Source organism: Oryctolagus cuniculus, chromosome 11, assembly GCF_051225735.1.
Source record: "Oryctolagus cuniculus isolate XC-2025 breed Fujian yellow rabbit chromosome 11, ASM5122573v1, whole genome shotgun sequence".
NCBI lineage: Eukaryota > Metazoa > Chordata > Mammalia > Lagomorpha > Leporidae > Oryctolagus > Oryctolagus cuniculus.
Genome location: NC_142877.1, coordinates 26978601 through 27099093, shown reverse-complemented (window position 1 = coordinate 27099093; position 120493 = coordinate 26978601). Strand labels below are relative to the sequence as shown.

Sequence of the window (120493 nt, the reverse complement as noted above, 5' to 3'; positions counted from 1 at the left end):
GTGGCGAAGGGCGTCAGCGGCGGCAGTGGGCGAGAGGCAGGACCGACGGAAGGCTGGGCGGACAGAGGGCGGGACGCACCAGTCTTTTGTGTTGGGCTGGCGCTCAGACCCCGGTCGTCATCTGTGCAGGAGGGTGGCAGGGCCGCGGCTTGGCCCCATGGTCCCATTGTGAAACGTGAACCTTGCCACCTGATCTCTGAAATCCAGCCTCCTCCCTGGAGCACTTTTCAATTTAATCCCCTGAACCTCAGTTTTTTTCATCTGTAAAATAGAAATTGACAGCAAACATTTCTTTTTTTTTTTTCTTCCTTTCTTAAGACTTACTTATTTCAAATGCAGAGTTACAGAGAGACATCATCTATCCTCTGGTTCACTCCCTAAATGGCCACAATGGCCAGGGCTGGGCCAGGCCAAATCCAGGAGACAGGAGTTTCATCCCAGTCTCCCACACGGGTGGCAGGGGACCAAGCACTTGAGCAGGGAACTGGATTGGATGTGGAGCAGTCAGGGCTCAATCAATGTCCATGTAGAATGCTAGTGTCACGGGCGACAGCTTAATCCCCTGTGCCATGAAGCCAGCCCCATGGAATGCCACAGCTTTGAATAGCCAAAGCCACTTGCTAGAACCTGAGAGAAATTGTACCAGGGCCTAAGAACTCAAGACTGGCTTGTTTATTTGAGCATCACAGTAAATGCTAATAAATCTTGGAACAGCAGTGGTAACCAACAGAAGGTTATAGATAAGGCCCAGACTCCTTGGTGGCGTTCTCACGGGTTGTCTCATTTACTCTGCAAACTACCTCCCAAAATAGTAGTTTCCCCCCTTTAGTGTGAGGAAATGGCCAGGCACTAAAAGCTGTCTGTGCGGAGTCACAGAGTTGGGGCTAGTGGCAACATCCCCTTAGACAATGGGGGCACAGCCACTAGTGCAGAAATCTGGGAGGCAACCATGATGCTACCCTTGTGTGCGCGTTGATGTTGGTCCACCAGCAAGTCCATCACTCCGTCCTGATCTCGGCCATCTCCCTCCTAGCAGCATTGTCCCGGTCTCCTCAGCCACCTGTCCTGTCCCTGCCTTCCTAGAACCTGTCCTCCACACTGACTGCACAGCGGTCTTCGGCAAGTATGAATCAGACTGCAGTACCCCCTGCCCCCCTCTTTTGAGGGCCTTCAGTCTTTCTGTTGCTTTGTAAATAAAGCTGAAACTCCGCCCCTAACAATGACAAGAGCCTTGTGGCCTCCCCCTTCCTCGTTCTCCGGCTTCATTTCACCCAGGTGCGTTTACCTGGACACTGATGAATCTTCAGCTTCAGGGCCTACACTTACATGGGCCCCTCCAAGGCTGGGGTAGCAACGTAGCGATGGGTTTGCATGGGTATGGCTTTTTGTAAACTTTGCAGAAATGGAGTATGTAACCACAATCTTTTAAGTTCAAGGTCTCTTTCCACTCCAGCTCTCTCTGTCATGCTAGGCTGGTGGCAATGGAGTGCCTGAGGGGTGCAGCTAACGAGAGGTGGGTTAGGTGTGCACTGACTTCATGTGTGGAGGGCTCTGTTGTTAGGGTTCCACATCACTGCAGTCTGTAGTTAGCTCACTGCTACCCATCACAGTGTAGGACTGCCTTGCCAAGCTGACTCACCCTGCACTATGACCAGGGCCCTACGATGTGTTACTGCTCAGCGTCAGGACTGTGCACATAGACTGGAAAGGAAACAAGGTTTGAAATGTACAGAACCAGAAGCTAGTCTCTGGAAAATTCTTTCAATCATCAGACACATGAAACTGTAAGCCGAATTGTCATCGAGTCTGGTGAAAGAAGTTCTTTGCAGGTGGAGATCTCTGTTGGCAGTGCGGCGTGTCAGTTACGACTGCAGTGCCTGTGTTTTCTTCATAGACAGAAGACATCAGGGTTTTGTGTTTGAAGAGAACAGCAAACAGCTGGTACATCCATGTAGGAAGATGAGTGGTTTTTAAAATTATTATTTGAGAGGTAAAGTTACAGACAGAGAAAGGGAGAGACAGAGAGAAAGGTCTCCCACCTGCTGGTTCACTCCCCAAATGCCACAATGACCAGAGCTGAGCAGATCCAAAGCCAGGAGCCAGGAGCGTTTTCCAGGTCTCCATGCAGGTGCAGGGGCCCAAGGACTTGGGCCATCTTCCTCTGCTTTCCCGGGCCACAGCAGAGAGCTGAATTGGAAGAGGAGCAGCCAACACACAAACCGGTGCCCATATAGGATGCCAGTGCTGTAGGCGGAGGCTTAGCCTACTATGCCACAGTGTGGGTCCAGAAGATGAGTGTTTTATGATATCATTAAACAGGATCATATCTTACGTGGCATATTTGTCTTAGCAATGTCTGTTGCTTACAAATGAAATGGCCTGTAGACCACAACAAAAGTAGTAATTCATAAAGAGGAATAAGATACATTTCAAATCAAAAGCATGGATTACTCTTGACTTTCTGATAATATGATCAATTGCGGGTAATCATAGAGAAGCATTGGGAAAGATTTAAATTTATTGTTTGACATGAAATACTGATATGGATGAAGAAAATAGAGAACTCATAATATACATCTAAATGGAGGCGTTGACAATGAACTGTTTACTGTGTTGTTAATTCCATGTTTAGAATCAGTCCCTATACAACCAGACTTACAGGCTATGGATGAAAGGAACAGAGGGGCTTCCCCACATTTGACAAGAATCCTAAAAATGTACGTGGTGTTAAGCTCTATAGCTTAAAGCAAGTTGTTCAAAGTATCCATCTCCAGGCTGGCGCCACGGCTCACTAGGCTAATCCTCCACCTTGCGGCGCCGGCACACCGGGTTCTAGTCCCGGTCAGGGCGCCGGATTCTGTCCCGGTTGCCCCTCTTCCAGGCCAGCTCTCTGCTGTGGCCCGGGAGTGCAGTGGAGGATGGCCCAAGTGCTTGGGCCCTGCACCCCATGGGAAACCAGGATAAAGTACCTGGCTCCTGGCTTCGGATCAGCGCGGTGCGCTGGCCTCAGCACACCGGCCGCGGCGGCCATTGGAGGGTGAACCAACGGCAAAGGAAGCCCTTTCTCTCTGTCTCTCTCTCTCACTGTCCACTCTGCCTGTCAAAAAAAAAAAAAAAAAAGTATCCATCTCCACAGTTACTCAACTTTGTAGGAGACTTCTCTCTAGTCTCCTTTTAGGAAATAATACAACAAAAGCATTGCCTTATGACCAGATCAGAGACTATACAGCAAAAATGTGGAGAAAAATTAGTATAGAGTCATATCATACAGCTAATTGATAAATATGCTATGTGTCTAGATTTTTGTGATGTTTTCAGTTTTTAAAGTTTGTAATTAGTTATTTTTCCTTTCATTCTAAAAAAAATCCCTTTCTAGCCTAATCCTGTATTTGTGACTCTGTATTCCTTCTCTTAAGGAGTTCCTTGAACTGTGCCAGCTTCAGGTCCCACTCACACACTGCCCCTCCACCCCCGGCCCCAGCCACACTGGATATCCTCTGACCATTCCTCCAGAAAGTGCATGACACATTGTTGCATCAGAAACATACTCACGAGCGAATGAGTGACACAAACATGGGATGCCATAATGTTAACATCATGAAAACATGAACTTTGTGTTGTATTTATCCCTGCATCCCAGCAGTGCCTGGCATACAGCAGGTGCACAGTAAGCACTTTTTGAAGGAATCCAGGAGTATTCCACTACAGGCCATGTTTCTTTCTCTTGGCCCCAGCTATACCCATCTTGCAAAACATTTGCCCGAGATGGTTTCTACAGCTCAGAGGTGTCATTTTCATTTTAAAGACTAAAGGGAGGACCAGAGAAGGAGAAGTGGCTTGCCCCCAGGTAACTCAGTCAATGGCCGAGTTGAAGTTCATACCCAGGTCTCTGATGCCAGAAAGCATCATCCTCCAAGGGCCTCCGGATAAGATGCCCCACAATGAGCAAGCAGATGGTGGCAGGAGCCCAAGGAAGGAGATCCTGGGGAAAATGACACTACATGGACACTAGGTGGCGCCCGCATACAGCATAGTAATCACCTACTCAGGGTAAGGAACCGGAAACATCTGCCCAAAGGGCACCTTTTTACTTTATTTTATTTATTTTTTGACAGGCAGAGTGGACAGTGTGAGAGAGAAACAGAGAGAAAGGTCTTCCTTTACTGTTGGTTCACCCCACAATGGCCTCTGCAGCCGGCGCACCGCACTGATCGGAAGCCAGGAGCCAGGTGCTCTCCTGGTCTCCCATGGGGTGCAGTCCTTGGGCCATCCTCCGCTGCACTCCCGGGCAAAGGGCACCTTTGAACCTTTGGTTTCATTTTTCTCAGCTGTTCTGCTTTTGCTTTCCAGGGCATTGCTCTCTGGGTCTCAGTTTTCTCCTCTGCCAAATGGAAGTGTTAACACGTATTCAGTAGTTGAATATTGTGTCCTGGTGTCTGTGTGTGGCAGTCATTCAGCAAGCATGAGCCCTGTGACAAGGCCCAAGTGTGCTCCAGCTATGTGAAATTCTTCTCGGCCATGCATTACTTTTTTTTTTTTTTTTGGACAGGGTGGACAGTGAGAGAGAGAGACAGACAGAGAGAAAGGTCTTCCTTTTCCATTGGTTCACACCCTCCCCCCCCCACCCCAATGGCCGCTGCAGCCGGCACACCGTGCTGATCCGAAGCCAGGAGCCAGGTGCTTCTCCTGGTCTCCCATGGGGTGCAGGGCCCAAGCACTTAGGCCATCCTCCACTGCACTCCCTGGCCACAGCAGAGAGCTGGCCTGGAAGAGGGGCAACCGGGACAGAGTCCAGCGCCCCGACTGGGACTAGAACCCGGTGTGCTGGCGTCACTAGGCGGAGGATTAGCCTATTGAGCTGCGGCCCGGCGCATGCATTGCTTTTGACAGATTGCCCTGCAAAGTAATTTCTGTCATCGTCCCCACTTTATAGGGAGCAAAATGAAACATAGAAACTTACATTATCTGCCCAATGTCACAAAACCGGACCTGGGATTCAGATCCAAGCAGCCTGATGGCAAATGCTCACTTGGAATCACTGAGTTATGTTGCCTATGTGCTGCTGCTGTGGAGGAAGGAGAGGGGAAGAAGGAAGAAGGGGACGAGATGGAGGAGGGAAGGCAGAGAAGGAAGAAGTAGGAGGGAGAGGAGAAAGGAGGAGGAAGAAGAGAAGGAACAGGAGGAAGACGACGAGGAGGAAATATATGCCAATAACCTAGAATGTGTCCAGTGTCAAAAACTGAGCTGACTTGGGGCTGGCACTGTGGCAGAGCAGGTAAAGTCGTCGCTTGCAGTCCTGGCATCCCATATGGGATGTCCAGCTGCTCCATTTCCTATCCAGCTCTCTGGCCCAAGTCCCTGGGTCCCTGTGCCCATGTGGGAGACCCAGATGAAGCTCCTGGATCTTGGCTTCTGCCTGACCCAGCCCTGGCTGTTGAGGCCATCTGAGAAGTGAACAAGTGGCTGGAAGATCTCTCTCTCTCTCTGTCTCTCTGTCTCTGTCTCTGTCTCTCTCTCTAACTCTGATTTTCAAATAAAAATAAAATCCTAAAATAAAATGAGCTGACCGATCAAACTCTCCCTCCCTATAGACATTAACTTCAAGAAATCACTAAGAGTGGGAGTAGAAGTGAAAAGATGGAGAAAGACCAGAAGGCAAAGCCCCAGCCCATGTTAAAGGAACCTGGTTACAGTGCTGTGAAGAAGCTCAGACCCATGGAGGGTCGTGTGCGAGGGTCCCAGCTGCCAGTCTCTGCTAAGGTCCCATGCAACAGCCAGCATCCACTGTCAGACGTGAGCTAGTAAGACTCTGACACAGACACCCTGAGAGAGCCAAACTGTGCCGCAGCAACCCCCAAGACTGTGGGAAATAAGGATTATGACAATGATGAGTGGTTGTTGCAGTAATCATAGGACTGTTGTTCTAACTTGGGGCAGTTTGTTGCACGCCAGTATGCACAACGCATGCTGTCTGTACGGTTCAGGGTGGCTTCCACAGAAAGGCAGGCCTCTCAGAGTTTCTCATTAATCATGGTGAGAGTTCCCGCCTGCCCTCACCAGCTCTGGGTCCCAGGTCCTGCTCTGTTCTTCTACTCGCTCCTAAGTTTTGGTTTCTGACCCTGTTATTGATCTTCCCATCTGTGTCCCCTCTGCTCCTCACTCTGGGAGGAGCCAGGCTTAGAAGGATAGTATTGTTTGGGCTGCTTTGGCAGGAAAAACTCTGGACTTTGCTTTTGGCAACCACAGTGCACGCGCTCCCCCTGCCGCTCACTGGCTGTCCTGGATGGAGGTGATTTCCAGCCTTCGCTGGGGACATTGTTCCCACCCCAACCTCCAGGGCCCCAGCACCTGGCTCAGCATGAGCCTGCTCAGACCTGGGATCAGAAACTGAGAGTTGATTCCAGATGTGTATTCTTGGAGAAGCCCAAATATTCCACAAGAGGAGGGCAGGTTCAGGGGGCTCTGGGTCCATCTTTCCAGGTTTGAGCGTGCGGAGTTTGGTTTGTGCGCCCAGTTGTGAGAAGCTGGGAGAGGCAGAGGTGCTAGTGGTTGGCACTGTGCATGGGAGCTGATGTCCTGTCTACTTTGCATGCCTGGATAGCAGGCAGAGGTCTCTCCAGGTGATGGGTGCATGTCGCTTGTCTGTCTGTCATGGGCATAGTTTCACACACCAATCCCATAGCAGTAAGAACAAACAGACATTTGTTACCCTTCCCATTGCCAAGGGCTCCATAAAGTGGTTTATGCACATTATCCCATTTAATCCACACAGCAGTCCTCTGAGTAATCACTGTTATTATCCCTTTTCTTGCAGATGAGGTAACTGAAGCTCAGAGAGGCTGAGGAGCTGTTATTTAAAGCAAACAGTAATGAAACATTAGAGCTGGAATTAAAATAAGGGGTAGCAAGCACATTTTTTAAAAGATTTCTTTATTTACTTGAAAGGCAGAGTTACAAGGAGAGAAAGATCTACCATTCACTCGTTCACTCCCCAAATGGCCAGAACCTGGAACTCCATTCTGGTCTCCCATGTGAGTGGCAAGGATCCAAGGACTTGGGCCATCTCCCACTGCTTTCTCAGATGAATTAGCAGGGAGCTGGATAGGAAGTGGAGCAGCCAGGACTCGAACTAGTGCTCCTGTGGGATGCCGGCATCGCAGGTGGTGGCTTAACCTGCTGTTCCACAATACCAGCACCAGCAAACACATCTGTAATCAGACCACACACGTTATGAACATCATCAGATTCCATCTTGCATCCATCATACTAGCAAACATCAAGAAGATTGATACGTGTTGACCAGATGCGGAGCCCAGGAACTCTCATGCATGGGTCGTGGCAGTGCAAAAGAACAGCCCATTTCAGAAAACAGATCTGTGGTCAACTTGGGCATCCCCATGCCTCCAGTTCAACTTTGAGACATAAAATCTAGAAAAACTCTCGTACTTGTGTGCCGGGAGACATGAACAAAAATGATGACAGTGGACAGTGGTAGTGGGAAGAATAGCAAAAAATTGTGTCAGGCAGGGACAGGTAGGAGACAGAAACCACATCAGTTATTTTAACACAGAATTTCATATAAAGAATTACTAACTAGGTATAAAGTGCTTAAGTGGGTGAGAGGAAGGTTATAAAAAGAACTTGAAGGTAGCAATTACAGGGAGCCTCTACCACCCCCAGGGCTGAGGGAACAAAGGAAAGAAGCTGAGACTGCCAAAGCTTCCAACTGCAGAGAAAGCTTCGTGGAGCTGAAATTCAGGTGTCTCAGAAGGGGAGTTGTGTTCTGCTGGGACTGGGCGCGCCGTGCAAGGGCAGGGACTCAGACTGGAGAGGAGGGGGCCTGGCTATCAGAACTACTGTCTCTGGGCTCAGGCAGGGACCCCGTGGGGTTGGGACTACACCCTGGAGCAGGTGATGCCTCAGCCTGGAACTGCTGCTGGAGCGTGCTCCCAGGGAAGGGGACGAGCCATTCTCTCTCCGCCAGTCAGGCCTGACCGGGACCAGCTGGTGGCACACGTCCGTGCTGTGCAGGGGCACAGCCCCAGCCTCCCAGAGCAGAGATTTTTTTGCTGTCAAACATTATATAAAACTCTCAGGTCAGTCTATGTATAATGCACCCCCTCCACTCTGCCTCTGTATGCAACAGATTTACTTTTTCAAAGCCACAAAAACGATTTTTTTTTTTTGAGGGCTGCTAACTTTATTGTTTTGTTGTTAAGGAGCTTCTCACAGGGGTTCAGAGCAGTGAAGCCACACATTCACGGTAATGTCCCCAAAGAGGACTCTTCTGCATCTGAGATGTTCAGATCCGAAAGTTTCGGCTTTGGGCTGCAGCTTCTTCTTCCGAGTCCCAGCCACACTGGCTCTGTCCTGCGCAGGCTGACTTTACCCTCCTGAGCAAAGCGTCCCCTCCCTCCTCCCCTGCCCAATCCTCACCTATCGACCATTCATTACCGTTGCACTCTCTTGAATACTGTTAACTCCTTCTCCTATGTGAGGGCAATGGCTGGGTTTCATTTATCTTTTTTTTTTTTTTTTTTTTTTGAGATTTAACTACATGCAAGTAGATTTTCAAAAATGAAAAAGCTACAAATAATCAGATTATCCTCACAGGATGGCTTTTTTTATTTTTACCTCCTTTCTCCCGTCTTTCTGGCCAGGAGATAAAAAATTTTTAAAAATATTTATTTTATTTATTTGAAAGACAAGAATTACAGAGAGAGGTAGAGGCAGAGAGAGAGGTCTTCCATCCACTGGTTCACTCCCTAGATGGCCGCAACGCCAGAGCTGCACCGATCTGAAGCCAGGAGCCTGGAGTTTCCTCCAGGTCTCCCACGTGGGTGCAGGGACCCAAGGACCTGGGCCATCTTCTACTGCTTTCCCAGGCCATAGCAGAGAGCTGGATAGGAAGAGGAGCAGCCATGACTAGAACTAGCATCCACATGGGATGCCAGTGCTTCAGGCCTGGGCTTTAACCCACTGCACCACAGCGCCGGCCCCAGGAGATAAATTTTTAAAATCATGACTGCAGACCTTTTCAATGGAGTGTGCTGTTGTATAAGGATATTTCAAAAGTTCGTGAACAATGGAGTTAAAAGGTGCTCATTCTGGCACAAAAATATTTTTAAATACATGCATAGTTTTTTCAAAATATTCATTTTCCAAGAACTTTTTCAAGACCCCGGAATATGCATGGATTTCAAAAGTTTTCCACACCCAACTAAAATTGTCTTTTAATTGCATTTTCCATGAACTTTTTTTTGAAGTCCCCTCACATTGTGAGCTTGATGCTTGTTGTTAGGGAGGTCGTTGTCACAGATCCTGAATGAATGCATGAGATGTCATTTCTTGATGATCACTGGCCGGTGCTTCGTGGAACATCTGGATGTATTCCTTGGGACCCTTCTGGTTGCAAAGGAAGGAAACCCTGTTCACATCGGCTTAAGCAAAGACAAACCAATGTGTGTGCCTATGGGTGGCAGTGGTGGGGTTTCCTGGCTTCAGCCACTGGGAAGAATGCCAAGCTAACACAAGACTAGGGCCTGAAATCAGGCACTCCTCCTCCCTGTCTCTGGGGTGGCCCTCTCTGCTCCTCTTTGCAGATTTGTGCCTCTTCTCCTTACCACAGTCAGTCCCTGTCACGGCACATGCTCACTGGCAGCCTTCACTTTCTAATTGTAGTGGAAACAGCATCCAGATAGCAATCCCAGGGAAGGACGGTGATTGGCTCTGTTGAGTCACATGCCCACCCACTGGGCCAATAACATAAGGGCAACTATAAATTAAATAATGGGCCAGCCCTAACAACATGCCCAGCTCTAAGGCCAGGGTGGCAAGAGGGCCTGTTATCATCAGATGAAGGGGAACAGGAAGACATGCTGAGAAAATAGAAGACAGTCACTAAGCACTACACAGGGTTTGATTTCTCACCATGGCGTCCCTTGGGTGCCATCTTTACATAGCCAGTTCCTTCTTTGAACCGCTGCCTTGTGGGAAATTCCCAAGAATAGGATGGCCACTCTGGTACTTGCCAGAGCCATATACCCTGGTAGTGTTTTCAAAATGTGTTCACAGCCAGTAACTTACCAGGGCCTCACAAGAAACCTCTAATACATGACAGAAATGGAACCAGAGACACAGAGACGTGGACAGATAGGTGCAGGGACACACAGAGGATGGGGACAGAGATGAACTCAGAGTCTGGCTTCCTGACTCCCATTTGGATGCTCTCCCCACTGAAACACCGGAGTCACCTTAGACTGGAGCGGGAGGGTGTAAGTCCATTGTCATCTCTGGCCAGTTAAGGGAGGGAGCTCCGTCTGCTTTCTTCTGCTCGGAGCTGGGCCAGCTGCCTCGAGGAGACAGACGGGCAGCCCCTGCCCTCGGATCCCGTCCGAGCTCTGATCGGGGAGGTCCCTGCGCTGGACCTGGTGTCCTCCCAGTGGGCGGTCTCAGCCCGAAGCTCCTCCAGGACCCTGTGCAGATGCCTGAGCGTGAGCAGCAGCTGCTGGTCCTGGAGCTGCATCTCAGCCTGTGACAGAAAAAGAGCCTGTGAGGGGTGTGCAGAGCATGGCTGGGTCCCCATAAAACCCCTTCCTGTCCCTGTCGCATCGGAGACAAGCCTGCTTGGCAGGTGTGCAACCTGACAGCACTGTATCCACCAAAGCCTGCTGCTTTGTCTGCAAAGCAGGAAGCAAACGACATTCTACAAACGAGGACTGCATGAATGAGTGCGCAGAAAAACATGCTCTAAAATGTGATGCGTGTAACTCCACTCTCTCCTTTTATCTTCGCTGTAACTAAAGGATCATTTTGTAGGTACTAAGATGAGAATGGCTTCTTAGTGAAACAAGATAAAGCTGGCAGGTTGGAGGTTGTGGGAACAGTGATTCTCACCATAAGATCCGGGAATGCTTGGGTTCCCAAAACCCTTTCAGGAGCTCAGTGAGGTCAAAACTAGCTTCCCGGGGCCGGCGTTGTGAAGTAGCTGGTAAAGCCACCACCTGCAGCACCAGCATCCCACATGGGTTTGTGTCCCGACTGCTGTACTTCTGATCCAGTTCCTTGCTAATGGCCTGGGAAAGCAGTGGGTGCTTGGGCCCCTGCACCCTCGTGGGAGACCTGGAAGAAGCTCCTGGCTCCTGGCTTCAGTCTGGCCCAGCCCTGGCGCTTGTGGCCATTTGAGGAGTGAACCAGCAGATGGAAGACTCTCTCTCTCTCTCCCTCTCTCTCTCTCTCTCTCTCTCTCTCTCTCTTCCTCTTTGTAACTCTCTGCCTTTCAAGTAAATAAAATAAATCTTAAAAAAAAAATCCTACCTTCTTCACAAGACTAAGACACTGTTTTCCTTTCTCACTGTCGTCCTCTTAGTAGTGTACAGTGGAGTTTTCCAGAAGCTAATGACCTGTAATATCTCAACAGATTGGAGGCAGAAGCAGACAGGGGAATCCAGCTGTCTTCTGTTAAGCCAGGCATCAAAGCAATTTGCAAGCAAGTAAAGCAATATTACTCCTCGCTGAATATTTGCTTTGAAAAATAGGTATTTAAAATCAGATTTTATCAACAGGTAATGAGGTTATTATTTTAAGTGCATTGATAAATATTAAAATGTCCTAAGTTTTGGTTTCTAATTCAGTCAATATTGATATACTCACATGAATGAAAGATTGGTGTCCTTAATAAACTTTGCAAGCGTAAAGGGATCCTAACACCAAAAGGCCTGAGAACCACTGCCCTGAAGCTCTACCGCCACCGCTCGTCCGTCTCCAACCTTTCTCCCATTTTCCCCTAGGAATTTTTCCCTACACATTTTCTTTCTTTCGTGTTCCCTTTGAAAATGTTAAAATACCGGGCCCGCTTTTGGCCCTTGGTTAAGATACCTGCTTCCTGTGGAGGAGGACCTCGGTTTGATGAGCAGCCCCAGCTCTGGGCTTCAGTGTCTACAAATGACGACCTCAGAAGGCAGCAGAGGGGCTCAGGTGGTCAGGGTCCTGCTTCCTACGGGGGAAACCTGCACTGATTTCCTGCCTCCTGGCCCAGTTCCAGCCATTGCAGGCACTTGGAGACTGAACCAAGAGAGGGCAGCGCTCTTTCATGCACTCTCTTTCTCTAGAATGAATACATTAAAAATCTTTAAATGCTAAAATTTTATTTTCTGACTAAATAATTCTTACACTGGATATAAAATTTAACAGCTCCTAAGATCATATAATTATTTTCTTTTTTAGAGATTTATTTATTTATTTGAGAAGCAGAGTTTTGGACAGAAAGAGGGAGAGACAGAGAGATCTTCCATCCGCTGGTTCACTCCCCAAATGGCCACAACAGCTGGAGCTGGGCCGATTTGAAGGCAGGAGCCAGGAGCCAGGAGCTTCTTCTGGGTCTCCCATGTGGGTGCAGAGGCCCAAGCACTTGGGCCATCTTCCACTGCTTTCCCAGGCCATTAGCAAGGAGCTAGATTGGAAGTGGAGCAGCCAGGACTCAAACCTATGCCTGTATGGGATGCCAGCACTGCAGGCAGAGGCTTAACTTACTACGCCACAGCGCTGGCCTCAAGGACATATTATTAAAAGTCTCTCCCCTTGTTTCATGCCAGAACTCAAAGTTTCCTTCTCCAGGGGCTGTCAGTGTACATGGGCCCAGCTTTCCCTTCCCACGCTGCTTGAAGCACAGCACATGGCCTGACTTGCAGTCCTACTTTCTCCTCTCTCTTTCTCACAGATAATTATCGTCAGCCCTCCATGGCTCTAGGTCCCACGTCTGGATTCAAGCAACTGCAGCTTAAAAAGCTTTGGGGAAAAAAATTGCCTCTGTATTGAAAATGTTCAGACTTTCATTTCTTGTCACTAATCCCCAAACAATACAGGATCACAAGTATTTACATAGCATTTACATGGTATTCAGTAGTGGAAGTCATCTGGAGGTGCTTTAACGTATACAAGAGGATGCGTATTGGTTATATGCATTTCCCTTTTTTTTAGGATTTATTTATTTATTTATTTAAAAGGCAGAGTTACAGGCCGGCGCCGCGGCTCACTAGGCTAATCCTCCGCCTTGCGGCGCCGGCACACGGGGTTCTAGTCCCGGTCGGGGCACTGGATTCTGTCCCGGTTGCCCCTCTTCCAGGCCAGCTCTCTGCTGTGGCCAGGGAGTGCAGTGGAGGATGGCCCAAGTGCTTGGGCCCTGCACCCCATGGGAGACCAGGAGAAGCTCCTGGCTCCTGGCTTCGGATCAGCGAGGTGCGCCGGCCTCAGCACACCGGCCGCGGCGGCCATTGGAGGGTGAACCAATGGCAAAGGAAGACCTTTCTCTCTCTCTCTCTCTCTCTCACTGTCCACTCTGCCTGTCAAAAAAAAAAAAAAAAAAAAAAAGGCAGAGTTACAGAGAGAGAGAGAGAGAGAGCTTCCATCTGCTGGTTCACTCCCCAAATGGCCACAACGGTTGGGGCTGGGCCAGGCAGAAGTCTGGAAGCTGGAACTCAAGCCAGATCTCCCATGCAGGTCCAGGGGCCCACGTACTTGGGACATCTGCTGCCTCTTTCCCAAGCACATTAATAGGGAGCTGGATCAAAAGAAGAGCAGCTGGGACTTGAACATGTAGGATGCCAGCTTTGCAGGCAGTGGCTTAACCCACCGTGCCACAATGCCAGCACCAATATCCATTTTCTAAAAAGGACTTGAGCATCCATGGGTTTTGGTATCTACAGGGGGCCCTGGAGCCAGGGTTGACAACTATATTAATGTTCCACCAATAAAAGCAGTGTTGTAGTTTTCTAGACAAAGAGCAAGTCCATGGGCTCCTCTGAGGCATGAAAAATCCTGCTGGGACAGTGAGAAGCTGGGAAGAGAGGGCCTGCAGGTGAAGGTGTAGGCTGTCCCCCTGAGAACACTGGGATTCTTCCAGTAGCAAAGCAGGTGGTTGTGGGAGGTCCCTTCCCAATTCCTAGGAAAACAATCCATGTCTCCTCTGCTCTAGGGATTTCCACCCGTACATCTCTTCATCCATCCTTCAGCACTGGTTCAGGGTATGTGTGGTGAGAACAGCATTGAGTACCCAACAGGGCAGCCATGTTAAGGGAGGCAGTGGACATGGTGACTCTGGCTGGGAGGCCAGAAGACCCTGAGTGGTGGGGAAGTGTTATCTCACAAGGCAAGAGGTCCAGAGCAGGTGTGGTGCTGGGCTTAGTTTGCTCAATCTCTGCAGTGCCCAGCTCCGCACAGGCATCAGGAGGGTCAGCCGTGTGGTCACGGGTGTCTGTGGCTCTTCCCCCTCTTTTGGATCCCACCAAGACCCTGGGGTCCACAGGATCCAAGGCAAAGAGGGAGAGAGTGCTTTTGACTTTGGTAGTCACTGGCCTCGCTAATTTGTCCCCTCTGCTCCATGCAGGCACCATCCAGTGCTGGTCCTTCTCTGACAACCATCAAGTGGGGCTTCTTGGGTGGACTCTGGAGGGGCCCTTATTGTCATGCAAATTCCATGCGATCCGCATGTCCAGGATCAGTAGGAGGAGGCTCAAGCCCTGCTTCATCTCTCGGCGTCATGGGGAGACACGGAGACTGTTTCAGGTTACCTACCTCCCCTCTGCCCCTGGGTCTTGCTCCCTCTTTGTGGGGAAACAGGCGCTTTGTTTTCAGGCACCAAGCAGTCTCAACTTAGGCCCCCAGTGTTCAGGGAGCCTGGGGAAGTCCAGCTGTCCAGTCCTGGGTACCTGTGGGCTGGAAGGAGCTGCAGCCCCTGCTGGAATCCCCTAGTCCCAAGAGAAGCCCCTATGGGGTTAGGCCTTCTCTGTGGGGTAAAGACAGGGGTGGGTCCCAGCTGGCCTGTTGCCTGGCAACCCAAAAAGGTCCTTCTAGGACAAACACAAACCCGTGTTTCCCTCCCATAATGACAGACAGGTGTGTTGCAATACAAGCCTCTTTCTTCAAGTCCCTGCACTGCCTCCCTCTCTCCCTTGTCTGGTGTCCCCACACTCTTTGGGGGCACTCTTCTAGTTTTGGACTTGGAGAAAATGCCACAAAGAAGGGAACAAAGTCTGGCTTCCCTGAGCAGACACCAAGAGAGCAACGGGTGTAACTGAGGTGTGCAGGAGAGTTAGTGCCCCATGGGCTGGGTCCTTAGAGCAGGAAGTGAAAGATGAGAACAACCTGCACCATGCATTTTCACATCTCTCTCTTGCCGGGGGCAGTGTCTCTGTCAGCCCCTGCAGAGAAGTCCTGCAGGGGAAAAGCCAGCTGCTGTGAGACCTGCTGGGCCTCTTTAAGGCTCCTCCCAAAGCCAGCTCCGGGACACCAAGCACGGCCTGGCATTGTGCTGCCTTCGCCTCAACTCCCAGTTGCCCTGCCCCTCAGCACTCCAGGCTTGTCCCCTCACATACATCCTCAGTTCAATCTTCGTCTGAGCCTCTGCTTTTGAGAGAATCTGGGCTAAGACAGCAGGTGGAATTCATGTCCACCTGGGTCAGGATTATCAGAGCCAACATCTGGGTGCTAAGAGCAATAGGGTACTTCAAAAACCCTGGAAAATGGAATTAAAAAGTAAGTTTGTGGGCTGGCGCTGTGGTGCAGAGAGTTAACGCTCTAGCCTGCCGGGCTGGCATCCCATATGGGCGCTGGTTCGAGTCCCAGCTGTTCCACTTCTGATCCAGCTCTCTGCTATGGCCTGGGAAAGCAGTAGAAGATGGCCCAAGTCCTTGGGCCCCTGTACCTGTGTGGGAGACCTGGAAGAAGTTCCTGGCTCCTGGCTTCGGATCGGCGCAGCTCCAGCTGTTGCAGCCATTTGGGGAGCAAACCAGCAGATGGAAGACCTCTCTGTTTTTCCATTTTTTTTTTGACAGGCAGAGTGGACAGTGAGAGAGAGAGACAGAGAGAAAGGTCTTCCTTTTTGCTGTTGGTTCACCCTCCAATGGCCGCCGCGGCCGGCGTGCTGCAGCCGGCGCATCGCGCTGATCCGAAGCCAGGAGCCAGGAGCTTCTCCTGGTCTCCCATGTGGGTGCAGGGTCCAAGGACTTGGGCCATCCTCCACTGCACTCCCTGGCCACAGCAGAGAGCTGGCCTGGAAGAGGGGCAACAGGACAGAATCCGGCACCCCGACCGGGCCTAGAACCTGGTGTGCCGGCGCCGCAAGGCGGAGGATTAGCCTATTGAGCCGTGGTGCCGGCCTGTTTTTCCATTTTTTTGTAACTCTGTCTTTCAAATAAATAAAATAAATATTTTTTTTAAAAAAGGTAAGTTTATTTTGGTGCTCCATATTTTTGAAATCCACTCATAGTTCTCTGATAATATGCATTTTCATTAATTAAAAAAATTTTTTTGTGGCAGCAGGTTAAGCTGCTGCCTGCAACTCTAGCATCCTATATTGGGGCACCAGTTTGAGTCCTGGTTGCTCTACTTCTGCTAACGTAGCTGGGCGAGCTCCCTGCTAATGTACGTGGGTGAGCAGTGAATGATGGCTTAAGTTCTTGGGTCCCTGCCACTGATGTAGGGAGACCTCTATGGAGTTCCTGGGCCAGCCCCAGCTGTTGCAGCCATTCGGGGAGTGAACCAGTGGGTGGAAGATCTCTCTGTCTCTATTGTACTGCCTCTCAAAAACTAAACAAGGCTTTTAAAAAGCTATTTATGTATTTGAAAAGCAGAGAGATAGAGGAAAAGAGACGGAAAGAGATTGCCTGCTGATTCTCTCCCAAAATGCCCTCAGCATCCAGGCCTGGGCCAGGCCGAAGTCAGGAGCCAGGAACTCAGTTCAGGTTTCCCACGTGGTTGATACCTGCTGCCACCTGCAGTGTACATTCTCGGGAAACTGCAATGGAGAAAAAGCCCAGGACTCCAACCCAAGTACTCTGATGAGTATGCAGGTGTCTCAAGTGATGGCTTAACTGGCTGTGCCAAACACGTGACCCCTTCTTAAAAAATAATTTTTATTTGAAAGGCAGAGAGACAGAGAGATTTTCAGGAATATTTTGAGATCTCTGGGTTTCAATTCTTTTTTTGCACCAAAATGAACTTATCTCTTACTTCCATTTTCCACAAACTTTTGGAAAGTACCCTGTACGCTCAGTGAACCTCCTTGCTGAATCCTGACCGTAACCTCTGCAATGTGGGTACGATTATTATCCACATTGTGTGATAAGGAAATGAAAGCGCAAAGAGGTAAAGCCACTCACTCGAGGCTGCAGAGCCAAGAGCTGGGCATGTGCCCAGGAGCCAGCGCAATCCTAAAACCCGTCTGGCAGACACCGCGCCCCGTGCCTCCTATGTAGGCCATGACCTACTTATTCTAACACCTGAGATTGCCTTTGTGTGCTGTGTGGCTGGTCCTGGGGGGGTACGTGCAGGGCCCATACCCCAGCCCAAAGCCTGTCCTCAGCCAACAGACCCCTGGGAAGGAAGACCAGGGAACCCTGGAAAATATGGGGTGGGAGCCTCCGGCAAAAGAAACGCAAGGCTTACCAGTTCCTTTCTCAGCCATTCCAGGGTCTGCCCAAGACTTGGGGTTGGCTCCTCTGCTGTTTTCATCTCCGTGTCCTTGGGAGAGACCTTGACACTGCCCCGGTGATGGGCCCGAGGGACCTCTGACTCACAGAGCCTCCCACCTCCGTCAAGCTGGCAGCAGAGTCCGGCCAAGTCACCGAGGATGTAGTTAATGAGAGCAGAAAGTAGCTCACATTGGAAAATGTAATTTGGCTTTTTTTTTTTTTTTTAAGGTTTCAGTGCTTTGAACAGAATAAAGAGGAAGGAGGAAGGGAGAGAGGAAGGAGGGAGGAAGACCATCAAGGGTACGGATGCCTCTGTGGCTGCTGCATCCAGAGCCAGGCTGGTCTGATGCCAGTAGGATCTCAGAAACCATCGATCTTTAAGTGATACTGATAATCATTATCATGAAAACAGGGGTTCCTGCCTGAGAGCCCCTGTTTCTTTTTAGATTTATTTTTTATTTGAAAGGCAGTTTTACAGAGAGAGAAGGAGAGACAGAGATCTTTCAACCACCAACTTACTCCCCCAATGGCTGCCATGGGCCAGGCTAGGCCAGGCTGAAGTCAGGAGCCAGGAATTTCTGTCCGGGTCTCCCACATGGGTGGCAGGGGTCCAAGTCCTGGTGCCATCTTCTTCTGCTTTCCCATGCTCATTAGCAGGGAGCTGGGTTGGAAGCAGAGCAGCTGGGACTTGAACTGGTGCCCATATGAGATGTCAATGTTGCAGGTTGCAGCTCAACCCGCTGTGCCACAATGCCACCACCCCCAGCCCCTCCCAAGAGTGTGCTTTGCATATCAAATATGTGTATACCTCATGTGGGGCAGATGTTCCCCTGTGCCTCTAATCCATTTTCCTTCTCATTCATTTATCTACAGGATTTAGATAAAGGGATAGGCTCACTTTCCAAGTTCCTTTGCTTCTGGAATGCCCATATGATTCATTTTTAGAAAATGTGATCAAAGGAGAAACTTCTTAAGTTCAAGAAAAGCTTTCTTTCTAATGTAAGGAAAAATGGGGGTGGGCATTTGGCTTTGTGGTTAAGATGCCTGGGTGCCATATTGGAAGGTCTGGATTCAAGTCTCAACTCCTGCTGCTGATTCCAGTTTCCTGCTGATACAGATTCTGGGAGGCACCAGGTATGACTCAAGTAAACAAGTCCCTGATGCCCATTGAGTTCCTGTTTTGGCTTTGGCCTGGCCCAGTTCTCTCTCTCTCTCTCTCTCTCTCTCTCTCTCCTCCCACCCCTCACTCTGTCTGTCTTGAATAATTTTTTACAAACAGATAAACGGAAGATGTCACTGGTACTTCCCCTTTACTCCTATTTTCTCTCCCTTTCTTCTGCCTTGAATAGGATGCAATGCCTGGAGCCACAGTAACCATCTTGCAATCACAGACAAAGGCCAAGAAACTGACAGAGTTTTGAAACTTGAGTCGTGGAATCATAAGTAGCAGCTCTGTTGAGGGGGCCAATAGATTGCATTTGTCATTGGGCACTCGCTTCCTTACAGGACACACAATCCTCACTGACACAGTTTCTGCTTCACAACACCCCAAGCAATGAGTATTCTTTCAGTAAATACTTACTGAGCATCTACTGACTGCATACCAAGTTCTGCAAGAAGCAGCCCCAAACCAGAGAGAGAGAGAGAGAGAGAGAGAGAGAGAGACTCCTTGTTTTCCTGGCTCCGATATCCCAGTGGATAGAAGAAAATAAAAACCAAATTAATGCTATAATAAAAATAAAGAGGATTTTTTCTCCTTATAGGGATTAATTTTTGTAAATTTACTTCATACACATGAAGTAGAAGCCCAGACCAAGAATTAACCTAGTGATTTCAGATAAGGATCTGAGCTGACTTGCCAGACAAACTCAATCCATGCTGGAGGGAGGCTGCACAAGATACCCACAGAAAGAGATCTGCTGAAGATGAAGACATAACCCCAAATTACAAAGCACACAAGGGAGGTCTGGCACTGTGGGGTAGCGAGTACAGCCACCACCTGCAGTGCCAGCATCCCATATGGGCGCCGGTTTGGGTCCCAGCTGCTCCACTTCCTATCCAGCTCTCTGCTGTGGCCTGGGAAAGCAGTAGAAGATGGCCCAAGTCCTTGGGCCCCTGCACCCACGTGGGAGACCCAGAAGAAACTCCTGGCTCCTGGCTTTGATTTGGTGTAACTCTGACTGTCGCGGCCAATTGGGGAGTAAACCAGCAGATGGAAGACCTCTCTCTCTCTCTCTCTCTCTCTCTCTCTCTCTCTCTCTCTCTCCCCCCTGCCTCTGCCTCTGCCTCTCCTTCTCTCTCTGTGTAACTCTGACTTTCAAATAAATAAATAAATAAATCTATAAAAAAAGGCACACAAGGGAACCATTCAGCATAAGTGAGAGGCAGAACACACCATCCACTGCGGTACTGGAACCCCCTTCCCCTGAGAACTCCAGGTGAACACGATTCTAAAATATTTTGGGTAGAAAGGCAGACAAAAAGGGAACAACACACAGTACAAACAGTATTTTAAAAAGAACTCAATAGAATTTATAGAAGTAAAGACTGTAGCATCTATAAATTAAAGAGAAGAGTGATATTTATTGCATTTCCAGAAGACAGAGCTAGGGCAGTGGGTGCAGGACATAGAGGTGCAGGTTGGGACTCAGTGGGAGGAAGGGGTTGTTTGACTTCTTCCAGGCAGTGGCCATTTGGCCAGTGGGGTGCAGAAGCATAGCCCAGATGAGTGGGGAGGCCAGAGAAGGGACTTCACTGGCTTGGGGGTGGGACCTGGGATTCCTTCCAAGTGTGAGAACCATTGGGGGAGATAAGGGACGCTGTATAGGAAACCAGATAGGCTGTATAGGAAACCACCTGGGCTCCACCTCTGACTTTACCAAACTTTCTTTGTGAGCATGGGCCTCATCCTTTCTCTCTTAGGCAAAACAAGGCTCAAAACAGTTAGTAGATTGAGTCATAAGGAAGCCCACATTTCTCATACCCTGTGGTTTACAGTCTGAGATGCATTCTGACTGTCACGTGCAGGTAAAATTTTTCTGTGCAGTGTCTCAGCCATCACTCTTTAGAATCAAAGTGTATCTGAGAGACTCCCATCTGGCACATTCACAACCTTCCAGAAATGGATCCTCCCTGGCAGGTCACCAGGCATTGTGTCACCTGGCCCCCTCATCATGGGACAATGGCTTGAAGCAGAGATGGGTGCCCCAGCCCAAGGAGGCCTGCACACTGGACAGGAGGAAGATCCTCGGTTCCTGAGTGGCTGGTATCCCGGGAACTATGCTCTGAGTGGCAACCAAGTGATCCAAGCAGAGCTGTTCTTGGAGACTTGGGGTCTGCACAGACAGAGGAGTCGGGTTATCCCAAGCACGCTGTGTTAACAAACCTCCCCCAAACCCCATAGTTTTAAACAAACATCACTAATTTTCCTGCCTGAGTCTGTGCGTTGGCTGGGGTTATGTGCTACTGGCAGCAGATCTGCAGATCTGAGGCTGGTCTGTGGGTTCCCTATCTTCCTAGAATCACGGGCATGCAGGGACACACTCTTTGCTTTAGTCCTAAGCTCAAAACTATGACATCGTTGTCTTTGTTACATGCCATTGGCCAAGCTCCGGCTGTTGCAGCCAATTGGGGAGTGAACCATTGGATGGAAGACCTCTCTCTCTCTCTCTGCCTCTCCTCTCTCTGTGTAACTCTGACTTTCACATGCTAATGCACAGGAACGCACACTCCACCTACAGAAAGATCAAGTGTGTGCAGTTAGGGAGGGTAGAGAAGTGGGAGTGAGAATGCCACACTAGGAAGGGATCAGTTCAGAAGTGGGGCCAGGCTTGTCAGGACTCAGAGGGAAGATGACAATCAGAAACCAGGCCAGAGATGGAGACAGGAAATGTTGCACAGCAGCGGCAGGAGACGCAGAAAGAACTAGAAAGAAAGTGGTTTCAGAGCAAGACTTAACCATAACTTAGGACAACCAACAATGTGTTGATCTTCTACTCGAGACCAGGCATCATGCTAAGCCTTGGACATACACAGCCTCATTTCATCTTCAAAATCTAGGACTGTGGTTCCCAAACTGCATGCCAAGGCACCCTGAAGCATTGGAAGAAGAACACTCTGCAAGACAGTTGCAATTCTGAGGGGAACACTGACATCTGTGGATGCTGTGTGAACAACCATCATTAAGTGTGTGAGCCTAACTATTTAATGAGTGACTGTTCAGTAGCTCTTGGACCTGGTGCACTGTGAAAGGATGACAGACATGCTCTGGGGGCCTCCGCCTGTGGATTGCATTTTACAGATGATTACGCGTCTATCCTATTGTTAACAACTTTCTGCAGATGAGGAAACTGAGGCTTGGTGAGGCATGGATTTTCCTAGGGCCACTCCAGTAAGCAGAGCTGGAATTTGAACCTCTCCTGACCTGAGTGGGGAGGGTCTTGAAGCACCCCCAACGTGGGGGTTCAAACCAGGCCCAGCAGGGTCCTTGCTGGGAGCACTTGACAGCCTGGGACCTGTCCTCTGTCCCCAGTGCAGATGCCTAATTACCCTGGAAAGCCACTTCTTGTGGTTAACTTGTTTTGATACACTGTCATTTATTTTTAATTCACTCTTGGGATTCTGACTCAGAGCACATTTTACTTCACGGGCTCAGAAAAGACTTGGCACATGGAGACGAGGAGCTGCAGCTTTGAGTGAGGAAAATGCCATGACCAGAAGAGAAGGCCGGAATGGCTGTCCATTCAAATTCCTGGGCGACCAACGGCTCAGCCTTCGTGTGCCAGACCCCGGGGTACAGCCTGGGGATACAGTGGTGAGCCGGAAGCACCTCACTCCTGACTTCCCCGGGCTTGTGGTGCAGCTAATCAGGTGGTCCATTAACAATCAACTCATTCAAACATCTTTATACCACACGTCTGCCAGTGTTTGAGTGTGTGTGTGAATGTATATTTGAAGGAAATAATTTGTAAAAGGAGAAACTACGGCCCAGGTTAGTTCATAGCAAGTCAGCAGCTATGACAAAAATTGAGGTTGTCCCTCAATATCCCTTCTCAAAAGACTACATTTCCCAGACTCCCTTGCAGGTAAGTAGGCAAAGTGATTAAATCCTGGCCAATGGGATATCAAAGGAGGTAATGAGTACAATGTGTGGGTCATGCCCTTAGAGGGATGAGGAGATTACCTTCCCCTCCCCCATGTCCTCCTCCTGGTGGCTGCAGTGTAATGATAAGGGCTGGAGCAGGGGCTGTCACTTGGAACACAAGGTGAGGATGGCAGACGGAACCCAGGTCTCCTGTGATTGGTGAACAGAAGCTGAGACTGTGGATCCTAATTTCCCACCCTCCCCTGCACTCCTCTTTTCTCTTTCCACAGCAAGGAGAGAACAGAGCACCCAGGTTTGCCATTCGCCAATACTGGGAACATCAGCCAGGAAGGCCAGAGGTGCACACCTGTAGGTGTGGGTGCGGACACTGCCTCCCAGAGGCTAGAGGGCACCACTGATTTATTTCCTCAAATCCCTAAACCATGCTGGGTGCTGTGACATCAGGAGGGCTCTGTGAAAGTACAGGTGCTCCAGGCAAACCACATGAGCCCAGGTGGTGTTGGGGGGAAACATGAAACAAGCACACAAGCCCAGACTCCAGAACTCAGCCTGATTCCGAGACAGAGTTTGAAAACCAAGGGGCAGAAGGGAGAGCAGGCAGGCGTGTGGCTGGCTCATCAGCCCTGGGACGCAGGCCTATCGGAGGTCTCTCAATGAATCTGGAAGTCAGGGCCCCTTGGGTCTGACTGGACTTCTGCTACCTCTGCATGGTTTAGGGTAGGATAATAGCTTCTCTTCTTTGTACTGGATTTTCCCAAATGTGAAAATGGGGATGACATCATCAACCTCTCAAAATGTTTTTGAGTGCTTTGAAAATTATGATGAAACCTGGCATAGTCATTAGAAGCACAGAGCTGAGGCCTGATTTTGAGACACCAGGCCCGTGACCTTGGCCACGGTCATTGATGAGTCAGTGTCTTGAATTCCTTAAAATGGGCGTAATAATAGTAGCAACATGCTAAGGGGGTTAAGATGATTGAGTGCACTAATACTTGCAAAGCACACGCCTGACATATGGGGAGGGCCATATAGATTTTTTTTTTTTGACAGGCAGAGTGGACAGTGAGAGAGAGAGACAGAGAGAAAGGTCTTCCTTTACCGTTGGTTCACCCTCCAATGGCAGCCACGGCTGGTGCACTGTGGACGGCGCACCGCGCTGATCCAAAGTCAGGAGCCAGGTGCTTCCTCCTGGTCTCCCATAGGGTGCAGGGCCCAAGCACTTGGGCCATCCTCCACTGCACTCCTGGGCCACAGCAGAGAGCTGGCCTGGAAGAGGGGCAACCAGGAAAGAATCTGGCGCCCCGACCGGGACTAGAACCTGGTGTGCCAGCACCGCAGGTGGAGGATTAGCCTATTGAGCCGCGGCGCTGGCCAGGGCCATATAGATTTATCAGATAAAATGAACATACAAGCAATTCATTGCTATTAATTATCTCTGGGCCTTTTAAATGTTGTTTCCTCTTTCAGGAACACTTTCCCTTGCTGCCCGCTCTCTTTCCACCCACTTCCTGTATGCAGCCTTTCCAAGTCCTCTGGCTGCTTTCTCAGTTGCTTCCCACGGCACCCAGAGTGATGGGTTGGATTTGTGTTTCTCAAACTTCAGCCACTCATAAACATCTTCTCCAACTCAGCCTATCACTTCCTCTTTGACTGACTTGTATGTGTCTCTAAATTGGGTATCTTAATAGGAATAGTTCTGCTGGGAGGCAGAAAGTCTCAATTAATAGTAGCATACATGAGATAGAAGTCTATTTCTCTCACATATGAAAGTATGGGGACTGTCCCAGGCTGGTGTTTCTGTCTGGTCATCTGGGATCCGGGTTCCTTCAGTTTTGTTACTCTCCTTTCATGCTCCAAGACGGATGCTCAAGCTCAAGCTACGAGGTGTCTGCATCTGGGAAGCAGGCAAGAAAAGGGGTGGGGAGAAGGAAACATCCTCTTAATTACAGAACATTTGCTGTGCTTTGACCACATCACCTCCTCTGGCCTTCCAGCTGCTTGACCATACCTAGCTGCAAGGGAGGCTGGGAAATGGAATCCTTGTTCTGGGTGCACTGTGCTAGCTGTTGATCACACAGTCTACCCTAGGGAAAGAAATCTTGGAGGAAACTAGCAGACTCTATTGCTCTTGCTTCACGTAGACTCATCCCCCACCCCGCCCCCCATACTTTAAGCAATATTAGCTATGATATCTCTAGTCCCATTAGCTAGTTATATCTACACATATATTTTCTAAAACAACTTAAAAACTCAGCCAATGAAACAATCACACACATACACACACACACACACACACACACTGGTATAGATATGGCTATGGATGTAGCAGAGAGGATGGGAGACTGTTACTTTGGTAGCCCCCAATGATCCATGTCGCCCAGTGTTTACACTCTCATGTAGACCCCTCTCCTTGAGGGTGGGCAGGCCTGTGGCCTGCAGTCAGTGATAGAAGGCAATGGGGCAGTGCTGGGCCAGTGTTAGGTCTAAGCCTGAACATCCAGAAGCTTCTTTTGTGCTCTGGGGAAAGTTGAGGGCTGTATAAGAACTCTGACTACCTTGAGACCACCATTGTGTAAGGAAGCCCAAGCTAGCCACGTGGTGAAACCATGTGGTTGGGAGTGGAAAAATCTGGCTGACAGTTAGAGCCAAGCCCACACATGGGCACATGGTCAAGTCTGAATTTGTCCAGCCAGCTCCTACCTGATGTGGCTCCCCAGCTGACACAATACAGAGGAGAGTTGAGCTGTCCCAGTTGAGGGCAGCCCAAAACACAAAAGCATGAGCAAGTAAGTTATGATTTCCTTTTAAGCTGTTGAGTTGTTGTAGTGGCTGAATACATAGCAATAGATAACCTAAACACATAAACACCTGAAGTCCACATGACACCCTGAATTATGCCATGTGCTACTTGCCTTTGGGAAATTCTAGATGAAGTGATTCTCTAATGCTCTATGGTCCTCACTCTCTCTCACAGGTCACAGGTCTCCCCAGATACGTAATTGCAGTTAACTGATCGAGGCCTTATCAGGTGTCAACATGACCACAACAACCTCCTAGGACGTGGCCAGAGCAAGAACGTTTTCCTGTGACCACATCACTCCTTGCTTACCAACCCCTGCAGCATCCTCAAGGGGATCATCTCAAGTTCAGCTGCACATTCAGCCTCAACAGGTGAGCATAAGCCACAGTTGGCATTGACCTACCCTGAAGGACACAGCACAGGAACCTCAGCTTTCTCCTATGGTGCTCAGTCATCAGGCGCTCCTCTGGGCGAGAGTCCTTGTTGCACTGGCAGAGCAATACCACTCAGAGAGAAGATGAATCCCCAAGGGCACAAGGTTAGTCCTGGCTTACAGTTTTAGCTCGTGGGAGCCAATGACTTTGGATCTGCTGTTATGTCTCTGACCATGCTCAGGAAGCCCCCAGTATGGTTTCCCACCAGGTATTTATAGCCCTTCCAAACAACGGCTTTATTTTTTGAGGACTACTTTTAGATTCTCAGAAAAACTGGGAAGACAGTGCAGAGTTCCTGTGTACCGCATACCGGGATTCTTCTGTCATTAAAGTCTCAAGTTAGTGTGTGATACACTTGTTACTATTAATGAGACGTTATTGCTACATTATTGTGGTTTTTTTTTTTTTTTGACAGGTGGAGTGGACAGTGAGAGAGAGAGACAGAGAGAAAGGTCTTCCTTTTGCCGTTGGTTCACCCTCCAATGGCCGCCATGGCCGGTGCACTGTGCTGATCCGAAGCCAGGAGCCAGGTACTTCTCCTGGTCTCCCATGGGGTGCAGGGCCCAAGTACTTGGGCCATCCTCCACTGCACTCCCTGGCCACAGCAGAGAGCTGGCCTGGAAGAGGGGCAACCGGGACAGAATCTGGCGCCCCGACTGGGACTAGAATCTGGTGTGCCGGTGCCGCAAGGCGGAGGATTAGCCTATTGAGCCACGGCGCCGGCCTATTGCTGCATTATTGTTAGTTAGAGTCTAAACTTCATTTCTGCTTTTACACAAAGCCCTTTTCTGCCCCCAGATGCCATCACAGATGCCATTTAGTTACCGTGTCTCCTTGGCACCTCTTGTTTGTGACAACTTTTCAGACTTTCCTTGGCTTCTGATGACCTTGACAGTTCTGAGAACTAGTTAGGTATTTTTCAGGATGTCCCTTAATTTAGATTCACATGATATTTTCCTCACAATTAGACTGGGACTGTGGGCTTTGAGGAGGAAAATCACAGAGGTCAAGTGCAATTGTTATTGCATCACATCCAGGACACGTGACAGCCACAGGATTTAGTGGTTGGTGTTGACCTTGACCACCTGGCTGTGGTCATTCAGTTTGAGTTTCTCTGAAGTAGAAGGTCCCTTTCCCCCTTTCCAGAAGATGGCCTTGGAAAGGAAGTTCCACGGCACAGCCCACACCACAGGGTTTCAGTCCTGCAGCTCCACCCGAGGACCAGGGATCTGCAGATTTGAGGTTCTGCATGTACATTCGTCTTTCCTCTTCATTTGCTCATTTTATTTTTTTAGTTATTTATACTCGTATGTACTTAAGGATGTTCATTTTACGCTTTCAGTTACAATCCAATATTACTTTATTTTGTTATTAAAATTATCCCAGCTTTAGCATAGAGAACTTTTCTTAAAATTTACTTGTGTAGTTGTTAGAGAGGGAGATACCTATGCACACACATGGAGGGAGAGAGAGAAAAAGAAAGAGAGAGAGAGAGAGAGAGAGAGAGAGAATCTTCTAACCACTGGTTCACTCTCCAAATGGCCGCAAAGGCCGGAGGTTAGGCCAAGTCAAAGCCAGGAGCTGGAACTCCATCCAGGTCTCCCATGTGGGTGGCAATGGTCCATCTTCTGCTGCTTTAGCAGGGAGCTGCATTGGAACTGGAGCATTAGCAGGGAGCTGGATCAGAAATAGAGCAGCTGGGACACTCATAATGGATGCCAGCATTGCAGGTGGTGGCTTAACCTGCTGTGCTACAACGCTGGCCCCAGCACTGAGATCTTTCAGTTGGTTCCTGTGTCCCTTGGCATATCCCCTTCATTTTGTGTGTGTGCATGTGTATGTGTGTAGGCATGTATATATGTGTATGTGAATATACATGTGTGTATATATGTATGTATGTGTGTATGTATATGTACGTGTGTGTGTGTGTGTGTGTGTGTGTGGCATGCCTTTACTTTCTGGCAGTATAAGATGCTCCAGGCTCATTGTGCATGAGGGTTCTTTAAAAAGATCTTGGAAAATGGAATTAAAAGATACATGTATTTTTGGTACAAAAACATTTTGAAATCCATGCATAGCTTTTTCATAGTATGCACTTCCCATGAACTTTTGGAAGACTCCTTGTGTTTGCTGCCTTAATCCTAGAAACAGTTTCCTAAGGGGCCCTGGTCGCTTTTATTGGGGAATGAGGTTAGAAACCAAGATCTCTGTGCTGGGAGTGCTCGCGGCTGTGGAGTGCGGGCTGTCATTGCCTCTAGGCCTCTCAGCTGACGGAGTAGGAAATACACACATGCACACATACACACACACACACACACACTCACATGCACGCATGAGCATTCCCAAACCCACCAAAAGGCTTCAGAAAGTTCATGATAAAGTTCATGGGAGAATGGAATGAAAAGAGATGAGCACTTTCCATGGACTTTTTGAAGTCCCCTTGTATATAAAAGCCTGGCCTAGCATGCTAGCAGACCAGGTTGTTTTGAGGAGTCCATGAAATCGTGAGAGGGTCAGAGCATGAGCACACTGTGGCACACAGCTAGGCATACCTCTGCAGGGGACATCTCTCCCTGTAACCATCTGCACCCAAGGTGAGTGAGCCCCAAGTGCCCAGTGACATCTCCACTTCTAATCCTGTCCGCATTCCTCCTTAGAGCATCCTCCTTGGCATTTTTATCCTAAGCAATGTTGCTTAGTAACATAGTGGACATGCATTCATCTGTTTCCAGGAAACAGGGCTGACAGTTAACCAAAGGTCAAATTCTCATGCAGAAGAGGAAAAGGTTTTGCTCACCCTTTACCCATGCTCATCAGTGGCTCCCCACTGCTCTGAGCACACACAGCAAGCTTCGTGGTCTATAAGCAGTGCCTGTAGTGGCCGGCAAGCTGAAGAGTCCAGCTCCAGTGACCAAGTCCGTTACTGAGCCCTCTGTTAAAATCACATGGATTTCCTCCAACTCTCATACCATTCTCCCTCCTGCCCCAGGGCCTTTGCTCATGAAATCCCTCTTTTTGCCCTCTTGTCCTGGCTGCCTTCTACTTCTTCTGATCTCAGCTCAATCCTCATTTCTGCAGGGTAGCCACCCCTGTCCCCAAAACTAGCACCCTTGTCTGAGACTTGCACAGTACTGTGCACCTTCACTGGGGAGCACTTCCTGCAGTTGCGATGACATATTTCCTTACTGTTTTCTCCTGGGGTCCTCGAGGGTGGGGGCGGAGTCTGTCTAGTTAGCTAGGACATAATAGGCATGCAAGAACTATTTGCTCATCCTCTGCTTTTCTTTTTTTTTTCCATTTTTTAATAAAAAATTTGGGAAATAATATTTACAAACCCTTGTCTTGAGGGCTGACTTTTTAAAAAAATTATTTGACAGGTAGAGTTATAGACAGTGAGAGAGAGAGACAGAGAGAAAGGTCTTCCTTCCATTGGTTCACTCCCCAAATGGCCGCCATGGCTGGCACTACACCGATCCGAAGCCAGGAGCCAGATGCTTCTTCCTGGTCTCCCACGTGGGTGCCAGGGCCAAGCACTTGGGCCATCCTCCACTGCCCTCCCAGGTCACAGCAGAGAGCTGGACTGGAAGAGGAGCAACCGGGACTAGAACCCGGCGCTCATATGGGATGCTGCACAGCAGGCAGAGGATTAGCTAAGTGAGCCACAGCACGGGGCCCCAAGGGCTGACTTTCAAAAGATCACAGCGAGGGGGCTGCTCTGCTATGTGCGAAACCCTGACCCAGAAGCTGGTCAGCTACGAATGGTTCCCCACGAATGTGCGTTGCGTGACGTCATCCTCTTCTTTTCATTCGAAGAACATTTATAAAGGCCTCGTAGGTGTTGGCCCCTTCCCAGCCTCTGGGCACTTGCGGAGTTGGTAGTAAACAAGCCGAGAACGGAGCCAATGTCAGGGGCTGACAAAACAGAGAGCAGCACAGAGTGAAGAAGTGCAGGGGCACTGCTCGTTTTTAAAGGGTGGCCGGGAAGATGTCTCTGGGCAGGTGACATCTGAGTAGAGACTCACAGGAAGTGAGGAACAGGACTGGGTGCTGGGGACACCCCGGAGAAAAAGGCCTGGGGCCCAAAGAACAGTGAAGGCAGGACTTGCACAGCTGAGGCAAGGAGCGGTGGCAGCCAAAGGCAAAGCTGTCATCCGGGCCTCGTAGATCTCGCCGAGTCCACTCAGATGAGTAAACTGAGCTCCAAGAGGGGAGCCCCAGGCACCAGGGCACTTGCTGTGAGAGGTGGAGCCGGGCTTCGCACAGGCATCCGGGGCCAGTGTTCGCTTCCCTTTGCAGTCCTCACAGGCAGGCCGGGCTGCCAGGAGGCAGGGAGGAGACAGAGGGTGCCCCTGCTCAGGGCTCAGTGACGCTGGCCTCGGAGGCCCAGCCCTCCAGCTGCCGGGCGGACTTCTGCTCTCGGCGTTTGAGGACAGGTGAGGCCCTGCCCACAAGGAGGCTGAGGAGCCAGGACAGGACTTCTCGTCTACTCGAGCTTCCAGATGGCCACCAGCTGCTGATGCACCTAGAGCCCCCGGGACTGTGCTGTCATGGTGGCAGGGACAGAGGTGGACACTGGGCTCACACAGGTGGGGGAGCCACAGAGCCCACTGAGTCTCCTGGAAAACCCGGTGCCACCCATGCTCTTCAGGTCGAACCTCTTGGTTTGTAGGAAATACACAGTAATGGTCACCCCTCCTCATCACTTGTCCCCCCCATGCCAAACCACCCTGAGTGCTGGGGGATCCACGTGGGCCGCCTTCTCCAGGAGCTGCCAGTCTGATGGAGGAGGCAGGCCAGTAACTGGAAAAGCACACCTGTCAGATATGAGGTCGATAATGGAGGCAAAGGAGGATGGAAGTGGAAAGGATTCCAGGGCGAAGCGGTGCGGGTGAGGGGGTCGGACAGGCTTCCCAGGGAAGGAGGCACTGCGGCTGGGCCTTGGAGGGGCCGCTGTCCCACAGGGTAAGAAGAACCTGCAGAAACCGAGCTGGTGGGGGGGCCCGTCAGAGACTTCTTTTCAGCCTTCAGGGGGCGCCCTTGAGCTGTGCAGCTGCACGCGCCAGGGGCGACTGGCCGGCCCTAAGGGCCCGGGAGGGCACCTGGGTTCTACCTGGGGCTGCGTGCATGTGTGCGTGTGTGCGTGCATGTGCATGTGTGCAGAGCTGAGGGCATCCGGGCCTGGCGCCATAGGGCTCTCCAGCGGCGGGGAGAGGCAGTCGGCGGGGGAGGGTCCCTTCCTCCAGCAGCCCCCCGCCCCGCCCCTGCGCCCGGAGATCGCGGGCTCACGGCTCGGGTTCCCTAAGCCCGGGCGCAGGCGGCGCAGACCCGCCCTCCGGAGAGGGGAGGATGCCTTGGTGCCCCCCAACGCCATCCCCGATCCATCGCCCGCCGTGCTAACTCTCCAGACGCCCTCGCCAGCTGCGGGCGGAGCTCGATCCGCGTTGCTCGAGGATCCTCGGCCCCCGCCCCTTCCCCGGTCCCTCCCTCCTGGAGCCCCCCAGCGGCCGCCGCCGCCGCCGCGGTACAGCCCGGCGCGGCGCGAGCAGGTACGTGCGCCTCGGCGGCGGCTCCCTGCCGGGCCGGGAAGGGGGCGGGAGCCGGAGAGGGAAGAGACGGCGGTGGCGGTCGGGCCCTCGCCCTCCGGGGCTGCGCCGCAGCTGAGACCCCCGCGGGCGGCGCCGGCTGCAGGGAGGTGGGCGGGCGCCCGGGGAGGACGCACCCTCGGCAGCCCGGTGCCCTTCGCCGCCCGCGTGGGGAGGCAGAGAGCGAGGCCCGGCACAGGTACGCACGCGGGGCGGGACCTGCGGGGGGCGGCGGGAGGCTGAGGGCCCGAGGCAGGGAGTGGCGGCGAAGGACAGTGGCCTGACCTCGCGGCCCGCCGAAGGACACGCGGCCCTGGGACCCGGGCGCACGCCGGCCCCTGCCGAGCCCGGCCTCCCTAGGCCGCCTGGCTGCTCCGCTGCAGGCGCCACCCGGCCGGGCCCCGTTCGGCCTGGGCGGGCCGGTGGCGTTGGTGGTCAAGGGCAGGAGCAGGGGGCGTGAACCGTGGGCCGGCGGGCGCGCGGGCCCGGTGGGCAGCCGGGGAGCTGGGGCTTTCTGTGCGGAACTTTGGGTCTGGCAGCGTGTACCTGCGTGTGCGTGTCGGCGCGCCCGGGGCTTTGTGTACAACTTGTGCGTGTGTCTGTGATCGGGTTTGGGAAGCAGCGCTCGCCCCGGCCAAACGGCCCTCTCCGCGGGTGTCAGGGAGCGCGGGTGGGATGCTGGGCCCCGGGGGGTCTCAGGTCTTAGCAGTCCCAGGGACAGTTAACAGTCTGTCCCTGTTTTTGTGCGTGTGACCAGTCCTACGCCTCCTGGGGTCTGGGTACCACTGGCGTCAGTGCATCTGTGGGTCCCACTACGTGCCTTCCCCTGTTTGTGGGTCCCCCTGTGGGCACAGCCTCTGGGGAGCGAGTGTGGACCCGGGTGGGAATGGCAGCACTGCTGGGTGTGAGGCGGGCAGGAGCACGCCTGATATTGTTTCTGCTTCTGGGTAGTGGAGCCGGCTGGGACTGGCGTACCTGGTGGGCGTCTCTGGACCCGTGCATGAGAGCAGAGAGGGAGGAGGGGCCTCCTGTTCTCTGCTGCCTCACTCCCACATCCTAAGGGAAAAGTTTCGGGTTCCCATAAGGTGGAGAGCCCTGCTCCGGGAATTTGGGTGCCCTGACGGGGGTGTCAGTGTGTCAGTCTAGAAAAGGGGACCCCAAGCTGCCCTGGGAGCTGAGTTCTATGCAAGGTGCTGAGGGCTGGTGTGGGAGGGGCATCTGGGCACCCACATGCACCCTCTGTGGGCCCTATTTAGGGATGGGCACTCAGTGCTAGGCGTGAAAAGCCAACCAGCCCAGCTCTCCTTTCTTCTGTTCTCCGGAAAGAGCGGAAGAGCAGGAGGGCAGGAGGGCAGGGCTGCAGGTGGAATTCAGACTTATTCCTGCCCTCCGAGATGCTGTTGGTGGCTGTGAAACAGGTGGATGAAGTGGAAGGCCCACGGGGAGGGTCGGAGGAGCCCGGGAGCGGGGGCAGAGTGCAGCCAGCAGCCCGGGAGCGAGGGTTTGCAGGGTGTGGGTGCTAACACCTCTTAGGGTAGCTGCCTGCGACTCCCTGCTCCCCCACATGCGGGCGGCGTGATCTTGCTTTACACACTGGAGATGGCGCTCCTGGGTGTGCAGTCTGCCGAGGGTTGTCTGAGATGCTCCCCCGTGAAGCACCCAGCAGGAAGTAGGTGCTTGGGTAGGGGGGTCTGTGGGAGGAAGGAGGTGGTGGTGGGCGTGTGTGGGAAGGAGACATGGGCTCGGCGCCCAGATGGAGGGCCCGGGGTGTGCTCAGAAGATGCAAGTCCGTGTGAGGGGAAGGTCAGAAGGATCGGACAGTGCTTTCCCGCATGCAGGCTCCTTGAGCTTCCTTCATTGGTTCACTGTACGCATTCTCACTTCACTTGCTCATGTTCACACACACACACACAGAGAAGCTCTGAGCGTACACTCAAAGAATATCCTGCCATAGGAATGCAGAGAGAGAGAGTGTGTGTGTGGCACAGAGCCCCTGTCCGCCTGGCAGGCTCCGTGCCATGTACGGATTGTGTGCCTGGGGCTCTGGGGGTGTGCACGTGGAATGGTGTCATGCCGTGGGATAGGGATTGCATGTGACCCCGACTGACCTCTGAAGGTCATCCCTGCCCCTTCCCAGCGTGACCTCCTCACTCTCACTGCTGGGGAGTTTCGGACTCATCCTCCAAAGTCTGACTTAAATGCCAGCAACCCCCCAGAAGCTTCCCAGACTTTCTTGTTTGTTCCCATAACACCATGGCCATCTCCACCATAATCCTCCCCCCACCCCTGCCAACAGTGGTCACTTCCTGAGTCTGCAGGCTTTGCATGCATTAGTTTGATGAAATCCTCACAACAACCTCATGAGGGAGACATCCTTTATTCCCATTTTACAGATGGGCACACCAAGTCTGGAGAGGAGGTCACATCACTTGCCTAAGCTCAAGTGGTAGAACTGGGATTTGAAGCTACTTTGCCTCCACCATGGTGACAGCCCATTGCTAGTCCTTACTGAGCACTCACTTCTGAGTACTGAGTGTAGTGTATCTCAATCTTGGCATCTCTCTCGGGAAGTAGGGGGTAATGAGTTATTGTCCTTTTATAGGTGGGGAAACCAAGGCCCATGGAGGCGAGGTGAGTTGCCCACAGCCACACAGCAGCCCGTGGGGGAGCAGGATACTAACAGGGCCTGTCCTGCTGCGTCCATCTCCCCTCTGTGTGGTGAGCTCTCTTCAGGGGAAACCACACAGTGTGAGGTCGGCACCAGTAGGCACGTGCAAGAGGTTTGCTCAGTCAGTTCAACTGACTTTTTGTTTTCTCTTCTAGCGGCCAAGGGGCCAAGGGATGAGCTGGGACCCTCCCCTCAAATGGCATCTTCCCCTGGTCTGGAACTGAAGACGCTGAGCAATGGCCCCCAGGTCCCTAGGAGACCAGCTCCCCTGGGCCCAGGCGCCCCGCCCAGGGAGGGTGTGGAAAATGCCTGTTTCTCCTCAGAGGAGCACGAGACCCGTTTCCAGAACGCCACGAATGCCAGTCCCACCGGGGGTGTCCCTCCACTGTCCCGATCCCAGCAGGACGATCTGTCTGTGCACTCGGAGGAGGGGCCGGGCCTGGAGCCCGTGAGCCGCCCCGTGGATTACGGCTTCGTTTCCGCCCTGGTTTTCCTGGTGAGTGGGATCCTCCTGGTAGTGACAGCATACGCCATCCCCCGCGAGGCCCGCGTCAACCCGGACACAGTGACAGCGAGGGAGATGGAACGGCTGGAGATGTACTACGCCCGCCTGGGCTCCCACCTGGACAAGTGCATCATCGCGGGCCTGGGGCTGCTCACGGTGGGCGGCATGCTCCTGTCCGTGCTGCTGCTGGTCTCCCTGTGCAAGGGCGAGCTCTACCGCCGGCGGACCTTTGTCCCTGGCAGAGGTTGCAGGAAGACGTATGGCTCCATCAACCTGCGCATGAGACAGCTCAGCGGCGATGGGGGCCAGGCCCTGGTGGAGAATGAAGTTGTCCAGCTCCCGGAGCCCAGCCACACCCTGCAGCGGTCCTAAGAAGGAGCCTGCAAGTCTGGCTGCTTTAGCTCCAGGGCTGCTCCAAGGCCTGGGGGTTTCAAATGGAGCCTCCACCTGGGGCCAGTGGGAGGAGTCTCAGGGGTGGAGGGGGAGCCCCCTGGGGCCTGACGCAGGCCCCACTACAGTGGGAGCCCAGGGAGCTGTTTTGTAGCTTGAAGTTTTGCAAAAGGTTTTGGTTGGAGGATGGCTTCTGCTGCTAAAAATACAAAAGTTTGGAAACTGCTGCTCCTGGAAGGTGAGGTTTCATGGCCTGAGGACTGGGAGCTGTTTGGAAGGTTGCCCACCCCGTGCCTGGGGTCTGGGACTCCCGTTGTCCTCATCAGCCATGTGCACAAGTTGGGTGCCCTTGGCGGGGCCCTTTTCAGCCTGAACCATCTAGGGTGGGAGGCGGCTGCATGAGGAGGGGAGAAGGATGCACCTGCAGCACCCGTGTGGACTAACCCGCGCCCCTTCCCTATCCAGGCCTCAGCCACCCTGTCTGTAAGGGAGGGCTGGGACGGAATGACCCCTGGGGTCCCTCCGGTTCTGCCATGGGGACAGAAACCTGGGCTCTGTTCTGGCCACCCCTTCAGGGCAAGAGGGTGTCTCTGGGCACTGATCGCTCTCCATGCCATTTGCTGGCCTGACCTTGGAGCCCACCACTGCCAATCATCAGCAGCTCTCGGGGTACTGCTTTCAAGCCCCGTGGTTGGCCTGGGCTAAGTCCAAAGTCTCCTACAGCCTGGTTTTGGTCTTGGGGTCTAATTTCCTGCAGTCATGCATTTTATACAGTCAAGTACACAGCAAGGGCTTTGCTGTCTTTCTGTGGGCATGAGGCTGGCCTTTGTCACCTCCCCCTCAACAATGGGAATCTTATCCAGCAGAACAATCTAAATATTTGGGACTGGCCCTCCTGCCTCAGTCGTAAAGTGCGGCTACCAGCTCCGTGGGGAGGACTTGGGCACACCCGGCGTCCTGGGCGCTCTGGCTGCATCGATTGCTGTTTGCTCCTATTCGCTTGTGGAATATTCCCAGCCTCCTTCCAGGCTCTCTAAAGACCAGGCAAGGAAGCAGGTGCTAGGGGGCAGGAAGATGAAGGTGTTTGAGGATGGGGGGAGGCAGCGCTCGGTCCGCAGGGCCCTGGAAGTCTTCACACCAGTGAGCCCCTGCTGCCATGCAGGTCCTGCCTCCTGGGGCTCCTGACTGTCTTGCCAGTGGAGGGAGTGAAGGTCCGGGAGCCTGGTCTGCAGAGGCCTGATGGCCTGTAACACGAGCCCTCAGCCCGGGGAGTGGGCCATCTGCGCAGTGTGATGTCACAGCCCCAAGGCTGATCGAATGTCTGCTCTGCTCCTGCCAGGGGAAGAGACCCAGGGGGCGGAGGACCAGGCTTGCCTCCCTTCTCCTCTCAGGTTCCACCATGGTGTGAAAGGGGGCGGGGTTTGAAAAGAACAAAGCCCCAAGATGGTGGAGAGTCCCAAGTCCTGGGCTCCCACTGGTATGTTCACTCCTCCCAGCCTTAACAGGAGCAGTGGCAGGAAGCAGTGTGAGCTGTTCTGGGTAACTAAAGCTGAATGGGACATCCTGAGTAAGGGGCTCAGGTTTCTGAAATCCGTAAAGATGATAATAAAAATATTCAAGGATCTCTGTGACGGGGTGGGGGTGGGAGGACTTACATGGAGACGAAGCCTGTTGATGCTGCATCTGGGACCGTGAATTCCTATCAGGTTAAAGGCTCTGAAATGTATTTAGGGGCTGAATCTGTTAGAAGATCAAATCCCAGGAATCTCCGGCTTTCTTCAAGCCAGAGAAGCCTGCTCTGCGTTCTAATGTAAACTCCTTTAGAGATGTGTATAATGGGTTGAGGCAGTCATTACTTTGTCGGTGAATTAAGAAAACTTGAGAGATGCCAACATTTCCCTAAGATTGCAGCTGAGGTCTCCCAGCCGGCGGAGCAGAAGCAGGTGTAGGAAGGTGTGAGGAGCAGTCTGGGGGAGGGTGCTGAGAACTCGGCAGGTTTCTCTGGGAGTAGGTTTGGAGTCATCCCAGGGGCCCCTGTGGTCACTGGAATATGCCTCATCTCCCGGCAGACAGGCTTCTAGGACTCCCAGTCTGCTTTGCCAATGTCTGAACAGATACCGATTTTGGAGTTGGTAAGACCAGGATTTGAATCCATGTTTGGCCATTTTCTGTGTGACCTTGGGCAAGTTACTCGACCTCTCTGAGCTTGGGTTTCTGAGTGAAAAGAGCCTACGAGGGGAAATGACGCCGATCAGAGGTAACTGGATACGCGGTGGCCAAGGTCCAGTAACAGTGATGTTCCCTTTCCCCACCCCATTTGGGGGTGACTGCTGGGTCTGAAACCACGGACCAACACCTCGGCCTGTCTCAGACCCACCAGCTGATCTGAAGAGTCTGACGCTGGCCACCCCTGGCCCCTCGCCCAGTCCAGGGATCGCACTGGTGTCCTGGCGTTCTCTCCTGTCCACCTTCCTTCTCAGCTCGTCCTGCCCTTGGCAGCTGGAGGGAGCTGACGGGGCGGTCAGGTCCTGTTGCCCTCTGTCTGAATGCGAAGGCGCCCTCTTGCTCTGGCAGAGCCAAATTCTCACAGCCAGAGGCCAATTTCCTGCAAGACTAGCCAAGCCGGAGGGGCCAGGCCCCTCATTTGGCCCGGGCCCCTTTCGAGGTGCTGAATTGCCTTTGGTGTTTGTGGCTTTATTTTTCCTATGGGTGGCCCCCTAAATTGCATAGGTTTCAGGTCTCCCCAACCTGAGTCTGTCCCTCTCAGTGGCCTACAATGTCCTGCACAATCTGGCCCCTGGGTCGCTCTGACCTCACTCCAGTTCAGCCATATTTGCTTCCTTGTCATTCCTCAACTTGGCAGGCACACTGCTGCCTCAGGACCTTTGCATGTAGTTTTCTCTCCATATCTGCAAGGCCTAGATTGCACCTCTTTAGGGGCTCTATTCAAGATCACTGCCCAGTGATACCTGCTGACTACCCTGTTTAAAGTCTCTCCCACCTCCTGGCCAAACCCCACCCCGTTTTCTCCTCCTGGCCTAACCCCCACCCCCTTTCCTCCTTCCCTGCTCTGTTTCCCTCTGGAGCTCTTACCACCCCCTGGCAGGCCATGTCTTAATTTCTTGTCTATTCCTCCCACCTCCCCCACCAGACTGCAGGCTTCTGGCATTTCAGTCTAACTGGCTCATGCTGTACTCCCAGTACTAGAAACATCCACACATAGTAGGTGTTCACTGTTGAAGGAATGGATTGGTAAATGAATGCAACAAGTTTCCTGCACCTGCTGGGGCAGCCAGGCCCACACGGTGTCCTGGAGCCCCCCAGTCCCTGCCCAGCTCCTGGTGTCTCATCTAGAGGTAGGAGTCAGTGATGGAGAAGAGCTGAAGGGGCTTCAATACCACTGGTCCCTGTAGCTGGAGCTTGGGGACCTGTCTGCTGTCTGTGCTCCTGTCTAGGCCTTGATGAAGGGAGACCCTCCTCCTGCAGCCTTTTCAGGACAATTATGCTAGGAGGTGTTAGCTGGGTGTCCAGGAGCTGAGATCACCACCCAGAATCTCCCTGACCAGGCCCTAGGTGCCCAGGCCAATACCCAGTGTCCATCTCACTCCTGTCACTTAGCCAGGCCCCCTGCGAGTCTCCTGGCTAGAAATGCCTGGCATCCCACTTTAAATGCTCGCTTTCTTGGGATTGAGCATTCTCTTCCCTGGGAGTCCCTTAAAGATGTCTTCCTCCCCGCATGTGCATCCACACACAGGCACACGCCCATATGCCCATACCTGAGCAGGCACACCGTGCACACCCCTGCACTTCTCCTTCCTGACGTCTCTCAGAAGCCATGGACATGCATTCTCGTGAAGCAGCTCCTAGCCAGGGTGTGCTCTGGGTGATGGACCCTGTTTTCTCTTTCTCCCCCAGTCATTGGTCTTGCCGACCCCAGGCTGCCAACCTCACAGCCATTGCCCTACTTCCCCTCCCCCAGCTTGGCTGCTGTCTCTGTATCCATCCAGCGCTCCCTCCACCCCCCTTGCAGGGAAGGGGAGTTCCAGGAGAGTTTCCACCTAGCATTTTGGAGGGGACCACATGGTCCTGGGATGCAGAGCAGGCTAGCCAGGTGCTGCTGGTCACCCCTTTCCCTGTGGGCCTTTGGGCAAATCTCTCCACCTCTCTGGTCTCCTAGAGGCACACTGAACACCTTCCCGCTCTGCCTTCACAGACTGCGGGGCCAGGAAACACAAGCAGTTCTCCAAGGCTGCACACACAGCACCTGTGTCTGGAGAACTTCGAAGGGGTAGGAATGCGAAGGGGGGCATTATGATGAAGCCGTGTCAGGTTCTGTCATGGCATAGTGAGGTGTCAGTGGCACTGGCAAAGCCAAGGAAGTGCCCTTGGTTTCTCCTGGGAAGTAGACTTGCCCTAATGTTGCTGAAGAGGCAGGTGTCAGTTGGGGAAGGGAAGCTGGCCTGGGCTGGAGTGGTAGGGGGCGCCCTGGCAGTGGAGGTACTTTAGCACTTACTGGGCAGGTGTTGGGTATGTTCAGGGGTGCAGCACAGTTGGGTAGGATCTGGCCAAGAGGCTCCTCAAACTTCCACACCTCTCCTTTGGGGACAGCCAGTGCCACAATGGCCAGAGACTGGTTCAAGGCGGTAACAATATGGGCCCTGTTCTGTCTTCTTGTCAGTGGCCCAGACCCCCTGGTCCCCACACCATTCCTCTTCCTGGGCTGGGCTGTGTCCGAGCAGATGGCCAGGATGTCAGAATGCTGCAGAGGTGGCAGCGTGGCCACTCTCCAACTCCTAGAGCTGAGTGCAGAGGGCCTGGAGGCAGAGCCCCTCGTGGAGGGCTTCTGCCGGGGGTCGTGCATCAGGTCTGTGAGTGGGAGCATTGCCTCCAGAGGCTGGCGGCCTGGCTGCCTGGGAGTTGCTTGGGGCCTCCTCAGGTGCTCCGCATGGGAGGCAGCAGGGCTGGGAGCAGCACCTTCCCCAAAGGCTGCAGCGAGCAGTAAACGAGCTGGCGCTTGTAAAGCACTTTGCCTGGCGCATGGCTCTTCATGACTGCTCACAGGTGTCGGCCCTCCAGGCAGCCACTCTGCCTTCCTCCTGGAATGGGGTGCTGTGGGCTGGTCACAGGCTGTCTGGGGACACAGGACAGTGTTGGCCACTGCTGTGATGGAGGCAGGGTGGGTGGCGTGTCTGCGAGGGCTGCATGCAGAGGGGGTGCCTCATTGAGCTGGGGTCAGAAAAGCCTTCCTGGAAGGGAGGAGGGCTAACAAGGGCTGAGTATAAGGAAAGGTACTCGAGGCAGAGAGGAACAGCACCAGCAGAGGCTCAGAGGTCTAAACAGCCAGTGTGCCCTGGGTGTTGAGAGGAGGCATGCTGAAGGGCAGGGGCCCAGAGCGGGGCTTTGTGCTGCATCCCCTGCAGAATGGGGCTGACTGACCAGAGTACTCAAGTCACAGGGTCATTACCAGGATGGAATTCACAGGGGGACAGTTCGTGGCAGCCCTTAATATCGCTTGCAGAGGTGTGTGGCAGGAAGATCCTCTGATATCAGATGCAGTGTAGAGGTGTCTGTGACACTGTGGGATCCAGCACTCAGCCACCCTCCCGGGGTCCCCGCTACAGAGGTCACAACCTTAAGCTCCAGGCCTCCATCTCGGCAGCCCGTCCCGTCTTGGCCTCTGAGTCATCAGAGTCAAGGTGGCAGTGGCTGCTCTCCTGGACCTGGCAGGAGGTAAGAGTGGAAGGGAACTCACTAATCAGCTTTTCTGGCAGGAACGCTGGCCTCAGGGGAGCAGGAAGGTAGGGAAGAAGGCGGCTGCTATGCCAACCTCTTACTGGGTGGCGCAGTGTCTGGGCCAGCGCTGACTTCAGGTTAAGGGCAGTCAGTAAAAGGCAGCTCTCTCTCATCTCTCTTCCCTTCCTCCACTCTCCATCCTCCTCTTTGTGATTCCTTTGTGCCTCTCTTTCCACTGAAACTACTCAGGGGGGGTCAGGCGGCCACAGGTGAGTCGTTCCCATTGCTGACTCCCTGCCAGCTGCCAGACTGTCCTCCTCAAAGTCCCTCCCCTCCCCCATCAAAGATTAAAGCAGAGGCCCAAGTGCAAATGCCTGCAGGGCCTGGCAGGTGACACTGATGAGTGCAGCAGGTGGCTGGGAACAGCAGTGGCAGGATTAAAGGGGGCGCCTGCTCTCTCCAGCCCTGGCCGGCTGCTGCTCTGTGGTGGCTGGGCTCAGGGTAGCCAGAGCTCCAGCTTTTTCAGCGGCAGCTGGACAGCCGGACCTCTGTGTGGGTAAAAGGATGCTAAAGGGGATTATCTTACTGCCAGCGAACTGCGAACTGCAGCTGAGGCCAAGGGACTGTCCAATGGATGCCGCCTGCTGGGCCCAGACATCCACATCCTCACCCCCTGGGGCTTAATCCATCACTCCCAGAAATGGAAGAGCCCTCCAGAAGGGGACTGGCCTCTGCCACTGGGCTGGAAACTTGCAGAGCTGCAGGGCCTGCAAACCATCCAGGAGCGCCCATCCGAGCATCCTTCATTCTCTCAAGGGTTTGCGCACCTACTCTGTACTAGGCTTTGGAGATAAGTGTGGAAGAGAGAAAGACCATAAAGAGAATGTTCTCAAGAGGGTGCAAGGTGCATTCTGGAGCCCACTGTTTATGAACATGGAGACGAGGCCTGTTTCTGACCAGAACAACTCCTGAGCTGGCAGGCCCATGGGAACAGCCCAATGCTGGCTTGAAGGGGTAGTGATGCGGGGGATCAGGAAGGAGGGCGGCCCTGCATCCCCTCCCTGAGCTCTGAGGCCTGGAAGGCAGGTGGAGGGCCCTGGCACGCCTGGTGCTCAAGAGCTGCTGTGGCAGATGGTAGGTGACCGCCGCCAGCAGATGTGCTGGGAGCTTCCGGCAGACGTGCACCCTTTGAGGGCCCAGGGCAAAGCTCTCACCACCTCCATACACTATGTGTGCAGCCTATTGGAGACCACAGAATCAAAACAACCCCCTCAAACCCTAGAATTTAGAGAAAGACCACCTCCTCCCACCCTCTTCTCCATCAGCAAGACCAGGGAAGAGGCACTTCTTGTGGCTCTCTCCTCTTCCCCGACCACACCAGAGGAAGTCAGAGGGGACTTCTTGGAACTGGAAGTGAGTTGGAAAGTAAATTGGGTTGGACTAAGTTTGAAAGTGACCAGTTAACTACTGGCTGGGTCCCAGCTGCTGAGATGAGAAAGGGAGGTTTGACAGAGCTCAGCTGGATGAAAGGCAAACAGTGAACAAGCATGAGGTATTCAACTTCTAACAACCTAGAGTGTTCTGTGCCTGGCCCTCTTCTATGCCTTTCCAATCCTGCTCACACAGTCCCATGACTACCCCACAGAGGGGCCCATCATTACCTCCATACAATGAAGAGCTTTGGCCCAGGCAGGTTAAGGAAGCTGCCAAAGGTCACACAGTGGGTGAAAAGCAGAATCAAGTTAATAACCTGCTCATGCATCCCATCGAAGAACACGCAGGCCAGTCGGAGCATGGGCTGGGGGCTACTACTCTGAGGTCTGGAGTTACGTGGGAACTAGGAAGCTCTGCGGCAGGGAAGAGGAAGGCATATGGGGGAGTACTGAACTCAGGCCCACGTCCACTTAGGGCCATGGAATACTACTGGTGAGCAAGACCTTAGAGACAGGTGCACCTTTACCTCCATTTACAGATAGGAAAAGTCAGAGGGGATAGGATGTGTCCACAGTCACCATGGCTTAGCCCTCAGCCCATTCTTCTCCTCATATGCTTCTCACTTGAATTTATGTCCTGGGAACTAAGAAAGGATAAGGGCTCCTGTGGGTGTAGTCTGAAGGAGAGGGAGAGGGCAGACTCTGTATTTCGACCAAGACACCTGGGTCCAGTCTGTTTGTCCTCAAGACTGGGCCAGATGATCCAAGTGGACTGGGGAACAGCAGTTTGGCCTATCCTAATGACCACCCCCAGCAGATTGACAGAGGGTGGGCGCTGACCAGGGTGCTGAAGCTGAAGGACACCGTCTGCTTTGGACAGTGTTTAGTGAAATGCCTTGGTCTAGGTGGCAGGTCTCTGTGGCCTGGGAAAGTCACTCATTCAGTGGCTCTGAATCTACCTCTTTACCTGCTCAGTGGGGAAGATTAACTCTCATCCTACCAAACTTAGGAGGCCAAGTGACAGGGCCCTGTATACATCCCCCAGGGCCCAAAGTGGGCTCTCAGGAATTCACCCTCATGGGCTTTTTGAGTGTTTCTTCTGTAGAATGGAGGTTGTGATGGGTGGTTTTGGGTGCCTGTTCAACCTGGGTGCCAAGATTACAGGTAGGAACAGAGGCTCAATTTGCAAACAGGATGGATTTCAGTCTCAGACCATCCTGGGGATTAGGTACCTTCACACAGATCCTGACTTCACCCTGTAAGTGCCAGACAAATGCTTTTTTCTTTCTCTGGGGGCAGCCCAAGGTTCTTTCCTCTTGTCCTTGAGCTCCACCCTTATCTACTCATATGGTCTCATTAATAGTAGCAGCTAGTACCTACTGAGCCTCTGCAGGCTGCTAATAAGACACATTATCAGGACGGATCCTGCAAGAATTCTGCAGGTGGAGGTGGTGCTCTTCTTGCAGATGGGAAAGGCCACGTACTGGCTAAGGCAGCACTGGGAGTCACACCCATGTCTGCCCAAATCTGAGACCCCTTCTGGACCTAGAAGGAGTTACTGGGCCTTTCCAGCCCCTCTTTCCCAGTTCAAAAAATGGGGATGACACCTCAAAGATTTGAACATAATGAATGCTACCTTACAAGAGTGCTTATGTACTTAGACATACATGAAACACATTTGGGTGACCAATGAGGGTAAGGGAATGGAATAGATACTGGGGTTATAATAGGCACACACTTAAAACAGGAGGGTTCTTGCATGCATTAATCATAATGTGCCATCAAGCAGGAATGACTGACTCAATTCCTTGCATTTGATAAACAGGTGAAAAAAAGCTTCCACCCTTGAACTTCTTAAACTTTAATGTGCACATGAATTATGGGAAGAACTTGTTAAAATGAAGATTGCTGTTTGGTCTGGGGTGGGGCCAGAGATTCTGCATTTCCTGACAAGATCCTAGGTGATGCTGCTGCTGGTGGTGGTCCAAGTAGAAAGAATGGAAAGTCTTTCTTTCCCTTCTCTGTTCTCAAACTTGTGTGATTACATCAATCATAGAGAAATTTGTAAAAAATGGGTTTGAGGGCCTTACCCTAGAGATCTGGGTGGGGCCCAGGATGTACTAATGCATACTTAGAGCAAGTATCTCAGGAGATAGGCTTGGCACGCAAGGCTGTGGGACATCCACTTGGCCCGTGGCACCAACACAGATGGGAGACTGGCTTACCAGACCTCTGTCCAATGCACTTTACTGACTGGAAAGGTGGGAAAAGGAAAAGGGACCTCCATTGCAGCTACAGGTTGAGAGTTGATGTAGATCCTAACAATCAGAAGCATTGAACTAATCCTTCAACTTGGACCTGAGCTGAGTGGGGTCACGCTGGCGGCACTGGTGCAGCTCTGCAGTTCCTAAGCTCCAAGTCATGGCAATGACGACGACGTGATCTCTGCATGCTAACCTCTTTGGCTAAAAAAATTAGTTTCTTTTTACTACGACTGCAGACTTACACTTCAGCAGTGCCCTACTAATCTCTCGTCCCTCTGAACCCTCATCACATTGTGACTCACGACACTCACCTTGTGTGGCTCATCTGTAACAGTTAGTCACATGGTCCCCTAGGGCCCTCTCTTAGACATTGCCATCAACCCCATATTCCTCCAACCCTTCCACTTTGTAGCTCCCTTCATCCCTGCCACTAGTAGGGTTTTCTGTCATTGCTGCTTTTTTGCATTCTGGGGTCTGTCCTCAGTCACCCAGGCTTGCCACCCCTCACTGGCTGCCACCTTTGCTTTCTGATCCCATCCTCTGGGGGCAGATTCAGGGCTACCAGGGGTATGCCTTGTTGGCAGTCCAAGAGCAAACAATGCCTGGGATTTGGATGCCTGCCTTTGAGTCTCTCTATTGGTGCAAAAAGTCAACAATGGTCTACAAGCATGAAACATTTGACAGAGAAATCTGGGCGTGTGTGCCTGTGGGCAATCTTTCCTCTCCTAGGGGTAGAACCTGTCTTTATTGGAATTGTACCAAAATGGACAAGATTAGGTAACAGACTACAGATTCCAATTTTCCTGTGAAGAGACACATGAATCAGTTACAAAAAAGTGCCATTAATGACAACAGAGAGGGAGCCCACGAGGAAAGCTGGGTTCCAGAGTGAGGCTGTATGGGACTGGCTGCCCTCTTTTGAACTCTTGTCAACAGGCACTGGCCACCCAGCACAGGAACAGTCTCCATTCTGAGCACAATATATTCTTGGGACCTTAAGAGACTCTTGATTTCTCAATGGAGGTTGGCAGATGCTCACAATTAGATAAATGTGATGAGAAACACAGCCAGCTCTGAGAACTAGGGAGGAGACAAGCTAAGGAAGAGAAGGTGGGATGTGAGTCAGTGCATCCCAGAAACAGAACTAGTGGTCCATGGCATTTCACCACCAACAGACAATCACTTAGAACCAGGCCTTTATTGTACTTGTAAAGTCATTGGATGAACAATTAAATTTTGCACCAAGCAAAAGTGATGCTGTGAATCTCACTAGAAAAGGCCATGGAAATTTCTTGCATCATATCAAGCCGAAAACATCTCCCAAAGTCAAACACAACTCCTCTGCAGCTCACCAGCCATGGTCACCCATGGTCTATTCCCCATGGTGAGTGCCTCTGGTCTCTGCCTTGTTTAGCCTAGGTCAAATTTCTTCTTAAAAATAAATAGAAGGCAAAACCCACAAGATACCACTTCACACCCACTAGGATGGTGATAAGCAAGAAGATGAAGAATAACCAGTACGAGGAAGTGAAGCAACTGGAACCCTCACAAGTTACGGTGGGAGGGCCTAGTGGTGCGGCTGCTGTAGAAAAAAGCTTGGCAGAGTCTTGGAACGTTAAACACAAAGTTACCACGTAATCCAGCAATGCCGTGCCTTGATTCCTACTAGCCAAAAAGCAGTAACCCAACTGTCCACCAACTGGTAAATGAGCGAGCAAAATGTGACATATTCATGCAATGGGCATTATTCAGCTACACAAAGGAATGAAATACAGACAGATGTTTCAAGATGAGCGCATCTTGAAAACATTACACCCAGTGAAAGAAGCCAGAGACAAAACGCCACTAGGAAGTGACTCCACTTATGAGAACTGTCTAGAATAGGCAAATCTTTAGTGATACAGGGATAGATTAGTGATTTCCTGGACTGGGGGTTGGGAGGAGGGAGAAAGGGAGTGACTGCTCATGGGTATGAAGCTTCTTTTCAGGGTGGTGACAATGTTCAGGAATTGCATATGGTGATGGATGCACAACACTGTGAAGATAGTAAATAAAGCTCACTGAATCGCATATTTGAAAAAGGTGAACTTTTGGTCTGTGAACTGTATCTCAATAAAGCTATCACTAAGAAAGAACAGGTTATGAAGTGTGGATGTTTATTGTTAAGGCTACAATTTGGGGGTTCTACAAAACACACACCTGCAACGTCCCCACCTGCTGCTCGGGGAGGACTCACAGCTGGAGGGAAGCAGCCCACGTCAAATCCAGCACCAACAGCTTGACCAGGAAGTTCCTAAACACCCCATTCCCTGCCCACACGCAACATCTAAGACATGGCCTGTGCTCCTCCTTGATACAGGGAGACCCACGTAACAAACAACTGATTCTGAAGAGGAATCACTATATTTTCTGCTTCAGAAAACAGAAGTATGTGTATGATTGTATTTTCAAACTTTGCTCTAGAAAACGTAAGTGGAAAATTTATTATTAATCTTATTTTTTCCTTGAATCAGACACACTGATCTACCCTCCCTGCCTGATGTCTCCAGTCTGATGTTCCTTTTACAGATGCTTCCTGTTATAATAAAGGATGCTTTCATGAGCAAATCGCTCCCGATCCCTTTGGTTACAGGTATGATCTGATTCCCAAACCAGAACTCATATTTCACTAACCCACCAGCCCTCAAGGAAGGAGGTTATGAGCAAGGATGGCATCTGTGCCTCTGCCTGATATCTGGGTCTTTCCCTAAGTGCACAAATGTTCTAAGGGGTTCAAAGCTGTCAGCTACCTCTGGCGTCTTGGTGTTTGACATGGAAAGGGCCTGCTCCTGCAAGCCTCCCACCCTGGGCCTGAGGGTCAGTTTAGCTTACTGCTACCCATCCTCAGGCTGAGCAGAGGAGCAGCATAGAAACAGCCTAGCAGTGCTTCAGCAAAGCTACAGGAGCCTACTGCCCACAAGCAAGCAATACGTCCTAACTGCCGGGAGGGATCAGAAAAGCTGAGAAGTAAAAGGACCCCCACACATCTGAAACGCCAGTGGGGAAGCCAAAGTGACTAGTGCCTGGACCTGTGCCTCTGAACCGCAGCTGTAGGGTGCTCTTTCCACTGTAGCACAGGGGCTCATCACTGCCCACGTGGCAGGCCTCAGCCTGAAAAGGATCTGGAGAACACCAAATGTCAGGTGGGCATGGACACAGGACAGTGGCTTCCAGAGCTGGGGCTCCCTGTTCCTCCCGAATTTCACCACCACACTCAGACAGAGCCCATGCTGCCGTGATCTTGACTGGGCGAGGGACGAGAGAGAGGGAGACTCAGTAAGCAGTACCAGAGAGCCTTGACTTTCAGTCTGCTCCTTCGGCCCAGTTCCTAGGGGCCCCAGCCAGAGAAAGCAGCACTGATGTTTCAGGGCAGGGAAGGATCTCTCATTTCATAGGTGGGCGAGAGGCCTAAAAGGTGGGACTTGCTTAGGGTCACTCAGTGAGTTAGGGCAAAAATGAGATTAGCCTCTAGGTCTGTTCTGTTTATTCCTCTGCTTATCAGGCTACTGCTGCCCAGGGGCAGATGGAGCTGAGGGCCGGCCCAGAACAGGAATACGGGAGGACTGTGCCCTTGTCAGAGTGATGCAGTCTTTCCACAGTGTGCCTGCCCTGTCCTAGGAGACCAGTGCATTTCTAGTCACTCATTTTCTATCCAAGGAGTCGGACCCATCTTAGCGATCTCAGGAGCAACAGCAGTTTATGAGCGCAAGTGCCTGAGAAGCAAGAGCAGGCCCTGGGCGGGAAGAGAGTTGCTGGGCCCTACAAAGACTAAAACTCTAAAGCCTTGTCACCAGAAGGAGCTGTGTGCATCAAAGCAAAAAGAAAAGTGAGAGACCGGCAACGTGAATTTTGTATTGACATTTGGTTCTTCATAATAACATCCAAAATGCGTTCTGTTCTTATAGCGCTGTGACTGGGACTCCGTCGGGTGGAGGGTTTATGTTGCCGGAGGCTCCCTTGGAAAGTAGGGAGGAGCTGATGGTGTGAGATCTTTGGGACCTAAGGCAGCCGGGTGGAGAGCTGCAGCAAGTGCCTCAGCTCTGATAAGGGGAGGGGAGGCAACCCCAGCCGGCCAGCAAACACATGGGCAGAGTCCCTGGGCCCCAGCCCGCAAGAACACGGTTGCTGACGGGGCCAGTGGTGGCAGCTCCAGGAGAGTGGAGAGAAGGCTGGGATGTTACATTCTTGAGGCCTTCACAGGTACATGTCATCGTAGCCCGGCGGGGGGAGATGGTCTGGGTTAGGTCTGGAATGGAAAGAGGGGCTGGTGAGTCGGAGTGCGGGAGGGGCCGGAGCACACAGGCGGATGGAGCCTGCCCCCAGGGTGCTGTGGTGGAGCGCGGCAGTTCAGACCACGACTCAAGAGCCTGGGTTTGATTTCTGAGTCCCTCACCCGGGGTCAGTGACCTCAGCTTTCAGAGCCTCAATGTCTGCATCCATAAACATGAGGATAGTACCACCTACCCAAGACTGCTGACAGAGGATACAATGAGTCTGACACATGCTTAACTTCTAGTTAGGGGTAGCTCTTCCTCCTTCTGAGTCCTCCCTGGAGGGGAGCTAGGGGAAGGGAGGCACTCAGAGATGGCGAGCTCCTGGAAGGCTCTATGGAGGCAGCAGACAGCACCACGGTAGAGGCTCTACCGTCTCGGCATCAGTGGGTGGAGGCAATGGCAACTCTGCTCCTGGTTTCAGAGACTTTAGCTGCCACTACACGGAACTGAACTGCCATCAGGTCCCGCTTCTCAGCATACCTGGGTGAATACCTACCCTGATGGGCTGGTCCCAATGGGTCCAAAGGGGTCAAAGCGAGCTCCTGGGGGTACAGCGCCTGGCGGAAGCCGGTTCGGGAGGCCTGAGGATGGGTCAATAAGTGCTCTTGGGAAGCCAGATCTCAGGGGATCCACAATCATGCCACCTCTCCGACACCTGAGGCAAGAAGGCAAACTGGGTAAGCAGCCATGGCAAGGACTGCCCTTCAAGCAAAGGTGAAGAAAGGGGGCGTGGATGAAGACTGACCGTGTCCACTCTGAGGGTCTGACAGTCATGTGAATGGTGCCTGAAAGCCAGCAGGAAGCTGGCAAAAGCAAGAATGCTAAGGGACTGTACTTTTGGTTCTGTAGGCCTCCCTGAGCCTACTGAGAACCCTTGTTATGTCCTATACCCAAGCGGGGTGATCTGATCAAGAACAGGAGCTGGAACTGGCTAAGGTCAATACAGAGCTGTCACAAGGCTCTACAGGGCATATGTTAGGTTGAAGGACTAATAACTAAAAACAACCCATGAAGCCAGTTTCTTTGGCTCTGTTTCCCTTTTGGGCCTCAGAGCCATCTGAGCCTGCCTGTAGGTTGCCCAATTCTGGCTCCTGACAGCATCTGTCCCCCAAGGAGTTCCATGAACCTGACCTCACATGCTCCAACTAGGAGAGTGAGCTGCTATTCCCCCGAGGTCACTGTTCAGGCTGCACTGGAGAGTTAAGTGACTTCCCCTCTATCTAAAGAGGAGATGTCTAAGTTGGGGTCACCTTGCAGCAGAGGCTAAATCCAGTCTGAATTCTGCAGAGCAGACAGTGCATAGCCGAGGCAGCAGTAACTTTATGGGGTGTATGGCAAGGATCACAGACAGTCTAACGAGGCTCAAAGACTCCCTTTATCTAGCGGGGCAACCTCACAACAACCCTGAGCAACGTTCAACTCAGCGGCCCACTGTGTGCTCCTCCATCAGTGCCTGGGCAATCCTGAGGCGGCCCCCGTGCTGCACTCGGGCGCTGCTATGGGCACGACGCACAGTCAACACCAGGGCTTGCTCAGCCGCTTGGCAACAGCTTCCTCCTCCACCCCAAAGGAAAGCCTCAAATTAGAAGATGAGCTGGGGCTGAGAAGCCACGGGAGCCGGTTAGGTTGCTGCCACCTCCCCAGCAGTACTCACCCAAAGGGGTCTAGGTCTTCTCCCCCGACGGCAAACGGGCCCAGGGGATCACACCTGAAACAAACAAGGAACAATTACCACACGTCACAGAGCAGCCAGGCGCCAGGCAGCCAGGGGCTCGAACCCAATGCCTGCAGGGTCAGAAAGGCACTTCCAGGCAAGGGGGACGGGTCCCTGCAAGAGACCGTAACACAAGGAAGGGATCCTTCCAAGGGGTCCTTGGCACAGATGAATACCAGTATTATAGCAGCAATTACGTGAAAAGGGCTCATCACAAAGCTAACCACATGGAGAATCTGCCTGTTTAAAGCTAAAAATATTAACAATGGTAACCTCCACATAAATTCTATTTTATTCGACCCTTTCTCTGTATAATGAACAAAGAACTTTTCATCAGAAAGTTATTCTAAAACCCAAACCCCAAAGCTCAGGTTTAAATGCTTCCCAGGAGTAACAAAGGCACGGAGTCTCAGCAGCCGGAGCTGTGCCTCTTATGTTTGTTCACCGTGGGTCTTGCATGAGCTCTTCCACTACTACACTGCACTGTTTAGGCACTGGAGCCCTCTGGAGCGTCATGGGCCACAGCCACTGTCAGTTCTCAACAGTCTCCTCTCCAGTCCCCCCACAAAGCCTGTTTTTGCCTTCACTGACACTGTGAGCTGTGAAAAGGAGTGGCTACTTTCTGGAGGACAACTCAACATCCTCTCTCTAATGCATACACAAAATAGAACCTGGCTTTTGGAAGTCTTGTGTAGCTTTATATTGAGCCAATAGTTAAATGCCTAAGTATCCATCTTAAATTAAGAATACAGAATTCAAATGAAAATATATCTAACAAAGACTTTAAGCAAGGAAATTGGCATCAGCTTAAATGGGGACCAGTCTGGTATCACGTGGTATACTCCTAAATGCAGCCATGGAAACAACAGAAACAATGTCCTCAGAATGTTTTCAAAATGCTTTTTCTCAAGTGTGAAGTGCGGGTGTGGGGAGGATTATCAACAGCAATGGGAAATCAACTGTGAAAAGTACGTGTGTGGGGGCGTGTATGTGTAAACAGAGCTACAAAGAGGCATTCTCAGAGTGTAAACAGTGACAGCACTCCTGGATGGGGAGTTTCTTCTCCACACCCTCCTGTGATTTTCTATACAGGATCTGTATACAGTAAGGCAGAGAATTAGTATTGAAGAAAATGTGCTTTGGAATCTGCTTGGAGCTCTGCAAGCAGTACAAAGCCAACAGTTCTGGGGTTCCCGCAGCTCCTGCCAGAACACAGGGTCGCTTGATACACAGCAGCTACCCTACACTTACAGGAAAGAAGCCATTAATTAGAGAACTGGGAAGAAATCCAAACAGGCGCTTCTCCATCGGTTTCACCTAATGGGCTGAAAAGGATATTGCAACTGAAGCAGATCAGGCCAGGTTTCCAAAGGAAGGAATTATTCGTGACCTAGGTTATTGTTCCCAGGCCACGGCTCACGGAGCTAGTAGTCAATGTTATTGGTGGCCTCCGACATCCTGCCTCACTGGAGACAGACCAGGCGGTGCCAGAGGGCACCCTGCCCACTACAGAATGGAAACAGGGGGGCTTTTGGTGGCTGTTAAAACGCCTCCAAGTAAAGGGCCTTGACTGCTCCTAATTTCTGGACCACAGCGTGTGGGAAGGGAGAAGAAAGACAACAGTGAAGGCTAGAAAGGCAGCCACAAGTTCCACTCTGCTAATCTGCGCCCTTGAAATTTCACAGCACATTCAGCAGTCACTACAACCCACGCACATTTTGGTGAACTCACAATGCACAAGCTTAGAATCTGACAAAAACAACACAGGGGGTCCGTCACCTCCCTCAGAGCCCCCTTGGCCGACCCTCAGTTTGGATGTGTGGAGATGAACTTATGGGCATTCAAATGCAAGTCATTTTTGTACAAGGATACTTTGAAACATTGTGGGGGGAGGGAATGCAATAAAAAATGTTATGATGCAAAAAATCTTTGAAATCACACATACTTTTTTCATAACTGCATTTTTCATGACATTTTTGAAGACCTCTTGTATGCATGGATTTTAAAATATGTTTGCATAGAAATAAACTTCCCTTTTAATCTCATTTCCCATAGACTTTCTGAGGCAGCCTCGCCTCATCCAGGGCCTCTGAATGCAAGCTTCTAGTGCTCACCTGCTGATCAGCTGCAGGGAAGAACCAGCTGCTCTAAGCTGTCAGGAAACAGGCCGGGGCTGGGCCCACTGGGGAAGTACCTCCCAGCGGAAAAGTGGCCTGCTAAGCGGCTGGGGTGATCTTGAATGCCAGGGATGTCTTCCTCATGTGCTCCCCTTTCCTTTCCTGTAAAACCCACATGCCTTGTCTGGGCATGGAAACCAGCTGCTGCCCTTCTAATGGCCCAGTGGCCCAGTGAGTGAGCTGGACAGGCCTCAGGGCTGGGAGCCACAAGACGTGCTCTCTACTTCACATCCTGGATCTTCTAGCTGGCTGGCAGAGGCCTGTACCTCAGCCTTTGGGGTCTGCTATGATGTGGAAACACAGTATCGGATGTAAACAGATGTCTTGACAGGAAGGGCCTGGAAGAAGGGGACCAGGAGCCACATTTGTTTTCTGTCAAATGCTGTGCAAAACTTAGGTTGTTTTTTCCAATTTAGTTTTCAAAAGATGACTTCATAAAATCTGATTTTCTAAATAGTAATGCATTCACTAGCTTTAAAATTGATGAGTAACAAAGGACCAGACGCTGGTCCCTTAGAAAGGTTAGATTGTGAGGCCGGTGCTGTGGCGTAGCGGGTGAAGCCACCACCTCCAGTGCTGGCATCCCATTTGGGCGCTGGTTCTAGTCTTGGCTGCTCCTCTTCCTATCCAGCTCTCTGCTATGGCCTGGGAAAGCAGTAGAAGATGGCCCAAGTCCTTGGGCCCCTGCACCACGTGGGAGACCAGGAAGAAGCTCCTGGTTCCTGGCTTTGGATTGGCACAGCTCTAGCTGTTGTGGCCATTTGGAGAGTGAGGCAGTGGATGGAAGACCTCTCTCTCTCTCTTTGCGCCTCTCTAATAAATAAATCTTAAAAAAAAGATAGGTTAGACTGTATACCAGCATATTTTCTGTAACACTAACATCCTAGCATTTCCATAAAATGAATGAGATTCACACTTCAGTGGGATAAATGCATTTATGAAGAGCTGCAGGCCACTTCCAGATAGGTTCTGGCACCAAGCTCATGACACAAACATTTGGTTTTTGGAGCTCTTTTGATTTTAGAACTGTAGCTAAGAGGCAGTCTCACTGTAACAGGCAAACATCTCATTTTTAAACCTGTCCCCAGCCCATAGTCTTTCCACAATGAACACCACCTGTTTCTTGTATGCGCCTCCAAAAACACTGCACAGAGGAGCAAATTATGTGCCTCCCTCACCTACTTTAACAGCTGCATGTGCTGAGCTCAGCAGTCCTCTGAGTAAGTCTGATTACCACCCCTGATTTTAGAATGAGGAAACAGGCTCTGAGGGGCAACATTTCTTACAGAAATCCACAGAGTTGGGTAAAAGACAAAGATCAGGTTCACACCAGGCATCTTTAGAACCTGGGCTGTTGCACTTGGTGTTGAGACCACTTACTTCTTAGGTGGTTACTGTAATGTTCAGATTTAGATCCACCATTTTACTATTGGTTTTCCAATTATTTCCTCTATTTTTTATTACTCTGTTTATACTACTAAATTTTAAATTTACTATGTTTTAGACTACATCTCTTCGTATAGTTTTGTTGTTGTTGTTGTGTTTTTTTTTTTTTTTTAAGTGTTTGCTCTAGAGATGATGATCTCTTACTGGACTTTTTAGTCTATTTCAAGTAGAATGTAGAAACCTTAACATTACACACAGGTCCCCTTAATTCTCCCCTCTTAATGCTACAGTTTCATAGACTACATTACATCTACATACATTGAAAATCCCATCATCTAATGTCATATTTTTGGATCTCAATGGAAAAAACCCACATATTTTACAGAACTCCAAAGAACAGTCCATTACATTGTTCAAGATATTTAGCCTTTCTATTGCTCTTCCTTTGTTCCCGATGCTCCAAGTTTCCATCTGGTATCGTTTCCCTACTGTCTGGAGAACTTCTTCTCGAGAAGCTCTGTTGACTCTGATTTCTTAGTTTCTTTTCAAGAAGAATATCTTAGTATCCTTCAGAAGTGAAGGTGAAATAGACAACGTACTCAGTGACTAAAATTCTGGGTTGACATTTTTTTCCGAGTATTGTTCTCCTTTCTGGCCGCCATGGTTTCTGATGAGAAATTCACAATCCTTTGACTCCTTGTTCGTCTATGAGCAATGCCTTGCTTTTTTCTAGCTGTGTTTGGAATTTTTTTTTTCTATCTTTAGTTCAGCAGTTTGATGATGATAAGTTCTGGTTTATATCCCTTAAGATTTGCTGAGTTTTCTGAATCTGGAGGCCTACTTGTTACATCTGAGGAGTTTCCAGTCATTATTTTCTTTAAGCTATTTCTTCTGTACTTCGCTTTTCTCTCCTGGACTCCAGTGGCCCTAAGGTTAGACCTTTTATGACTGTCCCAAAGGTCCCCGAGGCTAAGCATTTTCTCTATTGTTCAGTTTCTACTCATCTATCCTCTAGTTCACTGACTCCTCATCAAACCTGTTCTGATACTGATGCATCTACTGAGGTGTTAACTTAGATCACTGCATTTTTCAGCTCTAGAATTTTCACCTGGCTCTTCTTCAGATCTTCTCTGTTTATCTGCTGAAACTTCCTTATCATTCTGTCCGTTGCTCACTTCTAGGGGCATTTCTTTAAAGTTGCTTAGAAATCTTTGTCAGATAATTCCAACATTCGTGTCATCTCAATAATAGCAAATACTGATTGTCTTTTTGTGAGCTGAAATTTTGACTCTTTTATGCCCAGTGATTTTGGAGTTCTATCATAGATATTTTGAACATTTTGATATGAAGTTTGGAAGAATCCTGGTACTTTTGTTTCAGCAGGCAATCGACTTGGTTGGGTTTGGGTTCCAAGATCTGGTTTCATTGTCAATTCTGTTTTAAACCCTTTGCATACATGTATGCAAAAGGTGTGGCATAGTGTATCACATACGTGCTATTTAGTGATCTGTATGGGACCTGGATCCGTAGTTCTGTTCTCAAAGTCTTTGATACGCTATTCAGGATCAGGTCCACTTACGCACAGCTTTCAGGTAAGCCCAGGAGCCTACAATGTTATCGGATGCTTTCTGAGCTCCTCCCTCCCTAGGGCCCTCGTACTTTCCATTTCCTGGGGAGAGAGCATTCCCGTTTTGGTTCTCTGGCCAGAAAGGGGGGCTTTAGTTACCTACTTTGCCACATACTTCCCATGACTGTGCCACTGTTTTCACACATCCAGAATCAAGCAGAGAGAGGACAAAAAGCAACAGTGGTTGGCCTCACACTCTTAAGACGAAGTCCTCTTTTGACCGGGAGGTTCTTCTCCCTCAATGTTAGGTGTCAGACTGTCACAGGCTGAGGAGTGGGAAAACTAAATGGAGAAAGGACAAAGGAAGCAGAGAGATTTTCCCTTCCCTCTCTGGGCTTTAGTAGAGCTCTCTCCTGCACCTTCAGCCAGAATTGCAGGGCTCTCTCTCCAGGCTGATGTCTACCTCCTTGTTTTGGGCTTTCTTGAGTTCAGACTAGAGGATATCCGTGGGGCACACAGGTGAATTCTCTGTCTGTTTGACGGTACAAACTCTGATCTTCTCCTATCTGCTTTCCCAAACTGCAGGGTTTTCAGAGTCCTCAAATACTTACTGCATGCATTCTGTATGAAAGTCAGGATGGAGGTGCTTCCTCTAGAACCAGAAACTTCTTAACCGGTGCACAGCACCCACAGCGCTCGTTTCAACAGGCCAGGCTGCTAGTCTACACCCCTGGGTGATCGCTGAGTGTGAACACAACACTTATCCACACACCAGGCTTCTCTGGGAGTGCCAACTGTGGGTTCATGGAAAATCCAGCAGCAAAGACCTGAGTGAGTATTTCCAGGTCCTAGTCCCTAATTCCACAGCATTATTTGACCCATCTAGGCCAGCACTTTGAACCTGTAAGGTGTGCATGAATCTAGGGCATCTGGCTAACAGATAAGTTCTAATTCAGAAGCACAAAGGTAGGACCTGAGATTCCAGTTCTGGGTTTTTCATGAGCTCCCAGGTGATCTGCCACTGCTGGCCTGGGACTACAAATGGCTAGGTTGTTTCTTGGTCAGCTATCTCTAGAGACAAGAGTGTATGCACTTACACAAACGGCACCAGGCCACATGCCCGGTGTATGCACACCAATACGTCTTTCCTTTCCCTTACCTTGAGGATACCTATGACTTGAAAGGTGAGCCAAGGACTGAGAAATACCACATTTAGGTTAAGCAAGCAAACATTTTTAAAAGAAACCAAGAGGAAAAAAATGCATAAATTACACTGAAATATTATAAAACATTTAGAAAAATGTCACCATAATCCGAGTCTAATGCAGTGATTATTTTGCTTTTTTCTCACCTTTCATAAGCATGTTTTTAAAAGTTTATTTATTTTTATTTATTTGAAAGGCAGAGAGAGAGAGAGAATCAATATTCTCTCTGCTAGCTCACTTCTGAAATGCCTGCAATAGCTAAAATCAGGAACCAGGAGCTTCGTCTAGGTCTCCCACATGGGTGGCAGGGACTCAAGCACTGGAACCATCATCTGCTGTCCCCCAGGGTGTGCGTTAGCAGGAAGCTGGATGGGAAGTGGAGGTGGGACTCTACCCCAGGCATCTGACATGGGATACAGGCATCCCAAGTTTTTAATGTAATTTTGGGTTCCAGTGTTTTCCTCCCCATAGGAAGTGCATTTCTGGAGTTGTCTTTGCTATCGACATTTTTAATAACAATCACTCAAGTGAAGGAAATTCTTAAAATCTACTTAATCTACTGTAGGCATTGATATTGCTTTTGGGGTGTGTGTATATAACTATAAATAATGTATTAATGGATAACTTTCATTCCTTTTTTCCCCCTCCCACTATGTGACAGCAGTAGCCAACTTTGGTTGGCAGACAGGAAGGAGTTATGTGCAAGAATTCAACTGCACCTGATTTAGATAATGAGATTTGGACTCTTCGACCTAATGAGACTTAGAGAAGATTTTAGACTGAGCTGATGCAGTAATGGGATAAGACTCCTGGGCCCCTCTGAGAGGCCAGAAGGTAGAGTATGGTAAGCAGAATTTTGCTTTCTCTTAAGATTCCACACACTCTGGTACCCAGAACCTGTGAACAAAATGAGCAAGCACTCATGCCACTATTTAGTTATACGGTGCAACTGACCCCACGATGAGAGTTATCTGGCAGACTAATCTAACACAGGAGCCGTAAAAAGCTGGGGCAGCATTTGGTTCAGCAGTTAAGATGCTGCTTGGATGCCCGAATCCCACATTGGGAGCTCCTGCTCCTGATTTCAGCTGCCAGCTACTGTACACCAGGGGAGGCAGCAGTGACAACTCACATAGTTGGGACCCTACCACCCATAACAGAGACTCAGATTGAGCTCTGGCTCCCAGTGTTTGGGGAGTGAACAAGTGGATGGCAGCAATCTGTCTCTCTGGTGGCAGAGGAGACTGGAAGCCTGAGAAGGCTGGTTCTGAAGATGGAGGAGGCCACATGAGAAGAAATACAGGTGGGCTCAGGGAACTGCAAGAGAGAAGCCCCAAGGAACTCGGTTCTGCCAATGACCTGAATAACTTGGAAGCAAACTGTTTCCCAGAGCTTCCAGAAAGCAGTGCACCCCTGCTGAGACTTTGACTTTGAGTCCAGACAAGCAAGTCCATATTTCTTTCTTTCTTCTTCTTCTTCTTCTTCTTCTTTTTTTTTTTTTTTTTGACAGGCAGAGCAGACAGTGAGAGAGAGAGACAAAGAGAAAGGTCTTCCTTTTGCCGTTGGTTCACCCTCCAATGGCTGCTGCGCTGCGGCCGGTGCATCGCGCTGATCTGAAGCCAGGAGCCAGGTGCTTCTCCTGGTCTCCCATGGGGTGCAGGGCCCAAGCACTTGGGCCATCCTCCACTGCACTCCCGGGCCATAGCAGAGAGCTGGCCTGGAAGAGGGGCAACTGGGACAGAATCCAGAGCCCCGACCAGGCCTAGAACCCGGTGTGCCAGCACCGCAAGGTAGAGGATTAGCCTACTGAGCGGCGGCGCAGGTGCAAGTCCATATTTCTGACACAGAGAACTGAGACAAATGGTTGCTGTCTGAAGCCACGAGGTTCACGGGGATTCGTAACACAATAGGAAGCAAAGACACATATGCTGATGACAGTTACCCCAGGCTATCTGCTCTACAGTTTGGGTTTGACTAACTTACAGATACTATGGGATGATAAATAAATAAATCCTAAGTGATTTAAAGGAAAAATGCGACCAACTCCAACACTGGCAAGGATAGGGAAATTGGAAATACCAATTAATACAACTGTTTAGGAAGGCAACAGGACAAAATAATAAAATCTGCATCAAAACCTTTACAAACAGGCTTAGTCCCGAACAGTCATTCCTCAGGAATGTGTGCTAAGGAGAGGACCTCCACTGACACAACATGTGAATGAAAAGCTTCTCCAATGACACATTAAAGCTCTGGCCGTCCCAAAACAGAACAACTTGCAACATCCTTAATTCTTCTTCCCTTCAGAAAGCAAGTCCTGTCAGGTGCACCTCCCAATGACGCCCAGGCCCACCTACCCAGATCTCCACCCACCGCCACTACTCCTTGCCTGGAGGCCTGGGTCTTCCTATTTTGATCCTTGCCCCTCTATAATCCACCTCTACAAAGGAGTCAGGGAGACTTTTTAAAAATGTAAACAACTTGAAGTCCCTCGACCTGCAGTGGCCTGGGCAGACTCCACAGTGTCACCTCCATTCTCCGTCTCACTGCTGAACTGAGTTCCAGCCACACTTTCTCTTTGTTCTTAGAATAATCCAAACCAAGACAGTTTCTTCCAAAACAACTGCTGACCAACGTGTGAAAAGGAGGAAGTCCTAAAGGGCTGAATCCTGCTCTAATGCTCACGAGCTGTGTTACTTTGGGCAGGTTATTTAACCTCTCTGTACTTTTTTTTCTCCTATAAATGATAATGACAGCACCTACCTCATTTTCTTATTTTGAGGATTAAAAAAGATATTTTACACTTAACACAATTGCTCAGCACACTGTAAAGGCTCAATAAATACCAACTATGTTAGCATGTTACATGTAAGGCAGTTAACTGGGATGCCTTGAGAGAAAAAAGTCCCCTCACATGTTGACATGAGTGAAATATACACTTCCTTACCACCACCACTCCTCCCTACACTGGTTCCTTGGCAATAAGAGACAATTACACTCAACACCACAGTGCTTTTTACTGGTCCTTTAAAATCTGGCTCTTCAGGTGTCATCGCTATGAGCCTTTCCTTCTCCCTGCCCACTCAGTGTTTCAGGTGAATCACCCTTCTCTGTGTGCTGGAGCAGAGTAGACACATGCCGTCACTGCTTTAAAGAGACTCGTGATCTAGAAGGAAAAGGGTGGCTAGCCCTAACAGACAATGAACTCCCACAGGTTGGGTCCTCAGCACGTAGCCCCAGTGCCTAGTGCAATGCTTCACCCATGATGGACATTTAAACAGACTGGCTGGGGATCAGAAAAAGTGAAGGCTTTAGCTGGGCTCAGGTTCAAATTGTGGCTCCAGGAACATGTAATGGCTGTGTAATCCCCTAGCCCTCGCTTTCTCTTCGGTAAAACCCTTAAAGAAACTATTCCCTGTCAAGTTCTAGTGCAATAGAAAAAGCTACAATTATTTGAAAAGGTTATGAAATGACCCCTTTCCTTTCTAACAGCCTCTGTGTGTGAGGCTGCAACAGAAACAGCATCCCCCATCCTCTTTCCCCCCCTTCCCCTGCAACACCCAGTACAAAGTGGAGAAGCGGAAATAAGAGATTTGCAAAAATGTAAAACAAGGTCACCTTTCTCAATACATCTTTTTTAAGAGTTATTTTAATAAAAGCATGTTATTTATATTATCACAAGTGAGTTTGTTAATTTTTATTTTCACTTTATTTGAAAGGCAGAGAGGCAGATTTTTTTTCTTTCTTTTTAAAGATTATTTCAAAGAGTTATGCAGAGAGAGAAGGAGAAGCACAGAGACAGACAGAGAGAGAGAGAGAGAGAGGTCTTCCATCCACTGGTTCACTCCCCAGTTGGCTGCAATGGCCAGAGCTGCGCTGATCCGAAGCCAGGAGCCAGGAGCTTCTTCTGGGTCTCCCACGCAGGTGCAGGGGCCCAATGACTTGGGCCATCTTCTGCTGCTTTCCCAGGCCATAGCAGAGAGCTGGTTAAGAAGTGGAGCAGCTAGGTCTCAAACCAGCACCCATATGGGATGCCGGCACTGCAGGTGGCAGCTTTACCAACTACACCACAGCACTGGCCCCAAACAGATTTTCAAATCAGCTAGCTCACTCCACAAATGCCTACAAAAGCCAGGACTAGGCCAGACTGTGAAGTCAGGAACCAGGAACTCAATCCAGGTCTCCAACAGTGTGGCAGGGACCCCTGCATTGAATTCCAGGGATGTATCAGCAGAAACTGGATCAGAAGCAGAGGAGCTGGGACTTGAACCAGGCATGCTAATACGGCATACAGGCATCCTAAGCAGCACCTCATTGCTGCACCACTGTTTGTACTGTTACTTTTAAATGAATAAATGTGCATTTAAAAAATCTGAGCTGTAATTTCTAATACAGTAAGTACTGATAGATACAATTCATACAAGAGTTCTTTGGGGGCCTCAATTTTTAGAGTGTAAGAGGGCTCCTGAGACCAGATGTTTTGTGATTTGCTAGCAAAAAAACCCTAACCGAAGGAAAGAAAAAAATATAATATATATAATGTATGTATATAGTGCTATACTATTTATAATGAAAAATTGGAAATGTTTATAATAACTCCATAGAGGCTAGGTAAACTATAGCATACTAGTAAAATATCAGATATTAAAAATGTTTGGTACTTTAGTAAATGGGTTATGAAATTTTAAAAGAACATAAACTATCTGGAGCATTTAAAAATATGTAGATTCAGACTAAGCTAGATGAAAAGTGAATCCTCAAAATGAATTCAGAATGACATAAGTAAGAGCTTTGTAGCTAAAGATTTATTTTTAGTGAAGCTGGTTAAGCATAGGAAAAACTAGTCTTTCAAAACAAGGAAGAGGATTTGGGGCACACAGCTTCTGGACTGAGGACAGATGGAGCAAAGTGAAACAGGTTAGACTTATAACAATAATGAAGAGTTAGGCTTACACGAAGGACGCCTTCCCTCACAGGTTGTTTTTATTAGCTCTTTCCTAGAGGTTTCAGGAGCAGGACAGACACAGGTCTTCACCAGCAGGGAATGTCCTTTTTAAGTTCACTCCTAGCCTAGGAGCACCAGTGTCACAGCAGTGTACCCACTACCCTTTGACAAGCTTTGGACACATCACTACACATCTCTTTATGTGCTAGTGCAGGTGTCCCAACTTCCGTTTGCATTTTGTAGGTTTCCAGGGATGAGACATGGGACTGTGTCCTGTGGGAAGGGATGGAGGATACTATTTGGGCTCAGGGCGCCAGCTACAGCTGTGCAGTGACAGAGTGATCAATGCCCTGAAGCAGCCAGATGAGCCCATCACTGTGTAGCTTTTCTGTCTTTCCTGCTGGGGCCTCAGCATTTGAGAAACAAAAGGTGGAAGTGAATACCTGGTTACTCAGCAGCATGGTGGTGGTGGTGGTGGTGGTGGTGGTGGGGCTATGGTGAAGGAATCGGTGTCACTACAGCCATCTGTACTGACAGAGCAGGGGCCTGGCAAGGTAGCAGTACACAAGGAGAGGGAGTGCTCACTGCTAATATACAGAAATACAGTTGGCTTTTGGCTATTGTTCTTATATCCTGCTACAATGCTGAACGTAGTAGTTCTAGCTTTTTAAGAAGATGCCCTGTACACAAGATCTCACATGATCTGCACACAGAGACGGTTTTACTTCTTACTTTCCGATCTGGACATCTTTCATTTCTTCTCCCTGAATGGCTGCCCAGGCTACATTTCAGGCTCAATGCTGCATGGAAGTACACAGAGCAAACATGCTTGTCTCCTGCCTCACTGCTGAGCTTAGGAGAAAGCATTCCATCTTTCTGCATCAAATCAGCTGTGGAAGTTTTGTAGCTGCTCTTTACTGAATTGAGCAACTTCCCTTCTATTGTTGAATGCTCTTTATCATGAAAGGATGTTGGATTTTGGCAAATGCTATCACTCTGCCTACTGAGATGGACACATGGCATTTGCCTTTTTTCTTTAAAACAGTACGTTATGGTGATTTATTTTCAAATGCTAAGCCAACATTCCTGGGATAAATTTCACCAGATCACAGTGTAGAATGCTTTTTTATGTTGTTAGATTAGGTTTGCTATTATATTTTGTTGAGGACTTTAACATCTGTATTTATAGGCGATACTGGTTTGTAGTTTTCTCATGTCATTGACCTCACAAAAGGAAGTTCGAAGTACTGAATTTCATTCTATTTTTTTGAAAACCTTTCTGAAGAATTGATATGAATGAAAAACTCATTATTAAGCACATTTTCAAACATATCTAAAAACCAGTAAGAACAGTATCATGAGCCCCTGTTCATCCTTCTACCCAACTTTGGTAATTATCAACTGTCTGCCTTTCTTATTTTACCTGTAGCTCTTCTCCAATGTTTTACTCTTTTGAGAGAGCGAAATTATTTTAAAGCAAATTCCAGACATATCACTTCACCTGACATACTTTAATACAGCTCTCCAACAGAAAAAGATCTTAAAAAAAAAAAAATCACAGGGGCCGGTGCTGTGGTGTACCAGGTAAAGCTGCCTGTAGTGCCGGCATCCCATATGGGCACTGGTTCGAGTCCCAGCTGCTCTACTTCCGATCCAGCTCTCTGCTATAGCCTGGGAAAGCAGTAGAAGATGGCCCAAGTCCTTTGGCCTCTGCACCCACATGGGAGACCCAGAATAAACTCCTGGCTTCTGGCTTCAGATCAGCTCAGCTCCAGCCATTGCGGCCATCTAGTGTGTGAACCAGCAGATGGAAGACCTCTCTCTCTCTCTCTCTCTCTCTGGCTCTCTGTAGCTCTGCCTTTCAAATAAATAAATGTTTTTTTTTAAATAATAATTTAATTATTTCCTAATATTTTCTAATATCAAGACCAAGCTCAAATCTTCCCAAATGTTTCAAAAATGATTTTTAGAATTATTTTGAATCGGCCAGCTAATCCTCTGCCTATGGCGCCGGCACACCAGGTTCTAGTCCTGGTCAGGGCGCCGGATTCTGTCCCGGTTGCCCCCCTTCCAGGCCAGCTCTCTGCTGTGGCCCGGGAGTGCAGTGGAGGATGGCCCAAGTGCTTGGGCCCTGCACCTGCATGGGAGACCAGGGGAAGCACCTGGCTCCTGGCTTTGGATCAGCGCGGTGCGCTGGCCGCGGCGGCCATTGGAGGATGAACCAACGGCAAAGAAAGACCTTTCTCTCTCTCACTGTCCACTCTGCCTGTCAAAAAAAAAAAAAAAAAAAAAAAATTACTGTGAATAAAGATTCAAATAAGGCCCAAAACTGTATTTAGTTTATGTGACTCTTTGAATAAAACATCCTCCTTCTCTCTTTTCTCCCCACGCCATTCACTTATGTGATGGGAAAAAAAGTCAGTCTACCTGTAAAGATTTTCCATGGCTCAGTTTTGGCTGTTGAACCCTCCTAAGTCTGTCTAGCTTGCTCATCTATCCTTTATACTCCTTTAAACTGCGAGTGAGATCAGGACTGAGGTTGCTGTGAACTTACTACTGCATCATGTTAGAGGACTTAACAGCCACCCCCTGTATCTATTGGTTTTAGCAAACATTGACAATTTGTCACTAGGTCCATTATTTCAGTATAAGTTACAAAATGGTGACTTTCTAATTCTTTCAGTTCTTCTAAGACCAGGAATTTGACCTTCACATTTCGAAACCTGAGGTCTGTGATCCCCAGGTAGAGTAGAACAGTCTCCAGGTGCCACTGTGGAAGCTCTGTGGGGTTTCTGCTTGTCACAGTGGTTGCAGAGCCCTCCTAGTGTCTATAAGCAGAGACCAGAGAGGCTGGATGCTCTACAATTCAAAGCAGAATCCTGCAAAATGAAGAATGACCTGCATCCCACAGAACTTTTCTTTTTTAAAAGGTTTTTTTGTTTTCTTTTGTTTTTGACAGGCAGAGTGGACAGTGTGAGAGAGAGACAGAGAGAAAGGTCTTCCTTTTGCCATTGGTTCACCCTCCAAAGGCCGCCATGGCTGGCGCATTGCGGCCGGCGCATCACGCTGATCCGATGGCAGGAGTCAGGTGCTTCTCCTGGTCTCCCATGGGGGAGCAGGGCCCAAGCACTTGGGCCATCCTCCACTGCACTCCCGGGCCACAGCAGAGAGCTGGCCTGGAAGAGGGGCAACTGGGACAGAATCCGTCGCCCTGACCAGAACTAGAACCTGGTGTGCCGGCGCCGTAGGCGGAGGACTAGCCTATTGAGCCACGGTGCCGGCCCCACACAACTTTTCAATACTGTGTTAGAAACTCAGAGGTATAGGGGCCGGTGCTCTGGTGCAGTAGATTAATCCTCCACCTGTAGTGCAGGCATCCCATATGGGCACCAGTTCTAGTCCCAGCTTCTCCTCTTGCAATCCAGCTCTCTATGGCCTGGGAAAGCAGCAGAAGATGGCCCAAGCACTTGGGTCCCTGTGCCAGCATGGGAGACCTGGAGGAAGCTTCTGGCTCCTGGCTTTGGACCAGCTCAGCTCTGGTTGTTGGGGCCATGTGGAGAGTGAAAAAGAGGATGGAAGACCTTTCTCTCTGTCTCTCCCTCTCACTCTACTTCTCATAAATTAAAAAAAAAAAATCTTAAAAAAAAAAAAAAAAAAAAAGAGGGGCCAGTGCTGTGACATAGTGGGTAAAGCTGCCACCTGCAGTACTGGCATCCCATATAAGCGCCAGTTAGAGTCCCGGCTGCTTTACTTCCAATTCAGCTCTCTGCTGTGGCCTGGGAAAGCAGTGGAAGATGGCCAAGTCTCTGACTGGGAGACTGGAAGACACTACTGTCATCTGGCTTTGGATTGGCTCAGCTTCAAATGCTGTGGCCATCTCAGGAGTGAACCAGCAGATGGAAGACCTCTCTCCCTCTCTCTCTCTCTTTCTCTGCAACTCTGCCTTTCAAATAAATAAAATAAATTAAAAAAAAAAAGAAAAGAAAGAAATTCAGAGGTATAAAGTCTACAGAATTTACCCTAGTTTACAATCATTTAACATATAAAACAAAGTTTATTTTCCACCATTTTAATATATTTGTCCAGGAATGTAACTATGGTTTTAATTGATGAAATACTGTCCAACCACTATTTTGTTCACTACTTCCTTAACAGCTGTTTATCATTTCAAAAAAGTATTGGTAACAGCAATACAGTTTTGTGGTATTTGAGTTGATGATACAAAATATCTATACAAGCCAGTTTTTTGTCATATCAAATTTAAGCTCATTCCACAGAGGTATGAATGTCTGTTTCCCAATGCAATCATGTTCAGACAACTATACATGGAAATAGACATTATCTTATTAACCTATTTTTAATAGTAAATATTCAACTATGTTAGGACTTTATATTATTGTTTAGAAATGTCTATTAGGTAAGTTAGATTATCTAGGAATTCTGTTTCAATATAGTAAAAGATAGTTCACAGAATATCTGCTTTGATATGGGCAATAGATCTATAAGAGCTGTGAATTAGTATTTACTTCAGGACTAAATATCTTCCCCATTTTGTTGCTGCTTAGGTCTTATCCTTTAAACTTGTCACTGTACTATGATTACAGAGCACTGTGCACGGAGTGAAGACTCCTGACCTTAGTCCTGGCTCTGCCTGTTTCTCAGTGGCTGGGGACTGTAGACAGGGCAGGTAATCTTACCTCTGTTCCCATATGTAAAATAAGGAGGTTGGACCAGACAAGTTGTTCCCAACCTCTTCAATAAATTTTAGCATTTTCTGTTCTCTCGACAGGACCCAGTATTTTCAAAGATTTTGTCAAACTGACTTGCCAATTGTTACTTGTAATAGTTAATATGATTTTCCATTTTAAACTAACCAAAGGGATACGACTGCAAACAGAATAAAATAACAATAGCTGTGAATATTTATCGAGTGCTTGCTCATTATGTGACCCACAGGGAACCATGCCCCCTAACCCCATCAATGCCACCCTTACTACCCACTGTGGAATTCAAACTGGGAAGTACTGTCTCAGCTACTGAGACTTGTCCCCCTCCTTAGGGCAGAAGTCTTTAGTCCTAATGCTGCCATCCTAATCTGCAAAGACGTTGGATGTGACCTGCTCACACCCCATGTTGTTTGGAAAAACTTCTGAAATTGTTAGTGGTCAGGGGACTACCCCCTTCCCTCAAAGGTCTTCTGTATCTGTGCATTTTCCCAAAAAGCCTGGGTTTCCAAAAAATCACCTAGGCAGCAACTGTGGACTATTGCACACTAGCTTGAGCACTGACTGGTTCCCTTGGGCAGTCGCAGGGCTCTGTGAGGCCTTGAGAAAGGAGGCCAGCAGCCTTCAAGTGCTAGAAGTTGGGGTGACTAGTTCTAGTGGAAGAACTCACTGCTTCCTCCCTCCACTGAGACAGGGAAGACTCTGTTGAAGACACACGAGGATGCGGGAGGGAGTCAAGCAGCAGAAAGGGACGAGATGTCCAGAATCCATGTGCAGAAGAGGGGGATGCCCGCTGGGGGCGGGGTACTCACCAGGGAGGCTGGCGGCTGGTATGAGGGTGGTGTGGAGGAATCCGGAGTGGGTCCACCTCGCTGGCGGTGGCAGGGGGAAACTCCCGAGGGGGACTGTTTACGTTAGCCTTGTCCCACTGCTCATGGATAGGCGTGATGATTCCTGACACGATGCGAGACCGCAGCTCCTCACTGTTCTTGTAGGTCCTGTAGGGAGCAGATGAGGAGTCAACTGCTTGCTGCTGGCTGCCACGCCTCTGTGCAGTATTGTAGTGGCGGCCACGGCGGCTGCCCTGACGGCTCTTGGCACTGCGCTTAGTCTGTCTGCAAGGGTGGATATGGGCCGTCCGGCGGACCTGTGTGAGGGGGGCAACAGCCCGGCGCTGTCTCCGAGATTTGGGCCTAAGCTTCTTAGGCATCTGAGTTGCCCCTCCTCCATTACCACCCCATTAGAAAGAGGTGAGGGTGTAGGGGCACAGGGCCTGGACTGGCTACTCCCCTGACCCTACCCCACCCCTCCCTCAGCTTCATTGTGTGTTCATCACATGTCATGGGGAGGGTCATGGAAGGCCAAGGGTCTCTGGGGAAGATGAGGTAGGTTTCTGGTCCGGGTAGGCAGGGCTCTGGAGGGTTAAGGTCCAGTGTGTCACTAACTCAGGGGTTCTTGGAAGACTGCCCATACCATCTGTCCCATCCTGCCTGGGCCTCTTTTCTCTGCCTGTGAGAGACAAGAAACATGAGCTACAGCTCAGATACTGAAGTGGCCCAGGGAACAAAGAGTAGGCAGGACTCCAGGGTTCCTAAAACTCTGGTATTTTAAAGTGAGTCATATCCTATGTCACAAAGCAACTTCACAACTGAAATCCTACAGGGGATAATCTGACCGTGTAGAATCAGATTAGAAAACAACCCAGAAAGGAAGTCTCTAAATATATGGAAATTAAGCAACACCTTTCTAGATAATCCATGGATCAAGAGAGAGTAGCATGAAATTAAAATGAAAATACACCATATTAAAGTAGGTGGGATACAGCTGGTGAGAGTAAACCCCACAGCACTAAATAATTAAATTAGAAAAAGACTTCAAACCAATAATCAAAATTTTGACCTCAAGAACCTGGAAAAAGAACAAATTGAACTCAAAGCAAGCAGAAGTAAAGAAATAACAAAGAGGGGGCCAGAGCTGTGGCATAGCAGGTAAAGCCGCTGCCTGCAGCACCAGCATGCCATACAGGCATGGGTTTGGGTACTGGCTGGCTGCTCTGTTTCTGATTCAGCTCCCTGCTAATGCACCTAGAAAGCAGTGGAAGATGGTACAAGTCCTTGGGCCTCTACATCCATGTGGGAGACCTGGATGAAGCTACTGACTCCTGGCTTCGGCCTGGCCCAGCTCCGACTGTTGCAGCCATTTGGGGAGTGAACCAGCAGATGGAAAATCTCTCTCTCTGCCTCTGAATCTCTTTCTCTGCAACTCTAACTTTCAAATAAATAAAAAAAAAAATCTTAAAAAAAAGAAATAATAAAGAGCAGAAACTAAGGAAAACAGGAAAATAGAGAAAATTAACGAAACACTTTAAAGCTGGTTATTAAAAAAGAAGAGTAATGTTGACAAACCTCTATAAGACTGGCAGATACCAAGTGAGAAGACACAACTCAGCACCACAGAGAATGAAATAGGGAGGCCAGCGCTGTGGTGTAGTGGGTAAAGCTGCCGCCCGCAGTGCCAGCATCCTATATGGGTGCCAGTTGGAGTCCCGGCTGCTCCATCCAATCCAGTTCTCTGCTATGGCCTGGGAAAGCAGTGGAGGATGGCCCAAGTCCTTGGGCCCCTGCACCCACGTGGGAGACCCGGAGGAAGCTCCTGGCTCCTGGCTTTGGAATGGCCCAGCTCCAGCTGTTATGGCCAGCTGGGGAGTGAAGCAGCAGATGGAAGACCTCTCTCTCTCTCTCCCTCTCTCTCTGGCTCTCCTTCTCTCCCTGTGTAACTCTGACTTTCAAATAAATAAATAAATCTTTAAAAATAAAAAGAATGAAATAGGATATTCTAACAGATCTGGAGCCACTCAAAGGACAACTGAATACCAAGAACAGCTCAATCCAACAGCTCAGAACAGACAATTCTTCCAAAATTATTTAACAGGAAAAATCAAATAGAAAAATTTAAATGGTTTTATTAAAGTAACTGAAATCGTACCTAAACCCCCCAAAAAGATAAAATATCCAGGCCCAGAGTATTTCAGTAGAGAAATCTGCCAAATATTTAAAGAAGTCACATCAATTTTACTTTTAGAAAACAACAGGAGGGGGCTCCCAAATAATTTTATGGAGCCAGTATCACTCTGATATCAAAATTAAACAAAGACAATATAAAACAAAACTACACATTAGCATCTCCCATGAACTTAGAAGCAAAACCCTTCACCAAAATACAGACCCAAACTGTATAAAAAGAATTATACAAGATCAAGAATTTATCCAAGGCATGCAAGGCTAGTTCAATCTTCACAAACCAATAAATGTAATCAACTATATCAATAAGCTAAATCATCATCATATGATTGTATCTACTGATGCAGAAAAAAAGTGTTAGATAAAACCAACACGATAAATCCATTCATGACAAAAACACTAAACTAACAAGAAAGAGGAATTATAACAGAGTGGAACTTATTATTCACCTCAATTTACTAAACATCTACAAAAATCTACTTCAATTCAAATGGTGAAAAAAGCTAACAGTATCTTCAAAGGTGAAAAATGGAATACTCTGCTCTAAATGGAGTACTCTGCTCTAGGACTAGGAACAAGACAAGGATGTTCTCTTTCATTACTCTTATTTAACAAATACTGGAAGTTCCAGGCATTGTATATGGCAAGAAAAAGAAAAGGCATACAGATCAGAAAGTAAGGAAGAAAACTGTCCCTATTAGCAGTTGATACTATAGTCCTGAAGTTTCTTTTTTTTTTTCCTATGGAATTTACATAGACAACCTCCTGGACAACTTTGAGTTCAGCAATGTGACAGGATACAAGATCAGTTATACTTCTGTATGCTAACAATAAATATTTTTTTACTTTATTAAAATACTGAGTTTATTTCACATGTATGTTTGTCTCACCACTATTTCCACATCTGACCACTGCTACTACTGTGTACTATCATAACATTCTATACATAGTTAAAACCAAGCAAAGGGTAGAGTTCCAACTTTAAAAACTAAACAGGCATTTTGGACAACATGTTCTTGGCAATGGACTTTGGACAACAGTTATCAAACACTTCTGGGAAAGTTCTCACTCTGCATTATAAAAAGGACAGCCAGATATCAACTGTTACATAAATGAAATAAGATGGAAACTGTTTAAACTATTTTTTTTTTTTTTTGGACAGGCAGAATGGACAGTGAGAGAGAGAGAGAGAGAGAGGTCTTCCTTTATCGTTGGTTCACCCTCCAATGGCCACAGTGGCCGGTGCGCTGTGCTGATCTGAAGCCAGGAGCCAGGTGCTTCTCCTAGTCTCCCATTGGGTGCAGGGCCCAAGCACTTGGGCGATCCTCCACTGCACTCCCTGGCCACAGCAGAGAGCTGGCCTGGAAGAGGGGCAACTGGGACAGAATCCAGTGCCCCGACCGGGACTAGAACCTGGTGTGCCAGCGCCGTAGACAGAGGATTAGCCTATTGAGCCACGGTGCTGGCCCAAACTATTTTCTTAAAAAGACTTCTTGCACTGCCAAAGATCTTGAATGGCCTCTTGGTTAGTCATCCGGAAGCAATTCTTCACATAATTGATGAATTTGGCTTTCATTCTGGGAAGAGAACCACCTTTTTCTATACTTGCTTGCATTTTTGCTTTAATGTCTTCTACAGAACTAGTTCCTTCTTGTGTTTCAGGAATTTTTGCTGTTTTTTGAAGGATTCTTGACCTTTTGATCTTGGTTTTGATTCTTCCATTCTGGTTTGATTTCTGTGCATTTTTGGCTGAAGTATCCCCTATAGATTTCTTCACTGGAGCTTTTTCTTCAGTTTCCTAATCACCAAAATCATCATCATCATCATCATCTTCGTCAGAAGCAGGTTTTACTTTATTCTGTGGTACCTTGCTGCCACCTCCGGGGCAGACCGTTTTCCAGATACACTTAAAAGCTTCACGTCTTCTGACTCTGTATCTTCCTCCACAGCTACTAAGTGCTGTCCACTAATATGCACAGGCCCTGAACCACACTTCAAGCTTAAGACCGCAGGTGGTGTTATTTCAAAGCCCCCAAGGGAAACCATTGGCTATACAGACATTTTCAGTGTTGCCAGTGTTACTTTAATTGGACTGCCTTCATAATTCATTGCCTCTGCTTCAACAATGAGCAGTTCATCTTTTGCACCAGCACCTAAACTGACCGTTCTTAAAGATAGCTGGTGCTCATTTTCATCATTGTCCACTTCAAAGTGATAATCTTTGCTGGTCTTTAGTTCACAACTGAAATGACAGTTCCATGGCCTCAGGGAGCTTGTGTCCATGTCATCGAATCCTCCATGGGGTGGAGGGACGAACTTCAGTGGGAAAGAAGGTGGATGGAGATAAGACACCCACTGCTGCAAAGAACAGCTGAGGAGGAAGGAATCATGCCAGGGAACAATAAACATTTGAACACCAAAACTAAGAATTGAGCTTCTTTTATGATCACACCCTTCCCTCTTTTTGTTTTTTAAGATTTATTTATTTATTTATCTGAAAGGCAGTTACAGCAAGACAGAAGCAGAGAGAGAGAGATATCTTCCATCTGCTTGTTCAATCCCTAAATGGGTGCAGCAGCTGGAGTTGGGCTAATCTGAAGCCAGGAGACAAAAGCCAGAAGCTTCTTCCTGGTCCCCCATGTGGATGCAGGGGCCCAAGGACTTGGACCATCTGTTGCTGCTTTCCCAGGCACATTAGCAGGGAGCTGGATTGGAAGTGGAAGAGCTGGGACATCAACCTGTGCCCAAATGGGATGAAGGCACAGCAGGCAGCAGCTTTATCCACTGTGTCACAGCGCCAGCCCCATACCCCTCCCCTCTTAAGGAAAGAAAGAAAAAACTTATATAGCACTTACATACTGACAATTACAAAAATGATGATGAAAGAAACCAGTAAGACCCAAATAATGCAGAAACATACCATGTTCATGGCAAAATGTCAATTCTCCCCAAACTGATCTATACATTGAATGCAACTCCTATCAAAGCTTGTCCAACCCAGACAAGCTTATTCTAAAGTTTATGCAGAAACGTGCGGACTCTGAAGGTGCTCGAACACCTAAGACTATCTTGACAAAGAAAGTATGTCTCACCCTTCCCAGCAGACTGACCACACAGCTATAACAATTAATACTGGCAAAAGAGGAAAGCCTCTCTGTCTCTACCTCTCTCTGTAACTCTTTCAAATAAATAAAATAAATCTTTAAAAAATGTAAAGGAACTACTAATGTACACAACTCACATAGATCAGTGGAAAAGAAAAGAGAATCCAGAAATACTCATAGGAGCACAAACAACCGCTTTTTGACAAAGCTACAAAAGCAATCCAATGAATAAAGAACAAACAATATTGGGATTGGACATCCACCCATCCACCGGCAAAACAAAGAAACAAAAAAACCCCAGCCTACATTGCACACCTTCCACAAAAATAGACTTAAAACATATTACAGGGGGCCGGCGCTGCGGCTCACTAGGCTAATCCTCCGCCTTGCGGCGCCGGCATACCAGGTTCTAGTCCCAGTTGGGGCACCGGATTCTGTCCCAGTTGCCCCTCTTCCAGGCCAGCTCTCTGCTGTGGCCCGGGAGTGCAGTGGAGGATGACCCAAGTGCTTGGGTCCTGCACCCCATGGGAGACCAGGATAAGCACCTGGCTCCTGCCATCGGATCAGCGCGGTTTGCTGGCCGCAGCGTGCTGCTGCGGCGGCCATTGGAGGGTGAACCAACGGCAAAAGGAAGACCTTTCTCTCTGTCTCTCTCTCTCACTGTCCACTCTGCCTGTCAAAAAACAAAAACAAAAACAAAAACATATTACAGGTTTCAATGTAAAACATAAAACTATAAAATGGGAAAAAAATAAAACTACAAAATGGGAAAATACATAAGAGAAAGATAATTCTTCCATCTGTTGGTTCACTCCCCAAATGGCCGCAACAGCCAGAGCCAGGTCGATCCAAAACCAGGAGCCAGGAGCCTCCTCTAGCTCTTCCTACATGGGTACGGGAGCTCAAGGACTTGGGCCATCTTCTGCTTTCCCAGGCACTGCAGGCAGTGGCTTTACTGAAGCCACAGCGCGGGCCCCACCCAGATGTCTTTTAATGACTGAATGGCTTAACAAACTGTTGAACAAACAGTATAATGAAACACTAATTAACGATATAAATGGGGGCCAGCGCTATGGCACAGTGGGCTAAAGCCCTGACCTGAAGCACAGGCATATCACGGCTGCTCCTCTTCTGATCCAGCTCTCTGCTATGGCCTGGGAAAGCAGTAGAAGAGGGCTCAATTCCTTGGGCCCCTGAACCCGCAAGGGAGACCTGGAGGAGGCTCCTGGCTCCTGATCCGCACAGCTCCGGCTGTTGCAGCCAACTGGGGAGTGAACCAGTAGATGGAAAACCTCTCTGTCTCTACTTCTCTCTGTAACTCTTTCAAATAAATAAAATAAATCTTTAAAAAATATATAAAGGGGCCGGCGCCGCGGCTCACTAGGCTAATCCTCCGCCTTGCAGCGCCGGCATACCGGGTTCTAGTCCTGCTAGGGGCACCGGATTCTGTCCCGGTTGCCCCTCTTCCAGGCCAGCTCTCTGCTGTGGCCAGGGAGTGCAGTGGAGGATGGCCCAAGTCCTTGGGCCCTGCACCCAATGAGAGACCAGGAGAAGCACCTGGCTCCTGCCTTCAGATAGGCGTGGTGCACCAGCCGTAGTGCGCCGGCGGCGGCAGCCATTGGAGGGTGAACCAAAAGCAAAAGGAAGACCTTTCTCTCTGTCTCTCTCTCTCACTGTCCACTCTGCCTGTCAATAAATAAATAAATAAATAAATAAATAAAGGAACAAACTATTAATGCACACAACTCACATGGATCAAAAGGGTATTATGCTGAGTGAGAAAGGCAAATCCCAAAAGGTTACATATTATACTGTTTCATTTACATCAAATATTTGCAATGATACAATTCTAGAAATGGACAACAACTTAGTGGTTGCTGGGGGTCAGAGGTCTGGGGTGGCTGGTGTGTGAGTCAATAAAACAGCACCAGGAGGGGTAGTGATGAAAACGTTCTGCATCACTGCACTGTGTCAGTATCCTGGCTGTGACACTTTCCAAGGTGTCATCATTGGGGTAAGATGTAAAAAGGGTACAAAGTGGCTCTTATTTCTTACAGGTGCACATTAAGTCTATAATTAACCTAAAATGAAAAGTGTAATTAAAAGTGCATTTATTATACAACTACAAAGTAAGTTGAGACTATGAAATTCAGACATTCAGATTTTCTCTAGCACAGAAGGAGGCCCAAGGAAGGCAAGAGAGAAACCGAATTGAATGAGGCAAAGGGACCCCTAGGTTCTGCCCCATCCTTTCCACCAAAGCAACTCTATTCTTCCTAGCTTACCAGAATATAGTGCTTGTGGAAAGTGCTCCAAGGTGAAAAAGCCCGAAAGTTTCAATGACTTGGAGGACAGAAGAGCCTGCAGCCTGTTCAGCCTCACAGATCATGTTCCCACTTAGAACAAAGACCCTTGGGGACCCTGATGCTTCCCTACCAAAGCTGGAGAGAGGACAGAAATCTAATTCCTCTTCCTTTCAATTAGATGGGCTGTGTGTGATATGGGTAGAAGGCCTCTCATACTCCTAGGTAGGTGTTTTCCTGTGGAAGCCAGGCCTGATTCAAAAACTGCCAAGTCCTGAAGTTCGTTCTACAGTTTCTGAGCCTTGGTAAAAAAATAAAACAAAATAAAAATAACAACAACACAAAAACCAAAACTGTCATTTTGGTAGCGACAAAAGACAGCCACTATCATCCTGTCTGACACAGAACAGGCTTATTATCAGCAATGCAGCGTTGGCTCACACATCCCTACCCAGAGGAGGGGAAACACGCAGGATGACCTGTGAAGGCAGGCCAGGAACGTGGCCGAAGCAGGCAGCTAGCTCAGTGCTGCCAGCTGGAAGAAGGGGAGTGTGGGAGGGCTGTGATTAGCAGCACAGGGCAGCCCAGCGTTCAGAGATCAGTTCCCATGGAGATGACTCTTGGTGATCCGACTGCTTTTCCCTTTGCGTACCACTAGCAGCTGGGCCAGCACCGAGCACTCTGTGTACTAACGTCTCATTGCATTCTCACAATGCCCTGGAGTAGTACTATTGTGCCCCTCATTTCACAGTAACCAGAAGAGACAACAAAATCGCTTCCCTCTCACAATACACAAATACCAGTAACAGATGTATTTAAAAATAAACAAATGGAGACACCGTCACCAATTATCTCTCTGTATTGCTGTTGGCACTAAATGCTCTAATGTGCACTAATGGCCTACATAAATAATTCCTGGGTTCTTCCACAGTGTTGTCAGTTTCTTTCCCAATGGAATTCTGGATGAAGAAGCCAAAAGAGAGACCAAGTATCCTTCTAATAGCCCCTTAGCGGGGACAGGAGCATCGCGGTGTGTGCAACACCCAGAAGAGCAGCTCTCTGTCATGGCCAGGCCTTTGTCTACAAAACGCAAAAGACATGTCGCCACCATCATCTCCAGAACTCTTTTCATCTTACAAAACTGAAATTCCAAACTAGTTAAACAATAACTACCCAGTCTCCCTTCCTCCAGTCTCTGGCAATCATCATTCTATTTTCTGTCTCTATGAATTTGACCACTTTTAGAAATCACGCATGTAAGCAGAATTTGACAGTGTTTGTCTTTTTGTGACTAGCTTATTTCATTTAGCACAATGTACTCAATGTTTAATCATGCTGAAGCACATGTCAGAATGTACACCCTTTTTAAGATGGAATAAAATTCCATTGTATATACACACACCACGTTTTGCTTATCCATTCATCCATGTGGGTTGCTTTGACTATTTGGCTAGTACTAGTAATGTTATGAACATAAGGGTACAAATATTTCTTCAAGATTCTTCTCTCAATTCTTTTGAGTATGTGCCCAGAAGTAGAATTGCTGGATTATATAATTTCTTTTTTCTTTTTTTTGAAGAACTACCCTCAACTACTTTAGTTTCCTCAGTGGCTGTGCCATTTTATAGTTCCATCAACAAGGCACAATGATCCCCAATTTCTCTACCTTTTTATTGATATTTATTTATTTATTTTAATAGTAGCCATACTAACGGGTGTGAGGTGGTGTCAATGCAGAGTTTTAAGAAAGAATCACAACCATGATCTGATCCATGTTTTAAAAAGACTGGTCTGGAGCCAGCACTAAGTGCAGTGGGTTAAGCTACCCCTTGTAATTTACATCCCATATTGAGTGCTGGTCCAAGTCCTAGCTATTCTGTTTCCAATCAAGCTTCCAGCTAACGCCCCTGGGAAGGCAGTGGAAGATGGTCCAAGTACTTAGGCCCCTGCTACCCATGGGGAAGACCTGGATGGAGTTCTTGGCTTTAGCTTGGCATAGTTCTGGCTGCTATAGCCATTTGGGGAGTGAACCAGCAGATGGAAGATCTCTGTCTCCCCCTCTCTATCACTCTGCTTTCCAAATAAATAAATAAATCAAAAAAAAAAAGAAAAAAAAAAAGACTTGTTTGATTGTTGTGTGGGAATGCACCGGAGGGTGGAAGGAAGGAGTAGATTATGGAAGGGACCTCCTCACATGGAGAGGGTAAGAGACAGAGGAGCAGCAAGAATGCTGGTGGTGGGTTATTTGGAAGTCCAAAAGGAGTGGAATGGGTTCAATATAGTTACTGCTGCTCGGATGCAATTAATGCAGCAGGATTTCTAGGTAAATCTGTGGTTCACTCAAGGTTTGATCTCTGTGAATTTATAATGATGCACAGCTTCACCAAAAATCTATAGGAGGTAGGCTGGCGCCACAGCTCAATAGACTAATCCTCCGCCTTGCGGTGCCGGCACACCAGGTTCTAGACCCGGTCGGGGCGCCAGATTCTGTCCCGGTTGCCCCTTTTCCAGGCCAGCTCTCTGCTATGGCTCGGGAGTGCAGTGGAGGATGGCCCAAGTCCTTGGACCCTGCACCCGCATGGGAGACCAGGAGAAGCACCTGGCTCCTGGCTTCGGATCAGTGCGATGCGTCGGCCGCAGTGCGCTGGCTGCGGCGGCCATTGGAGGGTGAACCAACGGCAAAAGGAAGACCTTTCTCTCTGTCTCTCTCTCTCTCTCACTGTCCACTCTGCCTGTTAAAAAAAGAAAAAAAAATCTATAGGAGGTCAAGTCAACAAGGATGGGGGAAAAGCCCCTCGAATGGAAGAAAGTGGAATGAGCTGGGCCTGACTATACAGCAAGCAGGTAACTTATTACTCTGAGGGAAAATCAAGCATGAATCTAAGTATCTTTTGAACACAATACTCTGACAATGCAGAGTCCCACTGCAGAGAGCCAAAGGACAAAGATAACTGGAAAGAGATCATACTCGGAACTTTATTTAGAAGTTTGCTCTGGGTAAAGGCTAATGGAGAAGTTCAGAAACTATTTGTGTGTCTTTTAAGACCAAGCACATGAATAAATATGGTGATGCTACTGGGAATCAGTATTCTTGCCACAGGAAAATGGAGACAGAAGTAAGGAACAAGAGAAGAATCCCGGGGTATTAGATTAAAAAGACAGGTAGCCGTGAATTTATAATTTAAGGAAAAGATTCCTAGCACTATCCACTGAAAGATCCTAGAAGCTATGCACCTTAATATTAGTGAGTACACTGAGGCCCCGGATTTTGTTTTTTAAATACGATTTCCCATTAAAGGACATCACGGCTCTTCAGAGAAATGACTGATGCCAGAGCAGGAGCAAGGGAAGGACAAGGTGAGCTCAGAACATCTTACTGTGCCAGAAGATGACATCAGGAGATCCAAGGAGCCAGACTGAAGAGCCTCCCCCTGGTAAACTCTGGGACAACCTGAACGTTGACATTAACAGAAATGACTACAACAGTGAGTAAAAAGAGAACTCCAAATCCAAGAATACACATTAATGTTTAATAAATGAAAAATAAAGGGGACAGGGAGAACAGTAAATTCTTGTATGTTTATATAAAAAGAGCTAATTAAAAATGTAGGAAGAATGATAAATACACAAAATTACTATTTTATAATCATCCCTGTAAAAGTTGGTTCAGGCAAGAATAACCAATAGATGCTAAAATCACAGGGCAAAAGACCATTGTGAAACAGAATATTCATAATCTTGTAATATCAATTACTTAATTTTTCTATATTCCTTTGTGTTCTTGAGTCATCTGAGAATTATGTGCAGATTTTATGAGCCTTCATAATTTATCAAACATAGAGGAAAACAGACGCCTTACAGAAATCTGGCAGATAACAGCACCAGTGATAAGGCTGACAGATATCATGTCCCCGATGTGAAGCCCTGAGGACAGGCGCTCACAGATGTAGTTCAACCTGAAGCAAATGAGGAAGCAATCTGATGAATCTGCGCATGTGCAAACAACGTGAAAAATCCTGCACACTGGATCCCAAGTCTTCAAAATATCAAGGCCTTGAAAAACAGCAAAAACAAGTCTAGTAAACTGTGCTACATTAAAGATTTAGGGACAAAAATGAATGTAATGTATGATTTTTGGACAGATGGGGAAAAAAACCAAAAGACTAGCTATAAAGAACACTGCTGGGATGACTGCACAAATCTGAACTGGGACTGTATATTAAATAATACTGTATCAACGCTACCTTCCCTAAGTGTGATTAAGGTTATGTAGGAGGAGGTCCTTCTAAGATACATGCTGAAATACTTAGGGATGAAGACTTATAAAGTTGGGCCGGCACCGCGGCTCAATAGGCTAATCCTCCGCCTTGCGGTGCCGGCACACCGGGTTCTAGTCCTGGTCGGGGCGCTGGATTCTGTCCCGGTTGCCCCTCTTCCAGGCCAGCTCTCTGCTGTGGCTCGGGAGTGCAGTGGAGGATGACCCAAGTACTTGGGCCCTGCACCCCATGGGAGACCAGGAGAAGCACCTGGCTCCTGCCATTGGATCAGCGCGGTGCGGGCCGCAGCGCGCCGGCCGCGGTGGCCATTGGAGGGTGAACCAACGGCAAAAGGAAGACCTTTCTCTCTGTCTCTCTCTCTCACTGTCCACTCTGCCTGTCAAAAAAAAAAAAAAAAAAAAAAAAAAAAAAAAAAAGACTTATAAAGTCTGCAAATAATTCTGAGGTGGTTCAAGAACAAAAAAGAATATGGAAAAATGAAGCAAAAGTGGAAAAAGGTTAACAATTGGTCAATCAACATGATGGCTAAATGGGTGTTTGTTGGGTATTTTTGTAATCCACCTCAATAAAAAAGGTTAGGATGTCAAGAATGAGAAGACAATCCACAGGCTGGCAGAAAAAATTTGCAAAACACACATCAGATAAAGGATTGTTATATAAAATATCTGAAGAACCCTTAAAACTCAACAAGAAATTGGACAACTCAATTTAAAAAGGAAGAAGGAAAGACCTGAAGGAAACCTTTGTTCAGAAATATAGATGGCAAATAAGCTCAAGAAAAGATATTCTACATCATATGTCACTAGGGAATTGCAAATTAAAACAATGAGACACCACTATTAGAATGGCCTAAATCTAAAACCCTGCCACTATCAAATGTTAGCAAGGGTGTGAAACAATAGGATCTCTCATTTATTACTACTTGGAATGTAAAATGGTACAGCCATTTTGGAAGACAGTTTGTATGGAATCACATTCTAACTATGCAACATTCTAGAAAAGGCAAAACAATGGAGAAAGTAAGAAGGTGAGTGGCTCCCCAGGGCTGGGTGGGTTGGGAGAATGATGACTAGATGGAGCACAGAGGAGTTTTGAGGTAGTGAAACCACTACATCATATTCCAGTGGATACAGTCTAAATGTATCAGAACCACAGGAAGTATAATGACAAGAGTGAGCCCTGATAGAGACAAAAACGTCAATGTAGGTTTGTTCATTGATTGTAACAGATGTCCCACTCTGGCAGGTGACCACAGGTAAGGCTGTGCAAGTTGGTATATGGGAACTCTGCACTTCCTGCTGAATTTTGCTGCCAACCCATTTGCTTTAAAAGAAATTGAGGGTGGCGTGGAGACTTGACTAAGCACACTTCCTCCAATTGGTGAGGCCTGGACTCTACCCGGAAGCCACTATAGCAGCTCATGGGCTCTCGATTGTTTTTCATTTCCTGTAGCATTTCCTATGTGTATCTTCTCTTCCAGAAAATTAAAAATGGAAGACAGAGTTGAGAAGTGACTGTGCCCAGGAAGGAAAAGTTCTGCTAACATCCCTCAACTATCTATGGACATCTCTAACCCAATCTTACATCTTGCCACCAAATCTCTCTTCCTACTCCCAAGGAAATGACAGCATTTAGAAGTACCTGTGGAAATCACCCAGGTGTTCTGCACTGATATAATCATCCAAGTTCAGAGTCAAGTCTGCCACTTGCTGTGTGCCATATTCCTAGAAAAACAAAAGACAGGGATATTTCTGGGCTAATGACTGGGAGTGAGGGAACAACACTTAAATACTCAACCTAGAGAAGCACTCACATGTTCACAAAGACACATACTACTAAAAGGATGGTTTGTAATCTATGATACTCCTGTAAAACTTGGGACTTCTCTGATCTAGGGATACTTCTTTCTGAGGCCAGAAAACCCAATGCCCAAGCCTTTGGGCAGCTCAGGCACAGCACGTCATTGAGGTACCAAACAGATGCACAACTTCAACTTGGAGGTGAGCAACATGGAGAAGCGAGGCAGGCAGAAATCTTGCTAAGGAGGACAGCAGCTGAGGCTGCAGGGGTCACATTAGTGGCTGACAAGAAAAGACACTGGCAGCCCTGGCCAGTACCTGATGTCTAGAAGTGGTGGCAGTAGCAGTGGTTTCTGTAGCACTGTTCCTGGAAGCCCAGACCTTTATGTGGGTCAATGAGCCCTACCCCTCCTTTACTACATACTTTCTAAAGATTCAACTAACCTCAAGGGATTTTGTTACTTGCCACTAAGGACTCTGTCTGATATAGCACCTTAATGTTCACCAAAAGGGAAAGGGATACAGGAATACTTAGTACCCAGTAGTTAAAGTCAATGAAATTTACCTGTATGTAGTCCATGTAAAGGCCAAACCATATTGAAAAAGCACAGTGCAGAACACAGTTAGCAAGATAGTTTTAAATGAACATACATGGAAAACCAAGACAAAAATGTAACAAAAATAAAGCCATTGCCCTCAAGGTGCTTACAGTCAGTGACAGACACAGACACTAGAGCAAAGCACAAGTATGTACACAATTACAAGATGGGGTGAGTACCAAGCAGGAAAACAAAATGGAGAAAGAGGCAAAGTTAAGATTTTTCTGGTAGACGGTGGTGGCTAGGTGGGCCCCAACTTTTTGTGGTGGAACTTTTGAGAAGGAATGAGCTGAGCTGGGGGCTGGTGCTATGGTGTAGTGGGTGAAGCCACCTCCCGTGGTGCTGGCATCCCATATGTGTGCTGGTTCGAGTACTGCTGCTAGACTTCTGACCTAGCTCCTGCTAATGGCCTGGGAAAGCAGCAGAAGATGGCCCAAGTGCTTGGGTCCCTGCACACATGTGGGAGACCCAGAAGAAGCTCGTGGCTCCTGGCTTCAGATTGGCCCAGCTCCAGACATTGCAGCCATTTAGGGAGTGAATCAGCGGATGGAAGATCTTTCTGTCTCTGTAACTCTGATTTTCAAATAAATAAATAAATCTTTTAAAAATAATAATAATAAGAGAAGGGATCCAGCCAGGCTGAAGGAATGCGGGAGGGGGTGAGTTACTGGTAGGCTGGGGGCTAAGAAGGCTCCAGCACAGGAAATATAGAGGGTGAGCCCTCCAAGGAGTCAAGAACTCAGCTAACTTAAAGAAACTAAAATAAGCCCACTGGGTTATGAGATTTCTTCACCTGTGTTGTCCTCTAATGGGTTCACCTTAAATCATTTAACCATTTCTCCACTAATACAAAGTCCTTCCTGGTAACACCAGGCAGTGGACATCTTGGTGTACGAAGCTTTATCTAGAGTTCTCACTTTGGTATGAAGTTCCAGAAGTGAGGTTTCTGGGTAAAAATTTTGTAACATTCACAGCTCTGGATCCATGCAGGTTTCAAAAGGGCCGTTCCCAGCCCTGCTCCCTTCAGCAGACCCCCGAGTGTCTCGGAGACTCACCAACACGTTAATGATCATGCTGTTCTCCATGGTGACGGCTTTCACCAGGAGCTTTCTGGACCCATCCTTAGCCTCATAACGGAGCACATAGAGGTCTTTATTGCTGTTCCACCCCTCTGGCAGCAGTTCTGATTTCTTATCATCGGGACTTGGCTGGAAAAGAAAGACAACAGGATTGAAAGGAGAAAGATCATGACCTAAGAACACAGAGCTACAGAGGACCTTAAAAGCAATCAAATCCCACCCCTCACTTCACTACGAGGACATGTCTGAGATCACAAGCAAAGCAGAGGCATAAGACCTCAGTCTCTGGACTCCTGCTCTCCTGTTCTCTCCCCCTATCTGACTGTCTTTACGATGCTGCACTAGAACCTGCAGCCTTGGTTTGATAAAACATCCTTTCTTCAGCCCCTGTCAAGAATAAGGCCAACCAACCTTAACAAAGGATGTTGAGAAAATCTAAATCAAAGGTTTGCACCTTGGGTCATTAACGTGTTGATTACAACTATACATACTAAGGTAGCCCCCCAAAACCCCAAGAAAATGCAGTAAACAAAACTTCTGAATAATTTTCCTGTAAACACAAAACAGAGCATCTGTACAAGACAGGAAGAGAGTTACAGAACAGACACCTGTGCAGCTGCCAGCTGCTGGAGAAACAGACATCACCACTACTGCTGAGGCCCTGAGCAGCCAACCCCAGCGACTCTCCCTCCTTTCCCCTCAAGGGCGATTTTTAAACAGTGCTTTCCTTAGAGTTACATTAATATGCATGCAACCACAGATATGCACTCGTTACAGTGTGTTTAGATTTGTGTACATGACATCATTTTCAGCATTTTTTATTGACAGCCACCCATGCCCATGAATTTAACTATGGCTGATTCATAGTCACAGCTCTTGGTGAGTGTGCTGCGACTTGCACACTCACTGTTGGAGATTAGGAACACGTCCAGGTTATTGATTACGCTATTATCAACAATGCTGCTCTGAACATTCTTGTACACATGTGGATGAATTTCTAGAGTATGCCTGGAAGAACTTTCGATTTATAAGATAAAGTCAAATCATTTACCCAAAAGGTGCTTATCTGCCCACTCATTAGCCACAAACATTCCACATGGTCTGCAATGTCATGATTCCAAAACTTTTTAAGCCTGGCTAGCCTGGTGGGTGTAAATGCTTCTGACTGTGGGTTGAAATGCTCTCCTTTCTTTTCCTTGTTAATAATCCTAGGGCTTTCCTTTTACATACTAAACTTTGAGAAATGTTCTCCAACTGTTTCTATTGTGAAATGAATACATTGAATTCTCCATGAGGAAACGATTTCTTAAAGAAGGTCTGTGAAAGAAAAAAAAAATGCTGCCATAAAGACAGTTACAATTTATAGCTTCTGTTCCATGAGAGGCTCTACAGAAAAAGTTAACAGCAGTCACAGGAGAGGAAGACAGTTTCCTTGGCTACAAAGGAAAGGAATTAACAACCTTCAAATAATAAAAAGTTGGGAACCCTAAAACTAGCAAAGTATGACCAAGGACAAGAGCAACTAACAGTGTACAAGTACAAACAGTAGCTCAACTCTACTAGCATCAGGGGAGCACAGGCTGAAATAGACCTGCAGGTTACCCCACAGGACTGGGCATATGCGTCTTCTGTTTTCTGCCGGATGTTTATGCGGGTGTCGGGAGAATAACCCCCAGGCACTCCGGCGGGCATTTAAACTCACACAGCCTCTTTGGGGAGCACTCAAGCAATATTTAGCGTCATTAGGTGAGCCAATATTCCATGAACCAAAATCCTAGCTCCTGGAAGAAATTCTGTATAGACACACAGGGAACATGCCAAGGGATCTTTAGCATAACCTTGGCTAGAGCAGGAAAAAAAGGAAGGTAAAACGCAAAATATGCTTACAGTGGAATACCACATATTAGTCAGAAGGAACAAAGAGCTAACTGTAACATGATACATAAAAGTAAAAAAAAAATGCTTTAAAGACAATTTTTAAAATGAGATTCACAGTCCAGAATCATTCATATGAAAATTTTTAAACTACCCAGAAACATGCGCTATATATTTTCCATGGCTGGACATCTGCACCGCACAACACCGAGCAGTTGCACTGAAAATATTAGGGGGAGGGGTGGCCAAGTGGGGCCAAAGATGAAGACCAAGGGCAAAAGACAAAAGCCCAGCAATCTGAACTTTACACCAAGGACAGCAGAGGACACGAATTGGGAGCAGCTGGCTTCTCCGCTTTGGCCACCGCTGGTGCTCAGGAATCCCCTGGAGGTAGTGGATGCTGCAACTGGCCTGGATGAAAATCTGGCTCAATAATGAGGAAATTCATAGGCCTGAAGCTGAGAAATCAAAGTAACAAAAAGCAAAAGTGAAACTAATCAACCATTCTTCCAAGTGGGAAAAAGAAACTCGCCTCCTCCCACCCTGGACAGGCCTCCAGCACCACAGTAGGCGTGGTGGACGTGAAGTCTGCTTTGTGAGTCAGGGATCTGATGACATGCCTCAGCTTTGTCCTGTTGAGGGTCTTTTCATTTACATGATATCCTCCACGTATAGCATTGGATCACCAGAATTCTCTCTTGAAATAAATCATTTGGGGAGCCGGCACTGTGGCGCAGCAGGTTAAAGCCCCGGCCTGAAATGCCAGCATCCCATAGGGGCGCTGGTTCTAGTCCCGGCTGCTCCCTTTTTGAGGAGCTCTCTGCTGTGGCCTGGGAAAGCAGTAGAAGATGGTTCAAGTCTTTGGGTCCCTGTACCCACGTGGGGGACCTGGAGGAAGCTCCTGGCTCCTGGCTTCGGATGGGCACAGCGCTAGCCGTAGCGGCCATTTTGGGGGTGAACCAATGGAAGCTTTCTCTCTGTATCTCTCTCACTATCTATATTTCTACCTGTCAAATAAATAAAAAAATTAAAAAAAAAATCATTTGGTCTGCTGACCATCCCATCCCTTTTGGTTTTTAGAGTAAGAGAGAGTCCCTCAGGTCAGGTAAGGCTCATGCCTTGCCCTGCAGAGCAACTAATGTTCCCCTGAAAGCAGAGATGGGACTGAGAGGGACACGCCCCGGTGCTATCAGGCCAAACATAGCACTCAACTACCCTTTGGGCCCTGAGGTCAAATATCAGGTGTCCCAGAAAGCTAAGCTGGAAAGCAGCCAGTGCAAGATCAAGTGCTTTAACTCACTGGAATGAAAAACTGAAGCATGGTCATTACCAGTCAGGTGCAGAGCTGCTTGAAATTCAGAGTTCCTGGCTACCCAGACTATAACTGGAGATTTTCCCAGCCATGCCCACCAGACCAGTCTCAAGAGAATAAAGGTGATTGATTGACTTCCCAGGTAAAATCCTGGGGATGGAAGCATTCTTTAATGGCCATGAGTTCACTCCAGTGTTTCTGGGCTAAACTAAATGCAAAGAAATTCAAAAGGATCATTTTGGGCATTTTCTCTTTCTTTAAAATGCTTAGATTTCTACAACAGAAAACAATATTCTCTATCTGAAGTCCTTGACCATTTCTATGCTCTTGCCACCTAAATCACCTGTCATGGTTGTAAAGCTCTTAATGGGGAGTAGCACTGACTTTAAGAAGGAAATCCAAATTCAAAAACAGGATTTTTGTTGAAGTCAATTGCAGCACAGCTCTTCCAACCAAGTTTTACATAGCAGAATAGGCAAAACCAAAGAGAAAAGCAGACAGCACAACTTTCTATTTAACTGCTGACACATAGTCAAGAACAAGCTCTTGGGACCTTCTTCCCCTTATCACCCCCATAAGGGTGGGGAGCAGGAGGTAGCTGGAGGCGACACAAACATCCTCTGAACCTGGCACACACTACCGGTCTCAGTCCAGTGTGCTGGCCCCAGGCTAGAAAATTAAACCTGCTCTTTAATAAACTAACAGCAACGATGCCTCTCCAATAGCTTCTGCTCCAAACGAGAGCAGACGTGGCAGAATGGAGAGATCAGCGCAACTGAGCCTCGTGGTGCTTGAGAAAAGGCCAAACGCAGCAAAACTACACCACAGTCTAGTCTGTCACCTAAACAGCCATGGGGGGATGGGGGACAGTAGGCGAGGCCTTCCAAAACCCCCATCCCCCAGGCTCCTTGGCCTCCCCAAAGTTGTCACATCTGTTTCTGGCCTGCGGAGCCCCACAGCACATAGTACCAGGAACAGAGAATTACATGGACCTTTGGGAATTGGTCAAGGATCTTTATTTTCAGGAAAACAATATTAAAAATGAGATTATATTCTTTCCGCACATTTTACCTACAATTCTGCGGGCCTGGGGTGGAGGGCAAGAGGAAGATGACAACTGGAAGGAAGCACTCTCCTGTGTGAACAAACCCATTTATATAAACTGTCAAAGTGAGATGGGTGCTGAGGAAATGCGAGGGGATGGGCGGTGGGGGCGAACCTGCAGCACTGATGCGTACCTGTGGCAGGTACTTCTACACAGTCCCGGGTTCTGAGAGTGTGGCAGAGTGGAAGCAGCCAGCTGGGCGTGAGGAAGGAGTAAGGTCTCTGGGGAGGGCTAAGGGCAGGGCAGACCTATTTCTTCTGATGGACAGGGCAAAGGGCAGGGGGAGCCAAGGACCAATGGGGAACATCAAAGTCAAAACCAAGTCACTCTACAACCCCAGCGCCCCGTGCACCAGCCTCCACACTAGCTCTCTGGGAGAACTTTCCGGGGCCAGTGAAAGGGCTGGCAAAGATCAGAAAGCCAGAGTGGGGCAAGTAGAGACGGTGCTTGTGTTGGGGAACCAGGTGTGAAGGGGAGCCTGACACTCGGGGGAGGGGGCTGTTTCCAGCTGGTCCCAACGTCTAAGATGCTGAAAGGCACGGCAAGTGGAAAGAAGCGCAGTGTGATGGGACAGAGCAGGGATGGGTGCGTTTGGGAAGAGACAACTCCTGCTCTGTGTGTGAGAGTGAGGCCGGCCCTTCTCTTCCAGTCTCATCTCCGGTCTTAGAGCCCGCGTGAGGACGGGGTCTGTGTGAACCTGGGAGTGGGCATGGGGATGCTGAGTGTGTCCCAGGGGCCCCAGTGAGAGACCTGAGGCCTGAAAACCAGGAGCCAGAAAGGCACGCCGGTTGTTGATTCTCGCTGATGGAGGCAAGGCAGGAGTGGGTATAGTAGTTTTAGGCCTTGGTCACAAGGGATAGAGAAGAATGGGGACAGCAGTGGCAGGGGTTAGGAGCATAAGCTGGCTAAGTGTGCACAATGCATAAAGCCAGTTGGAGGGAGCCCTAAGCTGTGTCAGCAGAGGAAAATTAGTTAGACTGTGACGAGAATCTGAGAAACTAAAAAAGGATTAGAGGATTCCAGAACTAAAGTTAGAAATGAAAGGAAGGAAGAAATCCCACCACAAGATCTAAGGTGTGGGGTGGCCTGCTCCTCAGAGTCGCTCCTGGGTGCAACAGGGACAGGACCCTGACAGGGAGGGGCGGGCCTGGGGCTCTCAGTGCCCAGAGCTGCTTACCAGAGGAGTGAGTGGAGTGTGGCTGCAGGCCTTCCAGATGGAGGAGCCAGGAAATGACAAGGCAGAAGGGGCCAGGCCTCAAGCTTTGAAGAGGCAGAAGGGGCTGGCCATGTTGGGAGGCACTCTTACCCAATTCTCACACCAAGGGGTGTGTGTGTGTGGAGGGGTTTCCCTGAGGCAGAGGCTGAGCTGCAGGGGGCAGTGGCAAGTGGACCAGCCTGGGTCCTTCAGCAAAGGATGAAGGGCGGGTGCGCACTCTGGGCCCCTGCACAGGGGTGCAGAAAGGGCAAAGCTCACGCCCGTACTTGTGCTTGGATCCGGATGCCTGGCGCGGGCCAGTACTGGGTGTGCTGTCCCACGCGCCCCACCTCGCAGCTCCGTGGTAAGGAGTTCACAGAGGGGAGCAGGTGGGTCAGAGGAACCCTGGGGGGCGGCCCCTCTGTCTCGGTGCGAGGCCCGTACACTCCAGGTCTGGGAGACTGCCGGGCTGTGCTGAAACGAGTTGCTGTCCTTCAGTTTACAAATCAATGTCGCACCAGCTGTTAGGAGGGACGCCGGGCTGGGCTGGCACAGCTTTGCCATGCCCCGGGGAGGGGGGAGGTCAGGGGCTCTGGATCGGGCCCTGGGCCTCCGGACAGAGGACGGCTCCCACTCCACCCCGGCGGGCTCCGCGGCGTACCTGGTCGCTGGCACCCACGCCGTAGTAGCCGTGGGTCACCACCTCCCAGTGCAGGAAACAGATGAGCGCGTCCTGCGTGCAGGTGATGACCGGCGCCACCGAGGCGAACAGTACTTCCAAGCCCGCCATGAGCGTCCGCAGCTTCTGCGGGGAGAGGAGGGAACGGGGAGAGTGCAGTGAGTTGGCGTGGCCCCGCGACGAGCTCTACCTCGGCTCCGCTTTTCCGTAGCTCTGCCCGGGACTCCACCAGCGCCAAAATGGAGACGCCCAGGGGTGGGACGCAGCTGCCGGAAGTAACTGCAAGCGCCGGCGCAGCGGCGCAAGGCGCGCCGGACGGGAAACGCTAGCGCGATGCTGAATGGTTCCTCCAGGGAGCGCGCGTGCAGGAAGCGGCGCTTCAAAGCCAGAGTCTCCTGAGCCCCTCCACAGCCCTCAGGGTCTGTTACAGCCTTGGCGTTGCGACCTTGAGGAGGGAACGCTTCCCTGTGAGTCACAGTCTCCCTATCCGCAAATGGGGGAGTGCTCGAGTGCAGAAGAAGCTAGAGAATATGGCCCAGGAATAGTCGCAGTAACTGTTAGCTCGTGTGCCGTGCCGTGCCTAGACGCTTTACTTGTGTTCACTTACTGAACAATCCTAGGTAGTTGGTATTAGTGTTATAATCATCTCACAGACGAGGAAGCCGAGGCACAGAGGGACCATTTGACCGAAGCAACGCAGCCGTCCAGCGAGTGGCCTGGATGGTTCTGGAAACCCACAGTCTGGCTCCTGGGATAACCTTTATAAGTGTTTATTGTGAGCTGCATCCTGTACCCAAACCTTTGCATAGCTCCTTCAACAACTATACGAGGGAGTTCCATTTTTTCCATCAGCCCGTTTGGCAGATGACAAAGGGTTGAAGCCGCTTCTCCCAGAAGCCTTGGCTCTGCCCTCAGAGCCAAAACTCCTGACCCACTACCGAATTTCAGTCATTTCTTTGCCTCTCTCCTTCGTGATTTCTATCATTTCTTGAAGTCCGGTCAGTGCTTTTACTCAAATCAATGTAGTTTCCTCACGTACATGCCATGGTGGGCTCTCCCTTGGATAGCCCCAACCTCAGCACTGCCCCCCTTCACCCTGCCTTGCTGTGGGCTCCTCTGCAGTCTGCAACCTGAGACTCATTTGACACAGGTCAGGACCTCACAGGATTCCCTTTCCACCTCGGGGAAGAGCAAAGTCTTCCCCCGTGGTCTGCCAGCCCCTGCCCCAGCTCAGTGCTCTGCTGACGTCATCTTCTCCATCTGGACCCACATCCCCTGTGCTGGGGGCAGCCATACTTTTTGGCTCCCCTCTGCTGTTGATCCAATGTGGCCCAACCCTCAAAATGTATTCTGCATCTGCACTTCCCACCACCTGCACTTCCACTTGTTCTAAGTCTCCAGCATCTCACACTTGGACCATTACAGCTGCCTCCTAACCAGGCTCCCCCACCACATGGGAGCCTCAACACATGTCCCCAGGCCTTTGTGTCCCTAGGGGGATTGGTTCCGGGATCTCTTTGAGATACCAAAATCCATGGGTGCTCAAATCCCTTATAGAAAATAGTGTGGTATTTACATGGAATCCACACACATCTTCATTTGCCTCTGGATGACTTATAATACATAATACAGTGTAAATGCTATGTATATGGCTATTGCATTGTGTTGTTTAGGGGATAATGACAAGAAAAAAGTCTGTGTGTTCAGTACAGATGCACTTTTTCTTTTACCATGTGCAGTTGATTGGATCTGCAGATGCAGTATAGGTGCAGGTGCAGAGGGCTGACTGTACTGCGTTCTCTGCTGGGAATGCTCTTTCGCCAAACATCTTCATGGTTTGCTCCTTCATTCTAAGGAGCCCCTTCCCTCACCACCCCCCAGCCTCAGCAGGGGGCTTTCCTGACCACCTCATCCAGAAAAACTTCTTTAACCCTTACCCTGACTTCTTTATTGCAAAGCATTCATCATAACCGGATACTACTTTAGATATTTATTGCTTTTTTTGGGGAAAAAATGTCTTCCTAAATGACTGTGACAGAGCGGTGGTAGGGACCATGTCTGTCTTATGCACAGCTGCCCCTGGGTGGCTTCTACACTCAATGCACACCTACTGAGAGGAACAAAGCATGAATACTGCATGAAGGAATTCTTGGCTTAGTTTCCCCCTTTGCAGTCCAGGGCTCACTTTGTCAGCTGACCCTGTGCCTCTCCTGTTTTGTGGTCCTAGGGTTTCCAGGTTCTTTGAGCCCCATCTGCTGAGGTTCTGGCTGAGCAGGTGTGAGATGCAGACAGGTAAGCTGACTGCACTCTGATTGATGCTAAAGCTAAAGCTGGTAGTGACAGAACTATCTGAGGCATACTGCCTGTGCTGTAAAGCTATTTATCCTTTCCACTGAGAAGCCTTGGGCTTTCAGCTTCACTGATATTGCTTGCTCTGTTCCTTCTGCTTGTAATGTCCTTCCCCAGTTAAGGAAAATTCTTACAGATTCATTCCTACTTTCATAGACTGGACTTCCATGGATGATGGAGCAGGCTATGCACGGCACAAAGATGCCTGTGCAATGGCAGCCCTATTCCCAAATGCGTGCTACGAGCCAGCTGATTCTTGTTCCTATGGCTCTTGCTCTGTCTAGTGGTAAAAAAAATACAAAGATAACTCACTGTGAAAACTTCCCTAATAACGGGATACTCAGGAGCCTCTGTAAGCACACAGCAAGCACCTAACACAGAGTGGGGGTCGGGGAGGGCTTCCCAGAGGAGGAGGTGGCTGACTGTACAGAACGTGGATGGAAGATTGGGACTGGATTATGGACCAAAAGGTAAGAGGGAAGAGCATGCGCTCAGGCACGGAGTGTGTTATGCAGCTGGTTCTGTGTGATCAAAAGGTCATTGCTGCTTTCCGAGTGAGGCCTCCCCTTGTCTCTTTGGCCTACAATTAATTTTTCTTTCTTCTGTGCAGTTGGCATCAGTGGGATGCCAAGGGATGCGCCTGGGACAGTGAGAGCCGTCAGTCTCAATGGAAAGGAGAATTTTATCATTGAAGTTGATTAGACTCTCTGGTTCATGGTGGCAATAAAAAGCACACTGACATTTGGTCAGTTTTATTACTAATTATAAGGCTTTTTTTAAAAAACAGACAATGTACACCCCTGGACACCAGCACCTGGGCAGACAGTTCCCTCACTGCCACCCTTGGTTCCACTCTGTGTAATCCTGATTGTAGCCGTTATCTCGTTGAACTTTGCTTCCCTGTTACACTCTCTAATTCTGTCTTGGTGCGGGTTTCTTCGGGAGCAGAGTCCAGGAAGTAGCAGTAGGGGAGAGGGCACATGAGATGGGAAGGGAAGGGAGGGTGTGATCCAGCCCAGCCACTCTGTGGGCAACTGGAGCTCACTCCTGCTGGGAGCTCTGGAGGCAGCACAGGATGTATCTCCCAGCTCCCAGCTGAGGGAGTCGGCTGGGGCTTTTTCACCGACACCTGTGTCTGGAACAGGTAGATAGCTGCTTCTGGGATCATACAAAGCCCTTCGGCAGGTAGTTGCAGAATTGAGAGCAAGCAAGAAAGGAGTCTTTGGTGCCTAGAGATCCCTACTGAGGAGTGAACAGGGCGTTGCCATGGTGGCTCCTCTGGACTCTCTCTCCCAACTAAGGGTGAGCTATACCTTAAAAAGTTTGTGTCCCAGCAACTGCTAGGAAGTAGGTGCTAGCTCTGTATGTTGAAAGAATGAGATGAGCTCTGTCTCCTGTGTTTTGTTCTGTCTCCCTTGGCCCCAGGATCCTCCCTGGGTAGGAACCTGGGCTGGAGATTTGCAATCCCACACCTTGTGTGGACTTACCTCCACCAGCGAGTCCAAGGCTGCCCTGTGAGACTTGTGAGTGGCTGACAAGCAAGTGGCAGGTGCCTCCCTGGATGGGCCCCTGCTACCTAGGCAGAACAGAGCCCATGCCAGAGACGAGGGCCCAGGAAGACGGAAAGAACCTGGCAGGTGGCTGCAGCCATCTGTTGCTGGTCACCAAGTGACAGCAATGTGGACATTCTAAGTTCCCTGTCTCCCTAGAAACCATGAAGAAATGAGTTTGAGGGGGCAGGGCCCAGACAGGCACTGATATCTATCACTCAACATTGGGATTCTTCCTTTCCTTTGGCCTTCTGTCAGCCAGACACGTCACCCACTCCAGGAAGACTTATGTGACTAATGATGTTCTTTGCTTCGACCAAATGGCAGACTGTTGCCCAGGACTTCCCATTCCCCTTGTCCTCTGCATACTGGGTACCTGGAAAAGACAACTTATTTTTGGAAAGAGAATTTTAAGGTAGCTCTGTTTTTTTTTTTTTTAAGATTTTTAACATTTTGGTAAAATGCAATAACAAAACATCTATCCTATTAACTAATTTAAGTATGAACTTTAAGAAAAGTGTTATCTATTTATTTGAATGGCAGAGTTAGAGAGAGAATGCTTCCATCCACAGGTTCACTCCCTAAATGGCTACAACACCAGGCCTGGGCTAGACTGAAGCCAGGAGCCAGGAGCCAGGAGCTTTATCCAAGTCTCCCACACGGGGTGCAGGGGCTTTTCCAGGCACATTAGCAGGGAGCTGGATTGGAAGTGGAGCAGCCAGAACTCAAACTGGCACCCATATGTGATGCCAGCATTGCAGGCTGTGGCTTAACCTGTTATGCCACAACACCAGCCGCAGTAAAAACTCTTAAAATGTCATTTATATTGTTGTCCACCATCATCACCGTCTATCTCCAGAACCCTTTTCATCTTGCAAAAACTGAAACTTGGTGCCCATTAAACAATGACCCTCCATTTTTCCACCCTGCACTCTAGGGCAACCACCATTCTACTTTCTGTCCCTATGAGTTTGTCTACTTCAGATAGCACGTATGAGTGGAATCATATTCTATTCATCTTTTCGTGATTGTCTTCTTTCACTCAGCATAATGGTCTCCAGATTCATCCATGTTGCAGCTGAGTCGGAATTCTCCTCCCTTATAAGGTTAAATAGCATTCCATTGTTTGGGTATAACACTTTTTTTTTTAAATTTATCCGATGATGGCTACTTGGGCGGCCTCCACCTGCTGGCTTGTGTGAGTTATGCTGCTATGAACATGAATAAATGTCAAGACTCTACTTTTGGGGGTCAGTGCTGTGGTGTAGCGGGTAAAGCTGCTGCCTTCAGTACTGGCATCCCATATGGGCGCCGGTTCGAGACCTGGCTGCTCCTCTTCCTATCCAGCTCTCTGCTATGGCTTGGGAAAGCAGTAGAAGATGGCCCAAGTCCTTGGACCCCTGCACCCACGTGGGAGACCCAGAAGAAGCTTTTGGCTCCTGGCTTCGGATCGGTGCAGCTCCAGCTGTTGCAGCCAATTGGGGAGTGAAACAGCGGATGGAAGATCTCTCTCTCTCTCTCTCTCTCTTTCTCTCTCTCTGCCTCTTCTTCTCTCTCTGTGTAACTCTGACTTTCAAGTAAAATAAATAAATCTTTTAAAAAAAAAGACTCTACTTTCATTTCTTTGGGGGTATATACCTAGAATAGGCATTGCCAGATTGTATGGTAATTCTATTTTTATTATTTTATTTTTTTAAAGATTTATTTATTTATTTGAAAGGTAGGGTTACAGAGGTAGAGGCAGAGGCAGAGAGAGAGAGAGAGAGAGAGAGGTCTTCCATCTGCTGGTTCACTCCCTAGATGGCCGCAATGACTGGAGCTGTGCTGATGAGAAGCCAGGAGCCAGGAGCTTCTTCCAGGTCTCCCACGCTGGTGTAGGGATCCAAGAACTTGTGCCATCTTCTACTGCTTTCCCAGGCCACAGCAGAGAGCTGGATCAGAAGTGGGGCAGCTGGGACTCGAAATGGTGCCTATATGGGATGCCAGCACTGCAGGTGGCAGCTTTACCTGCTATGCCCCAGTGCTGGCCCATACTTTTACTTTTTTAAAAATTTTATTTAATTATTTGAGAGGTAGAGTTACAGACAGTGAGAGGGAGAGACAGAGAGAAAGGTCTTCATCCACTGGTTCACTCCCCAAATGGCCACAATGGCCAGAGCTATGCCAATCCAAAGCTAGGAGCCAGGAGCCTCCTCTGGGTCTCCCATGTGGGTGCAGGGACTCAAGGACCTGTGCCATCCTCCACTGCTTTCGCAGGCCGTAGCAGAGAGCTGGATGGGAAGAGGAGCAGCTGGGACTAGAACCGGTGCCCATATGGGATAGTGGCGCTGAAGGTAGAGGATTAACCTACTGTGCTACAGCACCAGCCCCTATTTTTAGTTTTTTAGAAACCATCAAACTGGTTTCCACTGGTGGCTGTACCATTTTACATTCCCACCATTGACGCACTGAGGTTCCAGTTTCTATACTTTTGGCCAGTGCTTACATTTGGTTTTTGGGTAGTTGCCATCCTAACAGGTGTGAAGTGCTCTCTCATTGTGATTTTGATTTGCATTTCCCTATTGATGGTGATGCTCAGCATCTTTCATTGACCATTTTTATGTTTTCTTTGGAGAAATATCGATTCAAGCTTCTTGCTGACTTCTGAATTGGATTGTTTGTGTTTTAGGGATTGCGTGTGTGTGCGTTAATCCCATATGAGGTATTTTATTTGCAAATATTTTCTCCATTTCTGCAGGTTACCTTTTTACTGTTTCTTTTCTTGGACAAAAATTTTTAATTTTAATAATTCGTCTACTTTTCTTATTTGCTGCCTGTGTCTTTGATGCCATATCTAAGAAATCACTGCTAATCTAGTGTGAATCTCTGTTGCTTTATGATTTTGAGTTTTATCCTTTTAGGTCTTATGTTTACGTTTTTGATCCATGTTGAGTTAATTTGGGGGGACGATGTGAGTACAGGTCCCATTTCATTCTTTTGTGCGTGGATATCCAATTTTCCTGGGAAAGGAAAGCATAGGTATAAGGAAAAGCATTCAGGGTGGAGACAATTAGTCTGGGTGTAGAAACCGCTCGGGTCTTGAGGACACCCAGAGGACCTGTGCAGAGACAAGGCAGGCCACAAGAGAGCGCCAGTGCCCACCCAAAATACCAGCAAAGGGCAGCCTTGCAAAGTGAAGCACACACTCCTTCGTTCTGAGTCACTCTTATACCAGGAGGATCGGGGAGCCCTAGCCTGGAGCCCCCCAGCAGGCTGTGCCCACAGTGATGTCAGCCTTCACACTGGGAAATACTGCTTTTGGCTCTGAGCATCGCTGACCTCAGGGAGAGACAGTCCCCAGAGAACCCAAGTCCCAAGGGGCACAGAGCATCTGTTTCTGAGGAATAGTAGAACTGTCCAAGGTCTCTTGATCTGAGCTGAGTTCAGTCAACCAGGGCCCTTGCTGGGAGATGACTGGATCTGTAATGTAGTTGTCACTGTCGGCATTTGCAATGATCTTTGTGGTTACACCAATTATAATTGGAGGTTCAAGTGATGGGATAGTTGCATAAATAATTGTACCCCCAGACATAGCATTTCCCCGAATACTTCCTAGAAGCTCGCAACTACTTCCATTGTCATTTCGCTCTTCCTTACCCCTCCAAAGCTGAAGTCGGCACTGGCACCAGAGGCCACCCTCCTCCTGCACTGTCCCTGTCCTCAGCAGGTGTTTGCATCCTTTCCCAGACTTGCTCCTGCCCCATCCCACACCTGCACAGCTGCAGCCCCCAAGGCTGCCCCATGTTGGTCAGGCAGGCGCATGGGTCACCAGCTTCACTCTGGAAGGCCAGCAGCTTCGTCTCACTCTCCCCAAACTGTACCATTGGTGAGCACAGGACTGCATATCTGGCTCACTGCTGTGCCTCTAGCACCCAGAACACCACCAGGCCCCACAGTAGGTGCCAGTGCATTTTTGTTGAGTAGATGAATGAAGTAACCAATGCACAATGAGGGAGAGGATCTAGGGCTTGGATTCGGGCACCCTGGGTTTGCATCCCGGTCTCAGTGCTTTCAGACCATGCAGCTTTGGACAAACGACTTATCGGATTGTCAAGGAGGGATTCCAGTAGTATCTCCTGCAAGGCTTGTTGGGTGAATTCCTGGAGATGATGTCAACCAAGCGCCTCCCACAGTCCTGGCCAGGGCTCCCAAGCGGTGGCTCATTATTTGAAATAATGAGGCCTTGGAAAGCAACTCCTATTTATTGAGGATTTACCATGTGTCTGGCAGTAGGCACACATCATCTAATTGCATTTTTTTAGCAATTTCAATGAGAGGTTAAGTAGTTCAGAGAAGTGAAATAACTTCCACAGGGTCACACAGCTGAGAGCAAAGTTGTCTCAGAGTCCAGGTCTGGAAGGCAGTAGCACACAGGCTCTCAAGTCAGACGTCCTGGCTTCTAGTCCTGGCTCCATAGCTTACAAGCAGGATGGCCCTGGGAAAATGTCTCCTCAGGGAGACTTAGAAAGTGACAGAAGAGGGCTACCCCTGGGGTGTGGTCTGTCCTCTGGGATTTGGGGAGGCCAGAGACATCACCAGCTGTGTGGCTCCAGTCTCGATCCCAGATCTGGAGCCACCTGCCAAGGCCTTCAGGCCCTGCTCTAATCACAGCATCTCCTGGGCCCCCATCAAGTACCAGGCTATTTGCAAATATGTTCTCTGTACCCTGGAGCTGAATTCACAGTCTAGCCAGAGGTAGTACACACACACACACACACACATGCACACACACATACACATGCATCACACCCCACACAGTGCTCGGGAAGAAGGAAGTGCTGGCTTTAACTGTGTAACCTGGTCAAGTTGTTTTCCCTATTATATAAGCCTTACTTTGCTCATTTATAAGCAGGGGGCTGATAGTTGCATCGGGGCTGATAGTTGCATCCTGCCTGAAGGTATCTAGAAGGTTCCTCAAGGCAGGGCTGGATTCTGAGCACTGGCAGTGAGCAGGGGAGCCAAGGGAGGGTTGGTTTCCAGCACGATTACAGTAAGTCTCAGGCACGGAGTTCTCAGGCCCAGTGAAAAGATAATTTCCAAGAAAAGGTCAAAATCGTGACTCTCAGCTGTGAAAATGGGCACGTAATAACAATTTTATTTCACTCATTAAGTAATGAAGGCACAGACAGATGTTATAACTGGTTCAAAGGAAACATTTAAAAAGGACAAATTTATATGGGGTAAAGGAGTTGAATCATAAATGGAAGCAAAGCTAGTTCTTTCCACAGAGGGGAGGGAAGTCATTTCTAACGGATAACACAGCCTTTGCATCTGTTGGTTACCTGCCATTTACAAAGAGGTGCAGAACAGTGAGCTGGGCAGGGTTCATGCAGGTCTGCTGCAGTTTTGTCTGCAGTTTGTTTTGGCCCAGAAATTCCAGGCTTCTCCTCTGGGGGAAGTGGAGCACTTCTCGACTTGCCTAGGTTTCAGTTTCCTCATCTGTAAAATGGGCTTACTAACTGTAGCACCCCCAGAGCTGGCATGGAGATGAAGTGAGCTGGGAGAGTGGCGTGCTTCGAGTAAGGCTGCACCCAGCCAGCGGGGACCTTTCTTTTTAGGGCTCCACACCGATTCTTCTAGGAGTCACCAAATGCTGAGTGTAGCCAGATCATGCACCTGTCATTTGTGTGTTGCCGCACGTCATCGTCGTCACAACCTGGTGAATGAGAGACCCCTACATCACCTTAGATTAGGAAATTGAGGGTCACAAAGGTGACAGCCCTTGGCCACTCTGAAGGTCAATACAAGCTGGGTCAAAACGCAGGTCTGTCTAAAGCCATGTGTGTGTTGACCACATGTGTGACCTTGGCAGCTGTCCTGCCCTGGCCAGCTGCGGGCTGCTCATCTCTCCAGGAGGGTTGGAATCAGCCGACCCCTAAATGACCCCAATTCCTCCACTTCATGGACACTTTTACGGCTGCCAAGCTGGCCAGGCCGCAGCGACTCTGGGACTGGCCTGGCAGTAGGTGGCATGGGTGTGGCCAGCAGGGACATGGCCGGGATGAGGTCCAGTGCCCAGCATGCAAGCTTCATCCCATCCAGAACCACCATAGTTTCCACCTTGCTCACATGGCCTGGTGGAAAGTCCTGGGCCGGCTGGACTTTGGCAAGAGAAAAGGAAGAGTTTCCCAATCACTGGGTCAAACCCCAAGTTGGTGAGGATGGTGCAAAGGGAGCAGAGGCCTTCTTCCTCTGTGGCAGTGTTTCCTCCTGCCTTGTCTGTGGCCTGGTGGCCACCCTGCACCACCATTCCCTTAGAGCATCCCATGCCATCTGCAGCAATGCAAGCTCTCCTGCTTTGGGTTGCTTCTCCATGGCACCCTGCTCCGTGCCAGACCCTTCAGTGGTACCAAAGGTGGAGCTGTCATCTGGGAGGGCCCAGCTGTCAAGACCTCCCAGAGGGCTGCAGTGCTTAGGAGTGCTTGGTCAGCAAAGGAAGGACAGCTCAAAGGAGTCTGGGCACAAAAACACAAGTTATTGGTTCTTGGAACAAAATCATCCTAAGGACAGAAGCAGAGTGAGCAGGAGTAAGAGGGGTTGGGAGTAAGGTGGGCACATTTTAATTCTGGAGGCCAAGGAAGGCCTCATTGACAGGGCAGGTTTGAGTGAAGATCTGAAGGAGGTGGGGAGTAGCCAGATGATGTCCCAGGCCGAAGGAGCAGCAGATGCAAGGTCCCCGAGGTAGGGGTGTGCCTGGTGTTTGTGCCCAGAGCTCAGGGAGGGAGGCGAGAAGTGGGAGATGAGGTCAGAGGAGTAACTAGGAAGCCAAATATTATCAGTAGGGTCTTATAAGTCGAGGAAAGGACTTGGGAAAAATTTTAAGAAAACTTTGTATCCCATAGCATGAGAGCAGGGTTGGGTTTCTGCAGACTTGGGTGGCAAGAGGAGTTAAGGTACGGAACAGAAGTGGGAGGAGAGAGGGATGAAGCAAGGCCTACCCCTTCCTGGCCTGGCTCACCTTGACCGTGAGAGGCCTACATCAGGAAGCAGAAGGGGAATTGGTCATCTGGGCTCCACTGCACAGCTAAGTAAGGACCCTGTGGTCAGTGACAGTCCTTGCTGGCAGAAGCCAACTCTGGAGTTCCCTAAAGCCCTGAGGTGCCTTGGCTGAGCCAGAGCCGTCTACAAAGTGAGGCCTTGGGGTGGACAGGGCGTCTTCTGTAGAGCAGATCCCAGGCCTGGCTCCCATCCAGGGTGCCCAGCTGGTGGCTGGTGGGCACTGTAGGCTCTGGGGTAACCCACAATCTTGGGAGAGAATAGGAGTTGAGAGCCAACCAGGTCATTTTACAGATGGGGACATTGAGGCAAAGAGCAGGGTACACTCATGCTGTGAGTGATGCAGCAGCAAAGTGGTCTTGAATCCAGAGTTCCGACCCCCAAAGCCAGCACTGTTTTCTTCTTTCTGGGGATATGAAAGAAGCCAGTGAGCGCACCAGCCCCTAGTATCAAACTCTGTGTTTGAATCCTGGCTCCACTGCGTGGCGGCCATGTGACCTGGGCAGGGCACTTCAGCTCTGCCAAGTGGAGGTACTAGCTAAACAAAATAAAACAGTTCCTGCCTCCCAGGCTTCTGTCACTGGTGCAATTAAATAAACCATACCTGACATCAGTGAAAATGGTGGAGTGAGACTTCCAAAAATTCTCACCTCCACAAAAACAAGGAAACTGGCCAAAATGGACAGAATCAACTTTTTTCAGGACTCTTGAAATTAACCAAAGGCTTGGCACCGTGGAGGAGTTGTTTCTTCACGAAGGCAGGCTGAACCTTGGTGAGAACACCACGTGTGTGGCATTCTTACCTGCCCCCCCGCCACCTGTTGGCAGCTCTGTGGGAGCCTTGGAAATGAGCTTCTAGCAGTGTGGAAGCAGCGCAAGGTGGAATCTCCTTCAAAGCCACATTCTTTGAAAATGCCTGTGTTGCATCCGTCGGAGGCTGCCTGGAAGAGCCCACTTGCACGGCTGTCATTATTTAACTGGCTCTGAGCTTACCCAGCCTGAAGAGCCTTTTTTTTTTTTTTTTTTGCCTCTTTACTGGGAGCCTTTGTCAAAAACCTTCTGAGGCAGTTGTTGAGCTCTGGGACTGCTTTGGTAGGGCATGACACTTAGGGCACACCATGGGGGAACCAAATAGCTTTATGAAGAAAACATGGGGAATGAGATGTCCCAGAGGAGCTTTCAAAAGCTGTGATGTGGCCATGTGTGTGTGTATTGGGTCATACACATGCCAGGGCCAGGCACATACACAGGAAAGACATGAGAGCCCTAAGCTCCTACCGCTGGCTGACTTGTTTTTTTTCTTTAAAGATTTTTTTTTATTTATTTATATAAAAGTCGGGGGAGGGGGGCTGTGAAGACTAAGGTAGAATGATGGATTACCTGGCTGAGTTTTGAGAGTGTGCCTCAAAACACAGAGATGGGGAAACTTCTTAGTTACAGGCATTCTAGGAAGTCTCTGCCCAGCTGTTAGCTGACCACTGAGGTAAATGAGCAGAGATTTCTGTACTGAACACACAGAAGGATACGGAATTGAGAATTCATTCAGAAAAGTCATTGAAACCAACGACAACAAACAGCAAGAATAGTAAGCCTTGCGGTGGGGGAGATCCCACTTTCCAGGGAATCCATATTACGTTATGTAAATTGTCTAATTTTCTTTTTCCAAAAATATTTACTTATTTATTTGAAAAGCAAAGTGATGGGTGTGGGGGAGAGAGAGAGAGTGTGCTATCAGAGTGGTTCATGTGTTACCACTGATAAACTCATTGACACATCAGCATCACCCAGAGGCTGTAGTGTGCATTAGGATACATTCTTAATATGGAGGTTCCTTGTAGGATGATGAAAATGTTCTGAAATTAGGTGGTAGCAATGGTTACACAAACTACTCTATTGTGTACTTTTAAAAGGCTGAATTTTTTTAGTATGTGAATTATCTTTTAATTTTCAAAAAGTTTTAGAACACTGCTAGACACAGGATAAATTTATTAAACATAAACTGTACTAGCCGGCGCCGTGGCTCAATAGGCTAATCCTCCACCTTGCGGCGCCGGCACACCGGGTTCTAGTCCCGGTTGGGGCGCCGGATTCTGTCCCGGTTGCCCCTCTTCCAGGCCAGCTCTCTGCTATGGCCAGGGAGTGCAGTGGAGGATGGCCCAGGTGCTTGGGCCCTGCACCCCATGGGAGACCAGGAAAAGCACCTGGCTCCTGGCTCCTGCCAGGATCAGCGCGGTGCGCCGGCTGCAGCGGCGGCCATTGGAGGGTGAACCAGCGGCAAAGGAAGACCTTTCTCTCTCTGTCTCTCTCTCTCACTGTCCACTCTGCCTGTCAAAAAAAAAAAAAAAAAAAAAAAAAAAAAAAAAAAAAAAAAAAAAAAAAAACATAAACTGTACTAATTTTAAAATTTTAATAAGGCTTAAGAGGATAGCAGAATAGGGGCCAATGTGTGGCACAGAGGGTTAAACCACTGCCTGTGACACTGGCATCCTCTAGGAGCACTGGTTCAAGTCCCAGATGCTCTACTTCAGATACAGTTCCCTGGTAACATACCTGGGAAGACTGCAGAAGATGATCCAAGTGCTTGGGCCCCTGCCACCCATGTGGGAGACCTGGAAGAAGTTCCAGCCATTTAGGGAGTGAATCAGCAGATGGAAGATCTCTCTCTCTCTGTCTGTCTCTCTCCCCTTTTCCCCCTCTCTCTGAAACTCTGCCTTTGAAATAAAATTAATAAATCTTTAAAAAGAGGATAGATAATTAAGTTAACTATCCTGTGTCCTGTCTTGACCTCTATTTTTTAGAGAAGAAAAATTGGGGAAAAAAGCAGAATAAGAATGACTGTCAAACGTGTGAAGCCCTTTTGGTCTACAAAGCCGTCCCAAAATCTTTCTGAAGGAAATGTCCCACCCACCACAAAGCAGGCACAGCCTTGATCACTATTACATAGTCATTCATTATCTCATTAGTTTGTTTCTTTCCCACTCGACAATGTGAGCAGATATTTTGTCCAATTAACTTGGCCTCCTTGGCACACAGTAGGTGCACTTTTTGGTTATGTGAATAGATGAATGAATGAATGAATGAACGTCCCTATGATCTCACTTGAGCTTCAAACCTACTGTGAGGGTATTCTTGGTTCTTAGCCCCCACAGAGGTAGAGACCTGAGACTCACCTAGGTAGGAGAAGAGGACTCTGGCTTTTTGGAAGGGCGGGAGTGCATTAGGGCCATCCATCTGTGCCCTCAGGGGTCCTCCCTCTGGCTAAGGCTGTTTCTCTTCCTGTTGATTCACTGTAGGACTGCTGTTATCAAGCTCCTAGTCCCTCCAGCAGTCTCTCTCACACTGATCCCAACAGTGTGCCCCATCAGGTTCTTAGGACCGTCCTGTTTCACAGACGTTAAGTCACACATTCTTTACACTGACTCAACATTCAATGTTCTCATCCCTAAAATGGGTGTAATCCATGTTCATGCATGTTCAGTGTTGCAATGTCAGTGCTTTTTTTTTTTCTTAAAAATTTATTTATTTATTCGAAAGGCAGAGATACAGACGTAGAGGTAGAGAGAGACAGAGAGAGGTCTTCCATCCGCTGGTTCACTCCCCAGATGATCACAATGGCCTGAGCGGGACCACTCTGAAACCAGGAGCCTGAAAGTTTCTTCCAGGTCTCCCAAGTGGGTGCAGGGGCCCAAGGACTTGAGCCATCTTCCACTGCTTTCCCAGATGCATTAGCAGGGAGATGGCTCAGAGGTTGAGCAGCTAGGACTTGAACCGGCACCCGTATGGGATGCTGATATCTCAGGTGGCAGCTTTATGTCACGATCACAGCACCTACTCCTAGGATTATACCTAGCATAAATGAATTCTGTGTGTACCAGAAGGCATGTGTGTGTGTGTGTGTGTGTGGTATTCATAGAATATCATAGTATCTATGATAGCCCCAGACTGGGAACAATTCTAAAGTACAGTACTAGTGGCATGAATAAATTGTGAGATACTCATGCAATAAACAACGAGTGAGCCTATCCTTCATCCAACAATATGGTTGTATCTCACCATCATAACTGAGTGAAGGAAGCCAACACATTAAATATGGACTACAGGATTTCATGTCCATAAAGTGAAAAATCAGGCATCAGAGGCCCTGCTGGGGCTACTGTTTGGAACAGGGAAGGAGTAGAACATGCGGTGTGGCAGTTAATAGTGTGTTCACTTGGTCTACCAACCCAAACACTTGGAATTCACGCACTTTTCTATTATATAAGCTATACTTGAATGAAAGGGTTGATTTTTTCAAAAGCAGGTATAGGGGCTGGTGCTGTGGTGTAGAGGTTAAAGCTGCTACCTGTGGTACTGGCATCCCTTATGGGTGCCAGTTCTAGTCCCGTCTGCTCCACTTCCGATCCAGTTCTCTGCTGTAGCCTGAGGAAGGCAGTAGAGGATGGCCTAAGTGCCTGTGCCCCTGCACCCGCATGGGAGACCTGGAAGAGGCTCCTGGCTCCTGGCTTCGGAAAGGCCCCGCTCTGGCCATTGTAGCCATTTGAGGAGAGAACCAGTAGATGGGAAACCTCTCTCTCTCTCTCTCTCTCTCTCTCTCTCTTCCTCTCTCCCTCTCTCCCTCCCTCCCTCCCCCTCTGCCTCTGCCTCTCTGTAATTTTGCCTTTCAAATAAATAAATAAGTCTTAAAAAAAAAGGAAAGGAAAGAAAAGAAAGAAATTCAGAGGTATAAAGTCTACAGAATTTACCCTAGTTTACAATCATTTAACATATAAAACAAAGTTTATTTTCCACCATTTTAATATATTTGTCCAGGAATGTAACTATGTAAATGAGAATAGTAGTAACGGCCAAGATCCTTCTACTGAGGAATGCTTCACAGAAGTGTAACTAGGTTATAGAACTGAAATATTTCTATGTGTTTTTCTTTTTTCCCTTTCCTTGTTTCCAGCCTTTCCTCCAGGCCTCCAGGGGCATCCATTGGCCTTCAGTAGGGATCAGGATTGTTATGGGGGTGCTGCAACTATTTCAAGGGAAAGAGTTGATGTTCAAGGCAGGTTTTTGGTACAGCAGTTATGACACCAGCATCCTGTATTGGAGTGCCTGGGTTTGAATCCTGGCTCCACTTCTGATTCCAGCTTTCTGGTTATGCACAACCTTGGGAGCAGCAGGTGATGGCTCAAGTACTTGGGCTCCTGCTACCATGTGAGAGACTTAGATTGAGCTCAAAGTTCCTGGCTTTGGGCTGGCCCAGGCCCAGCCATTGCAAATGTTGGGGAATGAACCAGTGGATGGGAGCGGATTCTGTGTCCCTCTCTCTCAGATGAAAAAAAAATTAAAATTTAAAGAAATAAAGCATTTTTTAAAGTTCATGTTCAATTTTGGCCTCTCAAAATAGTAATTCTCACTCCTTCACAAGGAAATAGCCTCGAAAGCCAGTGTTACTTAGAGATAAACCAATTTTTCCTCAACTTTTTATGGTGCCGTGAAGAGCCTGGACAGTGGGTAGGAAGGCTCTTGGCTCTAAGCCGTAGCTAAGACAACATCTGGGAGAAGTTGTTAGGGATATTGTGTCTGCTTGGAAAGACGATCAGGCAAGAGGGAGAGAGGACAGGGAAAGGAAAGGGAGAAAGCAAGATGCTCAGGAGCTTCTTACACACACACACACACTCATGCACACCCATGCACAGATGCACTGCAAGGGAGGCTTCTGGCAAAACGTCCAGAAAGACATAGGGATCTGTTAAAGGCAGCAGAGATGGCGTCGTCTGTGTGCAAAGCTCTGATCTCCTCGTCTCATAACCTGGTTCCCGCTGTTATCATCTTCATTTTTCACACGTGGAAACTGAGGTTTCTTCAGGGGTGTGCTCAGTCATGGTCATAGCTTGACTCCAGCTCTCGACGTTGCTCCGATCTGTGGCACTGCACTATTCATGAGATACTTAATGCACCCCCGGACTGTAGAAGGTGTTCGTGATCGTGACTTCCCATCCTTCCTCCCAAGTGAGTTGTATAGGACCCGATCGTTAGAAATCAAGGATCTCCAGTTCCCTGCTATTGCACCTGCAAAAGCAGCAGAGGATGGCCCAAGGTCTTGTGCCCCTGTACCCACGTGGGCGACCCAGGGGCCCAGCTATGGCCATTGCAGCCATCTGGGGAGTGAACCAGTGGATGGTTCACTGCGTGTCTCTCCCTCTCTCTCTCTGACTTTCAAATAAATAAAGCTTTAAAAAAAAAAAAAGAAAGAAAGAAGGGATCTTCTGCTGCCAACTAAGTAGAACCCAGCTAATGCTTGCCCGGAGTTCCTTGGTGACCACAGGCCTCCTGCTGCCCAAGATCCTGTCCATGCTTCAGCTCAGTGGCACCCTTGGAGGTCAGGGGATAGTCCCCACCATCCTATCTTGTAGATAAGGAACCTGAGTGCTCGAATTGCTTCCAGAAGGTTCCTGAGCAGATTAGTATGGAGATTTGTAAGTAAGCCACTGCTCCTCCCTGGGGCTGTGTCTGTAAAATGGGGAGAAGGACCCTGAGTCTGGAGGATTTCTGAGTTCCTCCAACCAGTTTGAAGTTACTGGAGTGCAAGAGGAAGAGAGGTACAGAGCAGGGAAAACACAGGGAGAAGAGGAGAGAGAGCGCAGCGACCGAGTGTTAAAGGGGTGGCTTGGATTACAGCTTTTATTTTTTAGGTCATAATGAGGGACAATTCAAACCAGATGTTGTCCTGGTGACTTGCAGTAGCCAAGAGTGGAACTGTGTTGTGATAAAACCACATTAGCATGAAGCAATGTATCTATCAACATCCCCCAGCCAAATGCAGCAGTTGGCATTTTGAGGAACTGGGTCCCCATACTTGGTTTCAGCCTTTGCAAGGTCCTCACACCCAAACTGGGTTCCAGACTCTTCCAGGAAGGGCCTGTTCTTCACTGAGCATCCAGCCCCCAGCATTTGCTGACACCTCACTGGCAGGGCCAGGCAGGGACCCCAGCCACTCACTTGGCGACTCATTGAGGCAGGCTGGGGAGGCAGGAAGAGCAGCCGCCCGGAGGAGCCAGGCTCAGTGGGGGCTGATGGAGCAGGGCCCAAAAGCCCACAGGATCACAGGCCACATGGTTATTACTTTTTAATGAAAATGGCGTCCTTTCCCCTTATTACAAAAGCCATGTCTGTTTATTTTAGCAAAATTAGACAGGACAGACCAGGAGAAAGAAAAATTAAAAACGACCCATGACCTGGTGAGAGCCGTTTCAATGCCAGGGTATGTTCAGGGGTCATGAACTAAATGCCTCCAGGGCTGGGTAGTGAATGTCACCGTGAGCTGGGTGGCTTTAAAATTAATACAAATGTGTGCATGAGATGAATTAATTTATATGAAAATTAATGTAAGTATGTGGACTGTGATATTAAAGAATATCAGGAATGTCTAAATTTGTGCAGAAACAGAGTATATGCAGTCAGGGAAATGGCATTCAGAAGTCCAAGAGATCTGAGGAACTGATTGAGGCCTCAAGGGCACCGTTGTGAAATCCCTGCTGGCTCTGCTTATAGATCTCTGTGTGTGTGTGTGTGTGTGTGTACATGTGTATTATGTACATGTATATAAATAAAGATGTACACAACTACACACATCCATACTGATCCATCCAGGGGAGCTTTATGGGTACACTGAGTATAATATTTAGCTACAGGTGGAAGTGCTCAGGTTGAAAGCAGATTGAGGCCCAGCTCTTCTACCCCTTCTGCTCACCTTCTTATCCCAATCCAACCCCTAAAGAACTCTGGGCAACCCAGTGATTTGTTGTCTTCAGTGTTTGATAGACCAGTAAATTCCACTTTCTAGGAATTAGCGGGGGCTGGTCTAGAGTTACCAACTTTCTCTGCTTCTGGCATGGCAGACATGGCTAGCTGCTCTCTCGAAGCCCACTGCCTACCTCTCTATCCTTTTCTTTTGTGGTTTCGTTTGAAAGGGCTGTGTACCCTGTCCTGGGCAGTTAGACTTCCTTGGTCAACCCAACATGGGGATGCCATTCCTTTTGCCAGGTTCTTGATTTCTTAGAGTCTCTTGCAGCTAAGGTTGGCCCCATGACTGAATGTAGCCAATGAGACATACCCAGAAATCTACTGGAGAATTCAAGGAAAGCTTTTCTCTCCTGTAAAAAGAAAGTATCATTGCACCGTCTTGTCATCCCCCTTCCTGCTCTGTCAGGAGCAGCGCCAGCTGTCTCGGGGCCATGAGAGATGGGGCCGGGGAGTCACAGGCACCTGTGTCCCCTCCGTGAGTCCTGACACTTCCCCAGCAGGCACTACCTCCAGACTTTTTCCTATGTGAAAAGAAATAAACCCCTTTCTGTTCATACCACGTTAATTGGATTTTTAAATTCGCATCTTGTATAGAAGGTGAAAGTTAACGTCTGTTATCATTAAGCTGAAGAAATAGAGCAGAGGTAGTATTACAGAAAAACAAGTTTTTATAAACATACTGCTGTATCTCCAGTTTTCTGATTTTGCTAACACTTTCACAAAGCAGCCTTAGCCCATGGACAAAAATGTCTGGAGATCGTCAGCGTTCACCCTGTGAGCAGCTCGCATGACTAAGGAGTGGCCCATCCTCAGACTGCTGGGCATTACCCTGACCAGGGCCTGCGGCTGGACATACAGATTGCTTCCAGCTATTTCCTGGATAAACAGTGTTGCGATGAACATCCTGAAGCTCAGGCTTTGCCCTCATCTTTATCGGTTTTCTCTTGGTAAATTCCTATAAGTGGACTTTCTAGGATGAAGATTAGTTATGTTTTAGGCTTTAGCTCACATGGCCCAGTCGCCTTCCAGAAAGAGAAGAGGAAGTTGCAGTCATCTCCCACAGATGGACTGATGGCATAACTTGAGTCGCCCCAGGCCCCCTCTTAGGCTGTACTTTGGGCCAACGAGGTTAGAGCTGGCTGGTTTCTGTCCTCTACAACCCAGAGTCCTGATCCACCCACCTGTGCCACCCTCCAGTGCTCTCAAGAGCAAAGCCACCTGCACATCTACACGTGGTCATGCCTCATCCTGAAACCCTCCCACACCCTCTCCTGTCCTGTTGTGAGAATTAAGTCACAGCTCTGCTCAGCTGCAGCCACAGGGCTGTGTCATCAGGGCCTGCTGACATCTTTAGCTTTACTGGATGCTTCTTCCCAGCACCTCCAGTCACATGGAGCCATTCATTCTTCTACAAGCACATCGTGAGCTCTTATACTTGTTGTTCCCATCCCTGGAGAGGCCTTTCTCCTCTTTGTCATCATGTTTATGTTTCAGAATTTGGCTCCAACATCACTGCTACCAGGAAGCTGCCTTGACCTCCCCATGCTGGGCAAGGGCCTCTGCTTGGGGCAGACTCCTCCATAGAATGCTTCCATCCAGTATGCCTTGGGCACACTGGGTCTGTCTCCTTCTTCTACCAGACTTTAGGTCCTCAAAGAAGAGAAGGGCAGAGAGGGAGAACTCCCATTGAGAGAAGCACTGTTCTGTCCACTCTGTCCTCTTCCCTGCCCTCCATGCAGGCCTTTGTTCCAAGTTCCCCTCACACACCCCAGGAATCTCCTGATGGCCTCAGAACCCCCGTGGACCCCTCTGGGGCCTGGCTCATGTGGCTTTGCCCCTGAGGAGGCAGTTGGTGGGAGAGTACTGGACTTGGTACCCCATGGCCTGGAACTGAACCCAAGTACACCCTTCCTTCTGTGCTCTGAGCAGAGGGAGGGGTTGGAAAGGGAACATGCAGGCAGCCATTCCCGCTCTCACAGTGGGTAGCTAATAATCACTCACAGCCTCAACTGGCTGAGTCAGACTGAAGATGCTGGCAAGTCGTCCTCCCAGAAGTTTGAGCAGGGAGTGAGTGGGAGGCCCCGTAAACGCTAAAGGCGTCACTGATGGTTTGTGACTCCATCCTGCCCAGATGTCATTGATGGTTTGTGACTCCATCCTGCCAGGCATCTGGCCCCTGTTCTTCTGGCAAAAGCTCTGATTTTCCTTGGGGCATTCACTCTGCTCCTTTCACTCTAGGAGGGCAAGAAGTTAGCTATTCCCTGGACTACTGTGACTGGTTCAGTTATGTGGACCTGTGACCTAAGAGCCAGAGTTATTTACTCCGTGGACCACTGTGATTGGTTCAGGTGTGTGGGCATGTGACCTGAGAGCCAGTCAGAATTAGTTACTCCATGGGCCACTGTGATTGGTTCAGGTGTGTGGGCATGTGACCTGAGAGCCAGTCAGAGTTAGTTACTCCGTGGGCACTGTGATTGGTTCAGGTATGTGGGCATGTGACCTGATGGCCAGAGTGAATCCCAGAACTGCTGCTAGGATTACTGGATTCTTGTCACTGCTTTGTGTGGCTTTGGAATCCAGAAGCTGCATCTGTAGGTTGCTAGAGGATGGTGTCCACACTGGTGGATCAAGACAGAGGCCAGATTCCAATGACGTTGTCTGAACCTTCTATCCTACTTCTCCTGGGCTGTTTGTTCTCTCTTCCTTCCCCTTTTCTCCTTTTTCTTTTGCTCTCCTGTATTTCTCCTCCCTCTGTTTCTTCCCTCTCTTACTCCATCTGCTACCCTGCCCATCACACTGCAGACATCCCAGGTTGTACACTGGCTCAGCAGCTCCCTACGCCCCAGGAGGGTGGGGGAATAACATCTGGCTGGAGAAGGTGTGTGGAAGGGGCAGAGTCACTGGGAAACAGGCAGTATTTTCCTTTTACAGGTTCTGAGCTCATGAGTCAGTTGGTATCAGTTCAGAGCCTGCCCCTTGCTGTGGAGGGAGAGGCTTCCTCCTTGTCTCCCACTTGCTCACTGCCAGCACAGTGGAAGGGAGCACCAGACAGTACAGGGCAAATTAAAGGGAGCATTCCCCATTGTAGTTTTAACCTCATCCTTGTCACTTGTCACATTGATTGGCAGGAACCATAAAGACATCATGGCATCACCTGAACCCATCTATCTCCTCTGTCCAGCCTGGGCCCAGCTCCACTTCTGGACACCATTGACTTCGGCGCTCACCACTGGCTTTTTTTTCCCCAAGATTTATTTATTTATTTGAGGGGTAGAGTTACAGACAGAGAGAGGGAGAGACAGAGAGAAAGGTCTTCCTTCCATTGGTTCACTCCCCAAAGCCTCAATGGCCAGAGCTGCTCCGATTCCGAAGCCGGGAACCAGGAGCTTCTTCCCAGTCTCCCACACGGGTGCATGGGTCCAAACACTTGGGCCATCTTCTACTGCTTTCCCAGGCCGTACCAGAGAGCTGGATTGGAAGAGGAGCAGCTGGACTAGAACCGGCACCCATAGGGGATGCCAGTGCTGTAGGCAGAGGATTAACCTATTGCACCACAGCACTGGCCCCAACTTTGGCTTTTAATCCAGCTTCCTGGTCACTGATAGTAAGCTTAGTCTCCAACATGTGACTTTGTGGCCACTTCACATATTCAGGAGAGGTTAATTATAGGTTATTACTGAGAAACAAATTACAAAACATAGTGGCTCAAAATAGAGATGGGAAAACTGGAACCCTCAGGCCAAATCCGGTCCTCTGCCTGTTTTTGTAAATAAAGTTTTATTGGGACATAGCCACACCCATCAATTTGTGTAGTCAGTTGTTGCTTCTGCAGAGTTGGGTCATTGTGATAGACCATGTGGTCCACAAAGATGGAAGTATTTCCTGTCTGGCCCTTTCCAGCAACAGTTTATTAACCCCTGACTTCACATAACAATAGTGACTTGTTATCTCTCATGCGCTGTGCAGTTCAAGGATTGGGGAGCAGGTCAGCCAGGTGCTTGTGGCTCCAGAACTTTCATGAGGTCACAGTTAGGCATTGGCTGGGGCCACATGGGACAATAGAATGGAATTGAACAACAGCCACCCTCTTTGTTTGGGGCATGAATCTTTCTAGTTTACCAGAGTCCTCACCATTCCTTATCGTTTTCCTTTCAGGGAAAATGAATTTCAGTGACCATTAATAATTATCTTTGGGGATCAGCATTGTAGTGCAGTGGGTTATGCCATCACTTGTGACACTGGCACCCATAGGAGTGCTGGTTCGAGTCCCAGCTGTTCTGCCTCTGATCCAGCTCCCTTATAATGTGCCTGGGAAAGCAGTGGAAGATGGCCAACATGGTTAGGTCCCTGACACACATACGGGAGACCCAGATGGATGACCAGGCTCCTGGCTTTGGCCTGGACCAGCTCTGGCCCTTATGGCCATTTGAGGAGTGAACCAACAGATGAGAGATCTCTCTGTCTCTTTCCCTCTCATTCTATTGCTCTTTGAAAATAAATCAATAAAATCTTAAAAAGTAATTATCCTTGGGGCCGGCGCTGTGGCACAGTAGGTTAGTCCTCCGCCTGCGGCACTGGCATCCCATATGGGCGACAGTTCTAGTCCCGGCTGCCCCTCTTCCAATCCGGCTCTCTGCTATGGCCTGGGAAAGCAGTGGAAGATGGCCCAGGTGGTTGGGCCCCTGCATCCACATGGGAGACCAGAAAGAAATTCCTGGCTCCTGGCTTCAATTGTTGCAGCTCCGGCCATTGCGGCCATTTGGGGAGTGAACCAATGGAAGGAAGACCTTTCTCTCTGTCTCTCCCTCTCACTCTCTGTAACTCTACCTCTCAAATAAATAAATAAATAAATAAAATCTTTTAAAAAAGTAATTATCCTTGGGGTGTTTCCCTCCTGTGGAGAAACACTTCTCTGCATTCTCATCTTTATAAAAAGATAAAAGGCAAAGAAAAGATACACTGGGAAGGCCTCCCCTGTTAGGAATAGCCAGGGGAGCTTGTGAAGCCCATCAGGATACCAGCCCCTACCTTGTAAAAATAGGTGGAAGGCGGGAGAGCACTCTCAGGTGTACAGTCGTTACTTTCTCCCTTTCCACCATGGGCCCTGCTTCGAGGTACTGCTCTCATTTTCTCTTTGTGCTGCGGACCAGTCTGACGGACCTCTCCTGCTCAGAGCCTATGTCAACACTGAACACTGGTGGATTTTCCACTCTAGAATGGAAGAAATAGGAAAGCTGTAGTCCTGGTCTTCATCTTCCTCCTCTTCCTCAGTGCCTTCCGAAATGGCTAGATGGGGAAATACAGGGGAGCTAGTGTTTAAATATGGACAACAACAGCGCAAAAGCAGCTCAGTGTGTTTTCACAGCGTTGTGTTTTTATGTGACTTGCAATGAGGTGCTTTTATTTTTTGTTTTTGGCATCTGCTGTTATGCAATAAGTTTAATTTAAAAAAAACAATTATGAAGTCAAAAACTGCAGAAAGTTCTGAAGAATCAATGACTCAGGTTTTATGGGCAGATTCCTGAAATTAGATAAAAAGTGCTCTTGTGTTCTAGTTATAACTGGTTTGGGTTCTTAATTCAGAGTTAGTAGAGGCAACTGCAAAAAGCAGCAGCCCCTGTTTGATATGATATAGTTGTCTTTGGTAAAAACAACAACAACAAGCCGGCGCTGTGGCTCAATAGGCTAATCCTCCACCTAGCGGGACCGGCACACCGGGTTCTAGTCCCTGTCGGGGCGCCGGATTCTGTCCCGGTTGCCCCCCTTCCAGGCCAGCTCTCTGCTGTGGCCAGGGAAGGCAGTGGAGGATGGCCCAAGTGCTTGGACCCTGCACCCCATAGGAGACCAGGAGAAGCACCTGGCTCCTGCCTTCGGATCAGCGCGGTGCGCCGGCCGCGGCGGCCATTGGAGGGTGAACCAACGGCAAAGGAAGACCTTTCTCTCTGTCTCTCTCTCTCACTATCCACTCTGCCTGTCAAAAAAAACAAAAACAAAACAAAACAAAAAAAACCCTAAAACTTTGGAAGCAGTTCAAGTGTTGATAAAGCAAACAGCAAAGCACATTACTAAAGCAAAAGAATTACGGGTGAACAACTAGAAATAGGTTTTCAGACGCAATCCTGTTGATGATCACCGTCCTAAAGTCCTAAAAGCCAGGAAACATCGCAGAGAATCTTTTTGTGGATCACTGAATTGCTGGTGAGATTCAGCGGCTGCCTAACTGGAATAGAAATAGGCTCACATGGGGAGGTTTGCATGCTTAAGTGTCTGTTCCCCAGGGCTTGCCTGGGAGAGAGCTTGCCTGGGAGAGACTTAAATTGCAACAAGGTTAAAAACCACACTTACAGTTACAAGATCCAGAGTGCTTTACTTCCAACAGCACACCTGAGGAGCAGGCAGCCTCCTTCATGGCACACTCGCTGGCATTAAGCGGGATTGTCGCTGGTGCAGACAGGCTTGTCGGACTTGCCGTCAGGGTGCAGCTCAGCACAGAGGGAACACCGGCCTCTGCCAGCTTTGAAATCTCATAAACATTGTTTTCCACCGGTGCGCTGGATGTCTTCACTGGACTTTGCTTCTGGGATATAATGTGTTTGTGATGAGTAAACTGACTTCCCCCAGTCAGTTTCCTCTAGTCCCATCAATAAGTAAAAACATTGAAAAAATAGGGACCACATTTCTTATTAGGGGAGAATATTTCTGTGTATCTAATATGTACAAAAAAGTGTGTGTGTTTTAAACAGTTACAACCATGGTTTGTAAATATTTCTGCTTAGTATGCAGAGGGTAGCCTCCCTAGCTTGGCATTGCAGATCTTTTGTAATATGGTCCCTCCTCCCCTCCTGTCCAAGACAAAATGGCACAGAGACTAAGAGTTCAGATGCTAGGTTCAAATCGCATGGGTTCACCAGCCCTCAATTTTCTCATCTCAAAAATAGTGATAGCAGTAGTACCTACCCAACTCATCTAGGGTCCTGTGATCGCCCTTCCAGCTCTGATTCTAGCCGTGTTGGCACTGTAGCTGCTTGAATACACCAGCATGTTTTAGGCCTCTGCCTTTGCACGCTGTGCTCCCTCTGTCTGCAGTTCACATGCCCAGCTTTCCTGTTGCAAAGCTCAGTCCACAGTGACCCAAAAAGGTTGTCCTTAGTATCGTTCACCAAACTGATTCTCTCCCAGACACAGCCGAGGAATGTGGGATGGTATTTGTTGGTCTCTCTGTGATTGGATTGCGGTCATGTGACAAGATCTGTGGCCATTTAATAGTAGGATTGAGACCCCCCAAATTCTCTCTTCCCTCTGCCTCAGCATTTGGCTCTCGGAGCTAGGATGATGATGGTGTGAGCAGAGCTACAGACAAGGTGTGTAAGGGGTGTTGAGTAAATGAAATCCACCTTGAGTGGGTTAAGCCTTTCAAGGTTATTGGGGCCAGCAATGTGGGACAGCATATTAAACTACTGCCTGTGACACCAGCATTCCAAATGAGCACTGGTTTGAGTCCTGGCTGTTGCATTTGCAATCCAGCTCCCTGCTAATGGGCCTGAGACAGCAGCAGAAGATGGCCCAAGTGCTTGGGCCCCTGCCACTCATGTGGGAGACCCAGATGGAGGTCCAGACTCCTGGCTTCAGCCTGGCCCAGCCCCAGCTATTGTGGCCATTTGGGGAGTGAACCAGCAGATGGAAGATCTCTCTCTCTCTCCCCACCAACCCCATCTCTCTGTCTCTTTCTCCCTCTCTCTCTCTCTCTCTCTGTGCTTTTTAAGTAAATAAAATAAATCTTAAAAAAAAAAAGAGTTGTTACATCAGGCTACACAGACCACTGCAGTGCTCTCCGTGCCTTCCTCGGTCCTCGCAGACAGAGCAAGCGGTGCAACCCTCCATCCATATGCTATTCCCTCTGGCCACATGGAATTCCTGGCCGACGTGTCTCGCCATGCCCAGGCACTGCAGCCCCTCCCAGTGGCCCTGCGCCAGTGCCCGGCGTAGAAATGTTCCCTGACTCTTCTCTGAATGAATGCTGTACTCAGCTTCTTTAGTTCTTGGCACTTTATTCTCAATTACAATTATTTTGATTTATTAACTCGTCTATTGTCTGCCTCTGCCACTTAGCAATAAGCTCATAGCCTGGGGGCCTAGCTCAGTGTCTGACACAGAGATATTAGTAAATGAATGATTGAATGCATGATCAATGACAGCTGCATCCAGTGCTCAGCATGGTGCAAGTCTGAAGGAGCCGGCGAGTGGATGGCTGCTGGTACAGTCCAACAGCTGATGGTGATGGCAGCCCCAAGCGTACACTCTCAGGCCACAGACAGGAGGCCCAGGGTAAGGGGCTGTAGCTGCTGCCTCTTTGTTTTTCCCCCTGTGACCATTTAAAGCCAGGAAGCAAAATCAAAGGGCCCTGGATTCAAAGGGCACTAATTACCTTTCAAAGAGTTCCCCTGGGCTTCAGCAGCACGATTCCCGTCCATTCCCGTCAGAGGCCGTGGCCGTGGGAGTTTGTGGTTCCTGGGCTGGGCTTTGAAACTGGGAGGGATTAATGGGGCTTGATTAAGCCGCAAATGTCAGGAAGTGCAGAGGGCAGCTAGGAATGCTGGCCTCCTCCGTCCTGGAGTGGGGGGATCGGTCACTGACCTCCCCTCCCCGCACTGGGCTTGACCTTCTGATAAAGGGATCGAGGGCACAGGCCTCATCCCCCTATTCCCAAGGGCACGGCTTTCACACTCACAATGACGCTCATGGACATGGACATGGACATGACGTGGTGATAGGAGAATTTCGTTTTGCCTTTGAAAGCTGCCCACGAACTTTCCGTGGCTTGACGTCGGAACAGCAAGCTCCTCAGCTCCGCACAGGCTGGAGTTAAAATGATGATGAGAATGACAATAACAATAACAGGCACGAGCTCACTGAGTGCCTCCTTTCCTACTAGGCCCTGGGCTCGTGGCTTTCTAGGTTGATTGGGCTGCACTCCTTGCTCCCCCAGGAGGAGATGGGGGCCATCACTGCACCCATTTCGCAGAGGAGGAAATTGAGGCCCAGAGAAGCAGAGTTCCTTGCTCACGGTTGTGCAGCAAGGGAGTAAGAGGTTAGAAGTTAGCCGTGGGTCTCCTTCACTTCAGAATCTGAGCTGTTCTGCCCTGTGCATGCTTTTGGGGGCATTCTCAGGGTCTACCCACTGATATTCCTGCATGAATAATTCTGTGTAAAACAAAAGGACCACACCAGAAGTGGAAAGACACACTGCAGAAGCCTGTACTGACTGTGATGGAGCTCTGCTTGGGCTTTGGCTGAGCCCGGCCTCACTCGGGACCACTTTATTAAGCCCCTACCAGTGGGAAGCGGCTGATAGTGCTCCTTGCAGGTAGTTCTTCAGCTACGTGCAGCTGGAATCAGCTCGGTGAGGAAGACACGCGCTGGATTTGCTAGTCTGGTAACACACTAGCCCCTCGCCTGTCCACATTACAGGGATTGCAGTAGCTCAGTACCCATGGCTCCAGACTTGTGAGCTTCCAGATATGCCCCCATGGCCAGTTCTGGCCAATGAAACCTAAGTGGAAATGTCTACTTTCCTAATAAAAGGGCCAGACATTGCTTTCCATGTCTTCCTCCTGCCTGGAATTTGATGTGATACCTGACTTGTGGCAGCTGTTTTGTGCTCAGAGGGAAAGGCCGAGAGAATCACAGCCATCAAGAATCACAGGCTGAGAGGCCAGAGGTGTGGCACAGTGGATTAAACCATTGCCTGCAATGCTGGCATCCCATGTGGGTGCCAGTTCGAGTTCCAGTTGCTCCACTTCCGATCCAACTCCATGCTAATGTACCTGGGAAAGCTGCAGAAGATGGCTCAAGTCCTTGGGCCCCTGCATTCATGTGGGAGACCCAGATGGAGCTCCTGGCTTCTGGTTTTGGCCTGGTCCAGCCCTGGCTGTTGCATCCATTTGGAGAGTGAACCAGTGGATGGAAGAGTCTCTCTCTCTGTGTGTCTCTCTCTTTCTCTTTCCCTCCCTCCCTCCCTCTCTCCCCCCCCTCTGTATTTCTCCATCTCTCCCTCTGTAACTGTGCCTTTCAAATATTTCAAATACATAAAATAAATCTTAAAAGAAAAAAAAAAAACCTGGGGCCAGCGCTGTGGCACAGCGGGTTAATGCCCTGGCCTGAAGTGCCAGCATCCCATATGGGCATCGGTTTGAGATCTGGATGGTCCACTTCCGATCCAGCTCTCTGCTATGGCCTGGGAAAGCAGTGCAACATGGCCCAAGTCCTTGGGCCCCTGCACCTGTGTGGGAGACCTAGAAGAAGCTCCTGGCTCCTGGCTTCAGATTGGCGCAGCTCTGGCCATTGTGGCCAACTGGGGAGTGAACCAGCAGATCGAAGACCTTTCTCTCTGCCTTTCTTCTCTGTGTAACTCTGACTTTCAAATAAATAAATATATCTTTTTTTTTTTTTTTTTTTTTGACAGGCAGAGTGGACAGTGAGAGAGAGAGACAGAGAGAAAGGTCTTCCTTTGCCGTTGGTTCACCCTCCAATGGCCGCCGCGGCCAGCGCGCTGCGGCCGGCGCACCGCGCTGATCCGATGGCAGGAGCCAGGAGCCAGGTGCTTTTCCTGGTCTCCCATGGGGTGCAGGGCCCAAGCACCTGGGCCATCCTCCACTGCACTCCCTGGCCACAGCAGAGGGCTGGCCTGGAAGAGGGGCAACCGGGACAGAATCCGGCGCCCCGACCGGGACTAGAACCCGGTGTGCCGGCGCCGCTAGGCGGAGGATTAGCCTAGTGAGCCGCGGCGCCGGCCATAAATATATCTTAAAAAAAAAAAAAACACAGGCTGAGTCGTCAAACCAAAGCTGGCTACTGTCTCCTTCTAGACTTTCTGAAAGTGAGAAGACTAAAACTCTTATTTAAGTCTAAGCTGAATTTTCTATTGCTTCAAATCAAAGTAGCTTATTGGGTATAGGCTTTCTTATGTCTCTCATGTCTCTCATGTCTCTCTCTCTCTCTCTCTCTCTTTTTAATAGATTTTATTTTATGCATTTTGAAAGTCAGATCTACAGGAGGCGGGGAAGGGGAGAGAGAGGGAGAAAGAGAGATAGAGTCTCCATCCGCTGGTTCATTCCCTTGATGGCCACAATGGCCAGTGCTGGGCCAGGCTGAAACCAGGAGTCAAGAGCTTCTTTTGGGGGTCTCCCATGTGTGTACAGGGGCCCAAACACTTAGGCCATCCTCTGCTGCTTTCCCAGGCCATTAGCAGGGACCTGAATTAGAAGTGGAGCAGCTGGGACTTGACCTGGGGCCCACATGGACGCCAGTGTTGCAGACATGGCTTTATCTGCTATGCCACGATGCTACCTGCTCTTGGTTTTTTAAGATTTACTTATTTATCTGAAAGGCAGAGTTACTGAGAGAGAGAGGGAGAGACAGAGCAAGAGAGATCTTTTACCTACTGGGTCATTCCTCAAATGGCTGCAATAGGCAGGGCTGGGTCAGGCCAAAGTCAGGAGCCAGGAACTCCTTTCAGATCTCTCATGTGGGTGGCAAGGACCCAAGTACTTAGTCCATCATCTGCTGCCTTCCCAGGAGCATTAGCAGGGAGACAGATCAGAAGTAGAGCAGCTGGGACTCCAACTGGTACTCCGGTATGGGATGCTGGTGTTACAGGTGGTGGCTTAGCTCATTGTGTCCCTTCTCTTATAAGGAATGAAGTGTATCCTCATAAGAACCCTACATCCCAATTCCTTTCATGTTGCTGCCCAGAATTCTGTTCAGTGTCTCTTCCTAAGTTCATTGCTGATCAAGAGACAGGAACCAGCATGGTTGTCATGGACCCACACTGTTCTTGAACTGGAACTGTGCCTTACCTGTTGGGGTTGAAAAAACCCAGATTACTGATTCCTACCCCGAATTTCTGATTCAGTAGATATGAGGAGGCATCTGAGAATTTGCATCCCAGGGAAATGTTCTGCTCTGCTATCTATCTTTGTGAGGGTATTTCCAAAACATTGTGGAGGGGCCAGCATCATGGCACATTGCACTAAGCTATCACGTGCAATTTTAGTGTCCCATATCAGAGTGCTGGTTCCCATCCCAGCTGCTCGGCTTCTGATCCAGCTCCCTGTTAATGCACCTGTGAAAGCAGCAGAAGATAGCACAAGTACTTGGGCCCCTGCCACCCATGTGGGAGATCCAGATGGAATTTTGGATTCCTGGCTTCAGCCTGGCCCAGACCAAGCACTCTCTCTCTCTCTCTCTCTCTCTCACATACTTCCTTTCAAATAAATAAATACACACACACACATATATTTTAAAAGTTCATGGAAAGAGGAGTTCACAAGTAGTTTATTTTGGTGTGAAAAATTTTTTTGAAATCCATGCACTTTTTTCATAATATGAATTCTTCATAAAACTCATGCATGGAGTTCAAAAATTCCACGAGATAAACTTACATTTTAATTTAATCAATTTTCCACAAACGTTTTGACGTTGTTTCATGCATATACCATCAGAGAATGTTCACTGTGGGGAAAAGCAGTCAGGGGAGCTTCCTGGAGGGTCACGAACTAGGTCATAAAGAACGCTTAAGGGTGGAGAAGAGCTGTAAGGGGTAGCAGGAGGAAGGCCCTGGATGAGAAAGGAATGGCCAGGTGTGTCATGAGGAGGTGAGACCCAGAGTAGGAGGGAGGAGACTGGATTGGGGGGGGGGTGTTCTGCAGTGGGGACTGACGGAGGACCTCCCTCATTGGCTCCAGACGCCAGGCTGGATTCTGGAGACAAGAGGAAGCTGGGTTAGGAACTCAGTCTTTGTTGTCAGGCTGGAGTTCAAGTCCTGGTTCCACATTTTTCTTTCCTTATGTTTTTGCTGTGGTTTCTCTGAGTAAGTCAATTTCTCTCTCCAACCCCGTTTTCTCTCATCTGTAAAAAGGGGACAATGATTCCTCTTTCATTAGAGTCATTGTAAGATGAGAGAGTGAGAGAGCCAGAGAGAATTTGACTTAGCTATCAAATCTTGGTTGGC

At 49.0% G+C, this 120493-nt stretch overlaps 3 protein-coding genes, 1 long non-coding RNA gene and 1 pseudogene across 5 annotated transcripts; 2 read left to right on the top strand and 3 right to left on the bottom strand.

Annotated features, from left to right (window-relative positions):
• Positions 1–6913: 6913 nt before the first annotated feature.
• C11H20orf202 (chromosome 11 C20orf202 homolog) lies at positions 6914–17658 on the bottom strand. The gene is made up of 3 exons (XM_017342142.4): positions 17443–17658; positions 10254–10531; positions 6914–7208 (listed from the first exon to the last, which is right to left on the bottom strand). The coding sequence occupies exons 1-2, from the start codon at positions 17506–17508 to the stop codon at positions 10301–10303; spliced, it is 297 nt and encodes a 98-aa protein (XP_017197631.4). The 5' UTR covers positions 17509–17658; the 3' UTR covers positions 6914–7208; positions 10254–10300.
• A 13461-nt stretch (positions 17659–31119) lies between these two features.
• TMEM74B (transmembrane protein 74B) lies at positions 31120–35070 on the top strand. Of its 2 annotated transcripts, none has more exons than XM_051845159.3 (2): positions 31120–31352; positions 34212–35070. In XM_051845159.3, exon 2 carries the CDS (start codon positions 34253–34255, stop codon positions 34931–34933), a length of 681 nt encoding a protein of 226 aa, XP_051701119.1. In that variant the 5' UTR covers positions 31120–31352; positions 34212–34252; the 3' UTR covers positions 34934–35070. The 2 variants fall into 2 exon arrangements, with proteins under 2 accessions (XP_051701119.1, XP_051701120.1); XM_051845160.3 differs by lacking the exon at positions 31120–31352 and adding an exon at positions 31368–31587.
• A 13182-nt stretch (positions 35071–48252) lies between these two features.
• On the bottom strand, positions 48253–89010 carry PSMF1 (proteasome inhibitor subunit 1). Its single transcript, XM_070051979.2, has 7 exons — positions 88742–89010; positions 82570–82722; positions 80758–80840; positions 67225–67410; positions 50349–50402; positions 49191–49349; positions 48253–48666 (listed from the first exon to the last, which is right to left on the bottom strand). The coding sequence occupies exons 1-7, from the start codon at positions 88868–88870 to the stop codon at positions 48615–48617; spliced, it is 816 nt and encodes a 271-aa protein (XP_069908080.1). The 5' UTR covers positions 88871–89010; the 3' UTR covers positions 48253–48614.
• On the bottom strand, positions 70905–71747 carry LOC149123392 (nucleophosmin pseudogene; annotated as a pseudogene).
• A 67-nt stretch (positions 89011–89077) lies between the features above and the next one.
• LOC149123391 (uncharacterized) lies at positions 89078–94264 on the top strand. Its single transcript, XR_016216636.1, has 3 exons — positions 89078–89226; positions 90987–91051; positions 94006–94264. It is a non-coding gene; the product is annotated as an uncharacterized LOC149123391 (long non-coding RNA).
• Positions 94265–120493: the final 26229 nt, after the last annotated feature.

What these genes read in the sequence shown, in the direction of transcription:
- C11H20orf202 (XM_017342142.4), bottom strand. Translation starts at nt 17,508, where the DNA reads ATGAAAACAGCAGAGGAGCCAACCCCAAGTCTTGGGCAGACCCTGGAA. An exon ending in AATGGCTGAGAAAGGAACTG is followed by an intron (nt 10,532 to 17,442) that starts GTAAGCCTTGCG and finishes TTTCTGTCACAG; the next exon opens with GCTGAGATGCAGCTCCAGGA.
- TMEM74B (XM_051845159.3), top strand. Translation starts at nt 34,253, where the DNA reads ATGGCATCTTCCCCTGGTCTGGAACTGAAGACGCTGAGCAATGGCCCC.
- PSMF1 (XM_070051979.2), bottom strand. Translation starts at nt 88,870, where the DNA reads ATGGCGGGCTTGGAAGTACTGTTCGCCTCGGTGGCGCCGGTCATCACC. An exon ending in GCGTGGGTGCCAGCGACCAG is followed by an intron (nt 82,723 to 88,741) that starts GTACGCCGCGGA and finishes TTTCTTTTCCAG; the next exon opens with CCAAGTCCCGATGATAAGAA. An exon ending in ATTGGGACCAGCCCATCAGG is followed by an intron (nt 48,667 to 49,190) that starts GTAGGTATTCAC and finishes TTTCCATTCCAG; the next exon opens with ACCTAACCCAGACCATCTCC.